Raw genomic sequence first — 144,179 nt, 5'->3', positions numbered from 1 at the left:
TAGGAATACATCTAATGAGTAATGTGGAAAATCTTGACACCAACAACTATAAAACATTATGAAGAGAAATTAAAGGAGACATAAATAAATTAATGGACAATCCATATCTGTGGTTTAGAAAAATTAATATTTTGAAAAAGTCAATTCTTTCCAAATTAATCAATAGAGTCAGTGTGATTTCATGCAAAAATGCTAGCAAGTGCTTTTTTAATTGAAAATGGGCAAATTGGTTCTGAAATTCAGATGGGGATGCAAAGAGCCAGGAGTTTTCCAGGTAATCTTAAAGGAGAAGAACATAGCTGGAGAATTCTTACTACCAGATATCAAGACACAGAGAGCTATAGTAAGTAATTAAGACACTGTGGTACTGGCACAAAGATATAGAAACTGCCAAATGAAAAGAAAATTCAAAAACAGAGCCACACATGTATGATTAATTAATTTATGACAAAATGACACTGCAGTAGATTGTAGGTGCAGTAGATTGTAGATTGTATTCTTTTAAATAAATAAATAAATAAATGGTGCTGGATCAGTTCGATAGCCATGGGGGAAAAATCTGTGTCTTGACCCCTGCCTCACACCATACACAGAAATCAGTTCCAGATAGATTGCAAATACAAATGTGAAAGGCAACACAATAAAGCTTTTAGAAGAAAATATAGGAGAACAACTTTGTATCCTTGGAGTAGACGATTTCTTTAAAAATGTTATCCATGGAAACGAAATTTGACAATTTGGACTATATTAAAATAAAAACATTCTGGTCATGAAAAGGTTCTGGTAAGCTAATGAAAAGACAACCAACAGAATGGGAGAAAATATTTGCAATAGATATATCTGGGAAAGGAGTCATCATTCAGAATATATTAGGCAAACCAATAGAAAAATGTGCAAAAGACTTTGATAGGTGCTTCACAAAAACAGAATATCAAGATAGATAATAAACATATGAAGAGGTGCTTAGTCAAAAAGAAAATGTAAATTAAAACTGTAATGAGATGTCATCATCAACACTAGAATGAATAAAATGAAAGAAAACAGAAATGCCCAAATATTGGTGAAGATGAGAGTCACTAAAACTCTCATACACTGCTGGCAGGAGTGTAAATCGGTACAACCTGTTGGCAAACTATGAGGCAGTATCTGTGAAAGCTGAATGTACTCTAACCTATGAACCAGCAATTCCATCCGGAAAGACATCACACAAATGTTTATAACAGTCATATATATGTAACAACCAAACCCATGAAATTACCTCAAGGTCCCAGAATTATGGTGATCTTGGCAGCTGTGTGGAGGCAGAACTAGAGATGGTGAGACAGAAGACATGGGTGCAAGAGGTGGCTGTGGAAGGAGCTGAGTGGGAAATGGTGGTTGCAAGGGCTGGGGCCATGGCAGTGGCGGTGGGTAGGGGTGCTGGGGAGGCCTGGGGGTTGGAGAGAAAGGTTAGAGGCCACATTACTAGAACTAGATTGGATGTGAGAGGTGAGGTTAGGGGAAACCAGAGCCAGGTCCTGAGCTCCTGGGAAGATGGCTGCACCATTCGTTCAGGAAAGAAACCAAGGAGGATGAGGAGGCATGGGTGGGAATGGAGAAGGAGTTTGGTTTGGTGTGCAGTAGGTCTCAGTGCCTCAGACATACTGCACACCAAACCAAACTCCTTCTCCATTCCCACCCATGCCTCCTCATCCTCCTTGGTGAGACCAGAGGAGGAAGCCATGCAAGGATTGACAACACGCCCTTGCCCCTACTCATCCACCCTCAAGTCACCAGAGAGTATGGGGCAGACACCACAGCGAGAAAAGAGGCAAGCTGGAAGATAGAGAGCCCCTGGCCTTCGGCCTGATCCCAGGCTGCATGGAAAGCAGATGGAACACCAAACATCAAGACCAGTGTGCTGCTTTTTAAGCCCTGTCGTCTGCCACTGCTGGGTTGGCGCCTCTACTTTTCCAGACCCGCGGTCCCCGTCTGTTCCTTGGTTTCTCTAGACTGGGTTTTGGTACCAGCAAGGGTGTTCTCCTCCATCTCTGCCCTTTCCCATGAACCTTCACTGCCCAAGGAGACACTCCACTGACCTGCCTCTCTCCTCCCATCTAGGCTGCACTGTGTGGTCCTGCTCCCTAGAGAATTGGATCCATCCCCTCCCTCTTATCCCCTGCAAGGAGTAAATAGTCACAAGATCTTCTAGCTTAGATTTCATCCATCACATAAGTTAGAGCCTTCAGTGTGCAGATGGGGAAACTGAAGCTCAGAGATGGGAAAGAACTATTTGCTGAAGGTTATTCAGAGAGAGCTAGGGTAGAAGCTGAGCCAGAACTCAGGCTCTCCAAAGAAAAAGAACAGGAGAAATAGAAATAAAAAAGGGAAAAAGATGGCAAAACAGACAGAAAAAGCTACTGCACAGTGAGGTAGTAAAGAGACAGGAACAAACTCTGAGAGAGAGAGAGATGTGAGAGACAGAGGGGAGAGGGAGCAAGAGAGAGTGAGGGTGGGGAATAGAGAAAGAAAGAAAAAGAAAGAGAGAAAAAAAGAAGGAAGGGAGGAAGGAAGGAGAGAGAAAGAAAGAGAAGAAAAGAGAAAAGGGAAAGGGAGAGGAAAGGAAAGAAAGAGGCTAGCAAGGCAGTAGGGCAGGCTGGCTTCCTGCTTCTGCAGGGGCTGGCAGGAGCTGAGCCCACTGTAGAAGGCAGAGATGGGTGGCCCCCAGAAATTCTTACCTGCCAAACCCCATCAGCCCTCAGAGGCCCAAACCAGAACTGAGCAGTTGATCTAAACAGAAAACAAACAGAGCAAAATGAAAACACGCTGGCTGCCCCCCGGCTGCAGCTCTGTGCATTCATTGGCCCCCGGGAGGCCACTGGGAAAGCAAGGCACAGCTTTTGTAACCCTCCTCTCTCAGTGGCCCCCATCCCACAGCCACCCCCCATCAAGAGCCATAGACTAAGATCTGTTCAAGATGCCATGGTGGGGAGAGGGTAGGGCTCTTGGGCCTGGGAGGTGGGGCTGGTGAAGTCGGTGGGTTCCCTTCCCTTGGCTTGGCAGAAAAACAACAAGGCCAGTGCGGGGGCTGACAGAGAGGGGAAGCGGTGGGGGAATAGAGCTCTGCCCTCTCCCCCATGCAGGGCTGGGGATTCCTAACCAGCCCTAAGTTTGTCTTGGGTGTGGTGAGGGTGAGCACACAAAAAGGGAGCACATTGAACACCTACCATGAGTATAGTGTATCAGTCTTGGTCTCCATTGGGCTCTGGAGTAGAAATGTTGAAGAAAGAATGTTAGTTTAAATCTTATTGTTAATAACAATGACACAAGTTATAACTAGTACAGGTCTGGAGCTTTGCAGATACCAATTACTCACAGGCAAACTCACTGAATCCTCAAAACCCTACTGTGCAGTACTGTGATTAACTCTATTTCACAGAAGGGGACACTGAGCCTCAGGGAAGTGAATCTGCTTGGCACAGAGCTGGGAAAGGATTGAGCCTGGGCAGCTGAGAGCAGGTCAGTGGAGTCTGGTTAAGATGTAATGACTAGAGCCAGTGTACAACGTGGGAAAGCACCTCTCTAAACCCAGGGGCATTGCCCAGTCCTAGAAACTTCTCATGTCATCCCAGGGAGTAGCAGAGGCAAGCAGTGTGTACAGGGGAGGCCAGGAGAGGGGACTCAGAAGAAGTGACCCTAAGGAGGTGGCAGGGTATTAGAGCAGGAGTACTCCAAGATCCAAGGGCGTGCTCAGTGGCTGGAACTCACTCAACGATCCAAGTTGAGGAGGCTCAGACAAAAGTATGTCATCAAAAATATTTATTGTTGAGCACTTAGAGTAATGTCAAAACACAGGCTCCAGAGCCACACAGCCTGGGTTCAAATCCCAGTTTCACTACTTACTGTGTAACCTCCGTATAGTTCTTTAACTTCTCTGCGCCCCCGTTTCCTGATCTGTATGTTGAGGATAATGATATAAACTGCCTCGAAGAGTTTGGGAAGATTAAATTGTTTTATTCTAAGTAATGCAGCTGCAAGTGTGCCTGGCACATGGTAAGCCTCAAACATTGGCTCTTGATGTCCTTGTCATTGTTGGGGTTATTTGTCTGGCCTGGGCTGAGCACTAGGATAGCATCAGTGAGCCAAAGCAGCTGTGGTTCTGGTCCTTGTGGAGCTTTGAGTCTGGCAAGGAAGGTAGCCATTCATCACAAAGTAATACAGCAAAATACAAACTGCAACAGCGAGAAGTGCCGTGGAGGAGAGGTCCACAGTGCCATGAGAGTGCAAAATGAAGAAAATGGATCCCAGCCAGTAACATATGTGGACACTTCCTTTAGGAAGGTACACTTGAGCTGTGGTCAGAAGTTGGAGTCAGATAACAGAAAAAGGGAAGAAAGAGCATCTCGGGAAGAGGGCACAGCATGTGCAAAGGCCCAGAGATAGGAGGGAGCTTGGGAACTTAGTACCAGATGTGGATGGAGAGGTAGGCAGGGGCTAGACCAGGGCAGACCCTGTAATTGGTGCTCAGGAGTCTTGTGTTCTTTCTTAAGAACAAAGGGAAACTAGGGGAGGATTTTAAGGATGGAGTAAAATGATCAGAAAAACACGGGGCCAAATCCTAGGTTGAGACAAGTCTCTGGCTGTGAGGTAGAGAGAAAGGCCACATAGAGAAGGATGGGCAGAGACTGGGTTGCGGTCTTGGCCCTGCTGTTGGTTCCCTTGATGCATGGCCTTGAACAAGTCCCCTTTCATCTCTGGGTGTCAGTTTTCATCTGTATACCAAATAGTCTCTGAAACCTACCTTAGGGGCCATCTTGTCCATCTCTGTCTACTCTCTGTCTCTATCCCCCATTAAGAGAGAAAGAGGGCAGGGAAGAGATTTTGAATGCAGCACAGCCCCCTCTCCTGTCTTCTCTCCTCCCTACACCTCCACAATGTGTCCCGGCCCCATGCTCAGGCTCTGTGGGAATCTGTCCTCCTCATCCTCATCCACCCATGCTTGGAGCATCCCTGTCAGCATCAGGACGTTATGGGGTGGGTCCACTCAAGCCTGGGACTGAGGGAGGCTCAGGGACCCCCAGAGTGGTTGCTGGTTATGCTGGAAAGCCCGGAACCACAGGCAGCTCGAAGAGGCTGCCCTCGCCAGGATGATGGAGTGGGTGTGACATAAATTTCTCAGGACAGGCAGCAAAAAACATTTACAGCCCCTCCTTGCTGAGTCTGGTTCCAATCAGGCCCCTGGCCGGCCCGCTCCCTACACCCACCACACTAGGCTGGCTCCTCCAACAGCCAGAGTCATTTAGGGCTTTTGTCTTTCTCCTCCTCTCCCTACTGTTTAAGGAACATTCACAAAGACATACATACATATAGGGCCCCTGCGCTTGTGGTGCCTCTGTGTACCCCTATGAGTGTACACATACACACTTATACATACACACATGTGGTACCCTGGGGTTCTGTATACCCACACACATATACAGATTAACAGATACACACACACACACACACACACACACACACACACACACACACACCATTCAGACTGGAGACTGGCCTTGGGTGGGCTGAGGAAGGCCATGGCCTCAATTGCCGGTCATGAGCCACGGACAGCAACATCCCCTCAGGCTAGACACTAAAAGACCCAGGAAAGGCCTTCCTGCAGGAACAGTCCCCAGGCCACTCCTCTCCTGCTCCTCCTCTCAGCTCCCACAGGCCGCTATGGCAATGGCCCACCAGGTGGGCCTTGGGAAGGCCCAGGAATGCCTTCCCTGAGGAGGAGTTAGGCTCTGGCCAGGCTGCGAGCCGGGAGGGTGGGGCTGAATGAGGGTGCCTTAGAGAGTAGACTGGACAGGCACAGGAGCCCCATATCCCCCTTGGCCCAGGACCCCAGAGGCCCTGAGCAAGTCCTACTCCAGCTCGGTGTCACCTTCTTCCCCAGGTTTCTCTGATACTCCACCCTGTTCCTACCCTCAGCTCGGGCCACCAAATGCTTCACCCGGCCACCCAAGAAGTATCTGTTTCTCTTGATCTGACCTGAACAAACTTCCTTTCATGAGCCCCTCTTGCTTACCTGAATGCTCAAGCCATTTGGTTCCTCCTGTAGAAGCCAGAAGGGGTTCTGTTGTTTACTCAGAATGCATGGATCTGTTATTTCACACCAGAGCCCAGAAGTCAGGCCCAGCTTCTTTCCACAGCAATGGTCTCACACACGTGGGAAGGCTGAGCATCGGCAGAGAGGGAGAAGTTACTCCATGTACAATTTGGTAAGGATTTGGGGGCTAAGGGAATCCATTGACTTTTTTGCTTCTTTTTTCTCTAGAACAATCTGAATGGCAGCCCTTAAAGAACCTTAAAAAAGAAGCTGCTCTGTGTGGAAGGGTGTCATCCTCCCTCCCTTGCCTGGAAGCAGAATGATGCCATGTTATGAATGTGTGCTTAGGGAAGCCAGACTTGGGTTCAAATCCCTCATCATCCTTTACCAGCTGTGTGAACTTGGGCAATCAAGTTGAACCTATTGATGGGTTTCTTCTCAAGATCTAACATGCTCAGAACACTGTCCCTACTAAATACTCAAGAAATGCTCAATCTAGCTGCTTTGCACTAACTCTGCCCCACTGAAACAGACAGCCTTAGGGAGAGGGGCAGAAGGAGGAGGAAAATGGATGTTGGCCACATTCATTACTTCATTTAACACTCCTTGCTTCTGGCTGAGGTATTTATTCTTAGGAACCCTCAGTTGAAACATGCTCTCTCTGGCTCCTGAGCCCACATCGGGACATCATCCCATGCTGGAGGGACAGTCGGGTGGGGGTGGGGCCTTAAACCCTGGTTTTGAGAGTGCTGCAGCCTAGTGCAAGAGTCATTGTCAAGCCCCCACCCCCCACCTGCCTCCTTCCTTGGGGTAAGTCAAGCAGACCAGACGGCTGCCAGGGCCCGGCCGCAAGCTGGCTCCAGAGTGAGTTGGAGGACAACTTTATGAGGCAAAAAATCCAGCACCCACCTCTGGGAGCAGCAGCAGCAAAGTAGCTGACTTGGCTTTGAGTGGAGGAAACCCCATCTCTCTTGCCCAGATAACCCAGAGCACAGAGCACACCTGGCCCCACGCATTTTTCAGCTTCCTTAGGCAAGGAAGGCTCTGAGAAACCTCCAGGGAGGCAGATGTCAGCTGAGCATAAGGAAAGCCAGAGTTCTGCAAGCGTGGACCCAGTTACTTGGAGTGGAGTGGGTTCTCTATCACCGTAGGTGTGTGAGCAGAGGCTGCCTAACACCCAGAAAGCCGACTAGAGAAGGGGTTAAACCCTTCACCTCGGTCAGGGATTGCTGACCTTGAAGTGGCCCACAAAAGGGACCCATGAAATTAAAGGCCTTCCTGAAATCATGTGCAACACTTTGTGTGCTGTGCACTTTTCTAGGAAGTGGGTTTAATGCTTTTACAAAGTTGTTCAAGGGTGCCCACCCCCAGGTGTACTTACACAGATAAGGAAATGGAGCCTTTGAAAGGGAAAAGTACTGGCGTGAAGTCTCTCGGCTTCCTAACCAACTCATGATTCCACCCTGTTTTCTACTCTAGAAACTGTGTTCCCATCCTGTGTAGGTGTCTCTTGATTCTCATGACAGCCTAGTGAAACGGATCACTGTTCTTGTCATTTTCCAGAGAAGGATTTTGGGGCCCAGAGAAGGGAAGGGACTGGCTTGGGTCACACAGACAGAGGACAAGCCAGGACAACATCCCAGGTGTCCTATCAATTATTTTTCCCAAACTCTATTTTGTTCTTGTCCTTCAGAGGGCCAAGAAGCAGAGCTCCCTGTAGTGGGATCTGATGCTCCTGCTCCAGCCTGCAGGAGAGCTCATAGCACCCTCTCACCCTCTTCCTTTTCCCCATATCCTGGGAGCCAGCTTCCACATCTACCCCGCAAACCGTGCTAAACATTCTTGGAATCTGGATTTGGAACAGTGGTCAGGGCAGGGGATGAAAAGGGGATGAGAAAGGACAGAGCTGCAGTTATTCCTCCCTTCCAGAGAGCTTCCGTTTTCACTTGAACCTGCTTGAAGCTCGGTGTCACCTCAGGGAAGCTGGGTGGCTGATGCTCGCACCCACACAGAAGTTCTTGTGACCTGTGTAAGCAATGGTCAAGCTGGGAAAAGATAAGGCAGTGGCCTCTGCAGAGTAAAGAAGGGCCAGGGCCAAGGTAAGGAGATTAGCCCCTCTTTCTAGATGATGCCACCTCTGTGTTACAGTTGAGAAAACAAATCTCTGTAGAATCCACAGGGACAGGGGCCTGAAGATAAATGTCCTCCACATCCCTCTTGGTGATGTCCCTGAAATGGGGCTGGCAGGCAAAGCCAGTCCACTTCCAGCCTCTGCTATTCCAGGGATGGACAATAGAGGTGAGCATCCAGCTAGTGACATAGGCTTTCCTGCAAGGTACAAAGGCCAAAGGTGGGGCATGAGCCATGAGGTATATCAAGCAGGAGAGGGGCAGGCCCTGAGCGGTGGGCTGTGGCCAGACAGGATAGGGCAAGAGAAGATCACAATGACCCCCAAGACCTGGAGCACCACAGAAAAACACTCTGGAGACAGCTCTATAGAGCTGTCTCCAGTTGGGCCAAGGAGGCCCTGTAAGCCAGCACTACCCTTTGATTTTCCTCAACAAAGCTTATCCCTTTTTGTTCTGATTATAAAAGCCAAATATACTCATAGTGAAGAATCTGGAGAATGACAACTACAAAGAAGAAAATTACCAACTGTGTGATGTTCACCAAGTCACTTCACCTCTCTGCACTTCTGTCTCCTCATCTGCAAAATGGGGATAATAAGGTATTTCTCCTGTAGGGTAGCTATAAGGAGTGAGTGTATATAAATATGTGTAAAGTGCTGAGAAAAGTGCTATGCAAGTGTTAGCTTTTATTATTATAATCCACTATAATCCCACCCCCTGGAATCAGACACTATTAACAATTGGTTAATTTCCTTCTAGTCATTTTATTTGAATGTTTATTGTTGGTAAAAAAAAAATCAGGATCATATTTTAGTTTAACATTATGGCATGAGCAATTTTTTCCTCCATAACATCCTTATAAATTGTAGATAAATGTGTATTGAATTTTCTTATATTAAACATTTAGATTATTACTATTTTTATGAATTGATTTTACATATATTTTAATCCTAATTTCCAGACATTTCTTTAGTGTAGGTTCCTGTAAGGGTAATTACTGAGTCAAAATGCATACCTGTTTTTAAGGGTCTTGATAATTCCAAATTGCCTGCCAAAAAGCCTATACCAATTTACACTTCCACCAGTAGTATATGAGATTGCCCATCTCACCATAACCTTGACCACTATTTTAAATTTTTGCTAAATTGATGGATAAAATGTATATCCTTTGTATTCCATCTGGTTGGAGTCAAGAATGGGACAGAGTACCATGACAAGGACTGTTAAATGGGTTCAGCCCTGTAGGTTAGATCAGCCCAGGTATACTTCTTACCCAGAAAAGGAGCAAGAATGAAAGATGTGGTTGTGTGGTCACTCTAAGAAACCAAGAAAAAAAGCCCTAGTGCTAAGGGAATGAGGCCCAAGAAGATGTGATTGCCAATCCCTGTAGTTGGCCAAAAGGCCTCTCTGCAAATATATGTGGAGTCCCCCTGCCTGGCGAGACAGGAATAATTATAATGTAAATTGGACTTTGGAAATGCAAATGTAAATTCAGAGCTGGATGGATTGACATGGCTTCTGAACACTGGAGGCCTGGGTATGTGACTCAGGGGTCCCTGGCTGAAAAGGAATCCTAGGAGCTTTCAGAGAAACAGAAGATGGGGTGGCCATATTGTTTGGAGAGCAGCTTTGGGAACTGTAGAAGTCGGGGCGGCCACTGGGAACAAACGTGGAGCTGGAAGGCTGAGAGGAGATACTGCTCAGGCATAGGCTGCTCCTGGGGTAGACTGGCGGGGCACTATGCAGGCCTCCCAGGACTATGCAGGCACAAGCTGAGGGCTGGAACTGAGGGCTGGACTTGGAGGTGCAAACTCCCAGCCCAGGCAAGTCAAAGGTTAATGAATCAGTGAGTGGAGTGCCATGAAGATGCAGATTCATGTTATCACCAGATCACAACTCTGCTTACTGAGAACCGACTGTTTGCCAAGCTCCTAGGATAGGAGCTTAACAGATAGTACCTACTCTACATGTGGGAATTGGGGCACAGAATGGCCAAGTAACGTGTCCAGAGTTACAGACAGTCCCTGGTAGAGCCAGAAGCTGAGTCCAGGGCTCTTAAATCAGACCCTTTAGGCAATGAGTTTGGCAATTGATTTCCTTGGGTAGATTTGGTGGCAAGTTCTCTTCACTATTGCCTTGAGAAAAGAAGCTTTCTTTGCTGGCTAGAACCCCTGAAAGGATGTTAATTTATAGGACGTGAAAAGTTGTTTGTGAAAAGACCAGATGCAATAAAGTTAGAAGAATGGGTTTAGATAGCAGCAGGAAGGACTTAACGATGGACACCAGGAAGAACTACCTAAAAGTATTTTATTGTATCTTTGATGCAGTAGATAACCAGGAAGGCCAGAGTGCCCGTCTCTGCTATTTTCAGCAGTCGTCCTTTCCCACACTTTTTCCTTTCCCAACATCTCATTGCCGCATAGTCCCTCATTGTGTGTGTTCACCAGAGGTCGTCTTGCCCACTACTAGCACAGTCTGAGATCCTAGGTCACGTGTGGCAACAGAACAGCTAGGATCCAGCTCAACCCAGGAGTGGCCTGAAATTTTATCACCCACACCCCTCACCAATCTCTGCCTGCTGGGCTTTCCTTTTGACCCAGTGGCCTTCCCCACCAGCCAGAGTGTTGATCAGGGAAGCATCACAGAGAGTTAAGGGTGAAGACAGCAGAGGGGTGCAATCGAACAGGAATGGACTTGTGTTACACAGACTGTGCTACTACAGCTAGTGTAACCCTGGGAAGAAGATGCATTTGCCTTCCTAGCCCCCACTTTATGACTCTAAAATGAAGGATGATAATAACTATCCCATTGGGTTGCTGTGAGGATACAAATGAGATTGTATAGTTGGTTGCTAAATTTGGCTGGAGTGCCTGTGTTCTGCCAAGCCCAGTACTAGGTAACTGGGGGGAGGGGGGCCACAGAGATGAACAGGAGGGCCAGTCCCTGGTCTCAAAGAGCTTTCAGTCATACTCACTTCCTCTTTCCCCTTCTGTGGGCAGATATTGAAAGCAACCTCCTCCCAGGCCAAGGATCTGGGGTTCCAGAAGCTCTTCCTCTCACAGGGCAAGAAGTATGGGAAAGGGTCCTCCATCCTGCACTTGACCCTTTGCTGGACTCTTCTTTCTTTACATATCTACAGATGATTGACAGGCCCCAAACCCAATGCCTGAGTACCAGTCCCCGTTATTCATACCCACTGGTTCAGATTAACCCAACATCTCTTGTCTTCACATCTAGAAAGCTCTCTATGGAGACAGATACCCTCTCTTTATAGATGAGGAGACAGAGGCTGAGTCATGTGAGGGAGGTGGCCCAAGGTCCCAAGGCAGGTACCTGATGGAGCAAGGATTAAAATCCAGAGTTTAATAGATTGCGAAGGCCTTGCTCCTTCCTCTACATGACACAGTTGGGAGACAGCTAGGACCTTGGGATTGCTCCTGAGGCCCCAGGCAACAACAGGGACAGCCAAGAGCAGGCCAGGCCAGGTGCTCACCCGAGGTGCTTCCTCACAAGCTTTTCCTCAGTCTTCTGGTCTCTTCCCTTCGCGGAGTAAGGCTCGGAGGAAATGCCTCACCACTCTCCAGGCATGTGTTAGAGGCTGAGGACTGGTGTCTCATAGGGGCAGAAGGAGTACTGGTGACCTCAGCACAGAGGAAAGCCCCTCCTAGAGCCAGTCTGGCCCTCTCCGCATCCTTTTAGAGATTCTCTGGAGCCCTTGCCAAACCTTCTCTGCTTGGGTTTTTCCAGAGGTCCAGGGAAATTCCAGGAGTCAAGGATGTCAATGTTTCTGACATACACAGTCACAGCATCCCACAAATGTACCTGGCTGATCATGCTCCGCTACAATCTCTCTGTTGAATATGGATGTGTAAGCAGGCCTGTGCACCTACACACACACAGACACACTGTATAAGTGACCAGCTAATTCCACAAGCCTACTGCAGAAGTCCGTATCTTCTCATCCTGTTTACATTTCAGCGAGTCCCACCTCATGTTGCCCTGAGTGTGTGTAGGGAGGTCACAGCAATGCTGAGAGCAGTGTGGGCCAAGTGCAAGACTGGAACTGCCACCCCTCCTCCGCTGGTTTCATGCTCCTCCTTTTCTGTCCTTTTCATGTTCCTCCTCCCAGACAGAGTTGCCTCCCTCTTCCAAAAGGCCACCCATGCGTAGCCACCCCTCACCTCCACACACATGTATCATCATCCCAGGTCTCACTGTCGCAAAGAATAAAACTGAAAGCTGAGTCTACTGGGGTGTGGGTGGCATCAGACCCAGAGAGGCCACAAGCAGCTGCCCCAGCTGGCAGGAGGGTTCTAGAAAAATGGGTGGGAGGAAGCATTTTAGGAGCAGTAAGCCAGGCCAGAGATCCCTGTTGGGTACTATGGGCCCAGGCAAGAGATCTACTTCAAGGAGATTCCACTAGGGAAGTAAGACAAGAGGCAGTGCCACATAGCAACTGAGAACAGACTGGAGCCAGATTGCTATGTGACATGGGATAGTTACTTAATCTGTCTGTGCCTCATTTTCCCCATCTGTAAAATTGAGACAGTCATAGCAACCTACCTCACAGGGCGGTATTAAGGTCAAGTAAATGAATACATGCAAAATGCTTACACAGGGTCTGAGACAGAAAAGCACTACATAAAAGCAGGGTTATCTTTTTTTTTTTTTTTAATGAGATGGTGTCTTGCTCTGTTGGCCAGGCTGGAGTGCAGTGGCACTAACACAGCTCAATGCAGCCTCTGCCTTCTTGGCTCAACCTGTCTTTATGTCGCTAGGACCACAGGCATATGCCACCACATCTGGGTATTTTTTAAAACATTTTTTGTAGAGACAGTTTCTTGCTATGTTACTCAGGCTGGTTTTGAACTCCTGGGCTTAAGTGATTCACCTGCCTTGGCCTCCCAAAGCTCTGGAATTACAGGTGTGAGCCACTAAACCCAACTGGCTATCATTTTAAGCATCAAACTTATCCGCATTTCCCCATGACCTGCAGCCACATACACAGAACACACGCAGACACGCACGCACGCACAACACCACTTGTGTTGTCCTGCCTCTGCCGGTGTCAAGTCAGCCAAGAGACCTCCAAGCCAGTGCAGGCAGAGGCCATATGACAGAAGCAACCTCAGTCACCACTCAACCTCCATCTAATGGCTAGTCCCTCTCCAGTAACTAAATTTCTGATTCTGACCCTCAGCCCAGGCCAAGGCTCACTTTGGCTCATGAGAACTGCATGTGCATATCTCTTTCCAAAACTGTATCCAGTGATGTCATACTCATAGCTTGAATTCAGCCACTGTGGGAGTATTTATACCATGGCAATTGGCAACACTACAAATCAGAGGTTTTTTTCCCCTTCCAGTGAGCAAGTTGTTAAATATTTACCAGCACACCATTACTTGTACCAACCTTTCATTCTGCCACATTTCACCCTGGGGCCCTTCTCTACATGACACTTGCTCTTCTTCCAGACATTAAATCCAACTGTAGCAGATTCCCTACAGCAGCATTGCCTCTGATTTATATCCAGTGCCCCTGATTAAACCATTGCACCGATTAATATCCAGTGACTACTTCTTGGAACCTCAAGGCCCACTGTTGACTGTGCCCCTGCCCTTTGGCACCAAACTTTGTCTACCAGGGAGTCCCCTTCACTGCTAGTCAGACCTGCTACCCAGCCTCCATCATAAGCAAGTATGGGAGTCTCATGCCAGGCCCCTGCCCCTTCTTCTCTGCCTGCCGGTTGTTGCCCTAAAGAGCCAGCAGACCGGTATCCAAGTCCTGAGCAAGCCATCACGAGGCAGCTGCTGTGCCTCTGAAAAGCAGAGTCTATGATTTTGCAAGCTGCATGGTTTGCTGCATGAGGGAGCGAAAGGCCTGGAGGGGAAGCATGACCCAGGGTGGTAGTTGCCTTCTCTCATGGGCTGAGTGGGCCAGTTTATTTATTCAGTATAATAAAAGCTGCATGAGGGCAGGATTTGACATCTGTTTGTTTTTTTGCTGTGTTTCCAGTGCTTAGATCAGTGCTGGGCACTTACTAAGTGTTCAGCAAATATAAGTTGAATGAATAAATGAATTGATTTGCTTATTCAACAAATGTTTCCCCTAAGCTTTTACTTGTATCAGGCCATTTTAGATCCTGGTGATACAAAAAAGAACAACATATGACCCATGCCTTCTAGAAGTTTCTGGTCCCACGGGCCACAGAAGCGGCCATTAACAAAACCCGGGAGTCACTATAGGACAGCTTGTGAGCACTGGTGCAGATGGGGGCAGGGGTAGGGGCTCCCAGCTTCCAGACCAAGATCGGGTGCTATATAAGCCAGAGAAGCCACAGTGCTTGTCTGCACGTGCTCAGTGGACTGTGCTCGCTGCCGGCTGTTGGCTGAGGTGGCCGCCCAAGATCTCTTGGCCAGAACACAGCCCCAAGTCCTTCACTCTGGCCCCGCCTACCCAAAAAAGCAGAGCTGTTGGCCAAGAGAGAGGAGTCAGGCAGGGAATCCCAGCCCCTCCCTGCCTCTGACTGGGCCCAGAAGGGCCTGCCATGCTTCTAATATCGAGCAGCAAATTCAATCAGGCAGATGAGAATTCCTATTATTTTAATATATTTAGAAGAGAGTTTAAGGTGGATTTTGTTCCATGCTGTATATTTTTACAACATGAGGTCAGGCCACTTTGATAAATGCTGCAAGGCAAGTAGGAGGGGCCTTGGGAAAGGGTGAGTGAGAGAAAGAGTTGGGAATGGGAGGGAAAGAGAGACAGACAGAGGCAGAGACACAGAGACAAAGTCATAGAGACAGAGAGAGGCAGAGGCAGAGAGAGAGGCAGAAAGAGAGACTGTATGTGCATCTCTGGATCTGTTTTTGGACATGTCTATGACTCCATGTGTGTTTCCGTGTCTGTTTGTTGTTCAAGTAGACAAATCCATTTGGGGATAAATAGGATGATTTTTCCACCTGCAGGAAGCAAGGCAGCCAAAGGCTGATTGAGGCTGCTCCATTCTGCTGCTCTCAGAAGGCCTTGGGCTGGGACTTGCGTTGCTCCCGAGGCCAGGCCCCCGGCTCTGCTTAGAAACTGAGATGCAGGCAGGTGGCCAGAAAGGCAGGGGCAGTCAAACCTTGGCAGGAGACCCTGGGCCCCCAGCTGCCCCCTGCCCTGCTGGCTCTGCCATGTGACTCCTTTCTCACCTTCCCTGGAGGACCCCCATTCTGCTCTTAGAAGCTGGCACACATGGCTCCCAGCATCCAAGACCAATACCACTGGAGCACAGGGACTCATGGTGCCTTTCTTGAGAATGCATAAGCATGGCAGGAAGGGGTTGACTAGGCAGGGTGAGAGAAAAGTTTTTTACTCTGGAGCCTGGTAGATGGATAAGATGACCTTTGAGGGTCTTTGTCACGATAGAACCATTTGACTGAAAGTTTTCTCCTAGTTTCAAAGTTGAGGAAGAGGATGGTTTGGAATCCATTCCATCTGCCTGCTTTGGACAAGTGGCACCCTTGCTAGCATGGTGTGTCTGCCCACTTAGGGCATGTACTGGTATTCAGGTGGTGGATGGGATGGCATCTACTTTCATTGGCTCCTGCAGGGGGTACACCCAGGACAGTTGGGAGGGGGTAAGCTTTTTAAACCTTTCCTTGAGGAAGGAGGAGGTAGAGGGACTCCCATCTGCTGCCTCAACCTCACTACCAGGCCCAATGGAGCAGCTAGCTCACAGGAAAACAGGTCTGCCCCAATCATCTCTTCAGCCTCGCTTGGTGGTCTCCTTTTCTTTTCCTTTTTGGAGAACAGCCAGAAAATGACCACATAAAGGACGAGAGGACAGAGAAAGTGAGAATGAGAGAAGGAGGAGAAAGACAAAGGTCACATTGTTATCTCTCAAAAAAAAAAAAAACTGTAGATGATTCTTCAAAGCAGAATGATTGACTGGGCTTATGGCAGCCTCTAACTATGAGCATAACCTTGAGATAGGCTTGACGGCCTGGAAACAAAATGTCAGAGTTGGAGGAGGCTCTGTCTCTGCCCCTGCTGTTCGCTAGAAGATGGCAAGTTGTTTTGTGGCTTGCCCCTCCCTGTGCCCCATCATCCGTCATCCTCCAAATGAGGCCTAACCACTACCACCCTCAGGGATGGCAGATGTGCCAAGGCCAGGGCATATGATCAGCTCTTGGTCCCTTGGAAAACTTTCACTGTCAGCATTCAAGGGCTGGGGATCAGGCGACACTTGGCCTTATCAATTTCTGTCTCTTATGCCATCAAGGAGCTTGAGTGCCTGTTGTATGCTTCTTGGGGACTTTGGCGGAGAGAGTAAAAAATGCATAAGCACCAGGAAGTCTAAGGAAAATATCTCCAAGCAGAGAAAGGGCCTAGGTATTGGGCTTACTGCTGAGACCTGGAGCCAAAGCCAGGGCAAAACAGGAAAAGGCCACTTTAGAGTCTGAGTGGCCGGGGAAGAGTGGCTGTGGCTAAAGTATGGAGCTTGGTCTAGGAGCTAAGAAAATAGGCCAGGATATTTCCAGGCAGGGACCATTTGGTGGGGGGCAGCAGAGGAGGCTACTCCTTAGCCTGGGCTACTGAGGAGGCAAGTAGGAAATCCTCCTCCCTCCTGTTGTGAGTGTGGCATCAATAGCAGAAGTGGCATCCAGGATGCCAGGTCAGCGAGGGACCTATGTAGTTTAGCCCCAGCAGGGACCCTGGACTCTTCCCTAGAAGTACCCTAGAGGCATTTCAGCCTCTGACATCAGTGGCTTGGGAGGTTTCTTTCTTTCCAGAGAGTGTCCAGCTCTACCCATGAGCGTGTAGGTAAAAAGTGAGCACATACAATGCATGTGCCAATATCCTGTCCATGCACCAGAGGGGCTTGGGAAACTAATCCTTACCTGCAGCCTCCAGAATCTGACTGACAGAGATGAAGACAGTGTACAGATGCCACCATCTGCCTGTCCAGTCCAACGCTAAGCTCACCTCCTCTCAGAAGTCTTTACTCTGAAGATGGCCCCCAGTGTGGCCACCCACCTTACTGACTGCTAAGGAAGCCAGAGTCTTTCTGTCTGAGTGTCTCGGCAGAGACTTTAGACCAGACCAAGCTCCCTGAGGACTCCAGGCCTCCCATGGCCCCTCACACAAAGACTCAAACAAAGTGTGTCCCTTTCCAGGGCTCCTAGTAATCTTACCCTCCATGGCCCCCTCATGCCCTCTCCTCCCTTCTTCTCTTCTGCAGCTAATAACCATTCCTAACAGTTTGGTGCCCTAGCTTCTCCACGTGGCTCCTGCCACCTTCTCTCTCCCTCTTCGGAGTTACCTCTTGGCCTTCTGTCTACACTTCTTCCATGCTTCTCATGTTCAATTCCAAAGATTGCCAAAGTCTAATTGCTCCGGCAGTTACCACTGCTGCCATCAGCTCTCAATTCTCTCTGTACCCAGCAAATTAGGGAGGGAAAGACTTTTCTCCAGGTGGTGACAAACAAATCCCAGGATATCTTTATCTTTCTGATTATGGCTTCCCTCAAAAAGGTAGAGCTTTGTGTCAGAAAACCCTGTAGTCCCAGCTATAGTCCCAGTTCTGCAACTCTCTTGCTGTGCAGCTTTGAGCAGCTGCTACCCCTCTCTGAGCTCCCTGCTTCTCCAGCTCTCATATGTTGACACTGGACCCTGGCATCTGCCATGGTTCTTCCAGCTCTGAGATGAGCTCCTTCTGTGTGTGTATGAAGGATGTGCTGGCCATCGCTGTGCCCCACACCTGATTGCCACCCACACTGGCAGCTCCCTGTGACTCTTACTGGCCTGGCCCCTGGGAAAGGCCATGCCAGCTGCTTGAGGCCCAAAGGAGGCACTCCCAGATGCTGCAGTTCCCGATTCCCAGCCCCTCCTCCTGTACATCCCTTTCTTGCCTGGCTCCTCAGCCAGCCCCCACTCCCTCTTATGAGCCCTCCCTCCAACTGGCCCCATCTTCCTTCCCTCCCTGGCCCCTCACCCCACCACCACTCCTCCTTAAATGATGGGCCCTGTTCAGGGATGGACAGGCTCTTTTTCCTCCCTCCTTTCTGGTGTTTCACCAGCCGGGAATTCCTTTGGAAGTGGAGCCTGGAAATCCTCCCGTCTTTGGGGCACACTTGCCCCTACCCTGGCGGCCCAGCTGCTGAGCCCAGGCCTGCGGCAGGTGTGCTGTTGGTGTCTGGCCCTGGAGATTTATAACCTGTAGCAGGAGGGAGGTGCTGCCTTTGGAAACGTTTCTTCTGTCCTCAAACGAAAGCTTGTGGGTAGGGCCCCCAGGGGAGCAAACAAGCTGGGAGGAAGCAATAGACTTCACTCTCATTTGTCCCGCCACTGCTGGCCACCCCTTGGCTCCCTGCAGCACTCTCTGGCTTGCTCCTTCTCCATGTGGCAGCTGGGTCACTCTCTTTTTTACCTTGCTTCTTCTCTCTGGGTCCCACCCTTCCTACCATCAAAATGTCTCTCACATCTGTTCCCTCATCTCCATCCCCACCACCTCCTCTCAGCCTTCTTCCCAAGCAGCCTGTTCCCAATATTGCCACATCCACCTTCCTAAAAATGCAAATCTAATTGCATGACTCCCCTATTCAAGAATCCTTTAAGGGCTCCCTGTGGCCTACAAAATCAAGTCCTAACTAATTAACTGGGTTGTCCAGGCTCTAGCTTTTCTCTTCAGCATCATCTCCCAACACTTACTCTTGAACTCTGCACTCAAAGCATATGGGTCTCCCCTTATTTTCCCCCACAGGCACCTCAGACCCTCTACATTCCAAACCAAACGCCCCAACTCAAGCATTCTGCTCCTCCTTCACAATGTCCTAATGCCAGGAATAGCATAACAATGCATTCAGTGGGCCACTCATTCTCCCTCACACCTGGCATCTATTTGGGGACCAAGTTCTGTCAATCCATTACTCTGCCACCTTGTGACATCTTCAAACCATCCCCACTGCCATCACATCAAAACAGAATGGAATCATCTCTTGCCTGACAATTACGGTAGCCTCTCCCACAGCCTCAGTGAGATTCCAGGTGACCTCGGATTATGTTCTGCCCTTCCTTAACACTGACCACCTACAGGACACACTGACTTCGCAGTCTTGCCTCCCAAGGCTGCCATTTGAGTCCTGGCTGCACTGAGCTCCTAGAATTTTCTGAATCTGACTTACAATATCCTAGTCCCTGATCTTTGCTTTTACTCTTCCCCTTCACCTAGAATGTTCTCCCATCTCTCTGCAAGTCCAAGTTTCCTGAAAGGTCCATCTGCAAGACTTCCTCCTCCAAGAAGCCTTCCCCGAACCTCTCTGTTGGAAATAACTGGCCTCTAAAGATTCTGTGACCTTCCTGTCCAAGTTTAGCGTAATGAATAAGAGCACAGGCTCTGGAGTCAGCCTTCCTGGGCACAGAATCCCAGTTCTAGAATCCCAGTTACTAGGACAATTCACATAACCTTTTTGAGCCTCCATTTCCTCACCTGTAAAGTGGAGATAGTTGTAGTTACTGTGAGGATGAAATGAATAATTTGTGTACAGTCCTTGAGACCATGCCCATCCTGGGGAAAGTGCTGTATTGGTGTTCTGGGTACTACTAGTATTAGTAATATGACCTTCTTTACTGATCTGACAGATCCTCACAGGCAGTAACCAAGTCAGGTCCCTGTTGTCACCCACACTGGACATTTGCTGACTGAATGGAGGCTAGCAGCTCCCTGACCCTTCGGGTCCCTGCAGAGCCCAGAAGGAAAAAGGGAGGCTGAGAAACAAGAAACACCCACCATCTTCCTGATGTCCCTTGGGCCTAGGGTGTAGGCCAGCTTGCTGTAGTCCCAAGCCTCTCACCTCTCCTCTGAGGCCACTGTGCAGTGGAACATCCCTGAAAATGGATGTGACGGAGACAAATTGGAGAGAATTCAGAGGAGTGAGGTCCCTGAGCCCTTGGAAAAAGGCAGGCCCAGCTGAGGAGGAAGATGAAAGCAGTTCCATGTGTGTGGCTTGGCTGAAGGACAGCGCTGGGTGTGGCAAGGGACAAGATAACTGGTGACAGGGATTCTAGCAGTGCAAACAAGCCAAAGAGGGGGAGGACGGGGGCTCCGTTGTGGTGGGGCCACTCTGCTCAGGCAAATGGGCTCTCACGATGCAGGTCTGGAGCTTGCTGGAGACCTAGGCAAGCCTGCAGGTCCCCACTTCTACTGGTGTGGATGGAGGACTCTCCACACTGCTTCCTAAGGCAGACAGTCTATGCAGTCCTGACCCTGGGAAGGAAGGGAACCAGTCCAGCCTCTGCTGCATCTACCTATAGCTGTCTGAGGCTGCGTCTAGGTAGCTCAGTCGAGGGTTTAAGGTCCACCAGTTTGCAGAGCCCACCGTGGAGCCTGCTGTGCATTACCCGCAGTCCATGACAGAGCTTGCGGGTTTTGAATCCTCCCTCTCCCTCCTTCCTCTGCCCCCCCCTCCCCCAGCTTCAAACCATTGTTTTCAGACCATGGACCTCTGCCCTCTCCTCCTGGGTACTAAGGGGCAACTCAAGGGCATGGAGAGGCCAAGAGGAAATATTGGAAATGGCCTTTCCATCCTCCCCTCAGATCCGGGCTTCATCGTCCTTGGGCCAAGATAAATAAAGCAAGCAAGGGAGAGGCCTCTGCATGCTCAGCACTGAAGGCTAAGCTGCCCCTGTTGTGGGGGTGGCGGGCTGAACGTCAGTCTACCCAAGGTTGCTTTGGGTGCCTCACACACCCTCCTCCCAAAGGACCATGTTGGAGGGAGTGGCTGGGCCAGGTGCCCAGGAATCAGTAGCATGAGGAGTAAGGCAGAAGCCCCCTGCAGTACCCCTTTCCTGGAACAGAGCTTTCTTGGGGTGCTGAGTCTGTGAGGGCCCTGGAGGGAGGGCTAGGGAACCTAGGAGGAGGGGGGAATCTGTAGCTGGGGGCAGTGGCAGAAAGCTCTCCCCAAACAGCCCCTGGCCCCCAGAACTTCCTGTCTTTGGCCCACCCATGTCTCCCCAGGTCCACTTCCTGAGCTCAGAGAGTTGGAGGGACCTCAGAGTGGGGAACCGGGAAGATCAAAAGTCCAGAATCCCCCAAACTCAGAGTTCCTTGAGGGCCACTACCGGGCACCTTTCACTGGAACTCCTGAGGGGGTGAGGCTGCACCCTTGAGGTCATGGCTTAGCAGAGAGTATAAATCTTGAGAGAAACAGACCCAAGTTCAAATCTAGCCTCTGGGTTGTATTTTTGATGAGTCCTGGACAAGCCCCTTCCCTTCCCTAAGGCTTACTTCACCATCCTAAAATGGAAAGCCAAATCTTTACCACACAGGACTGTTGGTGGGAGTCAATGAGGTAACCATGTGCAAGGGCCTGGCACCTGGTAGCAGTGAGCTGCTTTGCCCTTCTCCATGCTGAATGTGGGCCCCAGGCGGCCATTTGAGGCATGATCCTGCAGTGCTCTGGAGGGAGGAGCTCTTGGCCAGCTGCTACTCCTGAATTGACTCCAAATAATCCCCATTGTTTCCTCTCACCCCAAGGTCATTGAGTGACTATGGAGGTATCAAGCCTCATGCCACCTGGGCCAGGCAGAAGTGGCTCTCTGACCCTCCAGGCACAGTTTTGCTGAATGAGGTTCTTCTGGGACAGATCCATAGTCTCTGGGCCACCCCTTCATCTCCAGTCATCTCTGCCATCTCAGCTTTGCACACAGCCCTCCCCATAGCACTGGATGGGCCTTTCTGCCAGCTCTCTGACTGAGTGTCAGCCTTACCTGCGGAATTCTTTCTCTGAGTTCCAGATTTTCAGGGCTATTCTTTGCCTTTTTGGACAATCCCACTGCCTCTACCCTGTTCAAGGCTAAGAGCTCACTCCTGGGCCTGCTTTGTCACTTGCTTCATTTAGAAAGCCAGTGGAACAAGAGCTGGTCAGCAGAGGTCCACCCCACAACGTCAAGGGCCAAAGAAAACAGCCTGAAGGTGAAGGTCAGATCTCAGGGCTAGTTTCAACTCCTCAGCTCATTCCTTGTGTAATCTTTGCAAACCATTTCCTCTTTGAAATTCCGTTTTTCCATCTATAAAATGGAGATCCCAGTTCTTGCATCCCAGGGCTATTGAGAAGGGCACAAACATTAATGGCAGTGGGATCCTTGAAAGAATGTTTTGGCTGGAGGACCTGGAATGGAACCTTTTGGCTTGGCTCAATTCTGAGCCCCATGGAGGACACACAGAACACTCAAGGACACCAATCCAAGTTGCTGTCCCTCAGCTATTTCCATTGGTTAGATGCCAAAATCACCAGCTCTTTACAGTTCACACTCATTCCCCTCAATTCTTTGTGAGGAAAGAATTGCCTCATGGGTGCTGAATCTTCACTGTTTAGAAATCTTTGTGACTAGCCCAAATCCTTCTTGGTGCAGTTTCAGGCCTATACATCTCAGATACCTCCTAACCTGGCTTCTCTTTCCTCCCCCTCGACTCCTGACCTGTCCTCAGAGGAAAGAGTAAGGTGGAGGGCAAAAGGCATCCTTATGCTTGCCCTGATGGGGCAGACCATGGGGCAATGTCACTCTTCCAGAGGCCTTTCAGTTATCCCACACCCTCTGCTTCACCCTCATGTCACCCTGTCCTGCACGGTCCCAGCTGGAATACTTGTGGTATCTCATTGACATTGGAACTAGGGCGCCAGCCTTGACTTTAATCTTTCCCAGCAGCTCCGTGGCATCGATAAGCCCCGAGTTTATGGCAAAGGAAAAATGAAACCCGCATTACCCCGCCAGGGTCCGGGCCCCACCAGCAGAGCCAAGGATGTCCTCCAAGAGGCAGCAAGATCCCCCAGCTACCCCTCAGGGCACAATGGAGGTGGGGTGACATGGAGTTCTGTGCTGCTGCCTGCTGCCTGCAGACACAGCACCCCCACCTGCCCTGCGGGCCCAGCCTGGCCTGGCTGCTCTCCACTCTCAGTCTCTGCAGGGAGGGCTTCCCCAGCATTTGCAATGGGGGCAGCTCCCTCCAGAGTTTGAGGTTAAAGGGGACGCCTTCTCCAGGAATCTGCAGCCAAATTGCTGAGCTGTTCACAGTGACCTGGAGATGATGTTTGGAAATCTGATTTGTGATAACATAATGTTCCTTTTAAGTAACGCTGGCTGGAGAGGGAAGGAGGAAAAAACAACCAAGAAAAACAACCTTATTGAGGTTTAAAAGGGGACGCTGTCGTGGCTGCCTCCTTAATCTCCCAAATCATTTTCCTCTCTTACCCCTCCTCCTCCTGCCCCAGACCTGCTTTTGTTTATAACAATCTCTTGGAAAGAAGATTGAAAGTGAAATCTGTTTCCTTGCTTAAATATATATATTTAAAGGGGGGAAGAAATCGCTCTTTCCCCACCCCTCACGGCTCCTCCCCTGAGCCTTGTGGGTAATTGGAGGGCTGCCTGCTCTGGGCTAGTCGGTCAGCATGGGCTCTCCAGTGCCCACTCATCACCTCATCACAGCAGGATCATTAAGGCAAGAAAATAGGCTGGGGGTGAGATGAGAAACTGGAGGAGGGGCAGCAAGGGCACCACATATTCCCTGACTCCAGGTACTTTTTATATAGTGGCTGCTGGCCAGCAGTTCTCTATATCCAGCAGAGAATAAATACAGTATGAAGGGGCAAGGTTAGACACAAGGCAGGACTTCCACCTTCATTGTTTAACGCAGTGTACTTGGCCAGTAGTGAAAAGAGTTGAGAAATTTTAGCTGTATCTCCTGATGAATGAATGACCTCACTCCCCCACACCTATCTTGGCTAGGGCTTACTTTGTGACAGAAGGAGGGTTAAGATGAAACATCTGTGTCAGAGCAGGAGAAAATGGCCTGGCAGCTGAGAAGACCTCCCATTGAGGAGGAGATGCTTATGGGAAGGGAGGGATGGACTCAGTGGGGGAAGGATGATAGATACCTAGGGAGGGACCAATGCACCAGTGGCGGCTACCATGACTATTGCCCAACCAGCACAACAGCCCCTTCACCCACCACACACATATGCTCACACTATGCTTCTATGCTCTGCCAGGGCACATGCCTGACATCCCAGGTGGCACCTCATGCACCACCCACCGTCTGGCCCTCTCCCTGGTGTTCCACGACTCCTGGCCCAGCCTAAAGCCAGCCAACAGATCTAGCAGAGCAGGATGGGGCAGGTTGAAAGGAGAAAGAGGTGCAGAAAGCCCCGCCATGCAGCCAGCATGGCCGCCTGCCAGCTGGAGATGGATTCCTCCAACCTCGGCTTCTCAGGAACACCCGCTTCCCTGGGCCCTGGTGCTGGGACCCCCGCCTGCTGGGGGCTGTGCTTCAAGAGGAGGAACAGAGAGGGCTTTTTGGTGTTGTTTTCAGGGGGCCTTGCTCCCCCCTGCCCCATCCAGAGCATGTTATTACTATCAGAAATATCAGACGTTTCAACTCAAATTAAAGTCAGGTTAAACGTCTCCACTGCAGAAATTCCACATGGCTCCAGATGGAGAGGAGAAATTTACTCTCAGCCTTCTGCCTTCTCTCCCTCCCTCCCCAAGAGTAGAACAAAAGCATTAACTTATAGTATGTTTCAGACCATTTAATCCAATCTTTTTCACTTATAGATGGGGAAACTGAGGCCTAGAATGAGGAATGGCCTTGCCCAAGTTCACTCAGCAAGTTCATGGCAGAGCTAGGACCAGGACCCAGGTGGCCTGATCTGTAGCCCACAGAGTTATTTTCATAGCACACATTTGCAACCCTGTCAGACCTAGAACTTATCTTGACCTTGTAAACTTCAAAATTGCCACCAGAGATGGCCTAGCACTTCTGATACTAGGACAAAAGCAGGAAGCAGGGTCTCTTAACTCCTGGCCTGCAAAAGTCACATAACATTGCCTGCTACAGAAGCTATATAATCAGGGGCGAGTCCCTACCCTGCTCTAGGCCTCACTTTCCTCATCTATGAAATGAGAAACGCAGAGGCCCATTGTTTTCATTCGCTCAGCATCCATTCCTTCTTTTCTGTAACTGCTGCCAACATTTCCGTGGGAGACTACCCCTCCACCACTGTGAGTCTGTGCGAGTCAGGTCCAGGGGTTGACAGATGATCTAACCCTGGCCAATTAGAGCATTCCATCATACTGGTTGGAGTGATTAGTATATGCAAAATTATGTGACCCCAGATGGGCCAATACAAACCCTCCCTGGAACTTCTGATAAAAGTGTAGGGAAAGAGACATTGGGGACTGATCAGCTAGAATACATAAGCCTAGAGTTTCAGGAGCTCTAGGAGAACAGCCTGCCTGACAGTGATGCCCATAAAAAAACTGGGCATCCAAGAGATGGACAGCCTGGGATCTAGCATTGCCAGACCAGACCACCCTTGTACTTCTAATGTTTATGTGAACTAATAAGATCCCCTTTTGGCTTAGACCAGTTTGGGTTGGATTCCTGCCATTTGCAATAGAAAGAGGGCTCACTAACATAAGAGAGATTGGAGATATCACTGAATGGTAGAATTGGAAGGCAATCACCTGAGGTGGAGACATAGAGAAAATGTAGTGAATGAATAAACAAGTGTCTGAGATAACCATGCCCTCTGTGGGTTAATACAAAACCTCAGACATTTGCCAGCTGCATTCTTCCAGCCACCCTGCCTGTAGTAGACAGGGTATAGGCTTTGGAGTGATGGACCTGGCTTTGGACACTGGTTTTTCCATTTCCCATCTATATAGTCTGGGGTAAGCTCCTTCTCTATGCCTCAAGTTTAACCCAAGCAGATGTCAAAAAGCTAAGAGGCCTAATCCAAGGAGATGGGATAAAGCACTGTGACAATACTTGGAATGTTAGGACAGCAGATATTTACAGGACCATTTTTTTAAGGGCAAAGGGATTGGCAAGCATCCTTAGAGACAGTTGAGACAGAAGCCAGTAGGTACACCTCATAAGGTTGTATAGATTGTGCACAACTCTGGAGAGTTTCATCTACATGGTCTCTTATGAGAAGGGAGCATCCTAGAACTGTATTATTCATAACTTCTGCAAATGTATATGATAGCCGTAAGGTTGTGGCACACTGAAATTGACACTCCTGTCTTCTTCAATGAAAGCACATTGTTTTACTCTTTATACCTTTAAAGAATTGGAACTGCAATAATAATATTACCATAAAGATGTTGTTGGAAATACAGTGCAATTAATGTTCAATTGTGGCCAAGGGATCTAAGAATACCATAATATTGCCCCAGACCAAAGCTAGCTCTCCCCACAAGGCTCCCAGCAGAGAAATATGCACACATAACAATGGCAAAAGAAAGCAAAGTAACACTTCATTGTTAGCTGGGATTTGGACCTCAAACATCAATGCGACCTCTTATATACTGGGCAGGATTGTGGGGCCTAGCCTTGAGTCCTGAGGGATCTCTTCCTACCACACGGCCAAAGCTTAATTTCAGATATTAGCTCACTCCTATTGACTTCGTGGGATAAAGAGACAAAAGGGAGAGTAATGGCTGGTTAAAAGCTGTTCCTAAACCAGCATTATAGCTCCAGTCATGTGGGTGAAAGAGAAAAGGAGGAGCAATCTACACTCTTACCCTGATATTTTGTGCAAAGTGATTTGACCTATTAATTCAAGGTGGCCCAATCAGTGTCCTGACAGTTGATGGATCTTCCTGATAGGGGTAGGAGAGCAAAGAAAGGGATGATAGAAGGGAGGTTTTCTGAGCCCTGAGCCATAGATAGACATTGGTGAGTCCTGGGTTAACACATAGGTGTGAGGAGAGTAAAATGACAGACTGAGTACACATAATAGACTATCTCTCATAGCCTTAAGCTCTAGAAGTGATAGATACTAAGATTTTTAAAAATTCATCACAAAAAAGACAACAAAGATACTGAAAGAAAGGTATTTTCAGACATTCAAGCACTTAAAAATTTTGTTACAAATTCTCTCTGAAATAACCCAGAGTAGATATATTACTCTAAGAAGCAAAATGAATTCAAGTACAAGAAAGAGGAATTAAGAAATAATGCACAAAGAAATGAGTAAACCTGTAAGAGAATGTATCAACACAGGAAATGATTGGAGTGGCAGCATTGGGCAGAAGGTGGAGTGTAGGATTGCAAAGAAGGAGCAGAGGTAAAAAAATGAATACTGAGTTTATTGCCTTGTTTGGAGGGATAAAAGACATACAGATTAATGCTAAATGTTCATAGAGAATACATGTGCTTTAGAATATCTGTTAAGAGTGTATGGACAAATCTTAGAATCAACATGTGTACTTTCTAAACCATTGCTGAAAATAAAATGGAACAAAGAAAAAATTCTGTCCATTCAACAAAACAGAGCAAAGGAATGATGAAGAGAAAGCAATAAGAAAACAGCTAGATAAAACTATCAAATGAGATGGCAGGAATTATTCTAAGCATATAAGCCATCACACTAAATGTGAATGTTTAATTGCCTTATTAAAAGACAGAGACACTCAGATTAAGTCATCAGCCAATATAGCTACAGATCATTTACAAGGCACATATGTAAAACAAAATAATGCAGAAAGATTGAAAATAAAATAAATTTAAAAATATACTCTGAGGGGGGATCCAAGATGGCCGAGTAGGAGCAGTTCTGGATTTCAGCTCCCACCAAGAGCACAGAGGGTGAGTGGTTGCTGCATTTCCAAACGGATTTTTATTGCCCACAGACCAGGAGATTACTGGCTGGAGGAGCGCCATGGGCCTCCAACGTGAACAGCCAGTGCCACAGGTCTCCACACAAAAAAAAAACCTCACACAGGTAAGGGACCATTTCAGCTGGTGACTGGAGCACCTGGGAGACAGTTGTCCATTCAACTGATAAAAAGGGGACTGAAATAGGGAGCCAGATCAGGAGATAACCAGGTGAAAAAGTGCCACAAGCCCCCAGCGCAATCCGGGTTCCATTTCAACTGGCGACTGGAATGCCTGGGAGACAGAGTTGCAGCTTCAACTGAAGAAAAAAGGGGTCTGAGGAAGGAAGCCAGGTGATGAGGCCTGGTCAGTCCCACCCCAACAAAGACCAGCAATCTGAAATGCTCCGGATTGAGAGTTTCACAGCAAGCACAGCTGAACCCAGGACGGTCCAGCTTTGTAGGGGAGGGGGATCCACATTACTGAGGCAGTCCACCACTACTGAGGTAGTCCGCCATTGCTGCGGCAGTCTGCCATTGCCGAGGCAGTCCACCATTGCCAAGGCAGTCCGCCATTACCAAGGCAGCCCATCATTGCTGAGGGAGTCTGCCATTACAGAGAGACTCTGTCTTTACAGAGAGAGTCTGCCATTACAGAGGCAGGCCGCCATTGCCAAGGCAGTTCTAACTATTCCCCTGTAAATAGGACTGCAGGGAACTTCACACGGCAGCTGGGCAGAGCCCACAGCAGCTCAGCAATGCCTCTGCTGGCAGACTGTGACTAGGCTGCCTCCTCGCTAGGCAGGGCATCCCTGAAAAAAGGCAGCAGCATGACAGAAACTTATAAATAAAGCCCTACCTTCCTGGGACAGAGCATCTGGGAGAAAAAAAGGCTGAGTTCTGCTGCAGCAGACTTAAACATACCTGCCCAGCTGCTCTGAATGGAATAATGGAGCTGACAGCTCAGCACTTGAGTTCCTATAAAGGACAAACAGTCTCCTCAAGCATCTCCCTGACCCCTGTATATCCAAAGAGTCACCTCATAAAGGAGAGCTCAGACTGATACCTGGCAGGTATCCTTCTGGGACAAAGATAGCAGCAGAAGAAACTGGCAGCAATCCTTACTGTTCTGCAGCTGCTGCAGGTGAGCCCCAGGTAAGCAGGGTCTGGACTGGACCTCCAGCAGTCCTACAGCAGAGGGGCATGACATTTAGAAGGAAAACTAAGACACAGAAAGAAATAACTTCATCATCAACAAACAGGATGCCCACTCAGAGACCCCATCTGAAAGTCACCAACTACAAAGACCACAGATAAATAAAGCCACAAAGATGGAAAGAAACCAGTGCAAGAGGGATGAAAACACCCAAAACCAGAACACCTCTCCTCCTCCAAGGGATCACAACTGCTCACCAGCAAAGGAACAAGGCTGGATGGAGAATGAGTCTGATGAATTGACAGAAACAGGCTTCAAAAGGTGGGTAATAAGAAACTTCTCTGAGCTAAAAGAACATGTTCTAACCTAATGCAAAGAAACTAAGAACCTTGAAAAAAGGTTTGACAAAATGCTAACTAGAATAAACAGCTTAGAGAGAAATATAAATGAATTGATGGAGCTGAAAAACACAACACAAGAACTTCGTGAAGCATACACAAGTCTCAAACAAGCAGAAGAAAGGATATCAGAGATCAAGGATAACGGAATGAAATAAAGCGAGAAGGCAAGATTAGAGAAAAAAACAGTAAAAAGAAATGAACAGAGCCTCCAAGAAATATGGGATTATGTGAAAAGACTTAATCTACGTTTGATAGGTGTACCTGAATGTGATGGAGAGAATGAATCCAAGATGGAAAACACTCTTCAGGATACTATCCAGGAACACTTCAACCTAGAAGGCAGGCCAATATTCACGTCCAGGAAGTACAGAGAATACCACAAAGATATTCCTCAAGGAGAGCATCCCAAGGCACATAATCATCGAATTCACCAGCGTTGAAATGAAGGAGAAAATGCTAAGGGCAGCCAGAGAGAAAGGTAGGGTCACCCACAGAGGGAAGCCCATCAGACTCACAGCAGATCTCTCAGCAGAAACCCTACAAGCCAGAAGAGAGTGGGGGCCAATATTCAACATCCTAAAAGAAAAGAACATTCAACCTAGGATTTCATATCCAGGTTGTATGAAGCCAGTATGAAACCAAACTAGGTTTCATAAGCAAAGGAGAAACAAAATCCTTTACGAACGAGCAGTTACTCAGAGATTTCATCACCACCAGGTCTGCTTTACAAGAGCTCCTGAAAGAAGCACTAAACATAGAAAGGAGCAACCAGTACCAGCCATTCATAAAACGTACCAAATGGTAAGGAGCATCGACACAATGAAGAAACTGCATCAACCAATGGGCAAAACAACCAACTAGCATCAAAATGACAGGATCAAATTCACACACAACAATATTAACCATAATGTAAATGGGCTAAATGCCCCAATCAAAACACACAGACTGGCAAATTGGATAAAAAGCCAAAACCCATCGGTGTACTGTATCCAGCAAACCCATCTCACATGCAAGGATACACAAAGGCTCAAAATAAAGGGATTGAGGAAGATTTACCAAGCAAATGGACAGCAAAAAAAAGCAGGAGTTGCAATTCTCGTCTCTGATAAAATAGGCTTTAAACCAACAAAGATCAAAAGAGACAAAGAAGGACATTACATAATGGTAAAAGGATCAATGCAACAAGAAGAGCTACTGATCCTAAATATATATGGACCCAATACAGGAGCACCCAGATACATAAAGCAAGTTCTTAATGACTTACAAAGAGACTTAGACTCCCATATAATAATAGTGGGAGACTTTAACACTCCACTGTCAATATTAGATCAACGAAACAGAAAATTAACAAGGATATACAGGACTTGAACTCACACCTGGATCAAGCAAACCTGATAGACATTTACAGAACTCTCCACCCCAAATCCACAGAACATACATTCTTCTCAGCACCATATCGCACCTACTCTAAAATTGACCACATAATTAGAAGTAAATCACTCCTCAGCAAATGCAGAAGAATGGAAATCATAACAAACAGTCTCTCAGACCACAGTGCAATCAGGTTAGAACTCAGAATTCAGAAACTAACCCAGAACCTCACAGCTTCATGGAAACTGAACAACTGGCTCTTGAATGTTGACTGGATAAACAATGAAATGAAGGCAGAAATAAAGATGTTCTTCAAAACCAATGAGAATGAAGGCACAACATACCAGAATCTCCAGAACACATTTAAAGCAGTGTCTTGAGGAAAATACATATCAATAAATGCCCACATAAGAAGCATGGAAAGATCTAAAATCTACATCCTATCATCAAAATTGAAAGAGCTAGAGGAGCAAGATCAATAAAACTCAAAACCTAGCAGAAGACAAGAAATAACTAAGATCAGAGCAGAACTGAAGGAGATAGAGACACAAAAAAACCCTTCAAAGAATCAATAAATCCAGGAGCTGGTTTTTTGAAAAGATCAACAAAATAGACAGACCACTAGCCAGATTAATAAAAGAAAAAAGAGAGAATAATCAAATAGATGCAAAAAAAATGATGAATGGGACATCATCACAGATTCCACAGAAATACAAACCACCATCAGGGATTACTACAACAACTCTATGCACGTACCAGTAAACCCGGAAGAAATGGATAAATTCCTGGACACTTGCATCTTCCCAAGCCTAATCCAGGAAGAAGTTGAAAGCCTGAATAGACCAATAACAAGGGCTGAAGTTGAGACAGCAATTAATAGCCTACTTGCCAAAAAAGCTCAGGTACAGATAAATTGACAGCTGAATTCTACCAGAACATACAATGAGGAGCTGGTACCATTCCTTATGAAACTATTCCAAACAATCCAAAAAGAGGGAATCCTTCCCAAATAGTTTTATGAGACCAACATCATTCTGATACCAAAACCCAGCAGAGACTCAGCAAGAAAAGAAAACTTCAGGCCAATATCCATGATGAATACAGAAGCAAAAATCTTCAATAAAATGCTCGCAAACCAATTGCAACAGCACATCAAAAAGCTTATCCACCATGATCAAGTAGGCTTCTTGGATGCAAGGCTGGTTCAACATACACAAGTCTACAGACGTAATTCACCACATAAATGGAACCAAAGACCAAAACCACATTATCTTCTCAATAGATGCAGAGAAGGCCTTTGACAAAATTCAACAGTCCTTTATGCTAAAAACTCTGAATAAACTAGGTATTGATGGAACATATCTCAAAATAATAAAAGCTGTTTATGGCAAACCCACAGCCAGTATCATACGGAATGGGCAAAAACTGAAAGCATTCCCTTTGAAATCTGGCACTAGACAAGGATGCCCTTTCTCACCACTCCTACTCAATATAGTATTGGAAGCTCTAGCCAGAGCAGTCAGGCAAGAAAATGAAATAAAGGATATTCAGTTAGGAAAGGAGGTAGTCCCATTGTCTCTATTTGCAGAGGACATGATTGTATATTTAGAAGACCCCATCGCCTCAGCTCAAAATCTCCTTAAACTGATAAGCAACTTTAGCAAAGTTTCACGATGCAAAATCAATGTGCAAAAGTCACAAGCATTCCTATACACCAATAACAGACTTAAAGAGCGCCAAATCAAGAATGAACTTTTTATATGGCATAATCTAGTACGGCCTGATTAATACACATAGCATCTAAAACAGAACACTTTTAGCAATCTAAACAAATAAATATGTATTTAAAGTTAAAAAAGAAAGAATATACTCAAATACCAACAAAACGAAAGCAGGTATAGCTGCATCAGGCAAAACAAAACTCTAAGCAAAAAGCATTTAAAAAGATAAAGAATATTTCATTAATAATAGGCCGCAACAAAGATATAACTGTAATGAACTTTTAAAACATAGGTTTAAAATAGAGATCAGAAAATCCACAATTGTATTATAAATAACATAATTTCCAAGAAATTTACAGAAGTGCTAACTTACTAATCTACTAACTAAACGTGGATGTACAGGATTGAAATGATACAACTTGCAAATTGATCATATGTATGTTTATACTAACAGAATATGCACCCACTTTTCAGATGCACATTGAATACTTACAAAAATTGATGATGTATTAAGCCACAAGGAAACTCTCAACAAATTCCAAATAATAAGAATTATATAGGGTCACATAATAACTATGGGCTAAATAAAATAACAATTTAGCAACCAAATAATGATTTGGAATCTGTGCCCCTGAAAATAAGAAAGGAAAAGACACTTGTAATCTCGATAGAGAGAAATCAAAATGAACCAATGCAAAATGAAAAGCAATAGAATTTCTATATATCAAAACTAATGGGATGAAGCCAAAGCAGTACTCAGAGGAAAATACACAACCTTGAGTGCATTTATTAAAAAACAAGAAATATTGAAAAGAAATAAAGCAAGCTTTCAAAAGCTAGGAAGAAACACAAATAATCACAAATGAAGGTAAAAGGAAGGAATTAAAGATAAATGCACAGATCAATGAAAGAAACGACACAACATAGAATTGAGCAACAAACAAAAAAACTGGTTCTTTGAAATAACCAATGAAATAGACAAGCATGCTTTCTGATAAAGAGAGAGAGAAGACATAAACAATAATAGAAGTGAACCCCAGACCCAGATGAGATTTTTTAAGTTTACAAGTAAGTTTGAAAACCTGGACAAAATTATTTTCTAGGAAAGGATAAATTACCAAAACTGGCTAAAAAGTAGTATAAAACTGGTTAGACTAACAACCATGGAAGGAATTGGAAGAGTAGCCAAAGATCTGTTTTTAAAAATTGTGGTAGACCGCCTCTAAAGTGGCCCACAATAGTTCCTGTCTGCTTGTATTCACACCTTTGCATAAACTCTTTCCTTTGAGTGTGGACTGGACTTGTGACTTGCTTCTAGTGCATAGAATGTAGCAAAATTGATCAGGTGTCCTTTTCAAAATTAGGTTACCAAAAAGACCAGTGACTTACGCCTTTCTGGCACTCTGGTTCTCCCATGCTGGCCTTGATGAAGCAAGCTGCTATGTTGTGGGCTGCCCTATGGAGGGGTGCACATGGCAGCTCATGAGAGAACCTGAATCAGAGGTGTCCAGCTAAGCTGTACCTGGTTTTTTGACTACAGAAACTGTGAGATAATAAATGTCTACTGTTTTAACCCACCAGGTTTTGGGATAATTTGTTACACAATATATAACTAATACTAATATAAACAACAGGCTCAGATAATTTTCTTTACTACATAAACTGTTACTGAGTGTAGAAAAACATAGGCAGCTATCAAATTCACTTTAGGAAGTCAGACAAGCCTGCTACAGAAGGTAGACAACAGGTAGATTATGTGAAGAATATTACTAGCTAATCACATCAGTGAAAAAGCCATGAACGTTTAGCAAACAAAATCTGATGGCATGCTAAATCAATCATAAACATGTAGAAATTACCTCAAAGAAAGCAACATTTACAAAAAGTATTTAGTACTTATTATGTACTAGGCTCTGTTCTAGGTTCTTTCTATATGTATGATATATGCTGTGTGTGTGTATGTATATGTAGTAGAAAATATGTATTAACTTATTAATTTTACCTAACAACCTCTTGTGGTAGCTCCTATTGTTGAGAAAACTGAGGAGGAGGGTAGAGGTTACACAAGTCCATAGGTGGTAAGTGGAGGAAAAGCTGGGATTTGAATCTACCTTACTATGCTGGTTCAACATTAGAAAAAAATCTATCAAGTAATTTACTATATTGTCATTAGAGGATAACAGTGTCATAATTTTCACAGATGATTTTAAAAACATGCTAAAATTAAATGCTCAATTCTCATTAAAGCAAAACAAAACTTTTAGAAAACTGAAAGGAATCAAAACTTACAGCAAACATTACATTTACTGGTTATGATAAGCCTTACTTACCAAAGACATGAACAAGACAAATATAATTGTTCTTGTCGCCACCATCACCATTCTTTTTCAGTATTGTACCAAAGATTCTGGCCAACGTAATATGGCGAAAAATATAAATTAACAGACATAAATATTGAAAAATAAGTTATAAATCATCAATATTTGCAGATGATATTGTTTATCTAGAAAATCCAAGAGAAGCTATTTAAAAATTATTAAGACAAGTAAACGTTCAACTTTACTGAGCAGATGAAACATCAGGATTAAAAATCAATAGACTATCCCCAAATATTTGGAGATTAAACAGCACACTTCTAAATAACACATATGGGTCCAAGAAACCTGAAGGAAAATTTAAAAATATTTTGAACAAAATGAAAATACAGCTGAAAGTTTGTGGGATACAGAAAAATCAGTAGTTAGAGAGAGATTTATAGCATCAAATGCATATTCTCTTAACAACAGGGGTATGTCCTCAGAAATATGTTGATGGGCAATTTTGTTGTTTTATGAACATCATAGTGTGTACTTAATACTGATCTTGATGGCGTAGCCTAGGTTGTATTTTATAGCCTATTGTTCCTAGGCTACAAACATTTACAGCATGTTACTGTACTAAATACTGCAGGTGATTGTAACACAGTGGCAGGTATGTGTGTATGCAGACATATATAAGCCTAGAAAATGCACAGCAAAAATTCAGTATTGTAATCTTATGGGGTCATCATCATATATTAGTCCATCATTGACCAGAACTTTGCTATGAAGCAGATGACTGTATTAGAAGAAAGGAAAGATCTAAAATCTATAATCTAAGCTTCCATCTTAGGAAACTAGAAAAAAGAAGAGTGATTTAAGCCTAAAGAAAGCAATAGAAAAGAAATAATAAAAATTGGTACAGAGATTAATGAAATGTAAAAAACAAAACAATGAAAAAAATCAACAAAACCAAAACCCAGTTATTTAAGAAGATCAAAAAATTGATAAATCTCTGGCCAGACCAACAAGAAAAAAGGAGAGAAAACACAAATTACAAATATCAGAAATGAAAGAGAAGCCATTAGTACTGACTTCTTAGACATCGAAAATATAATAATGAAATACTATAAACAACTCTATGACCACAAATTTGATAACTTAGGTGAAATGAACCAATTCCTTGGAAATTGGTTCACAAACCACCAAAACACAAACCACCAAAACTCACACAAAGATAAACAGATAATCTGAACAGGGCTATATCTATTAAAGAAATTGAACCTGTAGTTAATAACCTTCCAAAAAATGAATGCACCAGGCCCAGATGAGTTCACTGGTTAATGCTGCCAAACATTTAATGAAGAAACAATAGTCATTCTCTACAATCTCTTCAAGAAAATAGAAACAGAATGTATACTGCCTAACTCATTCTGTGAAGTCAGCATTACACTAACACCAAAAACTAGATTAGATAAAGACATTACGAGAAAGGAAAACGACAGACTAATATCCCTTATGAACACAGATGCAAACACCCTCAGCAAAATATTAGCAAACTGAATTCAATAATGTATAAAAGGAACTATATGCCGTGAGCAAATGGGACTTATTCCAGGTATGGAAGGCTGGTTCCAAATTTTAAAGTCAATCTAATCCACCACATCAACAAGTTAAGAAAAATCATATGATCATATCAATTAATGCAGAAAAAAGATTTGACAAACTCAAACACACATTCACAATGAAAAGAAAACTGTTAGTAAGCCAGGAATAGAGGGGAACATCTGCAACTTTGTAAGGAACATCTATAAGAGCTAACATTATATTTAATGGTGAGAAACTAGTTGCTTTCCCACTAAGATTGGGAAGAAGGCAAGGGTGTTCTTTCTCACTACTCTTATTGGACATCATACTGCAAGTCTTAGCTAGTGCAATGACATAAAAAAGAAATAGGAAGTATAAAGATTGGGAAGGAATAAATAAAACTGTCTTTGTTCACACAGGACATGATTGTCTATGTAAAAATTCCCAAATAATTGACCCCCCCAAAAAGCCCTCCTGAAATTAGGAAATACAGCCAGCTTATAGGATACAAGGTTAATATACACATTTGAATTGCTTTCTTATGTACTAACAACAAACAATTATAATTTAAAATGAAATATATCATTTACAATGCAATAAAAATGGAAATACTTAGGTATAAACCTAATAAAATATGTATAGGATCTATATGTGAAAAACCACAAAACTGATGAAAGAAATCAAAGATCTAAAAGACTTGGAAAGTATGCTGTGTTCATTGAATGGAAGGCTCAATAGTGTTAAGATCTCAATTCTTCCAAACTTGATCTGTAGATTTAACACGATCTTAATGAAAATCCCAGCAAGGTATTTTGTATAGACAAGTTGTTCCTACAGTTTTTATGAAAAAGCAAAAGATTTACAATAATCAACACAATACCAAAGAAGAATAAATTTGCAGGATCCACATGATCCAGTTTCATGACTGATTATAAAACTACAGTAATCAAGACAGTGTAGTATTGGTGAAAGAATAGACACACAGACCAATAGAACAGAATTAGGAGCCCAGAAATAGACCCTTGCAAATATAGTCAACTGATCTTTGATAAGGGAGCAAAAACAATTCAATAGAAAGATTATAGTTTTTTCAATAAACGGTGCTAGAAAATTGTATGCCCAGAAGCAAAATAACAAAAACAAAAATTTCAAACTAAACCAAAACAAAAATAGCCCTAAAAGCTAAACACAGACCTTACGCCTTTCACAAAAATTAACTCAATATAAGTCATGGGCATAAATGTAAAACACAAAACTATAAAACTTTTAGAAGAAAACATGTGAGGAAATCAAGGTGATCTTCAGTTTGTAGTGAGGTTTTAGATACAACACCAAATGCACAATTTATGAAAGAAAAAAATGGATAATTTATGCTTTATTAAAATTGAAAACATCTACTCTGTGAAAGACACTGTTAAGAGAATCTAAAGATAAGTCTCATATTGGGAGAAAATGTTCAAAAAACACATATCTGATAAAGGACATATCCAAAATATAAAAAGAATATTTAAATTTCAAAAATAAAAAAACAACCCAATTTAAAAATGGGGAAAAGAATTGAAAAGATACCACATTAAAGAAGATGTGCAAATGGCAAACAAACATGAACAGATGTTCAGCATCAGTTTTCACTAGGGATTACAAATTTAAACAATGCTACACACCTATTAGAATGACTAAGACACAAAAACTGGCAATACTAATGGCTGGTGAGGATGTGGAACAGTGGAAACTCTCATTTATTGCTAGTGGGAATGCAAAATGGTAGAGCTACTTCAGGAGACAATTGACAGTTTCTTACAAAGCTAAACATTGTCTTAACATACAATCCAACAATTGCATTCCTAGGTATTTACTCAACTGTTTGAATACTTGTGCCCACATGAAAACTTGTACACAGATATTTATAGCAGCTTTATTAATAATTGCTCCAAACAAGAAGCAATGAAGATTCACCTATTTCTCAACAGGTGAATGAGTGAAACAAATTGTGGTACATCCATACAGTGGAATATTATTCAGTGCTAAAAAGAAATGCAGTATCAAGCCACAGAAAGACATGAACAAATCTTAAATGCATATTGCTACATGAAAGAAGCCATTTTGAAAAGGCTACATACTGTATAAATTCAATTGTATGACATTCTGGAAAAGGCAAGGATATAGTGATGATCATATAGTAAAAAGATCAGTGGTTGCTAAGGGCTTGCAGGCAGAGGAGTAAGAGATAACTAGGTGAAGCACAGGGGATGTTTAGGCGGTGAAACAATTCTGTATGATACTGTAGTGGTAGATACATACCACCGTATTTTTCAAAACCCATAGAACTTTACAGCACAAAGAGGGAACCTAAATGTATGCAAATTTTGAAAATCATTTAGGAGATTAAGGATCCCAGGATAAAATGGAGAATGTGATGAAATAATCTAACTGTATTATAAATGTATGAAACAATCTCACTGAAGGGTGGTGAGGAGAAAAGGTATTGACTTAAGTAACTTTGGAAATCAGTAGTCTGTAAGAGTAAAGATAAAATAAACTCTACATAAGTACTGTGCTCTAGTTGAAACTGTTTCCCATAGGGGTATGGGTTAATAATTCTTATGCCACTATACATCTACACTGGAATTGAACAGTTAAAGTAAATGGATGGTGGATGGTGGGAACCTGGTTTCTCACTGTTGGAGTGAGAGTTTATAGATAAGCAAAAGGAGGAAACTAGAATCATTCATATAACGGATTAGAATTGGAGGCATTAGTACAAACTCATGTTTAGTTTAATATAGATATAGATGGTTATTCATAGAAATCTTTGTCAACATATGTATATAATGTATGCATGGATTAGTATACACACATATTTCCTTGCTCTGTCAACTGAGAGGGCCTGGAAGCAATAACACCCTAGTAGTAATGAGCACAGCTCACACCCAGATCTTGGTTTCTAATATCATCCTTCAGTAAAAGGAACCAGGGCTATTTGAAGAAATGGCTGATTTTAGGACTGGGGCAGGAACTATACATGATAGGCCTGGAAGATTTTGTAGTATGAGAAGGTAAGGACGTGCTCGAAAAACAAAAACAAACAATAAACCACACATTGTTGGGGTACATTAAAGGAGCACAGGAACTAACTAAAAGAGCTCTCATTGGCCAAAGCTAGAACTGTGAGCAACAAAACAAATAAACTAGTATTGTATTATAATCCACAGTATGGAAACAAATATCCATGAGTATGTGCTGATGTAAATAAATGACTGAATAAATTAACACATGGAGGAGAAGAGACAAGTCTCCCATATGTGCAAGAATTTGAAATTATTTATGTAGATATTCTGCCTTCAAGAAGTTAGAGCATAACTCTCTACTCACTGAGTGTGGACTAGCCGGAGTAATTCTTTCGGAAGAGTACACTATGAAAAGGGGGAAAAAATGACTTTACACTGGAAACACCTGAAAAACTCCACCTCAGCTAGGTGATTACAATAACATCAATGGTGACAAGTCATGTTGATTGTATGTTCTCTTCATATGACATGATGAAGATGGCAATTTATCTCTGTGAGCTTCCTCCCCCAAACCCCTAACTCCAGTCTAATCATGATAAAAAAATTAGACAAATTCCACAAAATTCTACAAAATACCTGAGCAGTACTCATCAAGACTGTCCTGGTCATCAAAAACAAGGACAGTCTGAAAAAATGTCGCAGTCATGAGAAGCCTAAGGAGACATGACAACTAAATGTAATGTGAAATGTTGCAACAACAAAAAAAGACACGAGGTACAAACAAACTGAGGAAATATGAATAAACTATGGACTTTAGTTATTAATAAGTCATATATTGATATTGGTTTATTAATTATAGCAAATGTATCATAGTAACATAAGTTGTTAATAATATGAAAATAAGGTGTGGATTATGCGGGAACTCTCTGTACTCTATTTATGGAATTTTTCTATAAATCTAAAACTATACCAAAATAAAAAGTTTGTTTTAAAATAAATCAATAGAAACTGGCAATGAGCAATTCAAAAATAAAATAGATAGATGGGATCCTTTCACAAAAACAACAAGACTACAGAATACCTAAAGAAAAACCAAACAAGAAGTATGCCAGACATAAAAAAAGAATACTATAAAATTTTAGTGAAGAACATTGAAAGAGATCTAAATAAATAGAGAAATATGCATGTTTCTGGATGGGAAAACTCAATATCGTAAAGGTATCAGGTTTTTTCCCAAGCTAATCCATAAATTTAATTTAATCACAGTCAAATTCCCAGCAGGAGTTTTCACAGAACTTGACAAATTGATTAGAAAATTCACGTGTGAGAGAAAATGTGCAAGAATAGCTAAGACAATTTTGAAAGGGAAGAACAATGAAAAGGGAGACTTGAATTTACCATACATCAAAATATTTTATACATTTCTAGGAATAAAAACTGTGTGGTTAAGCTCTATTTAAAACAAATAACAATGGGTATGGCATAAACTCGGACCAATCAGAATGGACAAGGGCCCCAAATAGCCAATTTGGCTTGAGGCAGGATTACTGGCCTAATAATCAGACCTAGCACAGGGGTAGAGATATAGGACAATGGAACTGAATAGAGACCAGAAACACATCCATGTGTATGTGGTAATTTGCTATTTGATGAAGGCGGCTTTTCAAATCGGTAGGGAAAGAATGGTCTATTCAATAAATGGTATTGAGGCAATTGGCTATCCATTTGGGAAAAAATTTAAATCCTTTCTTCACACCATTTAAAGATGAAATTATAAAAAATTAAAAGCATGAAGCATAAAATACAAAATATGGTGCGAGGATAAAATACTGAAAAGCATGGTAACAATATTGATGTGGGGAAAACCCCCTTTTAAAGAAACTACAGAAAGCAAAAGCTCTAAATGAAAAGACTGATACATTTGATGGCATCAAAATTATGAAACGTTTCTATGACAATAGGCAGCACAAATAAAGTTAAAACATAAGTGACAGATTGGGAGAAATGATTGGCAACTTTTCTCCACGGTGGCCTTCCTTCTGTTTTTCCACCACCCCTCCTGTTTTTTTGTTTGTTTTATTTTATTTTTACATTAGCACATGTACAGTTGCTATTCCTAGTGTCTGAAATACTACATCTGTCCCCAAATCCTCTTGAGGGCTGAATGACTCCAATTTCATCTCTTCAGAGAGGCCTTCCCAAACTGACCAATCCAAGGCAGCCACTCACCATCTCTCAGAATCCATCCTGTTATCCTCTTCCCTTTTCCTCAGAGCACTGACTGTTACCAGCAAGTAGTGTATCTGTGCATTTCTTCACCATTTCTTTGTCTGGCCCCACCAGGATGGGTGCTCTGGAAGAGAAAGGACTTGGTCTGTCTTGTGCCCTGCTGTATCCCTAGCACCTTGAGCAGTGCCTGGCATACAATAGGTACTCAATAAACAGTTGTTGAATGAATTAATCTATGAATCAATTTATAGTGGACTCCTAGAAATGAGGCAAACCACCCAAAAGAAAAATAGGCAAAAGGTATCAACAGGGAATTTACAGAAGAGGAATTACAAATATTCTCAATAAACACGTTGAAAGGTATTCAGCCTCACAATTAATTAGGAAAATAAAATATTAAAAAGTATTTTTCATCAATGTATGTAGTTTGTTTCTGCCTTACCACCTTCTACACCCAATTCCAAACCATTACAGCCAAATATTTCCATCCTTTTTAGCTGAAAAATCTTTTCCTGTATATTTCTAAATTCTGTATTGATATGCCTTGATTCTTCAGTTTCAGATATTATCTGACTTCCCATTCTAGAAGACAAGAATGTAGCTCCCTTATCATCCACCTGAATACATACAAGCACTTCCCTTCTTCCCATGGTCCTGATGTAGTCTATCAATATTCAGTGCTTACATTACTGTCACTATGAGCCCTGAGATGTCCTATGGTTACATGTTCTTTCCTGGATACTTTCTGTGTTCCCCAGAGTTAATAATTGTCTTCATTTTGTGTGTGTGTTTGCTTTGTTTTCTGTGTACTTATAAGTAATTCATCTCCAAACTGTTTGCCAGAGAGTAAATCTCATCTCAATATGTTCAAACATCTTTTTCTTGGAACCATCTCTCCTGGAATCCTCCATGATCCTGTTCCAGCTGGCCTGCTTGGGCTCTAGGATTGCTACTTGGCTGTCTATTGTCTGTGGACTTCTCCTTTGCTATTATCCTGGGGGACAGCTCCACCTTTCTCTTATGGTAGATTCCCTGTTTCCTGGGTTTTCTATCTACCTCTTTTCTTGGCTTACTCTTCATTTTAATGGATTGGATCTTCCAGTAGCTTCTAGAGAAGGAGTCCATGAGAAGCATGTATTTTGACAACTGTTTAGTCTGAACATATCTTTCCTTTATCCTCATACTTGATTGTTAGCTTGAATATAAAATTCTAAGTTGGAAATCATTTCCCCTAAAAAAATTAAAAACATTGATCTATGTATCTTTAGCCTCTAGTGGGTGGTCAAAAAGTCAGATGCTGTTTTCATTCCTGAGGCTTTGTGTGCACCTGTTTTTTTTTTTCTTTCTGGAATATTTTAGGATCTTTTTGCCAAGTGTACTAAGCTTTGAGAGTTGTGTGATTCCACATCTTGCTCTCCACTCTACTATGAGCCTGATGATACCTCAGACAGAAGCTGTTCCTTCAGCTTGTGTCCTAACATGAAGACAACCATATAGCAGAACTGTAGTCGACGTGCAGATAATTTATGACATGAGCAAAAGACTGCCCTTTGTTGTTGCAAGTTAATAAGATGTTGTGGTTGTTTGTGTTTGGGTTTCTGTTACTCCCCACTTTTCATCTATTTCCTCTGGATTAATTTTTCTGGTTGCGTTGGTTTTTATCTTCCACATTAAAGGACTTCCTCCTTCCTCAAATGTCCGGTAATCCTTGGCTGTCTGCTCATTTCTTAGAGTGAGGAACTAAAAATCTTATTGGAATTCTATGTGAAGAATTTAGCTTTTTTTAAGGTCACAGTAGAGTGTGTTTTATGGACTTTATAGGGGACACCCAAATATCAGATTCTCCAGAGAATAAGCTTCCAATATCCTGCAAGGGAAGGGAGGTAATAGTGTCATGGCTACATGTGTTCTTGGAGCTGATTGAGGAAAGAGGAGACAGAGAGGCTTGCTGTCTAGAATGTAGATTATCACTTTATTCTCCTGCTCCAGTGATGTCCTGAACATATCTCGTGCCTTCACATCTAGCCTCTCTGGTGTTCTGCTAATATGGAAAAAGATATGACAGTCTAATTTTTTTCACATAGACTTTCAACTAGTCTACTTGCCTTCTGCCCAGATATGCTGTCACTTCCAGAGGTATCTGGTGAGCCCTAACCCTGGGCATTTCTGAGGCATGTGGAGTAAATAGGTCTGCTTCCTTCACTGCCAATGTGGGTTTCCCCTTCCTCCAGTCCTCTTCCATCTACTTTCCAGTTTCCAGCATTTTGTTGCAGTTGTCTCCCATCCTGTTATCTGAGTTATTTAATCTAATCCCTTTGCTAAATTTCTTTAACATCATTTCAGTGGTACTTGGGGAGGGAACAGCACTAAATACACTTGTTCAGTCTGCCATGTATAACCAGAAGTCCTGAATAACCAATGATCAGGAAAACCCAAAACAAAACAGTGGAGTGAAGTAGTTTCTTGCCCATCTTATTGGCAATATACTTGATAGGTCTTTGTAAGACCTGCTCAAGATCACATTAATAATAGTTCATGGCATACCCATGGATAATATAGAAAGGAAATGGTGTAGCCGTGATCTGACTGAGTCAGCCCATGTACCCTCTTCTTGAGTTAAAAGGAAAGTGAGGTTTCTGTAGCAGACTACAGAGATGCAGGTGAAGGCCGGTGGGGAGGCTTTCGGAAGAATCAGCAGGAGGGAGGACAAAGAGACTGGGAAAACATGTTGCTGAATGAGAATGAACCTTCTGGGGGAGGTAACTGGATTGTGTCAGGAGGGCAGAGTGAGAAAAATATTGCTTCTGGTTTTTCAGAACTGAGATGGGCTCAAGCATTGGACTCCCTCATTTCCCAATTAGTGTCCCTCAATCGGCACCACTGACCCTTTCCATTTCCCTACCGTTGCTTCCCTTCTCCTAAGATGGAAGTGATCCTGCCCAAGTGGGATCTCTTTTCCTGTGAATAAACAATGAGATGACTTATATTCACACCCACATTGAGTCAGCCGGGCTGAGACAGGAAGGGCCCACCTGTGCCTGTGTGTATGTTCTGAAGCTAAGAATTGCTCTCCAGGGCTTTGGCTGAATAGGCAAATCCGATGTGTCCACCCATCCCCACCCTTCTCCTTCCACCATCAGGCTTAATCCCTTGCTCCCCCTTTAGACTTCCACTGCACCATTCATTCATTCATCCATCCTCCATTCATTCATTCAGTGCCAAGTAATCATCAGACACTATTGTGGGCACTGGAGGTACAGAGGTAAACCAAACAGGCAAAAGTCCCTGCCTTCACGGAAGTGACAGTTTAAGCCTAGAATGGAAGAGCAGGCAGGGACCTGGCAGCAGGTTGGGGTGAAGCTGTTATGTTGGGGTGACTGTTAAGACTGTTATGAGGAATAAATAAGTTGATATGTGGAAAGTGTCTAGAACAGTCCCTGCTATACAAAAATCCATCCCTGATAAGTGTCTTATGAGTATTTTACCACTGTCCTCCATGGGCTCCCTTAGAGGAAGGAGTGGAGAGAGGCAAGACAGCTGGGTGAGGGAAATACAGGGCAGAGAGTCACTCCAATCCCTGCAGAATTCAGGTCCTCCCACATTTGGACAATAGTATCAGGCGTTTTCCAGCAGGGAGACCAAATGACCCAGCAATTGCACTTCTGGGAATTCTCTATTTCTGCCCTGTATTTCCCTCACCCAGCTGTCTTGCCTCTCTCCACTCCTTCCTCTAAGGGAGCCCATGGAGGACAGTGGTAAAATACTTGTAAAATACCCATAACAGTCTTCTATATTGGAACATGCTGTATTTTTTTTTTTTTTTTTTTTTTTTTACTACGGAACAGTGGTTGCTACAGCTCATTGTGGAGTTGGTGGGGAATAGAAATAAAGCAGACTAGAGCATAAAGAATAGAATAGAAAGCAACTATGGTAGCAATTAGCTCTCTCCACGTTCACTGCCACTCTAGGTTTAGGCACAACAGCCTCTCACCTGGATTACTGTCTTAGCCTCCTATGTGGTTCCCTGCTTCCCTCTTTGGCCCTTCCCACTTCACTGTTTTCATGACACCAGCCAAAGTGATCCTGCTAAAACCTACTTAGGTTTAGCCCTTGTCACTTCTCTTGCTCAAAACCCTGCCTTGGCCCCGCATGGCACTCAGGGTAAACACCAAAGCCATGGCTTGCCAAGTCCCAACTCCTTTCACACTTATTTCCTCTTCAAATTCATCTATGCCTCCTCTCCCCTTCACTATTCCCTCTGCAGCCTGCTGAGCCTCTTTTTCCTGCTTTAACACACCCAACACCCCTCCTGCCTCAAGGCCATTGCACTTGGTTATTCCCTCTGCTTGAAGTACTCTTCCTCCAATTCTCCACATGGCTTTCTCCACCTGCTTCAGGGTTTTTTTTCCATTTCACTTGTTCAGGAAGGCCTCCCCTGACCACTCTATTTTGCATTGCACCTCCACCCTGCCACCACATTCATCCTTCTCATTTGTTGTTTTCTTTTTCTCCATAGTGATTCACACCATCCCGTAGACTCGTCATAGTATCTAGCTTGCTTATTATCTGTCTGCCTTCACTAAACTGGCAGCTCCATGAGAGAAAGGATTTTTGTCTATTTCACTCACTGCTGTGTCCTCCTCACTTAGTCTAGGGGCGCCTCAATAAATATTTGTCAAATGAATAAATGAATGAATGAATGTGGAAGGTCATGTTGGCCAGTGGCTTTGAAACTTTGTTTTAGCAGCAAAGGCCAGGTTTGTCCGACTCCACTAGGCCCTTTTGCTACCCAACCCCCACCCTTGCTTCTTGGCAGGGAGAAGGGCTGGGAGGGAGAAGAAATTCTGGGCCTGCTCCCAAGTGGGGAGATCACTCCTGTCCAGGGAAATCCTCAGCGGCCTCATGCAGACGACCACTTTCCAGCTAGAGGTTCTGAGTCTGTGAGGTTATGTTTTCAAAATGAAAATAGTTTTATTGCTTGTTTTCTTTTAATTATAAAAGTAGTAAAGGCTCATAGTAAATAATTATGGGGTTCTCCAGCAATATGAATTGGTTCCCCTCTCCAGCCCAGATGCTCCAACACCTCCTCTCCCCAGCACTGCCTACCTGCTTTTCTTCCCTTAACAACCAGATCAGGGATCTCCTTCCTTGTCAAGCCTGAAAAAACCACGTTGTTTTTTTAAATGGTGAATGTGTATGAATATGCCATAATTCATGTAAGCAAGCCCTGTTTTTCACTGTAATAGACAGCCTGGCAATGAATATCCTGGTGTATACATCTTCGCTCTCTTGACCCATTATTTCCTTAGGATGAATTCCCAGAAGTGCAATTGTTGGGTCGTTCGGGCTCCCTGCTGGAAGATGCCTGATACTATTGTCTAAATGTGGGAGGACCTGAATTCTGCAGGGATTGGAGTGACTCTCTGCCCTGTATTTCCCTCACCCAGCTGTCTTGCCTCTCTCCACTCCTTCCTCTAAGGGAGCCCATGGAGGACAGTGGTAAAATACTCATAAGACACTTATCAGGGATGGATTTTTGTATAGCAGGGACTGTTCTAGACACTTTCCACATATCAACTTATTTATTCCTCATAACAATCTTAAGAGTACATACCATCATTAGCCCCACTTTACAGATGAGGAAGCTGAGGCTCCGGGAGGTGAAGCAACTTGTCCAAGATCACACAGCAGACAGGGAACAGGTGGTAGAATCAAAGCCAGGTAGCCGTAGATGAGAGCATAGACTCTTATTTTGAGACAGAGTCTTGCTCTATTGCCCAGGCTGGAGTGCAGTGGTGTGATCTCAGCTCACTGCAACCTCTACCTCTCAGGTTCAAGAGATTCTCCTGCCTAAGCCTCCCAAGTAGCTGGGATTATAGGCGTGTGCCACCACACCTGGCTAATTTTTGTATTTTTAGTAGAGACAGGGTTTTGCCATGTTGGCCAGGCTGGTCTTGAACTCCCGATCTCAGGTGATCTGCCCACCTTGGCCTCCCAAAGTGCTGGGATTACAGGCGTGACCCACTGTGCCCGTTCTTAGGGCCTAGACTCTTAACCCCTCACTTCACTATGTTACTTTCAAAGCCAGAGTCTTGGAGTGGGACAGACCTGGGGTCAATTATCGCTCTTCCTCTTTCTAGCTGCATGATGCTAGGCTTCGACCTGCCTCTCTGAGCCTTGGTTTCCTCGGTGTAAAGCCAGCCTGAACACTCCTAATTCACCTGGTTTTCAGGCAACTTCAATGTGACAATGTCTAGCAAGAGGCACCGTACAGAGTTGGTGCCTCATGGATGTGAGCTCCCTGTTTCTCCCCACACCCTGACCTTCTGACACCTCGTTTCCTGGACCCCATGACTGAAAATCCCCTGGGAAAGAAAATGAAGGCTTGACTTTTCGCCTGAGGTTTCCGAGCCTTGTGTTCCTGGCTCTTTCTCACGCCATCTATCCTACAGGCCAGAGCCTAGGAGGTGTGGATTTCAAAAACTCTGCCCCCACACACAGCCAGATAACCCCATGGTGGCAGACAGCAGGGGCAAGCCAGCTCACACCCGCCTTCCCAGACTTCTCTGCTGGAGGTGGGGCAGGGAAGATGGGTGGCTCCCCTTGTCCTGCTCCCACCTTCCTTGCTTTCTAGTCTATGGGCCCAGCTTGCCTCAGATTCCGGGCCTCTGAAATCATTGCTCCAGCCCACCGGACTGGGCCCCCGGCCAGCTTCTCCAGCCCCAGGCTCGCCGGCAGTCTTCGCCTTTGCTCCCTGAAGACTAATCACTGTCCTGTCAGCTTGGCCCTCTTCCCCTGTATTATTGTACAGAAATAGCCTTGGGCCCAGCTTCCCCTCCCCTCCCCTCCCCTCCTGGGCCCGCCCTGCCCCAGCTTCTCCACTGCTGGACTCTGATCTCTCGCATCACATCATGTTTCCTCCTCCTCCCTCTTCTCTCTTCTCTCCTGCTCCTTTGTGGCTGAGATTTGACCTCCACCTCCTGGAGCCAGGCACAAACTAGATCGGGTTGACAGGGCAGGGGAGCAGCCTCCAAGTACTCCTTCCCACAGAGCCTGGGGAGGGAGACTGGAGGGAATGCCAGCGGTGGGCAAAACATTTCTCTGGAGGGCCAAGTGCACGCAGAGCTCTGCTCTAAGCACTGAGTTGTTGCACTTGTGCTTGGCACTAAGTAAGAAACCTCTCACTTCTTTTGTCCTGTGGTGTGGTGCCTTAGCCATTCTTAACACACAGGATAGCATAGGGCCAAGTCCCTACCTAACAGGCTTTCTGGAGAGTTGTGGTGACAGTCAGCAGTGAGGGCCATTCAGGGAGCCAGGGGAGTCCGCAGTCCTCCAGGAGGTCATGGTAACTGGCAAGGAGTCCAAGGGCAGGTGATACTAGGCGTTGGGGGCAGGTGAGGAGATAGCAGCAGGAGGGGGTCTGGCCGCAGGTAGCAGGACCTCAGTGGGGGGGGGTCCCCAGAGGGGCCCAGCAAAAGCAAGGCAAGTCACAGTCCTCAGGACTTTAGGAAACTGGACAGGCAGAAAGGCACTAGAAAGGTCTCCCGGAGACCAGAGTAGAGGTGCACAAGGTTGGGACTGGAGCACTGTTTCCAATCAGAACCCAAAACCAGGACAAGAGGTCAGGGTCAGACCACAGGCAGGAGAGTGGTGAGGAGCTGAGACGATTTGCATATTGGGACTAACAGGGTGGGCCTAGGGGTGCCCAGAGTTGGAATGGGTGGCAGAGTTAGGTCTGAGCCTGCAGGTGGGGTCCTGGCAGTAATCTCAAACAGTGAGTGAGTGTTTCTTATGTAGCCGGTACAGTTCTAAGTGCTTTCCACAGGTTAATTCATTTCCTCCCCCACAAAAGGCTTATGTATGTGTATGTATGATGCAGTATCTGTTTCAAAAATGAGGAAACTGAGGCATAGGGATATTAAGGAGCTTACCCCAAGTCACATAGAGTCCAGATTTGAACCAGGTACTTCTGCTCTACAGCCTCTGCCTAATCCCTGGCTCTGGGGCTCGGTGGGGGACTACCCCTGAAGATCTGGTTGAGGTAGTTCCCCTGAGTTCCTTGTCTGCTGAACAGAGGAGCAGGGCAAAGTTCCAGGAAGCCCAGCTGTGCCACTCCCTACCTGCATGTGCAGCCATGGGCAAGCCACTCCCCCCTCTGAGCCTCAGTCCCTCATGTATAAAATGTGCCAATAGGACGACTCCAGCAAGGTCGCTTATGACAGCTGCTCTTTCCTGCTCCCTAAGAAACAGCTTCCAGCTCAGCTCCACATTGTTGAGCCCTGACTGGCCTGACTGTGGGAGCTGCTTTGTGACACCCTCCCCGACCCCCACTGCTCTGAGTTCCTGGCAAGTGCTGTCCTACTATGGTCACCATCACAGGTTGGCAGGGCTGGGGAAGGGGAGCTAGGAGGGGGCAGCTGGGGTTAAGGAATGGGGTTTGGGCCTTTGGGAAGGCCTCACTACTCCCCAAACCTGCCCTGAGTGTGGGTGAGGAAATTCATTGCTTCCCCCGGTCCCTCCAGTAATTTCTTAAATTCATCATTCTTTGCTAACAAGAAGGAGCCAGACCACAGTGGTTTGGAGCCAGGTCAGACCCTCACTGCAGCTTTGGGGGGCTTTTCCCAAGTCTGTAGCATGATCCTCCATCCCTAGGACACCCCCCTTCACAATGCTCCTCTCTGCCCTGGATCTTCAAGCCAAATCATTTCCCCTACTAGACCCCCCAACCCCAGTCCTTACATCTCTAGTTCAGGCAGATGGAGGGCCCCTTGCCCCAGCCCCAATAAACTCAATGTAACAGCAAAGAGGGAGAAGAAAAATAGGGAGGAGGTGGCAGGGTGGGGTGGAATGGGATGAGGAATGGGTGGGAACGAAAGTCCTAGTAAAGGGGGCTTCCATTTGCTTCTCCCATACCCACCAGAGGTGCACAGGGAGTCTTGGTTTTGTGATTCTGGACTCACAGTTAAATCGTGCTTAACCAAAATCAGCATGTGCTCCTAGATGGGTTCAAATCTTCCCCATCTCTGCTTCTTCCTAGCTGTATGCACTGGGCAGAGAACTCAACTTTTCTGAGCCCGAGTTTCCTCATCTCTAAAATGAGCATACTAATAGCAAATATCTCATTGGCTTGGTGTGGGCTTTAAATGAGATAATACGCAGCACAGTGTCTGCATACAGAAAGCCTGAATAAATGACAGCCATTACTCTTGTTGTTGCTGTTGCTGTTGGTGTTGGTGTTGTTATGAGGCCCTATGCAATCTGGAACTATCAATAAAATTTCCTATCGTATTGTATGTGAAGTGAGATAATCACAGAGGGTGAGATAATCACTGTGACCCATGGGCGGTCTGCCCTGTGCTAGTAGATTAAATGACATGTGACCCCTGAGTCCTCTGTATTCTTCTGGCTTGAGGAGCATAGAGCCAGGGTCTTGCACCAGGCATTGGCCAAGGGACTTTGGTTCCTTCCTCTCCCAGGTCTAAGAAGCCCGTGTCCCTTGCCAGGGATAGCCTTGGCTTCAGTTCCAGCCACTCTCTCTCAAGCTTATGAGTCCTGGGCACAGCCATGCACATTGCACCCCTGCTCCCCACAGAAAGTTGGGGCAGCTTGAGTCCCTGGAAATGGCCAGGGCAACGGGAAGGATTGGTCTGGTCTGGGAAATGAATTTGATAAGAAGCTAGTCACACCCTTAGTGCCAGCTCGGGTCCCAGGCCCCTGGCCCTGCCTCACAGGGTCTAAATGACCACTGCTGTAGATCACCTCTCCCACTTCTCCTTTTACCCAGGAAGTCCTGTAAGTCCTACAGGATAGGAGAGACTGGCCTGGTTCTGCCTAGCCCACACTGCTTAGGGGATGTTTCATCCATGTTAATTGACTGATTCAGCAAATAAGGGAGTGACTGAGAGACTGCTCCATGAGGGATTCTCCCAGGGGATTAGCTTTGATAGCCTTGTTTTTCTCCAGCCTCCAGAGAAGAGGAGCCTATGACTTTGAGGCAGACATCAGAGTTCAGGCTGCTCTCCTGCAGCCTAGGTATGCTACCTCTTTTGCCTTTATGCAGGATTCTTCAGGAGTCCTTGACAACAGCCTGGCCTGATCCCAGCCCCTATAGATTGGCTACTCTCTGCCCTGTTAGCATTTCAGGAGGAGAACCTCTCCCGTGGGTTTGCGCAGCCTCCTGAAATGATCCGCACATCAGCACCTCCTATGGATCTGTAAGCCCCGTTGAACTGTGAGTGCCTGGCAGGTCACAGCCCCTGGCTGGACTCAGCCAACTCTGTAGCCCCTCAGCTTATTCCAGGGCCTGGCATCTCAGAAAGGGTTCTTCTTCTCTTGCCCTTGCTCCCACTCCTCTTATCCTGTAGCTCTAATTTTAAAACATATCCAGTGGCTGCCCACCCTGAGCCCCCATTATTCCTCCCTGGGTCACTGCCGAGCATTCTGACTAGTCTCCTGACTTTCCCCACCTTCTTACAGTTTATCTTCAACTCGATGGCCAAAAGGACCATCCTGACATGATTCAGTCACATCATATCCCTCTTCTGCCTTCAAATCCTTCCATGGCTCCCACCTCACTCAGAACTAAGTTAAGTCCTTAGAGTGAGCTACGCAGACGTCAGTCTTCATCTCCAGCCACTCTTCCCATTGCTCTGTCCAGCCGGACCCGCCTCCTCAAACACACCCGCAGGTGCTTACATCACACCCTTGGCGCGTGCAGAGTCCTCTGCCTGAAATGCTCTCCCCCTCCATAGCTGCCTGAGTCACTTCCTCTCCTTCCGCGAGCTTTGCTCAATTGTTACCTTCTCAGTGAGACCCTCCTGACCACCCTATTAAAAATTTCTACCCTTCTTTACCCCACCCTACTTGTCTTGCCTTCCTTACTTTATTTTTCACTGTCAGTCTATTCCACTTGTTTTATTATCTGTCTCCCTTGACTTAGATGTCAGCTCCACGAGAGCAAAGATTTGTGTCTATTTGTTAGCAGCCATCCCCAGTGCCCAGCACCCTGCCTGGCACAAAGTAACCACCGAAAGGAAACAGTCTAGGTGACTCTGGAGCCCGGCTAGGAGCAGGGGAGCCAAGGCAAGCTTTGGGCTCTGATCTCCGCACCCAGCCGCTAACTGCCCTTGCTTCCTTTGTCTGAATAGAGCGTTTTGTGGGATCTTTCTAGAGGGTTCCATGGCAGCATGGCACTTTAGAGGGCTCTGGCATCCAAACAGAATCCCAATTCACAGCTCTCTCAACAGTCTGGCACCACACCCTATAGCCAGGGGAGGGGTTTTCAGCCCACGGATGCGTCTGTACCTGACATTGCTCTTGACCTTCCATAGCCCCTCCAGACAACAACAAAAAGTGTCCAGCTACCCTTTGGAGTTGGTGCCATCACCCCCACCTTGATTACAGTTTAAAGAGCTGGGCAGGAATGCCTGGCTCCAGGGCCTCTGCTCATGCAACTGGCAAGCACTGTCCGGCCAAGCCAAGGACCCAAAATTGCGGCTCAGTGCTGGAATGAGGCCCCTGCCCACTCGCCCCAGGCAGAAAAAGCAGTGCCAGACTGGACTTTGAGCTCTGCAAGGAGGACTCATGAACACTGAGTGAAGCAGGGAGAAATAAAAGGAGACGGGAGAAATAAAAGGAGACGTGAGAAGGCCAAAGAGAGCAGGGAGGAAAAGAGGGAAGATAAGGATGAAAAGAAGGGATATGTTGAGAGGAAGCAGAGGCATATTTTCAGAGGCTGCCAGGGCTAACAGTCCTAGTGGGTTTCAAACTCCATTCCTTGAGTGCTCCAGGATGCCTCCAGGGCCTCTGGGGCACAAGTGGGAGCCCAGTTGATGGGATTGTTGGGTCTCATTGCATCTCCACAGAGTAAGATCTTGTTATCTGATTCCATAGTGACCTTTCACATAAAGTTTTGCTTGCCGAAAGGTTTTCACTGCTAAAATAAGAAGGGAGGGAGGGAAGAACAAAGAGAAGGAAGGAAAAAAGGAAGGAAGGAGGGAGGGAAGGAAGGAGGGAGGGAGGGAGGGAGGGAGGGAAGGAAGGAAGGAAGGAAAGAAGGAAGGAAGGGAAGAAGAAAAGAAAGAAGGAAGAAAGGAAAGAAGGAAGGACAGAAAGAAGGAAGGAAGAAAGGAAAGAAGGGAAGGGAGGTGGAGGAAGGGAGGGAGGGAAGGACAGAAAGAAGGAGAAAGAAAGGAAGAAGGAAGGAAGAAAAGAAGAGGGAAGAAGAAAGGAAGGAAGAAGGAAGATGGAGGGAAGGAGGAAAGGAATGAGGGAAGGAAGGAAAGAAGGAAGGAAAGAAGGAGGAAAGGAAGGAAGGGAGGAAGGAAGGAAGGAAGGAAGGAAGGGAGGAAGGAAGGAAGGAAGGAGGGAGGGAAGGAGAGGTTGAAGGGCAGGAAGTGGAGGGGAGGGGAGGGGACGGAGAGAGGAAACATTGGGGTGTGTGAGCTATACTACTGTTCATCCTCTCAACCAGAGAGATCAGTTAGGAGCTGGAGAAGGAGGCCTCAGGGCCCCTCCTGTCCGTGCCTTGACCTTTCCTAAGGGAATGTGGGCAGGCAGAGGAACAGGAGGAAAGCAAGAAATTGCATGGCTCCTCCCGGCCAGGGCTGCTGGAGGAAGCAGTTTCACCTGATTTTCTGAGGAGCCGGAGTGTCTGTGGAGAGGCTTCTAGGGTTCCACAGATAATGAATTATTTTCCAGCAAATTCTGGAAAGATAAGCAGTCTGAGTTGATCCCTCGTCTTTGACTCTGTTTGCCTTCCTAGAGTCCTGTTGAGCAACTGTTTTCAGAAGGGGAGAGAAAACCAGAAGAACTTGAAAGGTCCAGCCCTGGCCCATGCTCTGGTGGACAGCTGCACACCTTCCACTGCCCCTTCCTGGACTTGAGGTCTAAACTAGGGAAGTGGCTTTGGAGGAAGATGGCAGTCCTCACAGAGGCTCTGGGACCAGGGAAGCTGGGCATCGGGCTTGGCACGGCGTCAAGACCTGCAGAGGATGTGGCATGTGTGGATCTGGTTGGAGATGGGGGTGAGTAGGGCTGGGCAGGAGCACACTGAATGGAGTGGGGACTGGCTGGAGTTGGCAGTGGAGTGCGTGGGCGTTGAGGAATTCAGACTGGCCCTAGAAGGGAGGTTCCCTAGCCTAGCGGCTCTTGCTCTTGCTCAGCTGGCCAACGGGCCTGGCCCCTCCGGTGTTGCCATAGTGCTCTGTGGGTCTTCCCAGCCGCCTGCCAGGCGGAATGTGGCCTGGACGGTTTCCCAAGGAATGTAATCAAGATGTAAATGGGGGGCCGGGAGGAGCTGCTCCGTGGGGTTGTCACCTCCTCAGGCCTGTATGGAGTCGGCTTGAACTGGCCTAACCGGGAAAATCTCCTGGTTGGGCTCTGCTCCGGGCCAAAGTGGCTGTCGAGTGCCAGCTTGCCCTGTTGGTGGGCCCTGAGAGATGGGAGATGCCTACTGGGGCAAGCCCTGGGGTCCTCACTGGCCCTCTGGCCCACCTCTGTTCCTGCACCCAGCCAGGCAGATGTCTCCCTGGTGTGGGAATTGGGCTGGGGACATCTGGCAGAGATTTGCAAAGGCTTCAGGACAGTTTTGGCTTATTAGTAGAGTTCAAAGGAAAGCTCCCAAGAGACCTGGCTCTCACAAGTCTAGAGGCACAGGGAAGGGTTGCCCCAACCTTAGTTCCATCCTCCTAAGTCCTCTGAAACCAAGGCGTTGGGCCATAGTTGCTGATTAAGGCGGGGAACTGAGGCCCCTTCAGGTGGCCCATGCTTGTGTAACTGGCACTGCAGTTATTCCTGAGCTGCTTGCTCCCTTCTAAGACACTGTTCTTTGATGAAGCTTAAGGAGCCACCCTGAGCCTGAGATGTCAGCTGCCAAGGTGCCCACCTTCCATTTACCCCCAGGCCCTAGGACTGGCATGGTTCCAGGGTCAAAGTGCCAGTAATGCAGCATGAATTTTCTGGGACCATCTCAAATCTCAGTAGGTGGTCCCATTAGCTCCACAGAAACATCAAAATGTGACTAAAATGCCAACATTTTGGTTTCCAAATGTCAAAGGTCTTTGACATCTCTGAACCCACACCATGGCGTCAGCATCTGAATTGATTCTATGCTCCAGTCTCTGTCGCATCACTTAACAGGCTCTGAGGCCCTGGCCAAATCGAGCTTTCCTCCCTCTTGGTTCCCATTTTCCTCATCGTTCAAACAAGGAAGTAGATTGGAACCTGATTATCCTTGAGGCCACACCTGCCTCTAACTCTCCCTGTGAGACATGACACGGGGCCTTCCGGGCCTGTGGTGGGTTCCCCAACCCTTTGGTCTTTCCTCTCCAAGGGAGAGGATTGCAGCCGTCTACTGTGCAGTCGGACAGATCATGGCCGAAGTCCCTGACCCGCTGCTTCCTGGATGGGTCACTGTGGGAAAGTCATTTTTATTCTCAGAGCATCGCTCCTCAAGTCTAAAATGCAGCTTTGGAGAACTTTGTCTTTAGTGGTTCTAAGGATGAAGTGAGGCCAGGATGTGACGTGTCTATATCAGCCTGACCCAGAGTAGCCGTCCAGGAAATGTGTGTGGGAAGAAGAAAGGGCATCAAGGTGCTCAAAGGAGCTAGAACTGTTCCCCATTACTGAGTGCCCTGGATCCTCCAGAGACATAAGTTTAGGGGATGTTGGCTGGTAGCCCCGACTGTCCCAAGGAGTAGGGGCAGCATTGGGCCAGGGCTGAAAAAGAGCTCCTTTTAGCAGTACCTATGTAGAGAAACGGAGGTTTTCCCTGGGCAGCAGCAAGTCCACTGCCTGCTACTAGACAGAGCACTAGTGGCCACCCCCTTGTGGTCCCTAGCCAGTGCCCACACCCCTGCCTCACCAGCCCTGGACCAAAAAGGAAGTGACTGGCTCCAGGCCTCAGATCCCTGGCCCTCTCATTTCATGCTGCAGGCAGATCGGCCCCTGCTTTAACAGGAACATGTTTCAGAGTATTTCTTCAGCCTTCCATTTCATCACGAGGGTGGGCACCACCAGAGAAGGGGCCAGAGGGAGCCAAGGGCATCACTTACCTGATGGCTCTTGACTCTTCCACCACTTCCTTCCTCTCTCTCTACCTCTCTCTCCTTTCTTATTCTTCCTTCCTCTACCACCTGTCTTTCTTCTCTGTTCTCAGCAAGATCTGTGCTCTGGAGTCTCTGTGTTGACTTTTGTCTGGATTTTCTTGGATTTTCTTCAGCCTCTGGCCTTCCACATCCCTACGTGTCCTTCCCTTGGAGTAAGCACGTGGGAAGCGGTAGGGCACCAGTACCAGACTCTGGGTAGACAGTCTGGAACAGCATGAGTTTTCGTGGCCCACAGACTCCAAAGAATGACATGAGAAGGACACACACCAGCAATCTCCCTGGTACAGAGTAAGCACTTGAGAAATGTTCGTATTCATTCCTACCTTCCTTCTAAACCTTTGTTTTCTGGTATTTTGGCTTCTGTTCAAGGCTCAGCCTGGTGAAGTCTCATCTTTAGCCAAAAATTTAAGCTCTAAGCCAAGATGGGGAGCACAGGAGCCTTTGCTGTCTCTCTACCAAACTCCTGGCCTCCTTTGGCCATCACCTGGACACAGGGCCCCGGCTTCCACCATACTCATCCTTGTTTCCTTCCTCAGAAGCTCTTGTCCTCTTCTGAGGCTGCAGGACATATATTAGAAAATCCACCCATTCAACAAGTATTTAAGGAGCATCTGCTATGTGCCAGGCCCCATGGGTGAAAATACACATGGTGCCTCCCTCATGGAGCTTTCAGGAGAGTATGGGAGATAGACATTGAATGAAAATTTATAGCTGAACATTTTGCTAGAGCAAGCCCAGAGTGTCCTTACCTAAAAGTCCAGACCCAGGCCAGGGTTCAGGAGTGACCTCCTAGAGAACGTCCTATTCAATCTGAGGTTGAAAAAGTCAGCAGAGGCCAGACAGAGACAGGGAAGAGTTTCCGAGTCAGTTCTATGTCTTTAAGAGTAATAGATATGTGCCAAGCCCTGTTTCAGCATCTTACAGGCATCAGCTTATTTAGCCCCATATCTCAGATGAGGATGCTTGAAGCTCAGAGAAGTGAAATGGCTTGCCCATGGTCATAGTGCAGGGTCATATTGGGCAGCAGCAAAAGCAGGATGGAGCCCAGATAGTCTGGCTACAGAGCCTGACCTCTGTGCAGACTGCCTCCTGAAACAAGAGGGAAATAGGAGCAATGGAGACAGACCACCAAGGATTTAAGCAGGGAGAGGCCTTATCAGCCACGTACTTATAAAAGCACACCCCGGAAAGATGCTCAGTATTCTGTAGAGCAGCAGAAGTGAAAACAGCACCCACAGAGGAGGCCACTGCAGTGGTCCACATGAGACCTGATGGTGGCTGGGGCTAAAGTGGCAGCAGCACAGTGGAGGATGGCGGATGGATTTAGGAGTTAGAGTTGATAGGACTAATGATAAAGTTTACACAGAACTTTCCAGGTTAGCCCACATTTCCACAGGCAATATCTAATCTGATCTTCTCAGGGCCTCTGTCAAGTGGCTAAAGCAAGAATTAGTGTTATCCCTGTTCTATAAGTAAGAAAACTGAGGCCCAGAGAAGGACAGCAAGTTGTTCAAGATCACAGTTGTAAATGTGTTTGTTCTGGTGAATGCATGTGTTCCTGAGAGCATGTGTAGGCACCTGTACCCAGGCAATCATGCACAGATACATATGCATGCACCATACAGGTGCATAGGTGTGTGGGTGTGCGCATGTGTGCAGGTATGTGCAAACACAGGTGGATGAATATGAGAATGCCTTGTGCAAATATATGCTTGCACCCTGTGTGCCTGCTACCTTGGGTGGACTCTTGGGCTGCAAACTGGGTTCTAGTTGGGTAGCTAAGTGTGCAGGAAGGGCACAATTCCATACATGCCCACTGATGAAGACAGAATCATGGACGATGTCTAGAAGGTGACATCCTCCCCATTGTTGGGGAAGCTGGAGGATCCATGGCCTCCAGGGCCTGAGTTTGGGGGTCTCTTGAGTTGGTGGGCTCAAAATAATAACCATTCAACATAATAATAATAACCATTCGAGTTATTGATTACTTACTGTGTGTCAAGCCCTGTGCTCAGTCTGTCATTTGCATTGTATCAGTCCATACCTACAACCCTAGAAGGTAGCGATAATCATCTCCATTTACAGATGAGAAGGAGACTCAGAGAGGTTGAATAACATGTCCACGGTCATACAGCCAGTAAGCTGCAGAGTCAGACTTGGACACTCATTCTAAAATCACTGTGCTACTCCACTGTACACACAGACACAGAGGCACAAACCCATCATTGCCCGCATCAGCAGACAGGAATGGAACCATTGGGGAGCCAGCACTCCAGGAGAACTGGGAAATCTTAATGTGGAGACCCACTCTGGAACAGGACACCAGTCTCATCCCTGAGCTTGAAGCACAGGGCCACAGCCCAGAAGGTTGGACAGCCCCACACCTCCTCCCCAACCTGGGCCCAGGGCCTTGATCCTGCCACTCCTGAAATTGGCTGTCTCGGGACTTGCTCAGGTTTCTGGCCTCTGGCCTCCAGGCTCTGGGCTTCAGGCAGCCAGTGAAAATTTATGGCTTGAGAAAGTTCTTGCAAATCCAATCCCCAAACCTCCTCTCTCAACCTTGCATGGTTTATCAAGATATGGGGTTCCCCCTTCCTCCTTGTCCTTCTCCTCCCACTGCTGCAACCTTCCTCCCCCAGCCCTTTGTCTCTGACCACAGCTATCACCCTGGCTTCCCCTCCCCCTGCCTGCTGACCTTGCCTACCTTGGTTGAACCCAACACACAGCCTCGAATTGCAGAAAAAATTCTTTCCCTTTTCTCCCCTGTCATCGTGGCCATGAGAGATGAGGAAGGAGTGTGTGTAGCAAGGCTGTTTGTGTACGTGCACATTGCTTTGTCCAGCAGGGGTGAGGACAGGTTCAGGCCAGGTAGGGGCTGTGCCTCTGTGGCTCTGCTGGGAAGAGGCATGGCAAATATACAGAGGGTGTGCAGTTTCATGTTTGAGGGACCACACAGGGTCTGAGCAACTGAACATGTGCCAAATTTGTAGCATGAGTGTGTGTGTGCACAATGCATGTATCTATGCTCTAGTCAGAGAGGCAGTGCATTAGAGTGGTCAAGAGCATGGACTTTGGGCCAGACTGCCATTTACCAGCCATGTGACCTTGAACAAATTACTCTCTGGGCCTCAGTTTCCTTATCTGTAAAATAGGGGGATGGTCATAATAGTGCCTGCTTCAATGACTTGTGAGGAATGTGAGAATAAAAATGCTTATAGCAGTGCATGGTGCATAGTAGGTAATCAGCAGATGCTGGCTATTACTATGAGGATGAAGGGGAGCAAATTGACATTAACTGAGTTCTTGCCACATGGCTGGCATGAGACTTAATGCTTTACACATAGTATGTCATTTAATCTGAGCACTTAGAATGATGCCTGGCCCATTGTAAATATTCCATAGATATTTGTTGAGTGAATGAATGAGGTCTCATAAGATGCTATGAAATAAGCATTTGGCAGATGGGGAAACTAAGAAAAGCTAAGTCTCATGTTGAGCTCTGCCTGATGACTGTGAATTTGGGTCCCAGGAATGTGTTTACAACTGTTTCAGGTATGCTGTGAGGGTGGAGAGGAGTCAAGATACGTTAGCACTTTCCCTGTCTACATAGAGATATGGATATGAGAAGAGGTGGAGATACACCTGGGTGTGAGTATGAGCACACCTGCCTATGCACACACACACACACACACACACACACACACGCACACACCTAAGAGGTGCGGGCTCCCCCTAGAAGTAGAGGAGGCACATGTTCTCACTGATAGGTGGGTGTTGAACAGTGAGAACACATGGACACAGGGAGGGGAACATCACACACTGGGGCTTGTTCGGGGTTGGGGAAGGCTAGGGGAGGGATAGCAGGGGCTGGGGGGATTGGGGAGGGATAACATTAGGAGAAATACCTAAAGTAGATGATGGGAGGATGGATGCAGCAAACCACCATGGCATGTGTACACCTATATAACAATCATGCACGACCTGCACATGTACACCAGAACTTAAAATATAACACTTTTAAAAAAAAGTAAAGGAGGCCTAGCAGGGTGAGAAAATACTTGAATTTGGAAGGATACCTCAGTGTGTTTGAAGGGAGCTCCTCCTAGGGCAGGGAGGTTAGTGCACATGGCTGGGGTGCTCAGCCTGGAAGTCAGAATCAGAGTTCTCCCAGAACCTGGGCAAAGAAAGCCAGAACGTGGAATACAATCTCCAACTCCTGGAATTTCACAATTGGAAGTGCCTTGGAGTTCCCCAAGACCATCCCCTGATTCAGGTTACTGATGAGGAAACTGAGTCCCAGAGAAAGAAAGAATTCCTCACTCGCCCCTGATCAACTAGTCGACCAGGAACAGAGCTGAGAAAGTAACCCCAGATTGGAGTTTGGCCCAGAAGTGTCAGAAAAAGCTGTCTTTCAGGTCCTGGCTAGAAGGGCCATGCACGGGAAAGAAGACAAGGGATGGGCTCTATGTGCACTGGCTAGAGACAAGCCTTGTTCCCAGGACTGCCCCGGGAACTAGGGGAGGACCCTATTGTGGTTTTTCCTTACAGCCTGGGCCAGCTCTGGGAAGGGAGAATAGCAAAGGCAGAGGCAAGGGGCCTCAACTGTTGCCCAGAACATACCTAGGCTCGCCAGGGTCCCCAGGGGGCACTGCCTGGCCCTGGCAGCCTGCATAGGGCTGGGGCTGCCCTGGCCCTTGTTTGTTGACTCTCACTCCTGCCAAGGGGAAGCTGTTCTGGATAGACACAGAGAACGATTTGTCACTGGTTGTCCCTGGCTCCCATTACAATATGCCAGCCAACAGGGTGGCTTGCTGCTCAACACTTGCCCCACCTGCAAGGTCCCTGTGGTAACTCATTCCCCAGAGGGCCTGGAGCCAGCCCCTGGCTGCGTTGCCCCCTGCTGGAGTGTCAAAGCTAGAGACTTATCCCCATCTATCTCTCCTCCGCCTTCTCACATCCATGGATTGGCCAAGCTGGGAACCACTGGAGACCATTACACAGCCAGCCGCATTCCCACCTTCACGTTGTAGACAGAAACAGGGACTCAGCAGAGGGCACATGGAGTCCCTGGCAAATCTGGGACTGGCAGCCAAGCCTCCCTACGCCATGCCCTTCCTGTTCCTAGACCTGACTACTCCCTGTGCTGAAGCAGTAGTCCCTGACCTCAGTGCCTGGGCTAGCCTGAGCCTCCGTGACCCTCCCCACATTGCCTGTCAGAGAGTGCAGGGAGGAGTTTCAAGTGACATGGACCCCTGCTGTACTGATCCAGCTCCCTCTGAGAGGGACCTCTCTCTACCCTCTCTGCCCTGCCAGGCACGAGGGCACCTGGGTTGCTCTGAGGGGATGTGGTTCTGGGCTGGGCCAGATGTAGTGGGGAAGATGTGGAGAAAAAGAGGTGGGAAGAAGAATAATAATAATAGCCCAACGTATTAAGCATCTACTATTCACCAGGCACAGAGCTAAGTGCTTTGCTCACATGATCTCATATCAAGGGTCCTAAAGACAAAATAACATGTTCAAGTAAGCTGGGGAGTGAGGTCTCAATCAGGTCAGCTTGACCCCCTGTCTAAGGTTTTTTTCACCATATCATATGTTCTGAGGACTGTGGCTGATGGGAGATTTGAAATGTCAAGTACTCTATGCCCCTGACCTCCAGCTGACACACACCAACGTCAAACGAGGGTACAGAGACTGGGCCTTTCACCTTCTGCAGCTGGGACCACATTGCTACCACTTACAGACACCGCTGCACTGTCACTGTTGTAATCTCTCAAGAGTGGGCTGATCCCAAGGCTTCAGGGAACCCACATTCTGAGACAAAGCACTCCTGAAAGGAGGGGGGCACGAGGCAAATGCCACCCAAGCCCTCGGTGGTCATTCATTGATTGTGAGGGTAGGCTCCCTGCCAACCAATGATAACACCTTTGAAATCATCCTATCTTCCGGCCTCTCGATCTTGAAAGGCTACCCAAAAGAGGCTTCATCCAAGAGAGCTTAAAAGAGAGGAGGATGGAACTTAGCTATGAGGAAGTGAAAAGACATTTCAGACCTAGAGAATATGAGAAGGAAGAGAAGAGCATGTCACCATTCCAATGGACCAGTCCCCAAAGCATGCTGGGGGCCAAATGACTCCAGCCAATGGGACAGTGGTAAGACTTGAATTTGCATGTGGGTGAGGGCCGCCTCCTGAGGAGGGTGACAGCACACTGAATAGTAATGTTTAACAAGGTGAGGGGAATGTGGGCTTGGCAAGGCAGACGTGGGGGCCCATGAATGGAGGTCTTGAAGCTGAGGTAATGTTTCATTGCAGACCACTGGTGCCCATCCTGAATGATTCCTCTGTTGAGAGAACAAAACCCCTGGTGGAGGGTAGGCAGAAGGTGACAAAAGGAAGGAGCTGGAGAGTGAGGCAGACCCCATGGGGTTCAGATCAGGGCTCCACCTCTAGCAACAGCCCATGAAACCAATGTCTGTGTCCCTGGTGGGGATAAGTTGATGTCAAATTTCAGCCCAGCCTGAGGACAGAGCCACAGCAATTCCTGGTATTTCTGGCCCCACTCCATCCCACTTGGCCCCTCTTTGAACCAGTGTTTCCCCACCTGTGAAATAGCAATCATCATAGCTACCACTCACTGAGGACTGATCTGGCTGCTTTACTTGGATTAAACCTCCCAACAACCTACAAGGTATTACTACTAGTATTCTGTTGTGCAGGCACACTGAGGCACAGAATGTGAAATCACTTTGCCTGAGGTCACCTGCCTAGGAAGGAGTTGAGGCTGAGGTCTGATGTCTGGTTGCAGAGTATGTGTCCTTAACCAGCACTCTAGAGTGCTTCTCCTTATAGTAATGGTGTGAGGATCAAACCAGATGGCGAATGTACAGTTCTCAGCTTGGTATTTGGCCTACCATAAAGGCTTGCTCAATGGAAGATAACTGTTTCAATTAAGCACTCAGTAACTTTTGAGTGACTGGACCCTGGCAGTCGCCAAGATGAGAGAGAAGTCACAGAGGATGCAGAGCAGAATGGCCCTGTTTGCAGAGAAGAAGCTGAAATACAGGAAAAGGGGCTAGCCCCAGAAAGCCAGGGCCAGGATTCTGGCAAAAGCAAGATCCTCTGCAGTCCAAGGTCCTGGCACAGGTGCCCAGAGACGCTGGAGGCTGAGGAGGGCAGGTGAAAGTTCATGAGAGCAGTCCTCTACCTGGAGGAGATCCGGAGCTAGCACAGGCCCAGCTTGCCCACAGGCATCAGTCAGGCCCCTGGACTACTGGGTGGGAAGAAGGACAACATGAAGGGAATGAAATCCCTGCTCCTGGAGTTGTGTGTGTGTGTGTGTGTGGGGAGGCTGTCAGAAAAATGAGGGACAGGCATGGGCATGGAGACAACCACTAACAAGCCCTACCTATCTCTGAAGAGTGGATTGGAAGGCAGAAATGGTGCCCTGCAAGGACCTTAGATTTGGAGCTGCCATGCCTACCAGGTCCAGCCTCCAGGGGCCTGCCCAGTCTCCCTCCTACTACCTCTTCCCTGACCCATCTCATGGCCACTAGTTCATTTGGACTTCCCAGTCCTAGAATGTGAGGTCTGCTTATCATCCCCATTTTCTTGGACCTGTCGGTGAACGGGTCCAAACATAACAGATGATGCTTGAATTGTTGGCCATTAGTTTATTTGGACTTTCCAGTCCTAGGATGTGAGCTCTGCTTATTATCCCCATTTATCAGAATAGAAAACTGAGGCCTAAGGTCAAATAGCAAGGGAGTAGGCAAGTCAGAAATTGAATGGAGGCTGTCTGGCTTCCAAGTTGCTGCCTAACTAGGGTCCACTACTACTTCCCATCTGTAGCATGCGGCTGGCCACTCAAGCAGAGAGCACCCACAGCATGGCTCCTAGCACAGCTCTGGCTTTGCTGCATGACTGTGGGTAAATTCTTCCAGCTCTCTGAGACTCCCTCTCTCAGACTTATCATGAGGGGGTTGCATGGGCTTCTTTGCAGCTCTTGGAGGCAACCAAAATGTTCTTTCTTGTAGCCTCATGATCACTGCATGTCCAGTCCCCGTCTTTTAGCTCCTTGATTATGTAAACCATTGGTAGCTTCCAATGAAAGGCCAGTGTGGGACTGGGATGAGCCATGCCTCAACTACTTCTGCTGAGGAGTCATGAGCAGGTCATTGCCCCCTTGGCATGCTTCCCTCATGCCCAGCAGTGGTAAGTCCTGCTTTAGGTACATCCTCCAGGACTGCTGTGAGCTTCACAGACAATGGTGGCAGATGGAGTCCTTGCACACTATAAGGCACCATGCCAGGAGCAGGCATTGTCACTTTCTCTGCTCACATCCTCCCCTGGCCAAGGGTCATGATGGCTGGTTCCCTGGATGCTTCGGCGGTACTCTCTCTGAGACTCTGCCCCTCTCACCCACCCTCAGAGGTTCCTGGGCCCAACTCTACTTCAGCATCATTCTACTGTGAGATCAGGTTCAGCCAGTGGTGAGTAGGGTTTCTAACATTTTTTTGCACAAGGTGACCCAAAAACCTGGGAATAGAGCATGGCAAACCTTGCTTGGCCAAAGCCTAGGGACTGAGACAATGGTGACAGAAAGTCAACCACACTGACTGTGGTCTACAGACCTTGCATATGCTGATCCCTCTGCTGAAACCACTGTTCCTTTCTATCCCTGTCTTCCCCTGAATAATGCCATCTCACCTTTTAATTCCCAGTTTAGATATCACCTCCTCCAGAAAGCCTTCCTTGATCACACATCTGAGTTGGGTCCCCTGTCTGAGCTCCCACAGCTCTCTGACTAAACTGTACGGTAATTGTTTACTTGTCTTCTCCATTAGATTGAGATCTCCTTGAGGGTGGGCCTGTGTACCTCATAGCTGTATTTCTGGCATCTAACACATGGCCCAGAACATAAGAGATGATGTGTGAACTTTTGGTGAACAAATAAATGGTGCCCCTTTGGGTAGCCTGAGCTTTCCTCCAAGAGTGCGGAATGCCTGCGCTCAGATCTTTCCTGGGCTCCCTCCAAGCTCTCATTTCTAGGTATTTGTCTGTCTCATTGACAACTAGCAGTGGGACTAGCCTTTCCACCAGAGGTCCCCTCCCTTCAAGATCCATCCCTCAAGCAGACTACCCTGGTGCCTTCATTGCTGCTGCTGCTGCCTTCTTCTACCCAGGGTCTGGCCTCTATTTGGGGCTACTCAGCCCATTTTCCAATAGATTTATCTGAGCAGGCTTCAGGGCTGTTGCCCTCCCAGAGTTCTGTTTCTTGCCACCCTGACTTACTTCACTGTCTCAGGAAAACTCCTTCCCCAAACTATCTCCCCAGGCCCCACCTCAGTCTCCAAGCCCCATTAACAGGCTTCCTTTGGACAGTGGTTCTCCCAGGGTGGTCCAGGGAATAGCAGTGGTCTGTGGGACCTTCAAGTGGTCCGTGAGCAGGTCCAAAATTCAAGGCAGCAAAAATGTGTGGTGGGATATTGGGGTTTTTTAAACGTATGTTTTCTACAGCAGATCTAAATATGTGTTTTAAAACCCAACAATGGCTAGCTTTTCAGCACAGTCACAATAATTGTTATCTTATCCAGTCAGAGGGTCACGGGACCATTTGGGATCTAAGAATGTGTGCCAGGATGGAATAGACAGGACCTTCAAATAAGTCTCTGAAACTAGGACATGAAGGCTCCTAGAATATTGCCCCTATTTTGCAAGTGGAAAAACTGAGGTTACAGTGTAGGTGAGGAGCTGGTCCCAAGAAGCCTAGTCAATCAGCCCCTATGGTAGGGATGATCCCCAAAAGCATTTGCCAAGCATCCCCCAAAAAGGGTACCATGGTGGCCTCAGTAATCCAAAGACTGCAGTACTCTCACCCAAGACTAAAGCCCCTAGGGGTAGGGATACCACATGTTGTTGCCCTCTCTTTGGCCTCGGCCACCAGCTCTCCCAATAGCCCTTGAAACTGTAGCCCTTTGGGGGAATCTCCCACCCCTACTTCCAGGCCAGGAAAGCAGGCAGCCGCCCCCCCACCCCCCCTCCCCTGCAACATACACGCAAACACAACCTGCATTCTTGAACAGCTGCCACTGCTTCACTGGCCTCAGCCCCAAGAAGGAGTGTGGAATGTGCTTCCCTGAGCCATTAGAGAGCTGGGTTACTATGGGGGGCGGGCAGTGTCTGCAGGGAAGGAACTGAGAATAAAGAGACAGGCTGCAGAAGAAGAAGAGGGATGATCCCAAGGGCCAAAGCTACTAGGGGTGGAAGCCCTTAGGCAGTAGCCTTGAGGGCAAGGCTGGGAAGGAACCTCTGGATTTGGGATTTCCTAGCTTGTCTCCTGTGCCGACACCCACAAGACATAGGGAGCCAGATACCAAGGTTGTGTGGGCATACACCTGAGACTCTTCCTAACCAGAAGTGGGGTAGGCATGGGTAAGAGGAAAGGCTAGAAGCACCTTTAGCAGGTGGAAGGGTAATTGATCTCTGCAGGTACTGAAATAAAATCTTGATCCCAGCCTCCTCTTTAGTGAGTGCTAGCACTCAGCCTCTCTCAAGCTCATTATCAAGACACACAGAGTGTTACAAGCTACTTGTCACTCACTAATTACGATGAGAGCTAGAGATTTTGAATTATTTCCTGTCTTTTCCTCTTTCCTTTTAAAAAAAATCAGTTAGAGCAGATTCATGGTTCTCCTTGTGGCTTTCCTTGAACTGGAGAACAGGCAACAAAGGGGAAACTTCTTTTTCCAGAGAAGAAGGAGTAGACATACTTCTCTTGATTCCTCCTGCAAAATACAGCTAAAAACTTTGAATGATATATATCTATATCCGTATATAGAACTATTTATCTTTTATCTCTATCTATCTATCTATCTATCTATCTATCTATCTATCTATCTATCTATCTCTATCTCTGAAAAGTGGAGAGAAGAAGTCAGACCAGCTAAGGAACACAGGACCCAAGGAACAATATGGTGGTGACTTCCTTGAGTGCTGGAGAAGGCAGCAAACAGAAACATCAATGGAAAACAGATGAAAAAAAAAACAAACCAAAACAAACAGAAAACCCAATTCCAACAAAAGCCTGTTCTCTGTAGCCAAAGGACCAGAAAAGAGGTGTGTAGAAAGACAGAAAACCTTTAGACAATACCACTGTACTTCAGCCAAATGCCACGGAAAAAACTATGGCTCTGCCCTCTACTCATGACAGCAAAAGCTGAGTGGGGAGCCTAGCCTTACACTCTCAATTGGCCGTAACAAGATGCCTCAATCCACCTGCAAGCTAGTGGGATGGGTATGAGAGAAGACTGAGTGGGAAGCCAGGACTTTTATCCCTGCCTGGCTGTAATGAGGCTTTCCCTGCTCCCATTGTCAGTGGAGGTTTTGTGGAAAGCTTGAAATCCTGTATCTACCCAGTAGTAAAGAGTCACGACTCCCACCCTGGGGTATCAAAGGCAGAGTTGGGAATCTGGACATTTACCTCAACCGTGCAGTAGAAAAGTGATGCTTTCCTTTCCTTGCCAGTGCAGTGATAGAAGATTCCTGCTAGAACGGAATTAAATGAGATGAGTCTCATAAAATAATATGCAAAGTGTTCAGGTTTTAATAAAAAGCCCCTTGTCATACCATGAACCAAGATTCAAGGGTCTTCTTGTGGGCTTCCTTAAATGGGAGAACAAGGTAACAAAGGGGAAACTTTTGGTACCAGATGACAAGGAGTCCAGATAAGATTTTCAACTGAATGAGAAAAAAAAATTAATAGATGCCCAAACTGAGTTGACACAGGTATTGGAATTATTTTAAAGCAGCCATCATGAAAATCATTTAGCAAGGAATTAAACATTCTTGAAACAAATGAAAAGACAAAAATTCTTAACAAAGAAATAGAAAATATAAAGAAGAACAAAATGGAGTTCTTTCTGGTAGAAAAACACAATGACTGAAAAGAAAAACTCAATGAATGGGCTCAAAAACAAGGGAGGCAACAGAGAATCTGTGAACTTGAAAAAGCATAGAAATTATCCAGTCTCAACAAGAGAGACAAAATGCACTGAAAAGAAAATGAAGAGAGGCTCAAGGAACTTGTGGGATTATAAAATCAAATCTAACATTCATATCATTAGAATTCATGTTCATGTGGAGCTGTAAACCTATTCAAGGAAATTATGGCCAGAAATTCCACAAATTCAGTAAAAAGGGATAAACTTACACATTCAAAAAGCTGACAAATACCAAACAGGATAAACGCAAAAAAAGTTCTCACCAAGACACATTTAATCAAACTTCTGTAACTAAAAAGAAAAAAATACTGAAAGCAGTAAGAGAGAATAAACACCTTACTTACAGGGGAAACAACTCAAATTACAAAATATTTCTCATCAGAAGCCATAGAAGCCAGAAGGAAATAGCACAGTATTTTCAAGAGCTGAATAAAAAGAACTGTCAACTCAGAGTTCTATGTCCAGCAAAAAATATCCTGCTGGAATTAAGGGTAAAATAAGACATTCTCAGATGGAGGAACACTAAGATAATTTTATGCCAACTGGCTTACTCTAAAAGAATGGGTAAACGAAGTTCTTAAAATGGAAAGAAATTTTTTTTTTTAAAAAAAAGGAGTACTAGAATGTCAAGAAAGAAGAAAGAATGACTGAAAAAGTAAAACTATGAGTAAAAATAGTGGTCTTTCCTTCTCTTAAGTTTTCTAAATTATGTTAGACTATTGAAGCAAAAATTATAATGAAGTTTAATGTAGTTCTCAAGGTATGTAGGGGAAATATTTAAAAACATCACATTAGAAAAGCGGGGTGTAGGGAGACTTAAAGAAAAGTAAGGTTTTTATACTTCCCTTGAAGTGGTAAAATGTTGACACAAGTAGATGGTAATGGGTTATGTATGCATAATGCATTGAGCTGAATGAAAGTAAAAATACAACATATCAAAATCTGTATAGTGCAGCTAAAGTGCTACTGAGAGGGAAATTTATAACACTAAACACTTACATTAGAAAAGAAGAAAAATAATTGTCTAAATCCCCACGATCAGAAATCAGAAAAAAGAAGAGCAAAGTGAATGCAAAAGCAAGCAGAAATAAGGAAATAATAAAAATGAGAGGAGACTTTCAGTATAAGAGCAGAGTCTGGCATGTAAGAAGCATGGAAGTGGACACTACATCCTAGCAGCAAGTAAAAAGCTGAACAAACTGAAAATTTCAACAACTCTTCTTAGATCTGTAAGAGAAATATGGCCACAGGACCAACCACTGCTCCCAAAATTGGATAGACCCACAGGCAAATACAGATAATCACAGCTTACCAGAGTAGAAACCTGGCAGGAACCAGTACCCAGATGGAGAAATCTGAACTATAATTGTTGAATTGCTGAATACTCAGTGTGGACAAGCCTGAGAGATAAAAATTCCAGGGAGATGCAGTCATGAGTGGGGGTAGGGGGGCACTTCTGTGAGTTTTATCTCCTGGAGCTCTACCAGGTTCTCACACCAAATATTGGAGAAAAATTTCTTCATACTTCCATCAGTGGGAGGGGAAAAGGAACCATTTTGAAATACACCAGATCTTTTCTTTTCATTTGTTTTCTTCTTTCTTTTATTCTCTTTCCTTCCTTCCTTCTTTCCTTCCTTCCTTTCTTTCCTTCTTTATTTCTTTCCTTTCTTTCTCTCTCTTTCTTTTCTTTCTTTCTTTCCTCTTTGCTTTCTCCTTTATGTAAAGTCAACAAATTAATTGGAGATTCTAACCATATCTACAGAATACCTTCAGAGCCAACACAATGATTAGAGTCTGATTACATAACTGCATACTATAACCTAGCCAAGTTGACACATAACACTAACCATCACATATTTTAAGATTTTTTAATGTTTCTGAATATTTGACCCTTATCAGAGTTATGATTCACAAATATTTTCTCGCATTCTGTGGGTTATCTTTTCATTCTCTTGATAGTGTCCTTTGATACACACAAGCTTTACATATTTATGAAGTCAAGTTTATCTATTGTTTCTTTCATTGCTTGTGTTTTTGATGTCATATCTAAGAATCCATTGCCAAATTGAGGGTCATAAAGATTTGTCCCCATGTTTTCTTCTAAAAATTTACAGTCTTAGCTCTTAAATTTAAGTCTTCCCTCAATTTTGAGTTAATTTTTGTATATGATGTAAGATAAGGGTTCAACTTCATTCTTTTGCATGTGACTATACATTTGTCACAGCAACATTTCTTGAAGACATAGTTTTCACTCCATGGTAAAATGGCAATCTGGTTTTAGCACTCTTGTAAAAAAATCAATTGATTATAGATGTATGAGATTATTGCTGGATTCTTGATTTTATTCTGCTGATCTATATGTCTATCTTTATGCCAATATCACACTGTTTTTATTACTGTAGCTTTGCAGTATGTATTGAAATTTGAAAGTGTGGGTCTTCTAACCTTTTTCTTCTTATTCAAGATTGTATTGGGTATTTGAGCTTGCTTGTAATTCCATATGTATTTTAGGATCAGCTTTTGAACAAAGACCATTACGATTTTGATACATACTGTATTAAATCTGCAGATTGCTTTAGATAGTATTACCATATTTTCAATATTACGTCTTTTAATCTATGAATATGGGATGTCTATCTACTTTTTAAGGTTATCTTTTAATTTCTTTCAGCAACGTTTCATAGGTTTCAAAGTACAAGTCTAGTACCTACTTTGTTAAATTTATTACTAAATATTTTTATTCTTTTTTGTGCTCTTACACACAGAATTGTTTTCTTTATTCTCCCACTTTACTGAGGTACAATTGACCAACACAAATTGTATATGTTAAGTTGTACAACGTGATTATTTGATATATGAATACATCGTGAAATGATTACCACAACTTATCTATCACCTTACATAGTTAAATCTTTTTATGTTGTGAACACACAAGATCTACTCTCTTAGCAAATTTCAACTGCAGAATGTAGTATTATTAACTGTAGTCATCATGCTGTATGTTATATCTTTAGAACTTAATCATCTTATAACTGAAAGTTCATACCCTTTGACCAACATCTCCTCATTTCCCCCACCCTCCACCCCTGGTTATCACCATTCTACTTCCTGTCCTTATGAGTTTGACTTTAAAAGGTTCCACATATGGGGGGAAAGATTCAAGATGGCCAAATAGGAACAGCTTCAGTCTGCAGCTCCCAGTGAGATCTATACAGAAGGCAGGTGATTTCTGCATTTCCAAGTGAGGTACCTGGTTCATCTCATTGGGATTGGTTGCACAGTGGGTGAAACCCATGGAGAGTGAGCTGAAGCAGGGTGGGGCATAGCCTTACCCAGGAAGCACAAGGGTTCCAGGAACTCCCTTTCCTAGCCAAGGGAAGCCATTAGGGACTGAACCATGAGAACAGTACACTCTGGCCCAGAAACTGCACTTTTCCCATGGTCTTCACAACCCACAGACCAGGAAATTCCCTTTAGTGCCTACACCACCAGGGCCCTGGGTTTCAAGCATAAAACTGGGTGGTCATTTGGGCAGACACAGAGCTAGCTGCAGGAGTATTTTTTTTCATACCCCAGTGGCGCCTGGAATGCCAGCAAGACAAAACTGTTCACTACCCTGGAAAGGGGGCTGAAGCCAGGGAGCCAAGTGGTCTGGCTCAGCAGGTCCCACCTCCACAGAGCCCAGCAAGCTAAGATCCACTGGCTTGAAATTCTTTCTGCCAGCACAGCAGTCTGAGCTTGACTTCGGGTGCTTGAGCTTGGTGGAGGGAGGGACATCCACCATTGCTGAGACTTGAGTAGGCAGTTTTACCCTCCCGGTGTAAACAAAGCCACCCTGAAGATCAAACTGGGCAAAGCCCACTGCAGCTCAGCAAGGCTGCTGTGGCCAGACTGCCTCTCTAGATTCCTCCTCTCTGGGCAGGGCCTCTCTGAAAAGAAAGGGACAGAGCACCTCAGGGAAGGGGCAGCTGTGGGTGCAGCTTCAGCAGACTTAAACGTTCCTGCCTGATGGCTCTGAAGAGAGCAGTGGATCTCCCAGCCCAGTGTTTGAGCTCTGCTAAGGGTCAGACTGTTTCCTCAAGTGGATCCCAGATCTCCGTGTCTCATGATTAGGAGACACCTCCCAGCAGGGGTTGACAAACATCTCATACAGGAGAGCTCTAGCTGGCACCAGTCAGGTGCCCCTCTGGAATGAAACTTCCAGAGGAAGGCAGGCACCAATCTTTGCTGTTATGCAGCCTCTGCTGGTGATACCCAGATAAACAAGGTCTGGAGTGGATATCTAGCAAACACCAGCAGAGCTGCAGCAGAGGGCCCTGACTTGTTAGAAGGAAAACTAGCAAACAGAAAGGAATAGCATCAACATCAACAAAGAAGACGACCACAGTGTCTTTTGACCTTCAGAGACCCCATCTGAAGGTCACCAACATCAAAGACCAAAAGTAGATAAATCCACAAACATGGGGAGAAACCAGCATAAAAAGTCTGAAAATTCCAAAAACCAAAACACCTCATCTCCTCCAAAGGATCACAACTCCTCATCAGCAAGGGAACAAAACTGGATGAAGAATGAGTTTGATGAATTGACAAAAGTAGGCTTCAGAAGGTGGGTAATAACAAACTTCTCCAAGCTCAAAGAGCATGTTCTAACCTAATGCAAGAAAGCTAAGAAGCTTGAAAAAGGTTAGAGGAATTGGTAACTAGGATAGCCAGTTTAGAGAAGAACATAAATGACCTGATGGGGCTAAAAAACACAGCACAAGAGTTTCATGAAGCATACACAAGTATCAATAGCTAAATCAATTAAGTGGAAGAACGGATATCAGAGATTGAAGATCAACTTAATGAAATAAATCAAGAAGACAAGATTAGAGAAAAAAGAAAGAAAAGGAACAAACAAAGCCTCCAAGGAATCTGGGACTATGTGAAAAGACCAAATCTACATTTTATTGGTATAGCTGAAGGTAACGTGGAGAATGGAACCAAGTTGGAAAACACACTTCAGGATACTACCCAGGAGAACTTCCCCAACCTAGCAAGACAGGCCAACATTCAAATTCAGGAAATACAGAGAACACCTCAAAGATACTCCTCAAGAAGAGCAACCTCAAGACACGTAATTGTCAGATTCACCAAGGTTGAAATGAAGGAAAAAAATGTTAAGGTGCAGCCAGAGAGAAAGGTCAGGTCACCCACAAAGGGAAGCCCATCAGACTAACAGTGTATCTCTTTGCAGAAACCCTATAGGCCAGAAGAGAGTGGGGGCCAATATTCAACATTCTTAAAGAAAAGAATTTTCAACTCAGAATTTCATATCCAGCCAAACTAAACTTCAAAAGGGAAGAAGAAATAAAATCCTTTATAGATAAGCAAATGCTGAGAAATTTCATCACCACCAGGCCTACCCTATAAGAGCTCCTAAAGGAAGCACTAAACACGGAAAGGAACAACCGATACTAGCCACTGCAACAATATACCAAATTGTAAAGACCATCGATACTATGAAGAAACTGCATCAACAACAGGCAAAACAACCAGCTAGCATTATAATAGCAGGGCCATATTCACACATAGCAATATTACCCTTAAATGTAAATGGGCTAAATGCCCCAATTAAAAGACACAGACAGGTAAATTGAATAAAGAGTCAAGACCCATCAGTGTACTGTATTCAGGAGACCCATCTCACATGCAAAGACACATATAGACTCAAAATAAAGGGATGGAGGAATATTTACCAAACAAATGGAAAGCAAAAAAAGTAGGGGTTGCAGTCCTAGTCTCTGATAAAACAGACTTTAAACCAACAGAGAGAGAGAGAGAGAGAGAGAGAGAGAGAGAGAGAGAGAGAGACAAAAAGGGCATTACATATTGGTAAGGGATCAATGCAACAAGAAGAGCTAACGATCCTAAATATATATACACACACACACACATATATATACATATATACACAAGAGCATAAAGCAAGTCTTTAGAGACCTATAAAGAGACTTAGACCCCCACACAATAATAATGGGAGAGTTTAACACCGCACTGTCAATATTAGACAGATCAATGAGAAAATTAACAAGGATATTCAGGACTTGAACTCAGGTCTGGGACCAAGCAGACCTAATAGACATCTACAGAACCCTCCACCCCAAATAAATAGAATATATATTCTTCTCAGCATCACATCACATTTATTCTAACATTGACCACATAATTGGGAGTAAAACACTCCTCAGCAAATGCGAAAGAATGGAAATCATAACAAATAGTCTCTCAGACTACAGTGCAATCAAATTAGAACTCAGGATTAAGAAACTGACTCAAAACCACACAACTACATGGAAACTGAACAACCTGCTCCTGAATGACTACTGGGTAAATAACAAAATTAAGACAGAAATAAAGAAGTTCTTTGAAACCAGTTAGAACAAAGACAGACGGTACCAGAATCTCTGGGACAGATTTAAAGCAGTGTCTAAAGGGAAATTTATAGCAATAAATGCCCACAAGAGAAAGCAGGAAAGATCTAAAATCAACACCCTAACATCACAATTAAAAGAACTAGAGAAGCAAGAGCAAATGCAAAAGCTAGCAGAAGACAAGAAATAACTAAGATAGAGACACAAAAAGCCCTTGAAAAAAATCAATGAATCCAGGAGCTGGTTTTTAGAAAAGATCAACAAAGTAGATAGACTGCTAGCCAGACTAATAAAGAAGAAAAGAGAAGAATCAAATAGATATAATAAAAAATGATAAAGGGGATATCACCACTGATCCCACAGAAATACAAACTACCATCAGAGAATACTATAAACACCTCTAGGCAAATAAATTAGAAAATCTAGAAGAAATGGATAAATTCCCGGACACATATATTCTCCCAAGTCTAAACCAAGAAGAAGTCAAATCCCTAAATAGACCAATAACAAGCTCTGAAATTGAGGCAGTAATTAATAGCCTACCAACCAAAAAAAAAAAAAAAAAAAATCCAGGACCGGGCGAATTCACAGCCAAATTCTACCAGAAGTACAAAGAGCAGCTGATATCATTCCTTCTGAAACTATTCCAAACAATAGAAAAAGAGGAACTCTTCCCTGACTCATTTTATGAGGCCAGCATCACCCTGATACCAAAACCTGGCAGAGAAACAATGAAAAAAAGAAAATTTTAGGTCAATATCCCTGATGAACATAGATGTGAAAATCCTGAATAAAATACTGGCAAACCGAATCCAGCAGCACATCAAAAAGCTTGTCGACCATGATTAATTCGACTTCATCCCTGGGATGCAAGGCTGTTTCAACATATGCAATCTATAAACATAATCCATCACATAAACAAAACCAATGACAAAAATTACATGATTATCTCAATAGATGCATAAAAGGCCTTCAACAAAATTCAACACCCCTTCAAGCTGAAAACTCTCAATAAAGTAGATGTTGATGGAATGTATCTCAAAATAATAAAAGCTATTGATGACAAGCCCACAGTCAATATCATACTGAATGGGCAAAAACTGGAAGCATTCCCTTTAAAAACTAGCAAAATACAAGGATGTCCTCTCTCGTCTCTCCTATTCAACACAGTGTTGGAAGTTCTGGCCAGGGCAATCAGGGAAGAGAAAGAAATAAAAGATATTCACTTAGGAAAAAAGGAAGTCAAATTGTCTCTGTTTGCAGATGACATGACTGTGTATTTAGAAAATCCCATCATCTCAGCCCAAAATCTCCTTAAGCTAATAAGCAACTTCAGCAAAGTCTCAGGATACAAAATCAATGTGCAAAAATCACAACAATTCCTATACACCAATAATAGACAAACAGCCAGATCATGAGTGAACTCCTATTCACAATTACTACAAAGAGAATGAAATGCCTAGGAATATAACTTACAAAAGATGTGAAGGACCTCTTCAAAGAGAACTACAAATCACTGCTCAAGGAAATAAGAGATGCCACAAATAAATGGAAAAACACTTCATGCTCATGGATAGGAAGAATCAATATCATGAAAATGGCCATTCTGCAGAAAGTAATTTATAGATTCAGTGCTATCCCCATCAAGCTATCATTGACTTTCTTCACAGAATTAGAAAAAACTAGTTTAGATTTCATGTGGAACCAAAACAGAACCCACATAGCCAAGACAATCCCAAGCAAAAAGAACAAAGCAGGAGACATCATGCTACTTGACTTCAAACTATACTACAAGACTACAGTAACTAAAACAGCATGGTACTGGTACCAAAACAAATATATAGATCAATGGAACAGAACAGAGGCCTCAGAAATAATACCACACATCTACAACCATCTGATCTTTGACAAAAATGACAAAAGCAAGCAATGAGGAAAGGATATTCTATTTAATAATGGTGTTGGGAAAACTGGCTAGCCATATGGAGAAAATGGAAACTGGATCCCTTCCTTACACCTTACACCAAAATTAAGATGGATTAAATACTTAAATATAAGACCAAAAATCATAAAAACCCTAGAAGAAAACCCAGGTAATACCATTCAGGACATAGGCATGGGCAAGGACTTCATGACTGAAACACCAAAAGCAAAGGCATCAAAAGCCAAATTAGACAAATGGGATCTAATTAAACTAAAGAGCTTCTGCACAGCAAAACAAACTACCATCAGAGTGAACCAGCAACCAACAGAATGAGAAAAAATTTTTGCAATCTACCCATATGACAAAGGGCTAATATCAAGAATCTAAAAAGAACTTAAATAATTTTACAAGAAAAAAACAAAACTGTACAACTTTTAAAAGAAAACAGGGTTAGGCACGGTGGCTCACACTTTGGGAGGCTAAGGTTGGAGGATTACTTGAGCCCAGAAGTTTGAGACCAGCCTGGGCAACATGGTGAAACCCTGTCTCTACAAAAAAAAAAATAATAATAATACAAAAATTAGCTGGGTGTGGTGGTGTGCACCTGTAGTCTCAGCTACTTGGGAAGCAGAGGTGGGGGAATCCCATGAGCCCAGGATGTCAAGGCCACAGTAGGCCGAGCTAGCATCACTGCACCCTAGCCTGGGTGACAAAGTGAGACCCTGTCTCAAAAAAATAAATAAAATAAAATAGCACATAGGAAAAATATCTATAGTAACTTGGGCTTGTTGAAGAGTTCTTAAAAACAATATCAAAAGCACAATCCATTATAGAAAAAATGAATAAACTGAACTTCATCAAAATTAAAATCTTTTGCTCGACAAAGTCCCTGTAAAGAGGATTAAGGAATGAGTTCCACTGGGAAAGAAAGTATTTGCAAGCGATATATATGACAAAGGATTTGTATCTAGAATATATAAAGAAGTCTCAAAACTCAATAGTAAAACTAAAAAAAAGCCACTTAGAAAATAGGCAAAAGATATAAAGAGACATTTCACTGAAGAGATGCAGATGGCAAATAAGCACAAGAAAAGATGTTCAACATTAGTAGCCATTAATGAAATACAAATGAAGAACACAATGAGATAACACTCCACACCTATTAGAATGGCTAAAATAAAAAACAGTAACAATACAAAATGCTGGTGAGAGTGAAGATAAACTAAATCTCATATATTGATGGTATAAAAATATATGTCATCGCCACTCAAGAAAATAGTGGTTTCTTATAAAATTAAACATATACCTACCATAGAACCCATTAATTACACTCCTGGGCATTTATCCTAGAGAAATGAAAAGTTGTTCAGACAAAAAGCTGTGCATAATTGTCTATAGCAGCATTATTTGTAATAGCCCAAAACAGAAAATAACCAAAATGATCCCACACAGATGAGTGATTAAACAAATTGGTACATCCATACCATAGAATACTGCCCATTGATGAAAAAACCAAAAGCTTAATACGTGCATGGATGAATCTCCAGAGAATTATGTTCAGTAATAAAAGCTAATCTCAAAGTTCACATGCTCTATGATTTCATTTATCCAACATTCTCAAAATGACAAAATTGTAGGGTTGGGGAGTAGATTAGTGGTTTCCAGGGGTTAGGGATGGTGGAGTGAAGGGGGATGAATATGACTGTAAGGAGGTAGCATGGGGGAGATACTTGTGGTGATTGAAGAGTTCTGTGTCTTGATTGTGGTGGTTACACAAACCTACTTGTGATCATATGACATAAAACTATGTGTATACATTGTATCAATGTCAAATTTCTGGATTTGATATTGTACTATAATTATGTAAGATGTAACCACTGGGGAACACTAGCTAAAGGATAACTGGAACTTCTCTGTACTCTTTTTCTTAAGCAATTTCTATTAAGAAATTATGTCTATACCATCAAATTTCCTCTTTAAATTGTATAATTCAGTATTTTTAGTATATTCATAATGTTGTACACAAATATCATTACTATTTAATTCTGGAACATTTTCATAACCTCAAAAGGCAACTCAGTACCTGTTAGCAGTCACTCCTCATTTTCTCCAAACCCTCAGCCCCTGACAATCACTAATTTACTTTCTGTCTATGAATTTTCCTGTTTTGAACATTTTGAGGAATGGCCACGCCGTTTTCCAAAACATCTACACCATTTTACATTCCCACCAGCAAAGTATGATGGTTTGAATTTCTCTGTATCCCGGTCAACACTTATTATTATCTGACATTTTTATTATAACCATCCTAGTGGGTGTGAATTTGTATCTCATTGTTGCTTAGAGTTGTATTTCGCTAATGACTAATGATGTTGAATATCTTTCCATATGCTTATCGGCCATGTGTATATCTTCTTTGGAGAAGTGTGTGTGTGTGTGTGTGTGTGTGTGTGTGTGTGTGTGTGTGTTCAAATCCTTAGCCCATTTAAAACTTGTGGTCTTTTTATTGTTGACTTTTTGAAGTTTTTATATATTCTGGATAGCAGGTCCTTCTCAGGTATATGATATGTAAACATTTTCTCACAATCTGTGAATTGTCTTTTCACTTTCTTAATAGTATTCTTTGAATCACAGAACTCTTTATTTGGAAAAAGTCTAAATTATCTGCTTTTTTTTAATTGTTGCTTCTCCTTTTGGTATCTTGTCTAAGAAACTATAGTCTAATCCAAGGTCAAGAAGTTTTACATATATGTTTTCTGCTAAGAATTTTATAGTTTTAGCTCTTAAATTTAGTCTTTGATCCAATTCGACTTAATTTTTGTGTATGGTGTGAGGTAGGAATCCAAATTCTTTGCATGTGGTTATCCATTTCAGCCAGAACCGTTTGTTGAAAAGATTATTCATTCCCCCATTGAATGGTCTTGTCATCTTTGTTGAAAATCAATTGAACATATATGTATGAGTCTATTTCTACATCTGAATTCTATTTGATTCATCTATATGTCTATCTTTATGCCAGTGGCACAATGTCCTAATTTACTGCAGCTTTGTAACAAGTTTTGACTTTGGAAAGTTTCAGATAACCAACATTTTTTCCCTCCCTGATTGTTCTGGCTATTCTTGTTTCTTTGTGTTTCCATTTGAATTTTAGGACCAGCTTGTCAATATCTGCAAGAAATAAAATTTGGTTGCTAGGATTTTGATAGGGTTGTGTTGAATCTGTATATCAATTTGGTGAGTACTGCCATCTTAACAATATTGTCTTCTTATCCAGGAAATGGGATGTCTTTCCATTTATTTAGGTATTACTTAATTTTTCATTCATTGTTTTATAATATTCAGTCTTGCAATATTTTGTAGATTCCTAAGTATTTTATTCTTTTTTGATGCTATTGTAAATAAAATTGTTTTCTTAATTTCATTTTTTGATTGTTACTGCAAGTGTGCAGAGACAAAAATTTTTATATTGATCTTGTATGCTACAACCTTGCTAAAATGGTTTGCTAGGTCTAGCTGATTTATGTCATTCAAGTCTTCTATTTAGATGCTGATTTTCTGTCTTGTTCTATCCATTATGAAAAGAGAAGTATTGAAATCTCCAACTAGTATTATCTATTTTCTCTTTCAATTCTGTCAGTTTTGAGTCATATATTTAGCTGCATATGTTTATAAGTGCTATATCTTCTTGATTGATCAATTATTTTATCATAAAATATTCTAAGGTCGGGTGTGGTGGCTCACATCTGTGATCCCAGCACTTTGGGAGGCCATGGCAGGCAGATCACTTGAGCCCAGGAGTTCGAGACCAGCCTGGGCAACATGGCGAAATCCTGTCTCTACAAAAAAATACAAAAATTACCTGGGCATAGTAGCGTGCACCTGTAGTCGCAGCTACTTGGAAGACTGAGGCAGGAGAATTGCTTGAACCAAGGAGGCTGAGGTTGTCATGAGCCAAGATTGTGCCACTACAGTCCAGCCAGGGTGACAGGAGTAAAACACTGTCTCAAAAAATAAAAATAAAGCAAAACAAAATATTCCTATTTATCTCTAGAACAAGTTTTATCTTCGAGTATATTTTGTCTTATATTTGTATAGCCATTCTAGCTCTCCTTTAATTACTGTATGCATGGATGGCATCTTTCTCCATCCTTTTACTTTCAACCTATCTGTGTCTGAATCTAAAGTATATTCCTTGTATATAGCACATAAATGGATCATGTTTTTCAATCCACTTTGCCAATCTCTCCTTTTAAATAGGAGATGTAATCTAATTTTAATGTAATTACAGATATGGTAGGATTTATATTTGCTATTTTGTCATTTATTTTCCATATATCTTATGTATTTTTCCTCTATTCCTCCAATACTCCCTCTTAAGGTGAAATAGGCATTTTCTGGCATACTTATTTTAGGGGTTGTACCAGAAAATTTTAATCTCATCATTTTTTGCTACTTTTTTAGTTGTTTTCTTATTCATTGCCTTGGGGATTATAATTAACATCTTAGTTCACAATAATCTAGTTCAGATTAATACAAACTTAATTTCAACAGTATACAAAAACTTCACTTCTATATAGCCTTATTCTTTCCCTTATACTTTATTATCATATAACTTATATCTTTATAAATTGCATGCCCACCACACAGATTTTTAATTTTTATTAAAGTCAGATGGGAGAAAAAAATATTGCAAAGAAAAACATTGTTCTTTATCCATGTGGATTCAAGCTATTGTCTATTTTCCTTTCATTTACACCTGAATTATTCTCATAGATATTTTTTATAGGGCAAGTCTGGTAATGATGGATATTTTTCAGTTTTTGCCTATCTTGGAACATTTTACTTTCTCCTTCATTTTTTGAGGGATAGTTCTGCTGCATATGAAATTTTTTGTTTGAAAGCCACTTTCTTTTAACACTGTGAATATATCATGCCAGTCTTTTCTGATCTCCAGTGTTTTTAATGAGATATCAGCTTTTAATCTTATCGAGGATTCCTTTTATACAATGAACCACTTTTCTCTTGCTACTTTCAAATTCTGTCTTTGGCTTCGGCTTTTGACTGTTTGCTTACAATGTGTATAGGTTCGGATCTCTTTGAGTTTTTCTACTTACAGTTCACTGAGTTTCTTAAATGTGTGGATTATTGTTTCTCATCAAATTTGGGAAGCTTTCAACCATTATTTCTCCAAATATTTTTTCTACCCCTTTCACTCTCACCTGTTTTTCTGGGACTCCCATCATGAGCAGTCGGTATGCTTGCTGGTTTCACACAGGTCTTTGAGGCTCTGTTCATTTTTCTGCATTCTTTTATCATTCTATCCTTCAGACTAGATAATCTTAATTAAGGTTATCTTCAAGTTCACTGATTCTTCTACCTGCTCAAAGCTGTTGTTGATTCCTTTCAGTGAATCTTTCATTTCACTTATTGTACTTTTCACCTCTGGAATTTCTACTTGGTTCTTTTGCATAATCTATTTTTATATCTTTTATTTGTTGAGACATTGTTGTTATATATTTCTCTAATTATTTGGTTTCCCTCAGTTATTTTAACATATTATAAAAGTATAAGATAAAGATATTTGTCTAGTAAAGTCCAGTATTTGGACTTTATAGACCATACTTTTTTGTTTCTTTTCGTGTTCATAGTTTTTGTTGAAAACTGAGTATTTTAAATAATATGTCATTGCAGCTATGAAAACCAGACTCTCCTCTTCCACCAGGGGTTGTTATTATTGCTGCTTTTTCTTTGTTAAGTGAGTTTTCTGAATCAATTCTATAAAATCTGTATTCTTTGTCATGTGTGGCCATTGAAATCTCTGCTTGTATAGCTTAGTGTCATCTAATGATTGGACAGGGATTTGCTTAAATGTCTATAACTCATATGTCTCCCAGTCTTTGCCAAAGGGCTCTGTGTACATGTTGAGAGCACACATTCAAAACTTTGTCAGAAAGCTTACAACTCCACCTTAGCATTCCTGCTTGTGCAGAGCCTCAAAGTCAACCAGAGATGAGAGCTTAGAGCCTTCTCAGTTTTCAGGAGCATATGCACAGCCCTGTGTGGCTTTCTAGATTTCCATAAATATGTCAGAGCTTTTCCAGGCCCTCTATGGATACTTCGTTCACCAGATTTTCCTCTTAAGCTTTTCAGTTGGTCTATTGTTTGCTCTAATAGCATCCACCACCTCAGGCAACCATGATGTTAAACAATTGCCACTGATTCCTTTTAACAAAAACAATGAGCACCAAGACAAGCCTTGCAAGTGGTGTCATCATGAGAACATCAGATAGGTCATGTAACGACAATTCTCTGGGAATGACAAGGACTCTAATCCTGTTCTTCCTTCTCCGATGGTTGCCAGTCTGCTGATTTACACTGTGATTTAAGGCTGTTTAATTTCAAGACTACTGTGGATCTGGGGAGGGTGGATGGAAATAAGGCAAGTTAAAAAGCCATAGAGCTCGTAATTCTTATCAAGATTCAGCCTCTTTTCTTGAATAAACACTCTCTGGATTGCCATAACCCTTTGGTTAATTTCCAGAGTCCTGAAACAATTGATCCTGACCATTTTTATCAGTGTTTTGGTTGTTTTAATGGAGGGAGGGCATTTTCATAAGTCCTTATGCTGCCAATTTTGCTTACATTTCTCTGTACTAATTTTGTAATTTCCTGTGAATTCATAATCATTTCAAAGTGAATGCTTTAAAAATCATTTAAGGAAGAACTAAGGTGCCACCCCTAGAACAATCAGTCTGTATAATAACCCTATTAAGTGGGCATCTCTAGGCCCATTTAACAGCTGAGGAAAGGCTTAATAAAGGGTAGGTTTAATAAGGATCAGAAAGGTTTAATATACGGCCTAGGGTATAGAGCTAGAAGAGCCAAGCTGGGAATTCCAATTTATACGGGCCTGATTCCCAAGCTTCATTTTTTAAATACCTTTATTTATTTATTTATCCAATAAACCTTTATTAAACATCTACTATATGCCAAGTCCTGCTATAAATGCTGGAGATACAGCAACAAAGCCCCTTCTCTCACAGAGTTCACATCTTAGTGAAAGGAGACAAATAATCAAATTAATGAATAAATAAATAACATGCCTGATAATTATGAGTTCTATAAAGAAAATGAAGCAGAATAATTGATGGTCAGAAAGTAATGGAAGCAATGGGAGGTACTATTTTATCTGGGGTGATCAGGAAAGGCTTCTCTGAGAAGGTGACATGTAAGCAGGAATCTGAATGAAGTGAGGAAGGTATACACACATGTGGCTAGAGGAAAAGCATCCAGTGCATTGCGAACAGTAAGTTGAAATGCACTGAAGTAGGAGTTTGCCTTGACTGTTTGAAGACTAGCAAGAAAAGTGGCTAGAGTGAACAGGAAGGGGAGTGAGATAGTAGGAGACGAAGTCAGAGAGGTAGGGGTGGTGATAGAGACAGATCATGTAGACAGTGATTCTCAACCTTGGCTATACCTAGACTCACCTGGGGAGCTTTTAAACTCCCCACACCCAGGCTACATCCCGGACCAATTAAACCAGAACCTCTGAGCCCAGACACCAGTATTTTTTTAAACTCCCTAGATGGCTCCAATGTGCAGCTGATTTGGGAAATTCATGATGTGATCATTTGTGAGGCCTTTGGCATTCACTATGGTTGATAAGAAGCCAAGAGGTGATTTTGAGCAGAGGCAAGAAATGATGTGGTATATGGTTTAACAAGATCTCACTGGCTTCTCTATTAAGAGTAGCCTATAGAAGGAAAGAGGGAAAGGGTGTGTCATGGCTTGAATGTTCCCTCCAAAACTTGTGTTGAAATTTAATTGCCATTGTAACAGTGTTGAGAGGTGGGACCTTTAAGAAGTAATTAGATCACAAAGACTCTGCCCTCATGAATGGGTTAACACCATTATCATTGGAGTAGGTTCATTATTGCAGGAGTGGGCTCCTGATAAAAAGATAAATTTGGCTCCATTTCTTTCTTGCTCTTGTGTATGCTTTACTGTCCTTCCATTTTCCACCATGGGATGATGCAACACGAAGACCCTCACCAGATTCTGGTACCATTCTTTTGGACTTCCAGGCCTCCAGAACTGTACAAAATAATTTTCTTTTCTTTATAAATCATCTAGTCTGTGCTATTGTGTTATATCAGCAAAAAGGAACTAAGACAGAAAATTCGTATTAAGATGTAGAGCTGTTGATATAACAAATACCTGAAAATATGAAAGCAGCTTTTGAACTGGGTAATTGGTAGAGCATGGAAGAACTTAGAGGAGCAAGCTAGAAAACACCTAGATTTTCATAAATGAAGAGCATTAAAGATGATTCTGGTAAGGGCTCAGAAAAAGAGAAGAGCTGTAGGGAGAGTCTAAAACTTATTAGAGATTACTTAAGTAGTCATGATCAGAATGTTTGTAGAAATATGGACAGTAAAGGCCAATCTTATGAGGTCTCAGATGAAAAAGAGGACTATCTAATTGGAAATGGAAGTAAAGACCATCCTTGTTATGACGTGGCAAAGAACGTGGCTGAATTGCGTCTATGCCCAGTGGTGTTATGGAAAGAATGGAACTTAAGAAGGATGAATTAGGGTATCTTGCAGAAGAAATTTCTAAGCAAAATATTCAAGGAGCTGCATGGCTATTTTTAAGTGAATGCATTAAGGTGTGAGAGAAAAGAAGTGGCTTAAAGACAGAATGCATCATTAAAGAAGAGGTAGAACAGAAATATTTTGAACATTTTGAGCCTGGCCATGTAAAGAATGAAACAGTGTGTTCAGTAGAGCAAACAAAGGGTGTGGCCAAGTGACCATTTACTAAGATGATTAATAAGGATAGAAGGGATCATCAAAATAATAGAACTATTCCCCAGGCACTTCAGAGATCCTCAAGAGAGGATCTTGCCTCTCTCACCACAGGTCCAGAGCTCTAGGAGGGCAGAATAACTTTAAGGGATGGGCCCAGGCCACCCTCCATGGCTTGCTGCCCAGAAATGCCTTGAGTCTCTGCTCCCCAAATTCCAATGCAGCACTCCTTAGCCAGCCCAGGTATGGTTGGGCCTGGGTATGGTTCAACCCACTGCTCTGAAGGGTACAAACCAAATCTTGATGCAGGTACGCAGAATGCAAGAGCTGTAGGAGCATAGCTCCTCTACCTAGATTTCAAAGGATGTCACAGACAGTCTTGTGACCCAGGCAGAGACTTGTCATGGGGCAGAACCACCACAGAGGGCCTCCACTAGGGTAATCCCTAGTGGAACCATGGGAGTGGGGCCACTGCAGAGTCCCCACTAGGTCTAGCAGAGCCATGGGAGTGGGACTGCTACTATCTCAGAACTGTAGAGTTACAAAAGCGCAATACCAGCCTGGGAGAGCTGCAGGCATGAGACTCCAACACATGAGAACTGCTGGGTAGACAGAAACCAGCATAGCCATGAGGGCAGAGCTGTCTAAAGCCTTGGGAGCCCTGCCTAAGTGTGCCTAAAATAAGGGACTTAGAGGCAAAGGAGATTATTCTCCAGCTTTAAGACTTAATATTGTTTTTCCTGCTGGGTTTTGGACTTACTTGGGGCCTGTTATTTCTTTGTTCTTGTCTATTTCTCCCTTTTGGAATGGGAATGTCTACCCTATGCCTGTACCACCGTTACATTTTGGAAGCACGTAACTTGTTAGTTTCACAGGCTCACGACTGGAGAGGAATTTGCCTCAGAACGAATTGTGTCTTGAGTCTTATCTATGTCTGATTTAGATGAGACTCTGGACTTTAGACTTTTGAGTTGGTCCTGGAATTAGATAAGGCTTTGGGGCATACTGGGATAGAATGAATGTATTTTGAATGTGAGAAAGGCATGAGTTTTGGGGGGCCAAGGTTTGACTGTCCCCTCTAAAACTCATGTTGATTTTTTTTAGACCGTCTCACTGTCACCCTGGCTGGAGTGCAGTGGCGTGATCTTGGCTCACTGCAGTCTTGACTTCCAGGGCTCAAACATTTTTCCCACCTCAGCCTCCCAAGTAGCTGGGACTACAGGCATGAGGCACTGCACCTGGACACTCAAGTTGAAATTTAATTGTCATTGTAACAGTATTGAGAGGTGTACATTTAAAAGGTGATTAAATGATGAGGGTTCATTATTGTGGGAATGGGCTCCTGATAAAAGGATAAGTTCAGCTCCCTTTCTCTCTTACTCTCCCACTTGCTCTCTTGCCTTTCTGCCTTTCACCATGGAATGATGCAACACAAAGGCCCTTGCTAGATGCTGATGCTATGCTCTTAGATTTCCCAACCTCCAGAATTATGAGAAATAAATTTCTTTTCTTTATAGATTACCCAGTCTATGCTATTCTATTATAATAATACAAAGGACTAAAGGTGGAAGCAGGGAGTTTAGTTAGGGGCTAGTGCAGTCATCCACATGAGAAATAATGGAGGGTTAGACTGTGTAATTTTAGAAATGAGAACTATGAAGTTCAAAGAAGAAAATGTACTAGCCCAGGGATTCACAAACAGTTATTGGTAGTGTGAGAACCACAGCCAGGCCTCTTGCCTTCCTGTACAACCTATACTGCTTCAAGTCTGCCCTCCAGGGAATACTCAGAAGGTGATCCAGTCATGGTAGTAATTCTCAAACCCCTTTAATGTGAGGCAGGGAATGGGAGGAGAGCTGGCCCACAGTCTGACCAAGGAAGCAGCCTAGGCAAAGCCATGGGGAGTTGACAGATTGACTGGCACTCATGCGGGATTCCCGGGGTTTCTGCTCTCTGATTCCTTAAAGGTGACTGGAAGGAAACTGCCAGAAGGCACTGACTTAGGGTAGCCATTCCTCTTCAATAAATGGCAAATTTCATTTTAAGAACTACAAGAGCAGTTGACTCTTGTTCTGATTAGCTCAGGTCACTTATGTGTCTGCTGAAGGCTGAGCCAGGGAAAGACTGGGGAAGGATACAGTCACTTGGGCCTCAGGATATAGGATCAAGTCAAGTCACCTGTGAAATATCTCTCAGGTCAGAAGTAGGCCAAGCCTCAACTCACAATCACCAGGGCTCCTCTCTAGTTCATTAGAACAAATAGGTAGGAGGAGAGAGCTCCCACTGTGTGCCAGAAGGTCTATGCCCTCTGAGGCCAAACTCTTCTACAGTCTCCTGACAGGTAAGGATGATTTTACTGCTGAGGAAACTGAGACTTAAGGAGGCCTGGTCACCTGTTCAAGGTCACAGAGCTGGAAAGTGGCAGGGCCTGGATTGAACCTGTAGTCAGCCTGATGCCCACACCTGTGTTCTTTACCTTATTCCTCACTGCCTACCCTCAAGGAGTTTAAAGGCTACTCAAGAGCAAATGCATACACTCTGAAAATTAAAGGCAGCCACAAGAAAGGACAAAGAGAGTGCTGGTGGGAGACCAAGGCAGAAGACATCAACAAAGCCTTCCTGGAGGGGGTGACATGGGACAGCCAAAGGCCTTGAAGGCTTGATAGAATTTGGACGTGTAGAGAGACTGGTGGAAATGGAATTCAGGTAGAGGAAACCCCATTAGCAGAAAGATGTCTGGAATTGAGCATAGATAAGGCAGGCCCACATATTTCTTTTTGTATCTGTTTAACAAACACTGATATGGCAGTTGCTTTGTGCCAGTCACTGTTCCAAGGCCTTATGTACAGCAACCAATGTAATCCTCACAACAACACTGTGGAGCAGGAAATCAATCTTCGATGAGTCCACTTTGGCTTATAAATCTAAAACATAAGATTTATAAGCAGAAAAAATGGAGTTAAAGCTGGAAAAGTAGATTTGTAGAAGGCCCTGAATGTCAAACTAGGGAGTTTGTGCTTAATTCAGTGAGCAATAGGGAATCAGAGCTTCTAAGCAAGTGTGCAAGAGGGTCAAAAGTGTACATTTAGAAGGTTCATCCTGAAGCCACTGAGGAGGGTGAGCCAGCAGCATAGGAGGCAGCCGGAGAGGACTTGGCCCTACACAGACACACATGGGGTGGAGAGGGACTGATGGATCAGTGGCACATTTAGGAGGTGGAATTAATAGGATGTCAGGGATGAGGGAAAGGGAGGAGTCCAAAGCATTGGGATTTTGCTCCAATCCACTGGGCCTGGGAGTCAATAACCTGGGTCCGAAGCCCAGAATCGCCAGCAACATACCATGTGGTCTTGGGCATGTCCCTGGCCCTCTCAGTCTCAGCCTTCCCATTCACACCATGAGAAGGTGGAATGTTTTATTACTAATGGCTCGGCCAGGGCTGACATCCTTCACCTGTGGTTCTAGATATCAGGGGAGAATGCCAAACTGTTATCTAAGACGGAGCCTCTCCAAACCAAGAGAAGCCATCCCTTAATAATAATTAAGAGCACGGGGTCCAGAGTTGGGCCTTCCTGGGTTTGATTCCCACTCTGTTAACTGCTCAGCAGATCAGGTTCTTCTTATAAGCTGGGGATGATCAGAATAATACCTACTTCAGATGGCTGTAGTGAAGACTCAACGAGATAATGCAGACACATACACGCTCAGCAGCTACTCAATACATGTGGTGGCTTCCATCTTCGTTAGCTCTCCCTCCTCTGGTGGGTGAGAGTAGAGGGTGAGAACCGGGTTCAGAGGCACTGAGACACTGGAACCCCCGGAGGTGATGGCATGACTTCTCAGACCCAAGCTGTAGCTGCCAAGCACAGCACTTCATCGTTCATAGAACTCTGTTTCACCTCAACAAATCTAGGAGGTAGAAATGATTATCACCATTTTACAGATGAGGCTTGGCTGGGATGTCAAGGAGCATCCTCCCACAAGGCCAACTTTCCCACTGGGTCATCTGTAACTTGGACAAGGCTTTCAGAGCACCGGAGCTGTGAGGCCCCTTAGAGACCCTCCAGTAAACCCCTCAAGTTGTACCTGGGGAAACTGAGGCCCTGAGAGCATATCTTCTTGGCCATCCCCAGATCTACTGGGGACACAGGAGCCTGGGCAAAAACAGGTGCCACCAGGAACCTAGGTCTGGCTTTCATTTGCCACTGGGCTGGGCGCCATGCAACTTGCCCAGGGCCATGATTCGGGCCCAAATTGGGGTGTTTGGTTCCTTTATGTCTCCTCTTGTAACTCCAGCTTAACACTCCCCAGATGGCCATTCCTGCCGGCTCCCTGCCCACGCCACCATTCAGACAAAAAAGCAATCATTTCGCAGCCCCATTAATTAAAGACTAATTGCTGATTGGAAACACATTGACTGGGCCCTGAGCCGGTATCATGTTGTGGGCCCTCTGGCCCTGGTGAAGGCCAGGCCCTAACGAGACTCTGGCCCCCCAGCGGCTTGCTCACTCACTGCGTGGCAGCAGACTTGGTCCTGGACTTAGGCTAATGAGGTGTCAGCTGACTATTAGAACCACATTGATGGGGGAGGCTGGTGACTGGATCAGATAGGAGCTGCCACATGCAGCAGCCATTAGCTCTGAAGTTGCTGTGCTTCCAATAATAGCTCCCTGGGGGCCATGTCTGCCTTCACCCTCTTCCTAGCCAGTTAGCAAGGGGCTCATCTTCCAGCTAGGACCTCCTCCAAGAAGTCCAGTCTCCCCTGACACAGGGTGCTCAAGGTCCCCAGTTCTGCCACCAAATATCTACTCTGTGCTGGGCCCTGGGGATACAGAAGTGAGTCACAATAGCTGCATTTATTGAGCACTTACTATAAGCCGGGTGCTGTTCCAAGTGTTTTATGTGGACTCTCCTTTTTTCTCACAAAAGCCCTCTGGAAGATTGATACTTTCATAATTCACATTTAGCAGAAGGAAACTGAGGCCTAGAGTGGCAAAGGGACTTCCCTTTTAGTAGGTGCACACATCTACTAAGTGGGAGCACCAGAATTCAAAGCCAAGCAGTCTGAGTCCAGAGTTCAGGCTCATAGCCACTGTGATCTACTGCTCCTCAGCCCTGACCTGGAGAAACTTCCAGTGTCATAGGACAGACTGCTAAGGAAGGCGCTTTATTTTGGGTTTACATGGGGAAAGGGCCATGGTGAAAGGGAGCCCAGGAGGCTCTGGAAGGCCCAGGGAGGGGCACATGGGAGAAGAAGAGAAGTCAGAGAAAACTTCCTGGAGGAAGTAACACATAAACTGGGTTCTTAGTGACATAAGGGGTGAAGGCACTGAAGAGATAGTTCAGGCAAAGTGGGTGGCAGAAGAGCAAACCCTCCAGGCAAAGGGAGCTGTTTGGAGAGTTCCCATCTACCTAGTGGAGGTGAGCTTGAGGGGGTGGGAGGTGACAGAGTTGACTCAACATTTCAGAAGTTCACTCTGGCTGAGGCTGCAGGGTGGATTGGAAGTGAGAAAGAATGCAAACAGGGAGTTTACTTAGGAGCCTCCTGCAGAGTCCAGAAGAGGTGAGGGAGGCCTGGATTAGAGGCAAAGCAGTAGGGATGGATTGCCATTTAGGAGATGAAGACAACAGACTTGGAGCGGGTGAGACACTGGGGTAGAAGGAGGCAGCAGAGGCCAGGATTCCCCTTCCATGTCCCATGGGCCACCTGCCTGTGGTCTAGAAGTTGTGGAAGATCCAGCCACTCTTCTTCTTATAGCCTTCTATAACTCCTCAGCCCTCTTTCTCCCAACATGTAGGCAGGCCTGTGGGGAATTCCAGCTCTTCTACTTTCTAGCTGTGTGACTGTGGGCAAGTCCCCCAACCTCTGAGCTCCAGTTTACTCATTTTTAACAACTGACTCAGTGGTCCTTGGATTCACAGGATTGCTGTGAGAACTGAACAAGCTCCTGTATGTGATCCCCTCTCGGGGGACCAGGCAGGGATTAGGAGTCTCCAGAAATGAGGGCTCAGCCAATGTTTGTTCCCTTCCCCACTTTCTCCAGCTGTCCTTCATCAACCCTAGATCTAGTCATTTTAGCCCATTCAGGTGTCTCAGTACACAATCCAGACATGGCTGCCTCCCTGTCTTGTTGCTCTAGCTGCTAATTCTATCCTCCCTTCAGCTCCCATTCTTCCAGATTCAGAGGCAGCCTCTTTCTGGGAGCTTCCTCTGATTTCACTCTGACCAGAGAACTGTCCTTTCCACTACCATCCCAGAGTTCTATTTAAGAGCAACAAAACTGTGCCCGAGGCATGTGTCCTCCTCTGGATGGGGTGGAGGGAAAGAGGCTCAGATGGATGGGCAGAGGGATAAATGAATACAAGCAATAACTAATATTGGAAAGCTTATGTGAGTAGACAGCTGCCTTGGCCCCCAGGGCTTCCCTTGGTCTCACACTCTGCCCTAGAAGGCACCGGCCCAAATGCCCCTTTAGGCCAAGTGGGGAATGGCAGGAAGGAACTAGTGAGGAAACAAGGATACAAGTGGGTTGAGGAATGGCAGCCAGGGTGACAACAGGGAGTGGTGGGGGCTGTGGTGAAGGGGTGAGCATGTGCCCCATCTTCTGGAGTATCGGCTACTCAAACGGAGTTGATTGTCTCCACATTGAAATACAAGCCTAGGGTTCTCAGGGCTCCTGAATTTTTTGAGAGCAGGAAATCCAGATTTTTATATAAAATTGCCCTCTTTTGCAATCCTGGTGACTAATCTTAAACTTCCTGGAAACATTTTGCAAGCTAACCAAAACATATCTCTAGGCTGAGATATGGACTGCCAATTCGCCATCACTCAAATTCTGCAGATGTTCACTGAGCGCTCCACTGGGCACTCAGCTCTGTGCCAAGCACTGCTAGGCACTGCTGGGCATAGGGACACAGAGATCTCAGAGGATCTGGATTCCTCTCGGGGAGGTAGACATGTCTATAGACCCACAGGGGCTATGTATGGCTGGTGTGATTATGAATGTGGGCCTACAGTCAGACTGATGTGAGTTCATGCCCCGACTTTGACACATTCTAGCTGTGTGTCCCTAGGAAAGTTGCTTATCCTCTCTGAGACCCAGCTTCTGTCTGTAGGGAGGGAGAAAACGGTTTTAAAAAATCTCAGTCTCCCAGGATTTTCATGCCTGCCAAATGAGCTAATGGCTGGTGAGCCCTGTGTGAATTATCAGCTGTGCAGGTGTGCAGGGATGTTCCAAGGAGCTGGGATTAAAGGGTTGAGGCCATGCCTGGAATGGGCTGAGTCTCTAGGGTCCATCCAGATATGCAGGCACATATGGAAGCTGAATAGCAGTGCTCTGGGATAAAGATGCTGGGGGGGCCCTGGCTCAGAGGCTGGTGGCAAGACGCTGTTCACTGCATGTTTCTGCCAGCATTCTGTCTGTGGCCAGCATCCACTCCCTTCAAGGATTTCCTGATGCTGGGGCAGGTGGAGATTCAGAGAGAGGAAAGTAACTGTCTAAGGTGGGATAGATCCTAGAAACCCAGAAATTCCATCTCTACTCCAGAGACACTGTCCTACTGCTAAGAACAACTCACACTTACTGAACACTTCTGTGGCCAGGCACTGCTCTAAACACCTTTCTCCACATTGGTTTATTTAACCCTGACTATAAGCCTATGGTGACATACTATTACCACCTCTTATTCCCTGACAAAGACACGGAGGCACAGAGAGGTTAATTGACTTACCCAAGCCACACAGCAAGTAAATAGCAGAGCCAGGCCATGAACCCAAGCTGTCTGGCTCCAGAGTCTGCACTACCTGGATTAAAATCCCTGGATAAAATTCTCTGTGCTGAAAGACTTAGTGTGATTTCTGTTTTCCTGACTATACCCTGATGGACACAGTCCCCATCTGTGCCATGGGGGAGAATAGAGGAGTGTTCAATGGCTTCAACATTAATAACTCTTCCCATTCTGATGGTGACAGGCCAGGCCCAAACCCAGGCCCCCAGGAACAATCTCATGTGGGGTCCCAGGATCCTGGGCTCGTGTGTCCCTCCCTTCCTTCCAATGCTCTCTGCTTCCCCTGGGCAAGGCCTGGAGGCCTAGAGGAAGAGGCAGAGAGCCAGACAGAGAGTGACAAGGACCCTGAAGTTGAAGCCAAGGGACCTCTGAGATGGGCTGTAGACAAACAGGTGTGCCCAAGGTGGGCAGGACAGGCTTAGACCGGTCAAGTCAGCAGAAGGACCCATCGGTTAGCTCCAGAGCCCCCTGCACTCATCCCTACACACAGATGAATCATACTCACACACAGGCAGACACACCCACATGGACTCCCTCACCCAGCTACTTACTCACACACATGGAGACATGGATAAACTGGCACACACCCATAGACACACACTTTAACACCTACACACCTTATCCCCCAAAGCCCTTGTTCATATAGACATACGTATGAACACAGGCACACAAACACATATGAATGTTCCACAAACATGTGCCCCTTCTGGGGAGGCTTGGGAAGGGTTGTTCCAGCCCAGCCCACAGCCCTCCTCCCTCGGATCTCTTTGGGGGAAGAAGACACTTATGAACGGAAAAATGCCTCCCGCAAACGCCACCCATTTGGTGGCAACTCAGCCCCCTTTCCCAGTCTCTGACATTCAGGGCATGGCCTGTTGGGAAACCTCCAAGTTTCTGCTTGAACACATGCAGGTAGGGGAGAGGATGAGGGGAAAGATATTTCAAAATGAAGATCAAGCCCAAGGATAATAGTTGACCTTCAGAGTCTGTGGCAGCTTGGAGTGTTAGGGTGGAAAGCTAAGGGAAGGGCAGGACACATCGGAGGAAGTGCTGAACTGAGTCAGGTGTGTTAGTACAAACATGAACTTCAACATGGATTTTCTGTGTGACCTTGGGTGAGTTACTCCAGTCTCTGAGCTCTGGTTTTCCCACTAGCATAGGGGTTAAGGGCATGTATCAAGGAGCCTGAATACCTCCGTTTGAATTCCAACTCTGCTTTTAACAACTGCGTGACCTTGGACAAGTCATTTAACCTCTTTGTGCCTCAGTGTCATCACCTGTATAATGCAGTTGACATAATCTAGCTCACAGCTTGGACACGAGGATTAAATGACTCGATATAAGCAAAGCTCTTAGAATAAATACAATCTTGGATGATGGTAAGCACCATGTAAGTGGCAGTTATTATTGCCATTGTTGTAAAATGAGGATGCAAATCTCTACTGCACAGGGTTGTGGAAAGAGTATATAAGATAGTGGCTTAGCAAGGGCCACATAAACTCTAGCGATAAATGTGCAATAGTAACAATGCACCGCTGGATGGATTCCAAGGCTGGGACGAGGCTATAGGCTTGGCCTGAACAGCAAGAACTCCATGCAACATTTCAGGGCTTCCTGTGCCCCTGCAAAGTGCTCAGTGGCCTGTTCTTGTAGTTGGGGTTGAGATATACTAAGCCTGCTCCTGCCTCACAGCCTAAAACACTGGCTGCTCCCTCTTCCCTGAATGACCTTTCCCCAGATATCTGCATAGCTAATTCTCTCATCTCCTTAAAGTCTTTGCTCAAATATCACCTTCTCAATGAAGCCTACTCTGGCCTTCTGAAGTAATTCTGCATATTGCCTCTTACTCCAGCATCTCTAGTCCCTGTTAGGTCTCCTTTTATTTTTCTGAAGCATGTACTACCTTCTCACACATATCATTGTTTATTTTTTTTATGTTTTTTAGACACAAGGTCTCGCTCTGTGGAGCCTCAACTTTTCAAGCTCAAGCAATCCTCCCGTCTCAGCCTCCCTAGTAACTGAGACTACAGGCACACAGTAGGGTTGCAATGGCTTTTATTGAATGAACACAGAATGGACACAGTTCTGAGAGCTCCTGGGGTGCAGTTAGAATGGTGTTCCCAGAGGTGGGGAGAACAGGTATGAGACTGAACCTGAGCAGTGGCAGTGGAAAGGCAGTGCTGAGGAAGAAGGCAGGATCTATGAGAGAAAGAACCTAGTCCTGCTTGCTTATAGATGGATTCTCAGGTACTGGCTCAATGCCTAGCAGAGTCCAGGCACAAGGACTATTTGTCGAGTGAACAATTAAATACACGAGCCATTGATACGTCTGCCAAGTTGATTGGACATTGGGGAAGAGAAATAATTCAAACATAACATCCTTAGCTTAAGCCTGGGTAGCCCAGGAAGCAAGTGAAAATGTTCCCAAGTGCTGGAATCAGAAACCAGGGAAGATTTCACATACATTACACTTCAGACATCAACTCAAACACCACTTCCTTTAGAAGGTCTTTCCTGCTCCCCACATCAAACAAGGTCCACCCAGCTGGCCCTCCTTTGGTCCTCCCTTGGCTCCCTGAACTTAACCTTAGGTGTGCTGTCTAACTTGCATTTACTGCACCTCCAGAGCCTAGAATAGTGTTTTGGGGCTTGGGTAACCCCTCCAATTGGTTCTCCATGCTTCACTCTGTCTCTCTCCTCCTGCTCCTTCCTTTCCTCCTCCTCCTTTCTCCTCCTTCTCTTCTTGTCACTTAATTCCCCTCCTTCTTCTACCCCTTCACCCATTGCTTCGCCTCTGCCTCCTCCTACTCTGGTCATCATAAGCAGAGTATTCAGGGAACTTCAGCTGATGGTTCGGATTAAACCACAGGAACTGAGGGTGACCCGACATGCAGGGCGGGGGTGGGGTGGAAAGCGGGACAACTTATACAAGAATTTGGCCCTGATTCACCTGAAATTGGAAACTCCCAGCTCTGAGCTGCCGGCACTGGGAACTGAGTCTGGGGTTCATGAACCTTGCACCACACAGGTCACAGCCTCCCAACAGACCCATACACCTAGTGACACACAGCATGTCCCTACCTCACACCAACATCATGACACCCAAGTCTCCAAGCACAGCCAAGTCACACTTGCAGCCATGTGACACATGTCCCCTACAGTATCTCCAACTCAATAATATTACACGAAATCCCACCAGACCCCACACACACACATGCACACACATGCACACCACAGTGACACATAACATACATACCACTCCCACAGCACCACACTCCATGATTCCAACCCTCTGCCATACAACACATGGGGTAAGTGCACAGCACTCTTGCATCCCAGTGACCCAGCAGTTTCCAACACAGTGACACAACACATACATCACCACCAGCCCCCCCACTCATCACCCCTGCTACACACACACACACACACACACACACACACACACAGAGAGAGAGAGAGAGAGAGAGAGAGAGAGAGTGAAGAGCTCTTCCTCCTCACCCTTCCTCCCCTCCCCATGTCTTGGCTGCTGGACCATGCCAGGCCTGCCTTAGGACCCTGGTTCCAGAGCACAGCTGAGCTGGTAGGCACCATTTCCTAGAAGGCTGTGGATTTGGCCTCAGCTGATCAAACACATGCTAGGAGGTCCACGTTTGAACTCCGGCTCTATGGGTCGCTGGTATGTGGTCCCCACCAATGAACTGCAGGCAGCAGCGGCCTGCTGTGGGCCACCCCACAGAGAGGGGCTAACAGGACTGAGCTTTGTGGGTGGGGGCCAGGCAGGGCCCATGCTGACTTGGGGTGAGGGGGCGTCCAGAGTTCAGGATGCTTGGGGAAGGGGGAGGCTCAAGAATGCATCACTAGCAGGGCCTGAGATAGAAGCTGAGTCATGAGGTAAGAGGAGAGGCTGCGGTGGAAAGACAGGAAGACGAGTGGAGGGGAAAGAAAAGGTGGAAGGAGACTCTCCAGGCTCCCTGGGACTCTTCCCTCAGGAAAATGACAGTGGCAGGGATTGCGAGGGGAGGCAGGGCTAGGGGTTGGGGGGGAGCCAGAGCTGGAGGCTGGCATGGGGTGGGCCTTTGAAAAGAGGCTTTCAGAGGATAATGAGAGGCTGGAGCAGAGGACAAAGAACTGTCTTTGGAGGCTGAATGGTCAGCCTAGGGCATGCAACAGGCATGGGGCCCCCTGGCTGCCCCAAAAGGGGTGGAGAATTAGATGCTGGTCAGGAAGAAGAGGACCCACTGATGAGAGCTTAAGGTGGGGAGAACTTGGTCATTACTGTGAGAAAGAAGAGTGGGCCATTGGTGAGGACAACCAGGGAGAAGGACGCATGTGAGAAAAAAGGCTATCCATGAGGGCTTGGGGGCTGTGAGGCCTCAGACACTGGGCCCACATCCTGAAGGCAGAGAGTACCATCAACATCTGCAGCCATCAGAGCTCTCAACTCAGCAAAATGCAACTCAGACTTCAGGTCACCCACAATTCCCTGTGGCAGGTGGAAGGATTGGCCAGCTTCAGACACTGGTCAACTCAAGTTCTGACCTCAAGAGAAGCAGAAGGTGGGAGGAAGAAAAGGAGGGAGGCCATCGGCCTTTTGGGGTTGCCATCTGCCTCAAGCGGTCCCCAGGCAGTTGACTCAAACCCCATAATTGACATATTTACATGTGACTTATGCCAAAAGACATAAATGAACTCCCCCTGTCCCACCCCGCCCAAGCGGCACATGGATAACCTCATGGCTGGGCTCCAATTCTATGTCCCCAGCCACCCCTCAACCCCTGAATACTTTGGCCCTGGTATCCCCAATGAGAAAACCTCGTGAGGTGGGTGCTAATCCAGTCTCCAGGGATTAAGCCTCACCTCTCTCCTGGACTGAGCTAATAATACCCACTGTATCCACTGCTTTGCACTTCCCAAAGCATGATCTCATTGGAATCTCATAACAACCCTGCCAGGCTGGCAGAGCAGGGATGATTATCCCTATTTTTGGAAGAGGAAACTGAGGCCCAAAAAAGTTAAGCAATTACCAAGGTCACACCACTAGCAAGCCCTCCAACTCCAAATTCAGCACCCAAGTTAAGAAGGAATGCATGGCCCCTTTAATCTTAAAGTGTGGACATCATCATTCTCATGGAGAATGTGAGGGGGAGGCTCAGATGGCATAGCGAGTGTGATGAGAAGGGTCTGTGCCCAGGTGGAAGCCTGGTAAGAGGATTAAGCCATGTCTATTCTCTCCTACAAAACATGGGGGTAAGGGAGGGAAAAAATGAATATTTCTTGAATATCTACTAGGTGCCAAGTAGTGTATTAGGCACCTTACATACATTATCTCATTTCATCCTTCTAAAGCTCTGTGAGGCCAGTTCCCATTTTACAGAGGGAGAAACTGAGGCTCAGAGAATGGCATTGGTATGCCTAAAGTCACACAGTGTGTAAGTAATAGAGTTACAACTTGGCCCTGCTTCTGACTCGAAAGGTTATGTTATTTGGGCAAGATTATGTGTCCTCTTCCTTGACATATGACCATCTGCCTTGGTACCCATCCAGTTGCTGCAGGAAGCTTGTTTCTGGTGGGGCTTCAGTGAGTGGCCTTCAGAAATCAGGAAACTGAGGAGGGAGGGGAAAGGGGAACTGCGGGGGACTTAAGAGCTCCAAGAGTTTGTGGGAGAAACCAGATTCCTCCCGGGAATTGTGAGCAGTGTCCCCTCCCACTTTCCTTCCTCTCCCCCTCCCTCTTACCACAGCCCTGCTGGGGGAGGAAAGCCATGTCCCTGAAGGGCGGCCTCTTGGCAGATGCAAAGCTGGAGGTAGCGCCACAAAGGCCCACATCCTGGGTCACCTCCCACTCAGAACCACAAGGAATCTGGACAAGAACAGTAACATTTCTCTAAACCACCAGATTGCATGTCCTCTTCCCTTCCCTGCCCTTCTCTTCTCATCTCCTCACCCATCAGCCTCAGAGGTGGAACCCCAGATTTCAGCAGACGAATTCACTTCCTTTTTCTGCCTAGCAAGCGAGAGAATCAGACTCCTAAAGCTGGTCCTGATCTACAGAGCTCATGATGTTCACCCCCTGCCTTTTGGTATGATTCATGCAGGCCAGTAGGGGTCTCTGGCTTGTTCTGAGCCACCTCAAAGGTAGGACATTCCACAGCCATCCTCAGGTTAACTTTTCAGCATTGCATTCTTCACCATCAGGAGGCTCGTTGTAATTTCTAAGTTTATTTCCTGATGCCAATTCTTCCCCGTTTTGACTTTAGTGGAAATGGGGTAATGATACTACCTAAATTATGACTTTCTCAACAACAGAAACCAGAGAACCCAACTACTCTTTTAGACACCAGCAGCTGCCCTGTGTCTTCATTGGTCAGCTCAATTGTTTAATTCCTCAGACAGTGAAAGACGGACAGTAAAGTAAAGCTAAATACTCTGGAGCGTATTGCCAGAAAAATACTGGAATAAGAGTAAGGTAGGAGATACAGACCCAGTCAGTAAACCTATTGGTTTCTTGGCTATCATAATTATCATCACTATCACCATGTTTAATTGCTCCAGTCTTTATCATAACCATTGCTATTACCACTCCCATGCTCATCTCTACCCCCATTGCTGATTTTATTGCTATCACAACCATCAATATCACCATCCTCGCCATCACTTCCACTACCACTATCACCGTCACTGCCTCCACAATTACTCCCAGCATCACTAGCACCTTCACCAGTCATTACCATCCCCACCTTCAGCATCACAAGTACCACATCTATCATCACCACCTTCACTACCTCTGCCATCATTATTACTATTGTTACCACTTCAATCATCATCATCACCCTCATCCTCTTCTTTGCCACCATTTATACCTGTAAGATAACCATCATCACCTCCACCATCATTATTCCCTTCGCCATCATTACTACCTCTGTCATCATTACCAAATCCATTAACATCATTGCCTTTACCACGAGTGCATCACTGTCCTTGTCTTCATCCCACCTCTATTATAATCACCTCTATTGTCATCCTCACCATTACCTTCATCACCACTGTCACCATCAGTGCTATCATTACTATTGACACCCTCATCACTACCACTGACACCGTCAACATCTTTATTGGCAGTAATATGCTCACCACTACCATTTTTACCATTAACGAAATGTATCATTGAGGTCCCCACCTTCAAGGGCTCACAAACAATAGATAGATCCTTGAACAGAAAATAAAGAGAATGAGGGCAGAGACCCAAAGTGTGGAAATATGGAGTTCCCAGATGTCCACCTCAACTGTGGCCAAAGAAGGCACACCCATTCAGGGTGCAGATCTATCCTGGAGAGTGCAGGGAAATGGGACAGGACTCTAGACCTAGAGCAGTAGGTGGTAAGGGCAACCAGCCACTGACTCAGAGCACATGTGATTGACAGATCAGCCTCATCTGAACCTCAGAAGTGATCAGGGGCCATAGCCAGGCTAGATGGTGTTCTGACAGACTCAAGTCAAAGGGAAGAGCACAGAGGTAGGCTGAAGATGCCCTGGAGAGCTAAGTTGCTGTAGAGTGGCTGGCTCTTAGATTCAGTCTCTGGTTAAGGGACATGTCTGCCACATATCCAGGTGCCTCTGAGTCACCCTGGAGTTGTGGTCATCTTCCATGTTCTCAGCTGCAAGCCCAGTCACTGGAGCTTGGAACAGCTCTAGAACAGGTCCCCATGACCCACTGACAGCTTGCAATGCCTGGCCTAAAGGAGACTCCACCAGGCACAGGGAGAAGGAGGAGGTGGCTCTCCTGGTGCTACTACCTTCCTCTTCCCTTCTGTCTCCTCCAGAGCCTCCATTCTCCTCTTCCTCATTCCCAGACTTCCTTAATTTTCAAACCTCTTCTTCCAGCACTCCCTGCACATTTTTCACCCTTCCCAGTCTGCCGTTCAGCTTGCCTCCCAGCATTGGCTCCCTACTCTCTCTTCTTCACATCCCCAGCTCTCTCCTCCTTTCTTTGGGGCAGGCAATGCCTTGGGTGAGAGCCACGGAGGGTCCTGGGAGAGACCATTTCTTAAATTAATAGACCACCCTGTCGGGAGCTGTTTCCTGAATCTCCAGCTAAATCGTCCTTTGCCCACTTCATCCCATTAATCCTGTTACTGAGAGGGGAAGAGGCTCATTAAGTCATCAGATCCTTCTACCCAAGTCTGGGCTTCCCTCAGCTTCCTCTGTCCTTGCACATATCCTTTGCCCCTGCTTTCTAGACTTCCCATTCAGGCAGTCATCCCCAGGGGCTGCCCAACACTTGACACCTCTCCCATTGGGTCTTTCTTTACACACTGTGTCCCACACCAGCATGCACAGCACACGCACACACTCACACTCCCCACAGGGCACATATGCCCCTGACAGGCAAGCTCTCTGCATTCCAATTATTATCATCACCATCAATAATCACCACCTATTGTGAACTCACTATGTGCCAATTCACATGCTAAGAGTTTTGCCTACACTAGCACATTTAATGCTTTCTACATCCCTGTGAATTTGCCATTTTTAACACCCTCCAGCCTTTTTACAGGTGAAGAAACTGGGATTTAGATAAATTCAGGGACCAAAGTAAAACCATGAGAAAGCGCAGAGCTGGGACTTTGCCCACTTCATCCCATTAATCCTGTTACTGAGAGGGGAAGAGGCTCATTAAGTCAGGTCAGTCTGACTTCTGAGCTTGTGCCCTAAATTCTAAACTACTGTGCTTTCCTGCCTGTACCTACTCCCATGGAGACAGACAGAGCATCACAGCACACACACTTGTGCCTACGTGCGGCACACACCATACACACAATCATAGAGCACATACTCCTCTGTCATCATTACCTAGACTGTGCCCATTTCACCCACTACACACACTCACAAACACGAACACACCCGCAGGAAGAATGCACCTACTCAATCCAGTCATTTGATAACCATTAATGGAATATCTACTGTGTGCCAGCCCTACTAGCTCTGCCCAGTGTTAGACACTATGATCACCCAAGAGAGGAAGGAAGTGCCACACCTAGAGTGTCTACCATATCCTGGACCCTATGCCAAAGAGAGTCTGTGGTCATGGGAGCACATGTGAACCTGCACATATATGCATGCACACACCCCAGACACACATACACACACACACTCTAGCTAGATTATTCCCAGGCCTGGTACTCCTGGGTGAATGAGATCTAGAGACAGCCAGAACAGGTATTTGATGGTACAGTATTCAATACGGGTAGCTAGGGGAGGTGGAGAGGCTGGAGGTTACTGAGCCCACTGAAACTAGGTCTCAAGAACCTAGACTGTCCAAGCTAGGAGGAAGGGACGTCAGAGATCTCCCATTCCTGCCACTACCAGTGATTTATATTTGTTAACAGAGTGGGTCCAGGCTGAGAAGTGGTGTATCCTGCCAGCCTCCACAGGCTCTGGAACCCAAGCTACCTCTTTGGGCTCCAGGGACTCAGGGTGAACATCCATGAACTTTCCCACACTACCCCATCACTTTTGGCCTGACTTAGTTCTACTTAACTCCCCAGTAAGGGAAATGAACAGGAAATTAAAGATAAGTAGGCAGTTTCAGAGGATTAAGGATAAGGGAGAGCAGCATAATTATGTCATAGTTGCTATCTGACAGGAGAGCACACCAAAGGAAATGTAAATGGCCTCAAACCAGCCCATTACAAGAACAAGGGCAAGGCCAGCAAGCAGATAACAGAATCCTGAGTGTGAGACAAAAACATTAATCACCCAACAAGACTGCTACCCCAGCCTGGCCTTGCAAGGCAATGGGCCTAAGGATAGGAAGGCAGAGAAGGGTGCTGAACAACCTGTGTGGGGCAAAGAAGCAGCTCTGTGCTTACTGGCCTGGTGGAGCCTCTGGCACAAGGAAAAAGGAGATGTTGCTGGGCTTGGCAGCTGGCATCTCTTGGCCTGGGAGCTAAGCCAACTCTTTCTGCATTCTAATGGAAGAATTTTGAGCCCAAGGACTTCAAGCATGAAGGATCCTTGGTCAGTATCATATATTGGAAAGTTCCCTGGACTGTGAGTCAAGAGGCCTGGGTTCCATTCTCAGTCCTGTATCATCCTATCTGTGTGGCCTTGGACAAATCATTTCCCCTCTCTGAACATGCATCCTCATGTCTACAATGAATGGGCTTTTGAAGAATAAAATGAAATAATAACAACCAACATTAATTGAGCAATTCCTCTGTGTACTGGGAGAAGGATTGGCAGATTATTTTCTTCTGTAAGGGACCAGAGAGAAAATATTTTATTTTATTTTAATGTTTTAGAGACAGAGCAAGAGACTGTCACCCAGGCTGGAGTGCAGTGATGTGATCATAGCTCACTGCAGCCTTGACCTCCTGGGCTCAGGCAGTCCTCCTGCATTAGCCTCCCGAGTAGCTGGGACTATAGGTGCACACTATCATGCCCAGCTAATATTTTAATTTTTAATAGAGATGAAATCTCACCACGTTGCCCAGTCTGGTCTTGAACTCCTGGCCACAGGTTATCCTCCTTCCTTAGCCTCCCAAAGTGCTGGAATTGCAGGTGTGAGCCACTGTGCCTGGTCAAAAGAAATATTTTATATTTCACAAGCCAACAGTCTCTGTTGCAACTGCTCAACTCTGCTGTTGTAGTACAAAATTAGCCATGGAAAATAGGCAAACAGCTGGGCGTGGTGGCTTATACCTGTAATCTCAGCACTTTGGGGGGTCAAGATGGGTGGATCATTTGAGGTAAGGACCAGCCTGGCCAATATGGTGAAACTCCGTCTCTACTAAAAATACAAAAATTACGTGAATGTGATGGTGCATGCCTGTAGTCTCAACTACTCAGGAGACTGAGGCACGATAATTGCTTGAACCCAGGAGGTGGAGGTTGCAGTGAGTCAAGATTGTGTCACTGTGCTTCAGTCTGGGCATCAGAGGAAGACTGTCAAAAAAAAAAAAAAAGAAGGAAGGAAAGAGAGAGAGGGAGGGAGGGAGGAAGAAAGAAAGAAAGGAAATAGGTAAACAAATTAACATGACTGCATTCCAATAAAACTTCATTTACAAAAGCAGGCAGTAAGCCAGCTTGGCCTTCTGGTTGTACTTTGCTAACTCTTGAGCTAGACTCTGAAAGCACTTTATTTTCATAATCTCATTTAATCATCAAATGAGATCATGATGAGGAAACTGAGGCACAGAGCAGTCGAGTGACTTGCCTGATGTCATAAAGCTAGGAAATGACAGAGCCACTATATGAACCTGAGCAGTTTGGCTCCTGAACCCATGGTCTTAACCTTTACACTACATGCCTTCCAGACTAAGAACAATGATAATTATTATAACAATACTAATTGTTGCTTGCATTTCCATAGGACTTTACACATTCCCAAAAGAGCTATCAGAAATACCAACAGTTCTCCCTGAGGAGTCGTGACCTACTGGTGTGTCACAATCAATTGCACAGTGTGTCAAAAGTCATTTGTTGCTAATAATAGTTGTAAAAAATGATTTACTGCTGTTTTAATAAACGAGAGTTGACCCAATGTTATCCCTCTAATAATGTCCTTCTCACTCACTTGCATTCAGATATGCTTCCTGGAAAGAGAGCAAAAGCACTGGAGTTTCAGCTGCCTTGCCAGGAATGCTGGGGAGGATGGCATTCAGAGGCTTGCTGTCTGCCAATCACTCAGAGAGAAGCAGGGGAAAGGCAAAGAATGGCAGCTATACCCCACCCCCCTGGATTGTCATCAAGGCTGGGGGACTCGAGATGATTAATCCATTGGACAGCTGCAGAAATAGAGGCTCATAGAGATGTAGTGAGGTGCCCAAGGTCACATGACTGGAGTGTGAGGCATAAGCGATATGTCAATGGGAAGATCAACTGTTACGTTAGAGAAAAAGACGAGGAGCCAGACAGAATGCTGTTTAAATCCTGACTCCACCACTTACTGCATGGCCAGAATCTCTCTCATCAGGCCTCAGTTTCCATATCTGTAAGACGGGGATACTAACTGTACCGCACCTGACGGGATCTGTTGCAAGGATTCATTGAGAGAATAAGAAACGTCTGTGACTGCCAAGCCAGGCTGTCTAGACTGGAAAAGAGAAGATTTGGTGAGAATAAAGGGGAAGAGAACTTACATCGAAGGAGCAGCTATCATGTGTGTGGAAAGCTCCCAAAGCTGTCTCCGAAAAATTCTCCCAGCAACTCAGAGATAGGAATAACTGTTTCCATCAGACAGATAAGGAAAGTGAGTCCTGGGGTCACCCAGCTAAAAAGTGATGTGGACAGAATTGGAAGCCAGGTTTCTCTATGACTCCACATCACTATAAGCATTGGCAGCCTTCAGTCACGTGAGTGGAGCAGCACATGGGAAAGCAGAGGGGTTCCTACTTCCAACAAAGATGCATTGAGCACTTCCTATGTGCCAGGCATTGTTCCAGGCACTGAGGATACAACAGGACAAAGTCTCTGCCCCCATGAAGCAAAACTAAGTCCACTTTGCCATCTCTTCCAGTTTGTGGTGTCATTCCAATTCTGTCATGATCCTGGGGCAAGTGTCTGTTCTCTACCTCAGTTTACCCGCATCGTAAACCCTTCCCAAGGGAAATAAAAAGGGAAATTGTTTACCTCAAAGCTTGCCTCTGCCCCATTCCCTGCCCCAAAGCATGGTGTCCCGTATGGCTTCCTGTCCAGCCAAGAACAAAGTCTGGAAGAACTGCTTCTCTGGGACATCATGTGCCTCCTCCCAGAGTGTGGGGTCTGAGGACCCGGCTTGGCCTGGACCTGACCTTGATGAGCTGTCCCTCGGAACAATGGTCAAAGGCGTCTCTTCCAGGACTCTGACCAAGGATGGGAAGTAGGGCTCAAGGCAGACTGGCCTGGGCATTGTTTAGAAGGCACATTTCCTGGTTGAGCTGGCGGCCAGAGCCCCTGGGACACTGGAGTGGGTCCAGGAGGGCCTGCATCTTTCTTCCTCTCCTCCAGAACAAAACTGCTGTTTCTGCTCCCATCTTCCCTTGGAGGAGGCCCCAGGCTGCGGAGCTAATCTCTGCCTCATACAGCCCAGGACAGAACACGGACTTGCACACAACCACGCTGCCACACAGGGGTGGCTGCCCTGAGCTAGGAGGCTCAACCCATCCAACAGCACACATGCAAGAGGCTGGTGAAAGCCAGCAGCTGGGCAGTGGGGCAATGGGACACCTTCTCAGACAGTCGAGTGTGAACTGACTGTTGGCAGTATATTCCTCCAACAGTCAGTCCAGGGAGCCAGCGGTCCATGGGTGCACATGCAACAGCAAGGTAAGGCGGCACTCAGCTAGGCTGGGGCCCGGAGAGCTGGCAAGGCAGGTGAGCCACCAACTGGCCTGTTTTTCATTCACACTAGACCTGAATGGGAGCTGCGGGCACAGCCCCGTGGTGAGCACTGAGGAGGGGGTGAATACCAAGGCATCTAGGCAACCAAGAGAAAGGACTAAACCCTCTGCAATGCAAAGAACTCACCCCCCACTCCCTGCCCGGCCCCACCCTGCTCCTTTGATCACACACACTCACAGACCAGCCCTGGCCCTGCCCTCCACATGTCCACATTTCTTCTGTATCCCCCACCACACACACCACATCTGGGGAATGGCGCTGGGCCTTTGGGCCTCACCTCTGTGTGAACCTCTCCTTTGATCACCGCAGCAGCCACAGGGAGGGAGAGAAGTTGTGGAGAGAGAAGGGGGAGGAGAAATTCTCCCTTTCTTTGCCCCTATTTGTACAGCTCACTGATGCTCAGAAAAGGCAAGCCTCTTGTTGAAGGCCCTCCAGCAAAAGATGAAACCAAAGTTCTGAGCCCTGACTCTCCACGGGCCAAGATCTCAAGGAATTCCATAGTATCAGCTGGAAAGAACTGGGGAGTGTGCCCCGGGATGACAGAGAAGCAGAGAGCCATCTGTTTTTTCTTCTTCATCCTAGCCATGTAGACACATATACCACCCCTCCTATTACAGCCCTTGACTGTTTACAAAGTGCTGCCCATACGTTCCTTCATTTAATCCTCCCCACAACCCCAGGTGGAAGGCATTATTCTCAAGCCCATTGTACTGATGGGCAAATTGAGGTTGGCACAGATAAAGTGATTTAGTTGCCCCAGATCACCCAGCAAGGAAGACGAGACACTAGGATTTGATGTCAGGCCTAAAGCTCTAGGACCCTTAGGTGGCCCCTCCATTTTCAGTGACAAACTCTGAGAAGGCCTGGCCTGCTGCAAACAAAACTTGAGAGTGCAGCTGAATCGGTACTGATTGACCTACTGGTTCCTAGGGTACTAATGAACTCTAGCCTGCCAGACTTCTGGGCAATCCCCAGCCCTGACACCTTGTCTGTAATACCCACAGTCCCTGTCTCTCCCGTACCCTCTACTGGAATGCTACCTGCTTGGCATCAGGAGCAGGGGTCTGGGCCCGCTATCCAGCACCCTGGCTCCTGGAGTCAAGCTGCCCATTAGTTCCTGTCCCTGCTCAGCCTATGACATGGCTCACGGGCCAGCGGCTGGAGTGGTACTGGGGAGGGGAGCCTGAGTCATCTCCAGGCCAAGAAGCACAATGTTTGGCAGGGTTCCTGGGCCCAGCTAAGGAAGGAACAGGAGCATTGAGTAACAGAGCCGGCCTAGGCCAGGGAAGAGGTGGTGAGGAAGGGGATACTGGTGAGTCCATGGAGATGGGAAACTAACAGCAAACCAGGGTCCACAGGCTCTAGGCAGGGGAAAGGACCCAGGCAGCCTCGGAGGCACCTGGCTGGGGGAAGGGAACACAGAGAAGCCAGCTTCCTTCCCAAGCCAGCCCCCCGCTCAGCCAGGGCCCTTTCTCCCTGCAGAGCTGTGTGACAGCTGGGGCAGTTCCAGAGAAGAGAACCCCCTCGACCCCATAGAGGGAGGGTGCCACCTCCCGCCGCCTCCCTCTACCTCTTCCTGTCATGTCCTTGGCCACCAGTGTTTCAAAATATACTGGCTCTTGGCTGGCTGTTTACTTAGGAATCAAAAACATCAAGTTTCAAATTTATTCCCGCAGCTTTAGCTCTCACCTCTCAGCAGACCAATCCAGTCAAAACTGCTCTCTTGAGCTCTGGGCCCACAGGGTTGACAGCCTACTCCATCTGTCCTCTACAGGGTGACCCCCCAGATACTTCTAGCTCAACAGGACCTAAACTAAAACTCCTCTCTCCCTCACCCATCCATCGCCCCTGAAAAAAAATCCAACCTCTCTCTCTATGAGGAATGTCACCATTCTTCAGCTGGGCATCACTCTTGATCCCTCCCTCCCTCCCTCCCTTCCTGCCTTCCTTCCTTTCTGCCTTCCTCCTGCCTTCCTACCTGCCTTCCACATTTACTGAACATGTGCCAGGCACTGTGCAAGGAGGTGGAGAATGGCAATGAGCAAGTCAGTCATAATCCCTGCCTTCCTTCAGCTTACAGTCTTGTTGGAAGAATAACCAGAAAATTGCTGGGCAGGTTACTAAGGACTGAGATGAGAGTAGTACAAGGGACTGAGGGAGCCCATAAGAGAAGTATCTGATTCTGGCTTGGTGTAGGGATCACGGAACACCTTCCAGAAAGCTGACTGAGCCCCAGCATGTAGGGTCATTGGGTTAGGCTTAGGGTTCAGGGATGGAGAAGGCTGGAGTATCCCGGGTAGAGAGAAGAGAGATGCAAAGGCCAGAGGTAAGGGGCTGAGGGTGGGGGTGCGGGTGTCTTGAAGCGATCAGTGAAGCAACTAAAAGAAGTCACAGTAGAGAGAGAGCTGAAGTTAAGAATTGGGTGGTGGGGGCCATGCCCAGTTGGAGATGAGCACCCGGACCTTGCAGGCCTTTGGAAGGGGTTTAGCCTTTATCCTAAGACTGTCAGGAGCCATTTGAATGTTTTAATCAAGTAAAACTCTGATGTGAGTTTGCAAATTGCAGTCTTCTTCACCCTCTCTTTCAAATTGTCTAGCTCCACAGTGGCTCTCCAACACTGACTGTGCCTTCTTTCACCAACCTCGTGGACTCAGTCCATTGCACAGCCTCTAGATGGTCCCTCATCTTCAGGTCATGGACCCACCCATGCCCCAAGGCAGCCTCCAACCAAGAAGGGAGCTAAAGTTGTATATGTACACAAACAGATCCAATCTCATCCTATCACTTACCCTCCTTCAAGTACAGCCATAGCTCCCCATGACTTTAGGGATAAAGTCTGGTTTCTCAGCCAGGTGAACACACAGCTCTTCCCCTCTCTGGCCTCAGCACCACCTCTGGCCTACTTACCCTGGGTGCTTTGCCCACAAGGCCCAGTGCAGCCTGTCCCAGACACAATGTACCTCTGGGCATTCATTCTCTTGCTGATTTACTCTTCTCTGATTTCTCTCTCATGCTTCAGGGTATGACTCTAACGCTACCCACATGCTATTTCCCAACCTTCTTCCTTTCCCTTCACAAAGTCAGGTGCTCTCTGGAGCCTCTCTGTAATTGAATGTACTGCTCGCCACCCAACCCTGCCAGGGGGTCTATGCTGTGCAAATCTCACACTTAGCTTCATTCTGCTTCTGCCTCTGCTCTGTCCCTCTGGCAACAGCTTGCCAGCTTAGGCCCCAGGAATCTACCCTGATGCCCAGATCTGGCCTAGCCTACCTGCTTCCTTGCAGCTCTACCACAAGACTCTGGCCGAGCTGTGGCCTCTCCAGTCTTCACCGCCAGCGGCCCCTGGGTTTAAGAAGTCTTCCTGCTCAGAGAATCCCATCAAAATCTGACTTTGCTTTCTCAGGCCTCCCTTCCTCCCAGCACTCAGTAGCTGAGCATTGCCGAATGGAATTTCCTAACCTGTGATCAGGGCTTGCCTAGCCCAGGAGAGAAGCAGAGGCTGGTGGGGGGCTCTCCCTGGAGGGGCAGGACCACACTCTGGAATGGATACCCAGTTGCTATTTTCGAGGGACAGATGAAGTTTGTCCCATGGTGAAGAAACCAACCTTCCCCTGACATGCCCAATACCCTCCTTTTCCTGGCCCGGAAGCCTGTTCAAGTTCAGGGGCTGATTGGATTTAAGCAATACAGAGAGCTCTGGACATTCACATATGTTCCCCAAACTAGGGCCAGCTCAGGAAGCCGGGGGCTCCCTGTGCTCCTCCTCAACATCCATGCTGCTGAGCCCCTCTCTCTGCATCAGCTTGGGGCCTCTGGGCTTCTTTCAGGAAACGAGGTGCTTCTGTATAGCCCAGTTTGGAAAGGAGAGGAGGGAGAGAGATAGCTTGATATGGATTTTTGTGGTTGGAGGTGATTGGAATCCCAGCTGTGTTCCCCAGTCCCCTCCCCCATCCTCCCACAGCACCCCTCCTCCTTCAGAGATGGGCAGGGAAAATGAAGGGGAGAGAGGAGCTCTCTCAGTGCTCAAAGATACCCCATAAGCATAGCAGCCAGATTTGCCAAAATGACCAGCAGGCCCCAGGGCCTGACAGTGGAGCCAAATATTTCAGGCAAGGATCATCTTGGCTGATTTGGGGATATCTGTGGGGTCTGTCCTTATAAACTTTCCCCAGAGAGGAGGTTCTCAACCCTGGCTTCACATTAGAATCACCTGGGGAGATTATAAAATGCTGATGCCTAGGCCCCAGCCCCAGAGGTTCTGTTCTAATTGGTCTAGGCAAGAGCCCAGGTGTTGGTGAGTTTCAAGAACCCATTTGGTGTTTCTGATGTGCATGCAGGTCTGAGGGCCCTTACTTTATAGCAGGATTTCCCAGCCTCAGCCCTATTGACATTTTAGGCCAGATCATTTTTGCTATATGAGGGTGTAGGATTTTTAAGCTGCATCCTGGGCTCTACCTACCATATGCCTCTAGCAGCCACCTCTCTTCTGCCCCCCATATGTGATAACCAAAAACATCTCTAGGCACTGTCAAATGTGCCCTGGGGCTCGAAATCCTCTCTGATTGAGAATCACCACCTTAGTGTTAGGGACAGCCTTGAGGTGGCTGAGAGTCCCTTCCGAGCAGCTCCACTGTCCTACCTTCCTCCCTGGCCTAGTCCTCTGGGCAGTCAGTCAGTGAGCTCTCTGGGCCTGGCCCCGCTCTGGGGAAGGCTGGGAGCACACAAGGAATCTGACCTCATTCTTGTCTGTAGGGACACAGAACTGAGAAATCAAAGGTCAGAGCATACTTGCGGATCCAGGAATTCTGGGTCTAATCAGACTTACTCTGTGACCTTGTATATTTCACCCACTATTTGACAAATGTTTTTGACCACCTGTCAACCACCAGCCATTGTGTTGGGCTCTGAGGGTTTAGCAATGAACTGACAAACACTGTCCCTGCCATTGTGGGACAGAGGGCCAGCAATCTCTTTTGTAAAGGACCAGATAGTAATTGTTTGGGGTTTGACTGTCTCTGCCACAACTACTCAACTCTGCCATTGCAGCATGATAGCAGTCATAGACAACATGTAAATGAATAGACATGACTATGTTCCAATAAAACTTAATTAACAAAAACAGGCAGTGGGCCAGATTTGGCCTGCAGGCTGTAGTTTCCTGGCCCCTAGTTTAGTTGTGGGGGTTGGTGGGGTCAGGGCAGGGGGAAGCGGAAGGGGTACAAGCAGGTACTTAAGTATTTACAATCCATGATGAACCACGCTGTGATAGGAACTTGAGAGGGCAGCAGAGTAGAGTGGTAGAGGGGAATCAGAGCCCACAGGAGGGGCACCTAACCAAGACTGGAGGAAAGGATAAGTCTGGGAAGGCCTCCAGTAAGAGATGGCATGGGAGCTGGGTCCTAAAAGACGCATCAGGGGCTGGGTATGGTGGCTCACGCCTGTAGTCCCAGCGATTTAAGAGGCCAAGATGAAAGGATCGCCTAAGGCTGGGAATTCAAGACAAGCCTAGGCAACACATCAAGACCCTATATTTAAAAGAAAAAGTAAAAATTAGCTGGGTATGGTGGTACACAACTGTATTTCCAGCTACTAGGGAGGCTGAGGCAGGAGGATCGCTTGAGCACAGAAGTTCAAGGTTACAGTGAGTTGTAATCATGCCACTGCACTCTAGTCTGGGTGACAGAGCAAGACCCTGTCTCAAAGAAAGAAAAGAAAAAAGGGACACATCAGAGTAATCTATAATCTGAAGTCTGAAGGCTGAGGAGGAGGTGGCCATGTGAAGGGTGAAGGGAAAGGTATTGCAGGCAGAAGCTGCAGCCTGGGCAAAGCTCAGGAGCAGATGAGGCCTGGCACATTCCATACAGCAGGGAGGAGAAAACGCAAGAGAGAAGGGGAGCAAGGGGAGCTCTTGCAGTGTCTCAACATTTATTCTCAATCTCAGAGAAGCCACTGGGGTTGCTGAGCAGTAAGTCATATGAATTGCTTTGCCTTGTGAAACCTTTCCTCTGACTACCTTGTGGTAAATGGACTGGTGGCCATGAACGTGGTAGGAAGTAGGAAGAGAGGGAAGGAGGCAACCACAGGCAACAAATGATGAGGACTGGACCAGGGTGGAGGCTGTGGAGCTGAAGAGAGAAGAAGGTGGACTCAGCATGCCTTGGAGGTAGAAGGGGCAGGCTTTGGCAATTGATTGGATGTGATGAGGGTGGGAGAGAAAGAGGTGTAGAGGATGACTCCAGCATTCTGGTGAGGATGTGGTATGGCACAGGGAACACAAGGAAAGGAACAGGTTTAGAGAAGATAGCAGCTAATGGATTTCACTGGGACACATGGAACTGGAGGTGAGTCAGGGGGCATGCTGATGGGGATGACCTGGAGGCAATTAGAAATACTGTCCTTGGCCAGGCACAGTGGATCACACCTGTAATCCTGGCACTTTGGGAGGCTGATTTGGGACAAATGCTTCAGCTAGGGAGTTCAAGATCATCTGAGGCAACATGGCAAAACCCCATCTTTATAAAAAACACAGAAATTAGCTGAGTGTGTTGGTACATACCTCCCAGCTACTCAGGACACTGAGGTGGGAGGATCGCTTGAGCAGGGGAGGTCCAAGCTGCAATGAGCCATGATCTTGCCACTTCAATCCAGCCTGGGTGACAGAGTGAGCAAGGTTTCCAAAGAAAGAAAGAAATGACATACTATTATTTTTTAAGGCCAAGATCAGAGATAAGAACTTCCCTCAGGAGAGAAAAAGAAGGGGAGCAGGGAAAATGGAAGAGGGTCTAGAGCTCCGAGGACCTCCAATAGCAAAGAGATTGTGAAACAGTGGCCAGAGGGTTGGGGAGAAACGCAGGAGAGTATTCAAGCTCTTTCCTCTCTCTGGCCCTCTCGGGTTTCTTCTCAGAACGCTGAGAAGTTCTGGTTCAACCACCTCCAAGATTCATCCTGTTCTGTGGGCACAGCATCTCGTGACACAAGACAAGACGGCAGCAAAGCTCTCTGGGAGCACAGGAAGTCCTTCAGCTTTTGGGAATCAGAAGAGGCATCACAGCTCTGAAGAATGAGGAGGACTTCCACAAGCCCAGGATATGAGAAGGGGTGGAAGTGGGAAGAGAGGGACTGGGTGGGGTAGATATTCCAGACCAAAGGAACGGGGTGAGGTAAAATAGCAGAGGCAGGAAAATACAGAGTGCTTTGGAAACCATGAGTAGTCAGTCTATAGCACTGGGAGTGGGATGGGGGAGGTGGGGTGATTATATGGAAGATTAAAGGGACAGTAGGTATGGTCTGATGGATTTGAATCTTATGTCAGTATCACAGCTGCGTCACCTAGAAGTTGTTGCTGGATAGAGCCTCAGTTTCCTCATTTGCACCAAGACTCATTCTCTCTTCTGGGGAGGGTAGGAAAGAAGGGCCTTTCAGGCTGTGAAGTTGGTGTGTTTTCAGCCCCTGTGTTCTAGAAAGATCCCATAGATGGGAAATGCTACTTCCAGGTGGCAGCATTTGTTGCCTATGGTTGCCTCCTTCCCTCTCTTCCTGGCCAAGAAGTCATGCACAGGGACTCTGGCCCCTTCCTTTTGTCTATGCCAACTCTGGTTCCCAGTCAAGGGGAAGGAGCTGAGAGAAAAGGTACTCTGGACCAGGCTCCATACAAACCTGGTAGAGACCCCTCCCCCAAGGCAAGTCCCATTCATGCCCTTGCTAGCCACCTCCTGCCTCACTTGGGTAGCCTCAAAATGAAGGGAAGATATGAAAGGCCATTCATTTTCTGAGTGAGTACCATGGGCCCAACCTGGTGCTTTTCATAACATCCCCATTCACAGATGAGAAAATGGCCAGGCAGCCAGAAAGCAGGAGAACCAGGACTAGAATCTAGGGCCCTCCAACTCCCAAGCATATGCTTGCCCTTGTTGCTCCAGCAGTTGTATTGCCTCCCAGAATGTCCCTGGCTATGGGTCTAGAGAGGCCTCTGCTGACTCCTTTGCTCTAGATGGCTTTTGGGTTCCCTTTATGATCTTCCTCCTCCTTCCCTTCATCTGCCCTGTCCATCCCTGGCATGTGCTCCTTCCAGCCAGCCCTGAAGCCAGTGGCCATCCACTCCACTGGGACGGAGACAGATGACTTTAGAATAATTGGAGTGTCCTTCCCATAACCTTGAGCTCTGTCAAGGCTGACTTCCCTTGTGGTGATTGGGGCTAATGACAGCTGAGTGGTAAAAGGACACACACACACCACACACACACACAAACAAACACGCACATGAGCCACGTCAAAGTAGGCATGGCCAGGATATCCCAGCCGCCTGCCAAGGCAGCTGACTCCCCCTCCTCATGCAGACAGCTGGGAATCCCCCTGTCAAGTGGCAGACCTCAGCCACCACTCTACCTCCTCTTCAGCCAGCCAGGAACACCCCTGCCGACTGACGGGGCACAGTCATTTCCTAATGTCTCTGACAGATCCCCAGGTCACTCTTGCCAACGGATGGGACACAGATGCCTCCTCCAGCCTCTGTCAGACGCAGAGGGCCATAAACAATATTGGTGAGTTGAACAGAACTCTGAGCGACACAGAGCTCTCAGGAGTCATGGGAGGCCACATATACAAAGATACCAGCCTCTCCGAGGCTTGGGCCCTGATGAACACCAGTGCCACCAGGCCCCATGCTGTGCCAAATGTAGCAGGCAAGGGGAAATGGGGGAAGCTGCCTGATGTCTATGGTGAGTCTGGGTCCCTCCATGGCCCAGCAGACTCTTCTAATTCAGACTGCATTCAGGGTGCATTCACACATGCACATATGCATACACACACCCACAGGCCCCTGGCCCTGAGCTACTTTAACACACAAGTTCTGATGCCAATGCTGCCAAGGCTCTGGAATAGGCACTAGGGTAACAGAAAGGAGTCAGAAAAGCCCCACCTTCTCTGAGCTCACAGGCTAGTGAAAACCCTCTATATAGGTGATAAGCCAATTGGGATCCTAGGTCCAACTGCAAGAACTATTGTGTCTAGAAGGAGCAAGGTGATGTTCTAGTCCTCTGCAACCTTGCCAAGACCCCATCTGGGGGAATTTGTCCAATTATGGGTCCCACACATGAAAGGACCACAGACCAAACTCTGTGAGGACAGTTGGAGTTATAGGGGCAATTTGGCCTGGAGAGGGCTGAACTCTGATTTCAGACCTCTGAAGAGCTGTCACGAAGCAGAGGAGATGAGTTAGGTAGCAGCCTTGATGGAAAGCCACAGGAAGACCAATTTCAGATGCAACGTCTAACAGACAGCTATGCTGCGGTAAAACAGGATGTCATTGGAGGAAGGGAGCTTCCCATCACTGGAGATGTGCAAGCAGAGCGCAGGTGTACAGGAAGCTGCAAAGGGGATTCAAGCACCAGTTGGGTGCCAGAACTAGATGGCCTCTAAGGATACTTCCAACCCTGAGATTCCATGACTCTGGGATTCAAATCCAGCCTCTTCATGCTACAGATGAGGCCCAGAGAGAGGCAGGAACAGGCTCAAGGTCACGCAAAGCATTAGTAGTACTCAGAGGACTAGACCCAGGATTCCTCACTCCCCATCTTGGATCCTCCCACTCCTCAGACTGTCTCAGCCAGAACAAACCTCCTTGGCGTATCCAGAAGCTCCCCTCCCCATCCTGCGTCCTGGGTGGCCTGACACCCTCGGTCTTCTTTCCCAGCCTGGTCTGGGCTCAGCTGATGGATGAGCTCCTTGTTGGACTGCCTCTGGCTCTGGCTCTGGCTCCACAGATGGACGCTCTCAGGCCTGCTGGCTGAACAGAAATCCACATTTGTCCTGGAGCCAGATGCAGAGCTAAGGGAAGTAGAGAAATGGGAGATCCAGGGCCTGGAGTGGGATACAGAACCTGGGGGCCGGGGCTGGGACCCACAAGCCTCACAAACCCCTCAATGTCTAGTCCATAGGAGGTGTTCAATAGGTTGTTATTGAAGGTGAGAGGGAGGAAGGAAGGGAGCCTTCTCTGTAGCAGGGACATTGGAAGCTCCAGTGAGTGAAGCTAAGGGCCCCGAAGACCCCAGTAGAAATTCAGAGGACCTAAACACTGGTCTTTGGGAATCTCTCTCATCTGAGACTTCTCTAAGCCTCATCCTGCACACCCACCACCATCCCAGCCTCGCTTCTCTGAGAAGAATCCTTCAATGCAGCCTTTTCCCTCTACTCCTGCTCTGTCAAAAACAGAAGACTTCTGTCCTACCCATCAGAAGCGGCAGGGTTGAAGTGGTAAACGATATCTGTGAAGAGTTTCTTCCTGTTGTCCTGAAGAATGCTGCCAAAAAAAAAAAAAACCTATACCTGTATGTAACCCTTCACATTTCACAAATGATCAAATGGAGGTTTGGGGGTTTAGAGAGCAGAAAAGGTTGGCCCAAGGTGACTTGGTGACAGGACTAGAACACTAAGTTCCAGTGTCCCAGTGCACAGATATTTCCACACCATCTCCTCTACATGTTCTGGTGACAAACCACTTTCAGCTGTCTCCTGGGCCCTTTGCAGTTACAGATGAGGTAAGCATTATTACCTTCATTTTAAGAAAAAGGAAACCAAAGCCAAGAGACTCTCAGTGACTCTCCAGCTACCTCCCCTTCACAACCAACAATGCAACATGTGTTAGCTGGGGGAGAGGTGGTACTAGAAATGATGACTTAACTCAGAAAAGTGACTCTAATGCTGGACTTCCAGGCACCATTTCAGGCCCATGAGAGAGATAAGTGGAACGGTCATTCCAAAACACCACTCTATGGATATGCTGCTTAGGAATCATCTGAGAAATTAACAAGCATGTGCATGTGAGAGAGAGTACATGTGCACACATGCACATTTGTGTGTTCCTGAGCTCTATTGCAAAAGATTCTGATTCCATAGCCATTAAGCGGGCCCAGGAGTCATTCTTTTTAACAAGTGTTGTCTCTAGAGAACCTGCTATATAGCTAGGTGTGGAAGCAACCAGTTTAGGGTAGCCAGAGCCTTACAGTTTAAAGGCAGGGCCAGTCCTAGTAGGAAATCTCTCTGGACAACATGTTCGCAGGGATTTAAACCCCACTCCTGGTGATAATATGGGACAAAGGGTGTGTATGGATACTGGGTCACTAACAATCATTTATCATCACTGCCTCTTTTCTATCAGAACCCCAGTTTTGTTCACCTGCCTCTGAGCAGCCAGCACATGGGAGGCTGCACTGTAGGGGCTGCATCTTGGTTAGTCTAAGCCAGTGGTTCATACCTCTGACTGCATATTTAGCTCACTTGTGGAGCTTTGTAAAAATACTGGTAATTGGGACCCATCTCTAGAGATTAAATTTTCTGGTAGTGCAGTCTGGGCATAGGTATATTTTTAAAGCCCCCCACCATGTAGCCAGGGTGGAGAATACTGCTCTAAGTCAGTCATGATAACTCCATCCTCCTTGCCATGTGGTTTGGTTCAACTTGGCATGCAACACAATTCTGGCCAATGAGAGGCACGGACAGAAAGCTTCTAGGATGTTCAGGGGAAGGCTGCCTTGTTCTTAAAACATGACACAATGCAAAGTTGTTACTTCTTCCAGTCTTTGGATTTTGTTGAATAAGAGTGTGATCATTGGAGCTGCTGCACCCACCTTATGACCATGAAGGAACAGGCCTGAGGACAAAAACCACGAGTTGAGACTAGTGGAGCAGAAAGATGAAAGAAATGGAGACCTTGATGCTGAATAAAGCAATCATGGAAGAACCCTTCTTCAGGACTTATTCTGTGGGATAATAAATGCACTTATTGTTGAAGCCATTTTGAGTTGACTTTTCTTGTTACTTGCAGCCAAATGCTATTCCCATTAGATGGAAGAGGAAACTGAAGATCAGAGAGGTTAAGTTATAAACCAAGATCATAGAGCTAGTTAGTCACAGACCTGAGATAAAGGATACACCCTTTACCACAACTAGAAACGCATACACATACACACACACACCAGCACTAAAACCCTAGGTGGTATAGTGTAGTGAAAAAAGTATTGACCTATGAGAGGAGTACTGGAGTGGAGGTATGGGGATATGAGGATAGAGATCACTTAGCAGTGATTATCAGGTCAAGCATCCTGTGGATGTCCCCTGCCTGCCAGCAGGGGGGTGGCAGCTGGTGCCTGCTCTGGCTCCATAAGCCATTAATTAAAACTTGACAAGAAGATTAATACACAGGGGCCAGTTTTAATTAGAGACTCCTGGAACGTTAGTGCTGGCATGGCCCTGAGACAATGTCTGCCAGTCTCCTTATTTGTATAGATGGGGAAACCGAGGTCCAGAGAGGGGAAGGGACTGGCCTAAGTTTCTTCAGGGAGTCTGTGCCTCAGGAGTCTAGGTGCCCTGTGTGGCTCCCCAGCCAAGCTTCTTTCCTCTGCCCTGGGATGCCTCACAGATGGGACAGCTTTAATTAACTTATTATCCCATTCAATTTGTCACCGATTCCCAGGGCCCCAGCAAAGGCCTACAACTAAAGCTCCCTTTTGTGCAAACTCTGCCTGGCCCCAGGGGGCTGACGGGATAAGCGCAACCAATGAGGAGTCCAGGGCAGCTGAGTTTGACCACCTACTTCCCAGGGTTGAGCCCAGCCAGGGGGCTCTGAGCCTGGGAACAATCAGCCCAGAGACAGTTTGCCTTTCCCTTTTTCACTGGAGAGGGTGGGACTATCACTAATCAGTTATTCCAAGCCCTCCGTTTGCAAAGAGCTGTCCATTATCTCAATTGGACAGGTTGATAGTCACATCAACCCTGAGCATTAGGGTTTTACCTCTCTTAAAAATATTTCTATAATTTTCTTTAAACTAAACATGTTCTGTGTAAGGAAAGTCCCATAAAGCCTGAGTGTATGTGGCCGAAAGTGAAGTTCTCTTCATCCCCTATACCACTCCCCAGCAGAAGCCACTGGTAACAGTTTGATGTCTAGCCTTCTAGACGCCCCCCACAACACACACACACTTAGGTCTGTTGCATTTTCCCCTATTGTCACGATCTGACCTACCTCAGACAGAGCTTCAGGGCACAGCGAGGAGCAGGAGAGGTGAGGTCAGTGTGGAACCCTCCAGCTGCCCAAACCTCCTGGAGACTGCTCTTGGTCTCAGACAGCCATCCATCCAGTCAGGGGCCCAGCTAGTCCATATGGTGCCTCTTTGGGCAAAACGTTTAGAAAGGGTATCCTTTATTGAGCACAAACTCTGCTCACGTCCAGGGCACACAGCTCAGCCTGAGGAACAGGAGCAGCTTTCAAGTCCAAAACATCCCCCATCTCTGCTCTTCTCTGTTGACCGCCACTGTCACTGCCTTTAACCAGGCTGCCACCATCCCTCATGGGATTTCCCCTGCCCCAACCTTCCCACCAGTATCCCTGCCTCTCATCTGCCCCTCTAAGCATCCCTCCTTGGTGCTGCCAGAAGGATTGCTGTCACAGGCAAAGCAGATTATGTCCCTCCTAAGCTAAGTTCCTCAATTACTTCCTCTTGCCTTGGGGTTAAGGCCATGTTTCTTAAGGATGTCACTTAAGGGCCTTCAAGTGTGGCTCTGCATCAGCAGGCTTGGATGTGAATTGATGCTCTGCCACTTACTAGCTGCATGACCTTGGGCAATCCATTTACCTCCCTATGTCTCAATTTCCTTATCTGGAAAATGGGAATGCTGGTGATAATAACAGTATCTGCCTCATTAAGTTGTAATGAGGAGTAAATGAGGTAATTCCCATCAAAAAGCTTAGGACAGTATCTATGAGCTATGGCCTCAGTCGCATAAGAGCACTTAAGTCCAGGGCCCAAAGGAGCCTCAGCCTGAGCAGGCCAGAGCCCCAGCTCCATGCACGTCAGAAACTGAAGCCTCAGTAACTGGAGCCAGAGTTGGAAAGGAGGGAGGGAGGGAGGGAGGGGGGGAGGAAAGAAGGGAGGGAGGGAGAAATACAGGGAAGGAAGGAGGGCACTGTGAGAGAGGGTGAACCTGGCCTTGCTTCCAGGAGCTGAGAGAAAGATCTGGCTTTGGCCAGGCAGCTCATAAAGGGAGTCCTGGGAGGGAAAAGACTCCCGAGGCCCCTCCAGTCCCTGCACTGGATCCTGGGGAGGGAAGGAGGATGGAATCCTCTAGGGCTCTATGGGGGTTGTTCCTGAGCCTCAGTTCTCTCATCTGCAAAAAGAGGGTTTAAATTATTTCACAGAGTGGCTGTGACAATGAAGGTAATGATGCACTGAGAACCGCCCCCCCCATTCAATGCATGGAACGTCATAGGTACTCAGTAAATCCTTGGAGAAGGGAGAAAATAGGAGGTTGCAGACACCCAGGCTGGGGCAAAGAGTCAAACGCTACCAGCCTGCTTGCTTAGCCTCTGCTTCGGGTTTGACAAAGTGGGACACTTTCTAGGCACTACAGGAGTGCTACTGGCTTTCTGCTGAGCCAGGGAGGACTGGGTGGGGAAAGAAGGGAGTTTGGCTGCACCCCAGGCATTGGAAAGAGGGTAGCCACGCTCTTCACTCTCTGATCCTCAGTCTCCTTATCTGTCAACTGGGAATAGAACCACCAGGCCTACAGGTCTATTGTGAAGCTGAAATAGGATAATGAACAGAAAAACACATTATACAGATTGTGGGCAGTTAATGGTTTATCATCTACAGTATTTACAGTATCAAAGCTGTGGTTCAGAGCACTGACTTTGGAGGAAGACTGATCTAGGTAAACTTCTGCCAGGCACTGTGGCTTCAGCCCGTAATCCCAGCACTTCGGTAGACAAAGGCAGGAGGATAGTTCAAGACCTACCTGGGCAATGTAGCAAGACCCTGTTCTCCATAAAAAGGGAGAAAAAAGACAAAAAAAAAATCACTCCTGAGTGGCTCTTTCCTGAAAAAGTAGACTTAGGCAAGTCACTTAACATCCCTTAGTTTTAGTTTCCACATCTGTAAAATGGGGATTATAATATTACTACCTACTTCACAGATTTAGGAAGAAATTCAGCGAAAGCATTTCAATAAACTTCCCAGTCCATGTAAACATTTGATATGTCTCATTTTAAAAGATAATATTATTCCTCAAGGAAAAACCACCAGTCTTAAACTTCTGAATTCCTTCCCTCAACCCTACCATTTAGCCCAGGGCATATTGAGCATACAACTGATCCTCAATAAATCTTTGTTAGCTACGAAATCCTAGCTGGGTGTGGTGGCACACACCTTTAGGCCCAGCTACTCGAGGGCTGAAGCAGTAGATTACTTGAGCGAATTTGAGACCACGGTGAGCTATGATCATGCCACGGCACTCCAGCCTGGGCAACAGAGCAAGACCCTGTCTAAACAAATAAATAAGTAAAAATAAATCCTTAGTTCTCAGCAACTTTAGGCATTATGGACTATCAAACCTGGAGGGACTGTTGGAGATCATTCATGTCAAGCACTTCATTATACAGTTGGAAAAACTGAGGCTCAGAGAGCAGAAGGGTCAGGCCCCAGATGAGACTCACAAGACCTAAGACCAAGGCCTCTGCCCACCAAGGTAATTTCTGAATGGGAGATGTTTTCTCCAAGGTAGAGGGCTACTTGGTATCACCTCCCCAGAATCCCGCCAGCCAAAAGCCTACTCATTCTATTTCCTGGCCTTGTCCCAGGCCACACCTAGCTGGCGGCCTGTTCCTGCCTCGGCCTACCCCCCCACCCACAGCTCCTCAGCAGCTTAGGCCGGGTGGTCCGTAATTGCTTCCTGTCCTCACAGGCTTTGTTTGTTTGCTCTGTGGCCGCTTCCTCACACCCCAGCACACCGGAGGCACTGACCAGCCATGTGGGACTCCTGGGGCTCAACCCCCAGCCTGCTCTCAGATGTGGGGCCAGCCCTCTCCAGACCCACCACCTGGACCCCAGGAACCCAGCAAGGCCCTGGAGACACTGCCCCGCCCCCCAGTCAGCACTTCCCCCAGCTTCTGCCTCCCACCTTCACCCCTTGGCAGCTGGTCCTGCCCCCAGCTGAGGGAGAAGTCAAAAAATCAACAGGTGGCAGTCCATAGTGAGGCCCTGGTAGGCCTTGGGCTGAAGGAGGTGAAGCCCCCCTTCCCCTAGCCCACCCTCACTCCCATTTGCAGCCCAGTGGAACTTGGGCAGTAGGTCCAGATGACACTGCCTCATGTCAGGACTTTGAAACGGCTGGGGTTGGAATGCAGGGGGGTTGGAGAGCAGAAGTGGGATGGTTACTAAGTTTGTCCCTGAAGGTTTCAGAGACTAGGATAACGAAAAACAACAACAAAATCAACACAGTGAAACACAGACCTTGGGTTCAGACTCACTGTGCGACATGAAAGCAAGTTATTTACATTTTCTTGGCTTCCCTTTTCTCATCTGTAAAATGGGGCTAATACACCGTAGCCACCCCTCTCTCCCCGCCCCACTCCGGGTTACAGTGAGGTTGAACCATCTGGTGCGAACTGCCTGGTAGGTAGGCTGGGTAGAGAGGTCAGTAGGTAGCTAGGTTGACTAACTATCCAGGTTTATCTGGGACTGAGCATTTTCTCAGGATGCAGGACTTTCAGTGCTACAACTGGGACAGTCCTGAGCAAACTGGGATGAGTTGTTCACACTAGGAGTAGGTGTCAGAGGAATGTTTGTCCTGGAAGCAAGTTCCGCTGCCTACCATTGGCAATCCTCTCGCATCTCCACACACCTCCACAGCCCGTGATGTTCCTCTGTCTAAAAGGCTCTTCCCACAAATCTGGCCCAGACTCTTCTTCAGGAAGCCTCCTGGACTAGCATCATTTGGCTCCTTTTTCTTCATCCCCTTCCTCGCACTTATAGACAGTTTCCCACACCATAACAAGCCTTCTGCCTCTCAGCCTCTCTGCCACTGGAGCCATCATCTGTTCTCTAAGCTCCCTGCACCTTTGTCTCACCTGATGCCCCATCACACACCCACACAGAAAGCACCCCTTCTCCACTCTGTGTAGGCACACGGCCTCACTCACACCACCGCATGTGCACCGCACACCGTGTGCATCCCAGGCACACTCACATTCTGTGTATCTGAACCTCAGGACAAAGATTTCAGTTTGAGTAAAGTACCTTCCAACCTACACTGGGATAAAGCCTCCAAATAGGGAATTCGGGATAAGCTTTTCCTCCCAGGGTAAGGCTTATAAGTAGAGAATGATGGCCAAGGGCAGGGAGCTGTCTGGGAGCAGAGAGATGGCTGCAACGAGCTCTAATGGGTCCTTGTCTCCAATGCTTTGCTTCAAAGTCTCCAGGGTTGTTTCCTTTCCCAGAGCCCCTGCTCTTGAGGTCTAGGCAGGCCAGGCCAGGAGAAACACAGGGCTGTATTCCACTGAGTTGGTTCTGGGCTGCAGATGCTGGAGGGAAGCATGTGCTGTTGTGTGTGTGCGTGCGTGCGTGTGTGTGTGTGTGTGTGTGTGTGTGTGTGTCGGGAAGATTGTTGAGGAGGTTGAGGAGTGGGGGAGGCCGGGTGAGCAGCTCCTTGGGGCCTGTTCTCTTTTTCCAGCTGGGGAGACACCTATGAGCTGGCTGAGAGGCTCAGAAGGCAGGAACGCAGGCACGGAGAGGACACTGCCCTCTCCCTGAGGCCCCTGCCGGCTGGCTCACACTGCCCCTCCTCAGCCCCTGAGGAAAGCGCCGTCAGCAGAATTCCTCACACCCTGCTGCTGGGGCCATGTTTATCCAGCACAGCAAACCTCCCCAGAAGCGCCTTGGGGCAGCCTCAGAAACCCAGACTTAGAGCAGGCCAGAGAGCCCAAGTGAGGGAGACCCGAGGGACACAGAAAGCAGAGAGACTGGTGAGGAGACACAGAGAGTGGAGCTTGGCGATGGAGGGTGATAGATCCTACAGGGGCACCCCTTTGGGGCAGCAAGACAGAGGGGAGAAGGTGGCCGGGAGGCTGAGTGGGAAAGCAGACCACAGAGAAGAATGGGGCTGCGCCAGAAATGATGACAAAACCAAGACAGAATGCAGCAGAAACAGAGCTGGGCTGAGAGAGAAAAGGAGCGGAAGGGAGAGAGAAATAAAGGGGTGGGGGCAGGAGGAGCGGTGGGGAGACCCAACCTGGGATGGAGCCGGCAGAGGGCTGGTCAAGGAAGGAGGCCCGAGGCAACAGGAAGAGCCTAGGGACCACTGTGGCGCCCCCTCCGTGCGCACACACAAGGCCGGCCCAGCCCTGGCCCAGCCTAGCCCGGGGCCGGCCTGGGCTGTTTGCAGAAGGAAACCAGCTCTGTGGTCAGGGCGCCCCAGGCCCGGCAGCAGCCGCCCCCAGCACTTAATGAGATTCTTGTTCCGAGCTGCAGGAGATGGGGCCGGGCTGCAGAGGCCCCGCCGTGCCTCTGCTCTCACCCGAAGGAGGCCTGGGCCAGGGCTGAGTCCCGGGCAGCTGAAGGGGCTACACAGGAAGGTGGTCCGACAAAGGCTGGCCACAGAGGCTGTCAGGCCTTGGGGACAGAGGGGCTGGTCCTGGCAGAGGAGCCTTGTGGCCTGTGGCAGAGCTCTGGGGAGGAGGGTAATGGGGAAAGGACCTGAGGTTGGCCGGTAGGAGTCCTGGGTTCAGAAATTGGCTCTGCCCCCACTCTCCCGGGGCTGAGTGACCTTGGGCAAGTGCCAACCTGTCTCTGTGGACCTCAGTTTCCCCACTCACCCCATGAAGGGCAAACTCAGGCAGGTAGGGACCATGAAGAAGCCAAAAGCATGTGCCCTGGCTCAGGAGGCAGCTGTCACTCAGCTCCAGCTGTTGGTTGCCCTGTGAGAATGTTTTCGAGTATTACTAGAACTTCAGATTTTTTTACAAGTTATAAATCTGGATTTTTACACAAAATCTCCTGAATCTTAAATGATGGCAGCTAATTTCTTCTCAATGTAGGCACTGGGTGAGCCAAAGAAAACACTTTGAGGGTCTTAAGTGGCCCATAAGGTACCTGTTTATGGCAGTCTCTAAGGCCCACATCAGCTCTGACAATCGCCACATCTATCTAACTCCACCACCATCCTGAGTGTAATTCAACCGTCACCCAAATCTCATGCCCTTGAAGAATGGACAGAATTGTACCACCAGGATGAGGCTGCTGTGCACTAGCCTTGGGTGGGTGGGAACACGTGGTCCAGGATGCAGGGTTTCTTGATGGCCTGTTGACTGGCCTGTGATCCTGCTCCCACTCTGTCTTGCTTACAGAGCTCCCATCTCACCCTGCCTCAGCTCTTCAAGGCCTTCTTTGGGAAACATATTCCTCCTGGGACTTGACAAAGAGCCAGGCAGATACTATGCAAACCCACAGCTGGTCTGTCACTTGTCCTTCAGCCCAGGCCAGAGAGAGGCAGTACCCCAGAGCCAGCCCCAGAGCCAAATCCACCAGTAGCCCTGTCCTTACTCTGGCAGCTCTAACTCCAGGGCCACCACCATGGCATGGCAGGGAGGTGGGGAGGGAAGAAGAAGGGAAGAAGGACGCAGAGCATCCTGGTGTGTACTGAGAATGGGCCTTTCCCAGACCTCTGTGTCTCCACCCCTTCCCACCCCACAGCCCTCGAAGCCCAGCCAAGCATGACAAGGGTTAATTGGATACTCCCAGCTGGAATCATAGAATCATAGGGCTGGAACAGACCTTGGAGGTCATCTGTCAGGGGGAGAGGAGAGATTTTAATTACCCAATTCAGCTGGATTGGAAGGACCCCCAGCCCAGGTTGTTTACTGAGGAGGAGGTTAGGCCAGGAAGGGCTGATGGGCTGGGAGCCTCTGAGGGGTAGGGCCTGGCCACATGAGTCACATTCCTGGCACTACCATCCACACCCCCAGTAGTGCCTAGTTCTAGAAGAGGCGCACAGCACTCGGCTGAATAATTGACTAACAGGCAAGACTAACAGTACCATGAGAGATTGTGAGTGACAGACCCCTGAACCAGGAGACAAATGACCAGGCCCCCAGGACTAGCTCCATTCAAGGTCACACAGCTAGGAGGAGGCTGCACCGAGCCCTTTCCCGTCACCCCATCAGACCTCTTTTCATGGGGCTGGGACGGGAACCTCAAAGGCAGCTAGGAGGGAGGGGCAGTCACCTCGTCCCCATTCCTGCAGACTCTGAGCCTCTTCAGGCTTCCTAGTGCAACCTGTGCTTTCCAGTCTTCTGAGCTCTACTCACAGTGTGATCTGAAACAAGAGAGCTCCCCCCTCACAATTCTTTAGACACAATCAGAAAAAAAAAAAAATGAGTTGGTTATACCAGTAACGCTTGAGGTCAGACACCAGGAAGAACTTCCTGAAGTAGGACTCCCCACAGAAGCAGCAATCCAAGTCGACTCTGGAATCTCCTGTCCTGGAGAACTGGTGGCCCTATAAGAAATGGGGAAGTCACATCAGATCTGGGCAAGGGCTAGTTGAGCGACGTTTCCACCTGTATCCCCAAGCCCAGAGCTCAGCATTGCAGGGGTAGGGTCAATCTACCTAATTTCTTGCCTACTACCCTGGAGCTAACGGAAGCTGGAAACGTTCCCAGCCCAGGGCTGAGGCTGCTGATGAGAAATTGAAGCTCAGGGCCACCATAGCCTCTTAGTCCCCACAAGTTAGCTGGGGAGTAGAACCCAGCTGAGGCAGATAGATCCAGGCTCATTCTTTCTTCATTCCCTAGAAACTGAGAAACAAATGCTGGCCCCTTGGCTCAGAACCCAAGATGGGTATGTGATTAGGCTGGAGGACAGAGCAGGGGCTGGGGGACATTGGGGCAGGGACATTGGGGTAGACACGTGTCTCCATCCCAAGGCAGAGGGAAATGAGAGACACAGAACTCTCTTGGGAACTCTCAATATCACTTTAAAGGGTGTTCATAGTTACCTTGTTCTTTGCTTTAAAAGTCCTGAGGGTTTAATAACACTTTTAAGTGGCATCTTCTGTGGGGAAGTTCCCATTGGCTGCAGGCCCAGCCTGTGTCATTTCTATCCCAGCCCCTTTCCCACAGCTGAGCATTGCATTTATCCCAGCCCTGGGATCAAAGCTCAATCACACTGGAAGCTCCCCTTGATATGGATCCTCCATCCTTCCTGCTGCAGCACCCCACTCTCTTTCCTTTTACCCTGCCCCCAAATGGAAATGAAGTCCTCTTTGGTCCCTGAAATGAACAAAGCTCGGATTTAAAAATGAACCTGCTGCTCAGGAGGTAATCCCGGCACCCTGCCACCTGTCATTCCCCGCCACTACCATCCCCAGCATGTTCCCTCCTGGGAACTGGCTGAGGCTTCGGGGATTAATGGAAAGGCCCAGAACAAGTCAGGCTGAGTGGGTCTGAGGATCGAAGGCAGAAGGGAAAGAAGGAGGGAGGGGTGGCACTGGGTGGCCTTTGGGCTAAATCAGATAATAAACCTAAGCCACCTACCATTTGAGCCTACAATATAAATCGTTAATCGGTTTGGGGCTTGCATATCCACTAATGAATTTCTCTATTCCCAGAAGGTCTCTCCGGAGCTGCCCCCAACCACTGCAGGGGGCCACACAGGGAGTTCCAGTTCCTCGGACTGGGGGTAGCACTCTGCATCCTCCAGGCCTGGTTATCCTGTTCCCCTACCCCGTTTGTGCCCCTCCCGATCAACTTTTCTCCATGTAGCTTGAGGGGTCTGAGAGCTTAAAGGGGGAGAGTCTGGGAGCCTAAGGGGGAACCAGAAAGGAGGGGCTCAAGGGGGTCCCAGACAAGGATGCTCAACCTTTCTCAACTTTGGTTCATTCATCTATAAAAGGTGACAATCACCTGTCTCAAGTGATTGAAGATTAAATAAAATCATGTAAGCGATGCACCTAGTATAATGCCTGGCACATAGTAGGTGCTCAATTCATGAACTTTATTCTCCTTTTCTGCCTCTAATATCATCCAGAGGGAGGGGCCTAGCTACTTTTGGGCTCCAAGAAGGAATTCTCAAAAATGACAGCTGAATAAAGTTGGTTGAGCAGTGAAAAGCTTCCCACCTGGACCTGTGAACCCAGGAGGTCATAGAATTCCTCACCCCAGGTTTGGTTTTTAATGTCAGTAGTTCCCACCACCATCTGCCTGGACTTCACAAGGGTCTGTAAGCCCCAGACATGGGAGCTGAATGGACCAGCCTCTCCCCTTCTAATGCAGCTTGTGGCCTAAAGACAACGAGCATAGTCCTCTGAGCAACTCCTAGACACCCAGGGACTGCCTAGTAAAGGCTCCAGGTCATCGCTACTGGAGGTAGAGTTCGGCCAATGTCTAGACACAGATGGCCACAGCTATCAGGGCCCTGGGCTATGGCTCTGCCAACTGCTTTGCCCTTCCCTTTCACTGCCTGCCACCCATGGGCCACGCAGACTCAGGCAACCAACACGGAGCTGAGGCCTTAGCATAACACGTGCAGAGGGTGGGTAGAGATGCTAAAGAAACCAGTCTCTGGAGAGCTTGCATTTCTGCAGAGGGTGGAGAGACCACTGAGGACTAATGGAAGGGCAGTGTGCATTCTAGGAAAGACACCAAAACGGGCAAATGGATGCCTCCTTGTAGGACCTTGAGCCAGCCCTTCCCTCTTCATTAAGCCAGCCAGATTTCTTTGCAGGTTTGTCTGAGGATGTTGCTGAAGGAGAATTGGGGAGTTGGGTTCTCTACCTAGGCGTCAAGCTGTGCAGTTTGTGTCACTAAAAATAGTCTTCAAACTTTTGGCTTACAATGACTTCTCATGGTTTCTTTCTGCTCTGACACTCTAAGGCTCTATGAGCTCAGAGCACTGCCAGGATGTTCATTCTCTTTCTAACTTATATCCCATGTATCTTCTGGATCTACTTACCCATAATCTCCAGAGAGGCTAGTAGAACTGATCTTTACATCTTACCTAATGACATGGAAGAAATGTTCAGTGTGATCTTTTCTCCTCTCCTGGCCTCACTGTCTCCATCTGTACAATGAGAAGAATTGAATTCAGTATTTTCAAAGGCCCCACCTTCCCCTCTGATGGTTGAGTTCTTCCTGCAGGCCAGAGGAGAGCCAGTCTCAAGGACTGACCTTAGTGGGTAAGGTTACAATAGAAAAGATCTCCTGGGAGGTGAAATCAAGGATTGCAACCCCACTATGGAGGAGGTAGAGTTGTCCTTTGAAAACTTGCTGTGTTACTAACTGTGTGACCTTAGGTAAATACCTTGCCCTCTCTGAGCCTCCATATCACCATCTTGCAATGGGAGGAGAGCTGGAAGGAATGCCATATTAGATGCTGTCTCTGTGTTTATAAAGCTGAATTGGGTAACTGGTTCTGAACTGAGGTGAGGTAAGCCCAGTTCTGTGCAATGCCAGTCTCCAGAGACCTGGTCTTCACTTCCCTGTGACTCTCCCTACAGGTGCCAAGATCAAATGCTCACGTTTTCCAGGGTGTGGGTGGCTGCATCCCAGGCCTGCAGCAGTGCTCTCTGTAGTAGTGCAGCCCAGCTTAGCCCTACTCTGGCCAGAGGCCACACTAAGCCAAGGCCAGATGAGGGCCTATCTGGGCCTCTGCCCCAGGGACAAGGGGTCTGCTGGAGGAAAGGACTGACCACTGAAAAGAGAAAGAGGTCAGAAGAGGAGTTCGTGGCTCCTCTGTGGCTAACACCCACAATCTTATGAAACCGAGACTGCTGTAACAGAATACCATAAACTGGGTGACTTCAGTGACGGGCATTTATTTCTCACAGTTCTAGAAGCTGAAAAGTCTAAGATCATGGTGCTCACAGATTCAGCATCTGATGAGGGTTGTCTCATTGTGTCCTCCCACGGCAAAGAGCAGAGAGCAAAGAAGTAAGCTGTCTCGTGTCTCTTATAAGGGCACTAATCCCATCATGAGGGCTCTACCCTTAGGACCTAATCACCTCCCAAAGGCCCACCTCCAAATACCATCACATTGGGGTTTAGAGTTTCAACATAGGAATTGGTGGTGGGGCAGCAGGGGCAGACACAAACATTCAGTCCCTAGCACCCACCTTCCTTCTACCTCTATTCACAGAGACGTCAAGAAAATCAGAGCTGAAAGACAACATCTGGTACAATCACCCATAGTACACATGAAGAAACTGAAGTTAGAGAGAGGGGAAGGAACTTGCTCGGGCCTCCTGACACTTTTACAATAATAATAGCTGATCTTCACAGGAGACTCCTTGTGGGTCAAGTCCTGGCATGCATTAGCTTAGTGAGGCCACACAAAAGGACCATGAAATAGATTCTACTATCCCCATTTTACAGGTGGGGAAGCCAGGGTTCAGAGGGAAACTGACCAGGGAAATTGATTGGCTGAGAGTCTGGTGGCCTGGAAGCGGCGAAATTCAGATTTGAACCTAAGACTGTCTACCACAATCTAACTTTAGACTCCTATTACTGCTCTAGTGACTCTCTTGGATTTGTTTCCCATGCCAGGCCAACAGAACTGCTGATGCACCAGGCATTGACAGAAGCATGGCAGGACTTTGAGGCTTTCACAGTTCAGGTCCCTGCCTTCAGAGTGAAGGAAGGGGCAGTGCAAATAATATTTAATGATATAGAGAAATACTTATGGCTCACTGATATGTGGGAAACTGAAGATAAGATACAACACAGAATGGATAGGATAAGACAGGCAAATGGCCACCAGGTACATACAATGGTGCTCAGTGTCTTATCATCATGGGAATGCAAATCACAACCACAATGAGATGTCACCTCACACCCATTAGAATGACTATTATCAAAAAACCAAGAGATAACAAGTGTTGGCAAAGATGTTGAAAAAAGGGAACACTTATGTACATGGTTGGCAGGAAAGTAAATTAGTACAGCCACTTTGAAAAAGAGGATGGAAGCTACTCAGAAAATTACAAATAGAACTACCATATAATCCAGCAATCCCACTTCTGTATATTTACTGAAAGGAAATAAAAGCAATGCCCCAAAGGGAGATTTGCACCCCCATGTTCAGCATGATTCACAATACTCAAGGTATGAAATCAATCTAGTGTACATCAATGGATATATACATATATATACATACATACACATATATGTGTGTACGTGTGTATGGGAATGTTATTCAGCCTTTAAAAAGAAAAAGAAGAAAATCCTGTCACATGACACAACATGGATAAACCAGGTGGAGATTATGGTAAGTGAAATAAGCTAGTCACAGGACAAATACTGCACAATTAAAGGTATATGAGGTATCTTAAATAGTCAAACTCATAGAAGCAGGAAGTAGAATGGCGGTTAACAGGTACTGTGGGGAGGGGCAATGGGGAGTTACCGCTGAATGGGTATAGAGTTTCAGTCATGCAAGATGGAAAAGTTCTAGAGACCTCCTGCACAACACAGTGCTCAAAGTTAACAATACCGTACTGTCCACTTACAAATCTGTTAGGAGGATAGATCCCATGTTATGTGTTTTTATCACAATAAACAAAAACAAGATAGCCTGTGTGTGATCTCATGTATAAAAAGGAGGACTGTGTGTGTGGAGAGAGAGAAAAAAATTGACTAGAAAGAAAGACACCAAAAAGTTAACAGTGATTTTCCCTGGTTAGTGGGAATACAGGTTTCGTTTTCTTGGTAATACTCTTCTGTGGTTTTCAAATCTTCTACGGAGAGTGTGCATTACTTATATCATTTCACCTCTTTCCTGACCAAAAAAATAAAGAAAAGAAAGAGAGAAAAAAGAAAAGAGAGAGAAAGAAGAAAGAGCGAAAAAGAAAAAGGAAAGAAAGAAAGAGAAAGAGAAAGAAAGAAAGAAAGAAAGAAAGAAAGAAAGAAAGAAAGAAAGAAAAGAACCAAGAAAATCATCAGATTTGGAGCTTGATCATGCCCACACTTCCTTCCTGCGTGACTGTGGACAAGTCAGCTAGGCCCTCTGAGTCGAAAATTCCTCACCTCTCAGATGAGTGTTGTGCTATCACATTTCTTGTCTGTGCTGTCGAGCCAACTTATCTTTTATTTTGGTCCCTCAAGGGAGATGGAGAACAAAGGTGAAGGAACTGGCATCTCTATCCCCAGACAAAGCCACCAGGATGCAAGCAAGTGCCAGGTGGGGCCCTCAGTCTCAAACAACTTTCTCCTGCTAAATCAAGAGAAAGGAGAGGATATGGCTGGGACCTCTTTGTGGCCTCAGTTTATCAATCTGGAAAATGAGTGCTATGACCAGGTCAGATCCCTGTGCCATGGAGGTAGGGATGGGTGAGGCTCCTGGGCTGGGCGAAGCCTTCAAGCTCCAAGCAAGGCCTGTCCACTGGACCATGAGCAGCCTCCAGCCTGAGGATAAGATCCTGTGAACTCTGGGAGTGAGAGTAGAAGGCAGGCCTGCAAGGTGAGAGGTAGGGAGGAGGAAGCACAGAACAGGGAAAACCTGCACAGGGCTACCCCCACATCACCCACTCTGCACTCACACACCCACCAGGCAGGCAGAGCCTTGTTATCTTTGTGGCCATACTCCAGGTCCACGGCACTCAGGGCAGCAGTTGCATAATCCCGATGGGCCCCACTCCAGCAGTACAGCCAGACAACGGGGCTGTGGTATAGCTCTTAACCCCTCCCCAGCTGGCCCACTCCTGACAACCAACACCAGCCCTCACAGTCTTTCTTTACCCTGCTGACTGAGGTCTCAATCGCTAGGACAGGCAGCAGGTCAGGGCAGCCAAGGGTAGGGGGCAAGACTGTGCCCCACAGCAGCCAGGCCCCAGACCTGAGAGAAGCCCCAAGTTGTCTGGAGGCAGCACAGGCATGAGGATACCCAACCCCTACCCAGTGACTCTCAAAAAAGGCTGTAAGCTTCCTGGCTGAGGCCCCACCAGGCAATCCTGCAGATTCCCCTGCCTGCAGGCAAGCTACACTCTCCTCCACCCCATGGGGACCAGGGAGTCTCCCCTTGCACAAAGCCAAGCAGGCCCTCTGCAGAGCTTCCCTACATCACCCCTCCCAGACACCCCTCTGTGTTGCCCTCGGAAGATGGAGAATCTCACTTCTCAGCCTTGTCTGCAGAAAAATATCCATGCAGAGATAAAATTATCAGCCTGTGGGTTTCTGTAAATTTAGGGGTCCCATTTTCTCCTCCCTTTCCTTAGATGAATCCTAGAACATTTGAGCTGGAAGAGATTATTAAACCCAATGTCTCCCCATCCCCCTTCCCCAGAGACATCCATTGTACAGAAAGGCCTGCTGAAGCCCCAAAAAGGGAAAGGCCCAACTCTAGGTTTGAAGCCAGCCAGGTAGCCCTCTGCTCCACTCTACCCTGAGTGTCTGTCCCCTTTCTAGCAGTCTCAGCCACCCTATGAAGCAGCAAGGGGCTGGGACAACAAAGTCCCAGAAGGTTCTCCTGGCTGGGGGAGGCATGAACTTTGGGGTAGCCCCCCACCACACCTAACTCCCCCACATCGAGGGGTTCAGCCCGGGCCTGCCTCCCCAAGTCCTGCACTGTTCTCCTGCACCTTGCCAGAGAACAGCAGAAGGAAAACTGTCTTCATTGCTCTTTGCCTCTCATTGATAGAACATTCACACTCACTCGATCTCTCATGCACACTGTCTCTCCCCACAGCACAAATGTCTCTCAGGCTCTCTCCCACTCTCGCCATCATTGTGTTTTTGTCTGTCTCTGTCACACATAATATCAGTGTGTAAGATTCCTCCAGGTCTTTGTCTCACCTTCATCTGTTACTCAATCTCTCTCTCTCTCTCTCTCACACACACACACACACACACACACACACACACACACACACATCCAGCCTATCCCAACTCTCTTATTCCTTTAGTCTTGGTATCCACTGCCTTTCTGCACCTCTCACACTGTTTCTATTTTTCCACATCTTCCCCTCTGTCTCTTTCTTTCTCCCTCTCAGTTGCTGGGGCTTCCTCTCCTTGGCATCAGGATCTTGTACCCTCTGTGAGTTTCCCTCTCTCACTCTCTACCCCTCCTGTGATGGCTGAGAAAGATCATCACTCCACCCCTCCCTGGAGTGAGCAGGGTCATCTGGAAGAGACTCAGGTGACGCTTTCACAGCACTAGATTCATGTCAGCAGGCCAAGATGAGCAGAGGCAGCGGTGGGAGGGTGGGCAGGGGGCTGGAGGCACCAGGCCTGGCTCTGCTTGGGAAATCCCCTTCCCCCATGCCAGGCCCTTCCTGAGTCAGGCCCTGGAAATAACCATTTCAGTTTAAACTTAAGGGCTACTGGGAGGAAGGGATGGTGGGCCTGGGAGTTGGTGTCATCTGTTTCCCACTGCACAACTGGCCAAGTGCTCTGATTGATAGTGTCTGATTTGATACTCACTAGAAACCTCAGTGAAAGGCAGAGGAGGAGCCTCTTTTTCCTGCTTGAAAGACAAGGACCCTGAGCTCCAAGAAGTCAAAGGACTTGGCCCAGGACATATAGGCAGGCAATGACAGGTCCAGAAAAAGAGCAAAAACTGCTGAGCAAAGATGGGCCATCCTCACCCCAATTCTGCTCCCCGAGCCATGGGCACACTGGGCAGAGGGGCTGGCAGGGTGCTCTCCGATGCAAGGGCTCACTTAAACACTTACTGAGGTCCTGCCTTGAGCAAAAACCTGGGAAATGCAAAGACAGGCACTAATAAACTCTCATACCTGGCAAGAGCTTTACCATTTGCAAAGTACTCACTCATACATAGTTGCATTTGCCATCTTCCTGATAGCCAAGGTAAGTAATGATTAATTCATACCCACTGTCTGCTAGGGAGTTAGTGGCAAAGAGGAGATTAGAGTTTCATCACCCAACCCCTAATCCACAGCCCTTCCTGCTGTGAACCCAGGCAATGAGGGCCCAAGCAGCCCCGGCTCTCTGTGACTAGGAAGGTTGGTATTGGCCATGGGGCCTGTGCCAGGGCCAGCTCAGTCTGCACTCACAGGGCAAAATTTCTGTTCTTTGCCAGGCAGGCAGAGCCCAGTAGACAGGGTAGGAGGATGCTCTAAGTCCAGGATGTGGCTGGCTCTCTTTCCAGAACCCAGACACAGGGGATTGGTCATTGTACCCTCCCCTGAAACTCTGAACCCAGCCAAACCTGGCCTAGTGCTGACACAGGAGCTTTTGTGTGAGAGGTGCATGGGGCTTCTGACAGCAATATCAGGGAGGAGAGGGCCTAACATGGCCCAGAGATGCTTGACTTTGCTTCCTAAACTCTGGTTTATTAAAGAAGACTCACTTGTTTATTGTTTCTCTTTCTCCCCACTATAACATCAGCTCCAGGGCCAGGCACAGTGGCTCATGCCTGTAATCCCAGCACTTTGGGAGGCAAAGGACAGTGGATCACTCGAGCCCAGGAGTTTGAGACCAGCCTGGCCAACAATATGGCAAAAACCCCATCTCTACAAAAACCACAAACATTAGCTGGGTGTGGTGGCATGCACCTGCAGTCCCTGCTACTCAGGAGGCCAAGGTGGGAGGATCAATTGAGCCTAAGAAGTCGAGGCCTGAGTGAGTCATGATTGTACCACTGTACTCCAGCCTGGACAACAAAGCAAGACCCTGTCTCAAAAAGGAAAAAAAAAACAGGTGTGGAGGTGCACACCTGTACTCCCAGCTAATCAGGAGGCTGAGGCAGAAGGATCACTTGAGCCCGGGAGGTCAAGGCTGCAGCGAGCCATGATTGTTCCCCCTGCACTCCAGCCTGAGCCACAAAGTGAGACCCTGTCTCTTAAAAAAAGAAATGTAGAAAAAAAAGAAATCGCAGGAGGGGAGGGATTTTTGAGTTTTGCTCATTGCTCTATCCCCAGTGCCGACAACGGTGCCTGGCAAATAGGAGGTACACAATGAACAAGTATTATTATATCAGGAGCCCCATAAGGGAAGAAGAAGAGAGTTGTATAGCCTAAGATTTGTGCACCTCCTTCTCCTGGGAATACTGGAAGATGGCATACCACCCCCAGAGTTCAGACTCAGTGCCATTCCAGAACACCTGGCACATACCCTTGTACAACCCCACCTACTCTTAAGGGCCCTGCCAGGTCCGGGGGATAAGGAACTAGGGCACTTCCCACGTGCTCCCACAGTGCACAGCCAACAGCACATCTTGGTCCTAACTCAGACTTGTAGGTTGTATGGTGGGTGGAGCGCTGAAGCCCATTCCCCAGCCAAGGAGACTGAGGCCTGGAGAGACTAAAGGAGCCAGAACAAGGTCACTCAGAGGGTTAGGGGTGGAGCTAAGCTTGGAGACCAGGGCTCCTGTTCTCCTGCTGGGCTCTGGGAGGGATCAGGGAAGGGGAAGGGAGGAAAAGGCAGAAAGCAGGTCTTCAGGGCTGCCCATCCTAGGTGCCCATACCAGGCCTACCAGTCTGTGGTACACCTTGCATCCTCTAACTACCATATTCCCCTTCTCCCTTCTTCAGCAGCCAACAGTGGGGCCCAAGCAGCTGTGATTGGGACTTTCCATCTCTGCTGGACCCCAGCCTCAGCCCACTCTTGTCTCAGCCCTGCCCATAGCCCCAGCCACAGGTCCCCACTTCTCCACTCCCCTCCTTAGAGGGAAACTCTATCTCCACTCACACTTGCTCCCTTTATATCTCTCCCCTCAGTTTTATGGGGCGGCTGCGGCAAGAAAGAATTGGGGAGGGGGGTGCTGCGGCTCAGACTGTCCTTTATTAGTTCTCTCTTCCCCGGGAAATGAGGGGCTGCAGCTGGCCAGCGATATGGGTGGGGTGAGCTGGCCTCTGGCTGCTGGGAAGGCAGCACATCTGGGGGTGGGGGCCTGGAAGGGAAGCTGAGATGAATTACCTGTGTGTGCTGGGAGAATCAATTGGGCATGCGGGCACGCTGCCTGCCCCGCTGGAATTAGGGAGCAGGGGTCAGGGCTCCAGCTGGGGACCTGGGAGCAGGCAGAGTCCCCATTGAGGGGGCAGCTAGTAGCAGTGAGTTGAAGAGAAAGAAAGTCCAGCCTCCCTGAAAAAGAAGAAAGAGCTATTTTCTAACTCAGGGAAAAAATCTCACTAAATGGAGTTTGCCTTTCTGCACGCCACAACCTTCTAGCAATACCATCACATATTACCCACTGCCGCCCCCCCCATCCCAAAGCCACTTCCAGCTGGGCCCTGGAGTCTCTGTTCTTCTGCACAGCTGGCATGGGTGCTCCATGATACATCCTAGTCCCCAGCCACCCGCCCCCCATTTTCTCATTCTCTTGACACCACCAACCTCCACCGCAACATACACACACTCAAGGTCAAATTGTCAACTCTGCCACTTATTAGCTGTGTGTAGCCTCAGCTTTCCTCATCTGGGAAGTGGAGCAAATCGTTTCAAAACACAATGTTTTGAGTGTTGGAAATCATTAATAGGTAACCGCTAGCCCTTAGCTCTTGTTTATGGCTGGAAGTTGGTGGAGTGGGAAAAGCCTGGCCTTTAGAGTTGAATACAGTGGAGTTCAAATGTAGGTTTTGCATCTTACTAGCTGAACGACCTTCAACAGATCACTTCATACCTCCCCAAGACTCGAGTCCTCAGATAACTAGTTTCCTTGGTTTTTCATTCCTGTAAAATGGGAATAATAATAGCTACCTTGCAAAGTGACTAAGAGTCTCTATAACAGATATGTTTGGAAGAGTGAGTCATTTTGCAAGCTGTGAAACCGGCTGCCAGGAGGCAAGACCCTATGTAGATGATCCCCTCTCCCTGCCCTCCGATCCCGGGTCCTTGGAGGCCCTCAACAGGAATGTGCCTCCTCAGCTCCTCAGGCACTGGGAGAGCTAGGAGGTGGCAAAGGGTCAGACAGCCAGGTGGGCTGCTGGGGCCTGAAGGTGGCTGTCTGCCTAGCTGCTGGGGACAGTACAGTTATCCCCTCCTTCCCACACCTCCCTGCACCCCCACCTCTGCTGCAGCCATTTGAGTCCCTTGCTCTCCAGGAGGCAGCCTCCTCTCTGACATCATCTGCAGCCAATTCCCCTGAGGGCCATCCCCAATTTTCATTTCCTCTCACTAATCCTCACACACAGTCCCTTTGCACAGCCCGGAACAGCCTCTGTCCCGGAGCTAGCTTCACTTGCCAGAGACTTGTTGCAGCTCACAAACCCAGGCTTCTCAGCCAGGAGGGCCTTCCACAGTTCTCATCTCCAGGCCTCTTCCTCCAGGGTGCTGGTGGGAATGGGAGCAGCAGGGAAGGGAGCCACGGCCCCTCCCACCCATTCAGCACCTTTGTGCTGCTTAGAAAAGGGCATCCTCTATAAACAGATGTAGCCTGCACCAGTGTGCACAAAATTGATAAGTATAATGCAAGCTTGAGTTTCAACCTCCACTCACACCCTTGGCCAGACACCTACTTGCAGTTCACAATCTGTAGCACTGTATGTGGTAACCCTGGGAGACTTACCCTGAGCCTTCGAAAGCATGGTCAGAAAGCCTGGACTGTGCTCCTATAGACACCCTGCTGCAAGAAAAGCTAGGAAAGTTACACTAAGCCCTAAAACAGCTCAGTGCATGGAAAAGCACCAACAGAAGGTGATCTGTTGTGGCAGTCTGCATCCAAAGCAAACAGGCAGATGGTGAGGGCCATACCTGTCTGGGATTCTCAGGTCAGGCTGGAGCAACGGAGTCAGAAATAAAGTTCACAGTGAAAACCAAAAGCAGAAGACCTCTGGAGAATCAGGGTCCAGGGCTGAGGTTTGGGTTACATCAGTGTGGTCAGGACTGAGGATTGCTCAAGGAACAGAAAGGTCAGCATTACAGGTCTAAGTAGTAAGGAGAGGGCTGACAGTCTTGTCTTAGGTCCGATCATTACCATGTGTAGGGCCATGTGTAGAGAATCGGGTCTGAGTGCAAGCCCAGACCATTGACCTGGCCCAGAACTTCCTGTTCCTCTGCTTCTTTCCAGCCCCAGGATCTCAAGTTGTAAATAATCCTTAGAATACTAGGACACATTTGATTAGCACTTTCACATCCCAGCTTCCTTGTGCCTTGAAGGGAGCAAATTTCTAGCCCTCTGCATCTTTACCCTGGCAGAGCCCTATTCATCTTTCAAGCCTAGTTCAAATGTCACCTCCTCTGTGAAGCCTTTCCTGACCCCCTGCCCTGGCATCCTCTCTGCTCCCATGGCTTTTTGGACTCCAACTGTCACCACACAGATCACACTGCACTGTATCTCTCAGTTGCTCTGTCACCCCCACCAGACTAAGGGCCCCTGAGAGCAGAGACTCTGTCTGGTTTGCCTCTGAGTCCCCAGGGCCTGGCACTGAGCCTGGAACTGGGAGGGGCTTAAGAAATGCATATTGGGTAGATGAATAAAGCAAAAGGGACACATGTTCACACATAGGTCATTGGTCCCTGGGGTCTGGGAAGGGCAGTGAACTGGACAGTTCAGTCACGGAGTAAACGTCCATGACTAGTCTCATTGCTGGGTCCCAGGCCATGTCTGGGATGGGGATGAAGGCATGATGAGTGGGGGCAGGGAGGTGGGATGGGCTTAGTGGCCTGTGGAGGGTGATTCCTGCTCATCTCAGGACTGTCCTTACTGTTCCGCTCTCAGTCTGGTCTCAAGCTCTGGACAAGCTCCAGGAAGGCAAGGCAAAGAGTATACAAGTGACATCTGACCCATCCCTTTGGTGAGTACCATGCCAACATCCTGTCTTTTTTTTCTTTTTTTTGAGACAGAGTCTCTGTTGCCAGGCACCAGGCTGGTGTGCAGTGGTGCTACCTCAGCTCACTGCAACCTCTGTCTCCCTGGTTCAAGCAATTCTCCTGCCTCAGCCTCCCAAGTAGCTGGGACTACAGGCACACACCACCACACCCAGCTAATTTTTGTATTTTTTAGTAGAGACGGGGATTCACCATGTTGGCCAGTTTGGTCTCAATTTCCTGACCTCGTGATCTGCCTGTCTCGGCCTCCCAAAGTGCTGGGATTACAGGCGTGAGCCACCGCGCCCAGCCCCAACGTCCTGTCTTGCTTGGCATACCAGAACAATACCAATGACCCCTCCTTCTCTGGCCATCTTGTGGGGCTCTGTCTTCCTAGAGAAGCCTGACCTAAGGAGGCCCAAGCCCTGCTCTGAATCACCCATCCCACTCCCCTCCCACTGAGCTGGGCTGGGGACAGCATGACGGAGTAAGGAGAACTGAAGTCAGGGAGCCTGGCTTCTTGGATTTGTGACTCAGCTTTGCCATCAACCTGTCGGGTAACTGTGGTTGAGTGTCTGATTCTGGCTGACCCTTGGACCATCCCCATTGGGGTCTACAGGCCTCCCTGAGGGATAGCTGCTCCTGCGAAGGCCAGAGGAGGGCTGGCTGGAGCACAGAAGCATGGCCTTCACCACCCTGGGCGAGCGGCATCCGGCGCCCGCCCGTCCGCCCGCCTGCCGCCCGCCTGCCCGCGGCCCGCCTGCCCGCCAGAGCCTGCACCCGCCTGGCCACAGGCTGAGGAAGCATAATCATGCTGGGCTATTTCAGACCCATTATCTCAGCTCAGCTCCTGCTTCCTGAGCAGGCCCCGAATTAGCCTGGCGCTTTGTTCTCAAGTGCATTTGTCAGATCGCTTGGCCTGTACCTCCGGGAGGAGGGAGAGGAGGGAAGGGAGGGCAGGGGCGGAGAGGGAGGCGGGTAGGGAGCGGGAGGAGGAACTCGACGCTAATTAAGTCTCATTAAAAAAAAGAAGACGACAATGAGGAATAAGGAGAAGAAGAAAGAAAAACGAAGTGGAGGGGGGAGGGAAAGGCTTGCTGAGGAAGCAGAACAGCCGCCGGGAGAGACACACACAGGAACGCGCAGGCATACACACGCCCACAAAAAGACACGCAAACACACACAGCTCTCCCTCCCAGCAGCCTGCACCGGCACTTCCCGCGCTCAGCCCTGCCCTGTGCCAGCCTGGCCGGGGCGACTTAGGCTCAGAATCCTGAGCCTTCCTTCCGGTTTCCGGGGCTGCCAGGCCAAGGATGCAGCACAGCCAGGATTCAAATCCTGCCTGCCCAGGCTCTTCAGTAGCTCTGCAGCCTCTCGGTTTCCACGTTTGTCGCAGGAGAATCCCTAGGCCCAATGAGCAAGGCTGGTACGAAGGTGTCTGGGCATCCAGAGGCTCATCCGCTTGGGAGTGTCTCGGCCCAGCAGCAAGCCTTCAGCTGTTGATGCCCTCTCCGGGTCAGGCCTGGCTGCGCTTGCCCCTCTGAGCCCTTCTCAGAGCCAGCGGTGGTGCTGCACCAGGGCTCAGGCCCTGCCGGGCCCCCTCCCCTCCCACCACTATTGGCCTGTGCCCCGCCACCGCCAGCCCAGGCAGCTTTAATGGACTATCGCTTGGGCAACAGACAAAGCTGCCCAGGGCAGGGAGGCCTCTGCATTTCCACAAAGGTCCTAAGTATCCCTAATGAACTAACTCTAGCTCTCTTTCGCTCTCAGAATTCTTGGTTCCTTAGTAACTCACATCTCCCAAGGCAGGAGCTCAGCTCGGTGCCAAACTTGCCTTTCACGCCACTTCAGCCAGGCCCTGGGTGGATGAGAAGACCTCAGTTTGTGCCTCGGCCTTCCCATCTGAGAGATGAAGGAACCTCCACTCTCCCTGCCTGCCTCAGGCATGACAGCACTTCATGCCCTGCAGAGAGAGGACCCCTTTGCCAGCTTCTGAGGAGTCTTTCAGAGATCGGAGTTCAATGATGCCTTTCCTGCTTGGGTTCAGAGGCATCAGTTCAGAACCTTTCAAAAGCTCTCTCAGCCCAAAGCACTCCTAAACACGGCTTGGTAGCAAGAACATTCATCTAGGAGTCAGGCAGTCCTGGATTCAAATCTTTGCTCTGCAAATCACTGGCCATAAGACCTTGAGCAAGCTGACTCTCCTTTTGCAACTTTAGTTTCCTTTTCTGGAAAATGGGGTTAAGAACCATAGCTACTTCATAGAGTGCCTGGTGCAATAGATGCTCAAAACATTGGGCTGTTATTATTACCCCTCCCGCCTCTGTTTCCCCATGTCATTCCTACCCCATCTGGCCCAGCCCAGAACCACATCCTCTCAGAGCAGCCCAGGTGTCCTCAGGCCTGCAGGGCAGAAGGGTTAGAGGGGTCCATGTTGTCCCAGGATTCCTCCTTACATTCTCTGGTGAGGGCTGGGAACCGGATCACAGGAGCTCACAGTGGGTCACAAGGGCTCAGACCAGCCCCAGCACTGAGGTCAGAAACTGGTGCTTCATCCCAGGGAGTAGTCAGGTCTAGGAGCAGAAAGGGCATGAGCCAGGGTCAGTAGGCCTGGCTGCCAGTCCCAGATTTGCCAAGGACTCTGTGTGCTCTTGGTTGAGTCCCTGCCCCCAAATGGGTATCAAGCTGGTATCCCCTGCCCCAGAGATGAGGCTGCAAGGATCCCTGGATGTTAGAGAAGAGGTCACTGCTGAGACCCCACCCCACTCAGTGAGGTCAGCTGGCAGACCTCCTTCTGCTGCCCCCCATCCCATGCTTCTCCACTCCTCGCTTCAGCAGGACCATTTCTTGCAGCCTCTTCTGCAGCGGGCCCTCTGAGCCATTCCACTGCACATTCCTGTGCAAGCCTTCAAGCAGTCCCAGACTGAGCTGGGGCTCAATGGGATGCTCTGTGAGCTGAGTTCTCATTGTCCGCAAATCGGGACCAGCTGTGAGCAGCCTGACAGCCCAGTGCTCGTGGCCGCCCCCACTCCCACTGCAGTTACAGAAGAAGGGAGAAGAGTGAGCCCACTGCCTGCCTGCCTGCCTGGGGCTCCCCCCTCAACGCAGCATGATCAGCTCCCTAGCCAGGAACAATCAAGCATTATGAATAAAGATGTGCAGCTGGACAGAGAATTCCTCCACACCCACCTGGCCCACCCGGCAGCTTGCAGCCGTCCTCCCCCGACCAGGCTTTCTCCACCTCAGGAGCACCCCACCCTGGTTGGTACACAGGCATGCAGAGGCCAGTTTCCAGGGGGCACAGGACTGCCCCAGCCTGGCCCTGACCTCCATAGAGCATCCTAGTCCTCTGGAAAACTGTTACCTGACCCCATCACACCATAATTGAGGTGGGCTTGCATACAAGGCATGCTGTGACATCGGCCACCAGGGTTGGTGGGGAAGGAGGAAAGCAGCCCCTAGGGAGGCTGGAGCTAGTACCTGACTCCAGGGCGGGAAGCTTTGTCAGGGTCAGTGTGGTGCAGGTTCAGTGACAGGAGGCCATGGAGTGGGTGACTGTTGGCGGCAGAGCCATAAATTCTAAATACTCTGAGCACTGGTGAGTGTTCTAGCCAGGGCCTGGCATGCAGGGAGCAG

Source organism: Callithrix jacchus, chromosome X (genome assembly GCF_049354715.1).
Source record: "Callithrix jacchus isolate 240 chromosome X, calJac240_pri, whole genome shotgun sequence".
NCBI classification, from domain to species: Eukaryota; Metazoa; Chordata; class Mammalia; order Primates; family Cebidae; genus Callithrix; species Callithrix jacchus.
The sequence above is the reverse complement of the archived record's forward strand: the minus strand, read 5'-3'. Positions refer to the sequence as shown.